The 134,792-nt window shown below is 37.0% G+C and overlaps 4 protein-coding genes and 6 pseudogenes across 4 annotated transcripts; 1 reads left to right on the forward strand and 9 right to left on the reverse strand.

Moving 5' to 3' along the window:
• Positions 1–9,806: 9,806 nt before the first annotated feature.
• Positions 9,807–10,766, reverse strand: LOC129627902 (olfactory receptor 8K1-like). The gene has a single exon (XM_055547352.1). The coding sequence runs from the start codon at positions 10,764–10,766 to the stop codon at positions 9,807–9,809; it is 960 nt and encodes a 319-aa protein (XP_055403327.1).
• A 4,337-nt stretch (positions 10,767–15,103) lies between these two features.
• Positions 15,104–16,053, reverse strand: LOC129627903 (olfactory receptor 8K5-like; annotated as a pseudogene).
• A 14,959-nt stretch (positions 16,054–31,012) lies between these two features.
• LOC129629147 (olfactory receptor 1052-like) lies at positions 31,013–32,079 on the forward strand. Its single transcript, XM_055548919.1, has one exon. It carries the CDS (start codon positions 31,013–31,015, stop codon positions 31,949–31,951), a length of 939 nt encoding a protein of 312 aa, XP_055404894.1. The 3' UTR covers positions 31,952–32,079.
• Positions 32,080–41,424: 9,345 nt separating this feature from the next.
• Positions 41,425–43,052, reverse strand: LOC129627904 (olfactory receptor 8K3-like; annotated as a pseudogene).
• A 5,619-nt stretch (positions 43,053–48,671) lies between these two features.
• LOC129628469 (olfactory receptor 8K3-like) lies at positions 48,672–49,608 on the reverse strand (annotated as a pseudogene).
• A 9,140-nt stretch (positions 49,609–58,748) lies between these two features.
• LOC129628470 (olfactory receptor 8K3-like) lies at positions 58,749–59,690 on the reverse strand. The gene has a single exon (XM_055547908.1). It carries the CDS (start codon positions 59,688–59,690, stop codon positions 58,749–58,751), a length of 942 nt encoding a protein of 313 aa, XP_055403883.1.
• Positions 59,691–73,262: 13,572 nt separating this feature from the next.
• On the reverse strand, positions 73,263–74,204 carry LOC129628471 (olfactory receptor 8K3-like). The gene has a single exon (XM_055547909.1). It carries the CDS (start codon positions 74,202–74,204, stop codon positions 73,263–73,265), a length of 942 nt encoding a protein of 313 aa, XP_055403884.1.
• Positions 74,205–89,434: 15,230 nt separating this feature from the next.
• Positions 89,435–90,377, reverse strand: LOC129627905 (olfactory receptor 8K3-like; annotated as a pseudogene).
• An 8,565-nt stretch (positions 90,378–98,942) lies between these two features.
• On the reverse strand, positions 98,943–99,878 carry LOC129628472 (olfactory receptor 8K3-like; annotated as a pseudogene).
• A 14,187-nt stretch (positions 99,879–114,065) lies between these two features.
• On the reverse strand, positions 114,066–114,954 carry LOC129627906 (olfactory receptor 8K3-like; annotated as a pseudogene).
• Between the last annotated feature and the right edge of the window lie 19,838 nt (positions 114,955–134,792).

The following is a 134,792-nucleotide window of genomic DNA, read 5'->3' on the forward strand; positions in this document are numbered from 1 at the left end:
TGTACTGCAAGGAGATCCATCTTAAAGGAAATCAGTCCTGAATATTCATTGGAAGGACTGGTGCTGAAACTGAGGCTCCAATACTTTGGCCACTGGATGGGAAGAATTGACTCATTGGAAAAGACCTTGATGCTGGGAAAGATTGAAGGCAGGAGGAGAAGGGGACGACAGAGGATGAGATTGTTGGATAGCATCACCGACTCAATGTACATGAGTTTTGGTAAACTCCAGGAGTTGGTGATGGACAGGGAGGCCTGGCGTGCTACAGTCTATGGGGTCAAAAAGAGTCAGACATGACTGAGTGCCTGAACTGAAGGAATAGGAAAGACTTTAGTGATCTTTTAGGCCATTGGCCATTACAGTTTTCAAATATTAAAAGATATGATTAAAATGAAGTGGCCAAAGTGATATTTTGAACATATTAAGTTTTAGGTACTTATGAGACATTTATAAAACATTCAGGCAAGTTAATATTTAAGTCTGGGACACATTTCTTGTGTTTCTTCTTACAGGTACTTAAGAAAATGCCTACCTTCATAGGTATACTATATTTTTTTCATTTATTTCAAAATTATTTGTTAAAGGTTGTAAGAAAAATTACTAATATGTTCCTCAGTCAACCTCCACCCTTATACACTGCAGACAACCCTCTATTTTGAGATTCTAGCTTTTTTTTTTTCCCTCAGACACTGAGCAACAGAATATTGCTTCTGTGTTCCCCCTATCCCCACCATGCCGCTTTTTTTTGTTTGTTTGTTATTTGTCTTCTCGATGTTTACAATGTTTAATGTTTTGTCTACAATTGTCAGTCTCTCCATTATCTCCCTTGGCAAACATCAACTATCAGCCCAAACAAAGCTTCCAAGTTATATCAGCTCCTGTATTTCTGCTGATGTCTAATGCCTTGCTGGTTATATACTTGATCTTAAATTGTAAAATTACATTTCAAAAAACAACTATTTTAGATCACAAGCATTCTATTCATCCTTTAATTTTCTTATTCAAGGTTCCACATTGAAGTATTTGGCAATTTATGTAATACTTTGCCATCCTAAGCACCACCTCTTTTTCTTTCTTAGGTCTAGACTTGCCTGGGTCATCACCACAGTCAGTGACTGTTATCCTTAATGGCGCTGTGTCATGATTCTCAGATTAGCTGGTAGGCAAATGGCAGTATCACAAATTTTTGATTTATTAATTCATGCAATCTAGGCTTTGCTTTTTAGAATAATTGAAGTATCTTTAGCTTCATTTTCAATACATTTTACAATCAGGTTCATATTATTTTTCTTGTCTTACTAGCTTATACCAGGATACATTGAAAATCTGAAAATAAAATCAGTAAAATCAGATAATTTAGGTCACAATAAATATTTGAATTTTTTTTTCTAGTAAATTGTAAAACTGATAGGTTTTAATGAGGGTGAATAATAAGGTCAGCTTTAAATTAAAAAAAATTATTCTTGTTGTTATAAAGATAATTAATTATATGATTGGAAAGGATAGAAATTGTATGATTGGAAAGGATAGAAATTGGAAGGGAGGAGTAAAATTTTAAGAATAAGTTAAGCAAGTGTTACAGCATTTCTGGCAGAAGATAATGTGTCAAAGTAAGGAATTTGGATTTTATTAGGCTCTCTGGCCTTTTGTGTCCATATTCATATTGATTCTTCAAATACATAGATTGGTGAGAGGTACCTTATTATCTGAAAAAAGATTGCTCATCATTTGCAGCAGTTGCCCCATGCTACCAGAAACTGCAAATGAATGTAACCTCAAATGAGGTTACAAAACTTGAACTTGTACTGAAAAATGTCATTCCTGATCATACTCTAGGCATTTTCAATCTTCTTAATGGCACCAATGAGTAACAGGAAGGCTAAAAGAGAGGGGAATTATCTTTAAATTAGCAACAATCCTTATGACTAAGGAGGAGTAATAATATATACATATACATAAATAATTTTCTCCACGTACTTAGAAATTTATTTTATTATAAAATTATAAGGCCATTTGGACTCTGTGGGAGAGGGAGAGGGTGGGATGATTTGGGAGAATGGCATTGAAATATGTATAATATCATATACGAAACGAGTTGCCAGTCCAGGTTTGATGCATGATACTGGATGCTTGGGGCTGGTGCACTGGGATGACCCAGAGGGATGGTATGGGGAGGGAGGAGCGAGGAGGATTCACGATGGGGAACACATGTATATCTGTGGCAGATTCATTTTGATATATGGCAAAACCAATACACTACTGTAAAGTTAAATAAAATAAAATTTAAATAAATAAATAAATAAATAAAATTATAAGGCCAGTATTTTTTTTAAAGTAAATTTATTTCAGATATTTTATTTTGGGTTACTTGAACTAAAAGCATTCCAGTAAATGCGCATTCTCTTTCTTCCTGGGTTTCATTTTCTCCTTGAGAATGTTACAGAAAGCCTTGTCTTATCAAACCAGAAATTTAGGGGTCTGCAGTTCTTAATGTCTTGATCCTGTTTATGCACTGTCTGTTCAAACTGAAGTCTTCTTTCTGAAAACTTCTTGAGTAAAATGTTGTCAGATTAATTTTATTGTACACAGATGATTTATATAAATATATATTATTATAACATTGGTTATATATTATGTTTATATGTGTATATATGTGTGTGTGTATATATATATATATATATATATATATATATATTCACCTCTATTGTATTGAATATATTACCAGAGTTAATGGAAATTTTCTTGAGAAAATTGATGGTATATCACTGTATTCTCAAAAAGAACCATCATTTAAAATTTGGGTGATTCTGTACTCAGTTTTCCTTCACAAGTGTTTTTGTGTTTGTGTGTGAAAGATGAATTTTCATTCTAGTTAGTATTGCAGAAACAAAACTATGATATAAATAATCTCAGTGAGCAAAAATCCATTGTTTCAATAGTGGTATAAGTATATAATATCTAATGATACCAGTTGTAAGTTTGAAATATAAACAGCTAGTTTTTAGTAACTTGTTTTCTCCAAAAATGTTATAAATCTTGGAAATAACCATTACTTAAATATTGTATTATTTGATCACACATAATGTCTGATGCCTTCCAAAATGAAAGGGAAGTGGTGCACTTTGAGGTGTAGATTTCAATCTTTTGAAGGCCATTATACCAAAATAAGATAAATATTTCCTACCCACCTCTAAGGCACACCTGTTTCAGCCTCTTAGTGAGAATTTGTACGTGGCTGTGTCAGTGAGAGTTGGTGGGGCTCTATAAACCTTTGAGAACCTAACTAAAACCCAGGTGATTCTAATATCCACATATTGTCTTTTGCATCCTTTGGGAAGATGCCATTTGGGATTTGCTGTTTGATAAGATGTCCCCCTAGGAGTTCAACCAGACGTCTCTTCAGTCTTCTTCGTCTTCTTTTTTTTTTTTTTTGGTGGCACTATGACCTATATTATTGAAATGAGTTCAACTCCATGACATCTAATTTAAGTGTATCTATCAAAGTAACTTCAAAAATGCAAACCGAAGAACTAGAAACCAATGGACTAACAATGAAAAACAAATTCCATCTACACATTTTGTTTCTATATGACACTATTTCTCTTTGTTTCCTACTTTTACTTCAAAGAATGCAATTTAGCACAGTCATTATTTCAAGAATAGGATAAATTGGATATTAAAGGTGAAGCTATGTCCTCCAAAAATATTCTATATTAAAAATATTATTTTAATCCTTTATAATTGTATTTCAGGTGAAAAAAATGTAGAAGATAAATTCTAGGCAAGGATCAAATATAATATTTGAAACTAAAGCTTTTATTTAATGTCTATAAATTTCCTTTCACACAATTTTTTTAAACACTAAATATTTTAGACATATATTTTCATGCATTTAAAGACTAAGAGAATCATGTAGAAAGAAAGATGCCCTGGAGAAATTAACAGCCTTGGGGCTTAAGTTCTCCTTGAAACAACATTTTTTTGTGTGTGTGTCATATTATTTTCCCCTTTGGGCCTTAAATTTAAAGCTGGAAGTTGGAGTAGATTCACACTAAATACATTTGGATGGTTATCTAGTAAGGTTTTGTTGTTGTTTAGTTACTAAGTCATGTCCAACTCTTTTGTGACCTCAAGGACTGTAACCTGCCAAGCTCCTCTGTCTATGGGGTTTCCCAAGAAAGAATACTGGAGTGGGTTGGGTTGCCATTTCCTTCTCCAGGGGATCTTCCCAAACTAGGGATCAAACTTGTGTCTCCTGTATTACAGGCGGATTCTTTACAATTGAGCCACTGGGAAGCCTACCTCGTGGGGTAAATGAATAAAGATGAAAAATGTATTCATTTGCTTGAGCAGCTATAACAGAAATACCAAAAACAGGTTTGTTTAAATAAAAGAAATATGTGTTCTCAGTTCTGGAGTCTAAAAGCCCGTGATCAAGGGACTTCCTTAATTGTCCACTGGTTAAGGCTTCACACAGAGGGTGTGGGTTTGATCCATGGTCAGGGAGCTGAGATCCCACATGCCTATGGTCCAAAAAAAGCAAAACATGAAACAGAAGCAATGCTGTAACGAATTCAGTGAAGACTTTACAAGCAGTTCATATCAAAAAGGGCTTCCGCGATGGTTCAGCAGGCAAAGAATCTCTTGCCAATATGAGTTCAATCTCTGGGTCAGAAGATTCTTGGAGGAGGAAAATGGCAACCTACTGCAGAATTCTTGCCTAAAATATCCCTCGGACAGAGGAGCCTGGAGGGCTACTATCCGAAGGGTCACAAAAAGGCAGACACAACTGAGCAAATAAGCACTCATATCAAAAAATCTTAAACAAATAAATAAAGTCTATGAGTAAGAGAATAGCAGATTTGATTTCTTCTGGGGCCTTTCTCCTTTGCTTGCATATGATGGACCCTTCTTTCCTTGCATAGATGGTCCCCTTTTTGCTGTATCTTCATGTGATTGTCACTCGGTTTGGGTACATTGAAGTGTCTGGTGTCTCTGTATGTGTTTTAGCCTCTTCTTATAAGACCACTTATGGTATTGGATTATGGCTCACTTTAATAACTTGTTTTAACTAATTACTTCTTTAAAAAGCCTTATCGCTGAATACACTAGATTCTGAGATATTGTGGATTGAGCCTTCAACATACCAATTTTGGTGGGACACAATTCTGCCCACAACAACTTGGAAGAAAAAATAAATAAATAAGAGAAGAGGTTCTGCCTGGCCCAATAATGACAAAGCGTCACAATCTGAAAAACAATTATTCTGAGGGTCTTGCTGTAGAAACCTTGCTTCTTGAAGTCTGTTCTGATGAGGTCAGTTCAAGGTATTAAGTTAATATTGTCATGACAGTATTATCAGTATAGAGAAATACTGCAAGCTATGTATACAGTTTGGAAGTTTATGCAATGAGTTATAGATATATATTTAATAGACTTATATATCCTTTAAATCTTTGTCTATATGGATTATATAAAAATTCTAGAAAAGTGTCTAAAAAAAGCAAAAATAGTATTGAAAAAGTCATATTCCATTTTAAAGGCATTAATAATGTATATTTTAGGCACAATAAAATATAAAAAAATGTGAAGTATGTATGCTGACCTTGAAAAATGATGACATGCTACTACTGCTCCCAATAAGAGAGAATTTCCACCATCCTGAAATGTTCCTCAATGTCACTTTACAGTGAATTGCTCCACACTCTATCACAAAGCATAGTACTTTTTATTAGCATTTTATTTTTTATTTTAAATTATTACACAAATAGGTAAATAATTTACCAACAACACAGTTAGAATGTGGAAGAATCCTTATGCATCTATTTTATAAACAAAAAGCAATAGTGTATCATGTTGTAAGTACAAAGCTATTTATTACAGCACTTATTATAGTGGCAAAGAAATTAAAATCTGCCAACAACTAGGTCCATCAGTCGAAGAATATCCAAATAAAAAGAGATCAATGTGCACTCCACAGTTGTATACTGTGATAAAGTGTCATAATCTGACAAACATAATTATTCTGAGGGTATTGCTGTAGAAATCTTGCTTGTTGAAGTCTGCCCTGCTAAAATCAATTCAAGGCATTAATTTAATATCATCATAATAGTATTGTATCATGTATCATTTTATTGATTGCCATGTATCACTGTATTAATTTTCAATAAAAATTTTAAAAAGGAACTTTTATTAACTAAGAAGAATAATGTGATGCTTTCTCAAATTAGGAAAGTAAATTGTAGGGAATATGACATATCATGGTTTTTTAATGCTTTCCTATGTGGATGAAACTAAAGATGCTTTCAGTATTATTTAACTTCACTTATGGATTGTGAAAAGTAAAGGAAATGATATAATTTGGGGAAAATATGTGACCAAAAATGTCTACAGTACAATATAAAGTGTTGCTCTAAAAAATAAAATTTATTCATGACAATAAATATACTTACAGACAGGATTCAAAGGTACTGTAGCAAGTAAAATTGATGTTCTTGGAGAATGCAATTGTGTGCTTTTTAATTTAATTTGTTATATTTTATTTCATTGATTCATTTTAAAAGTTAAAATTTTATCTTTATAATGTTAAAATTAATAAATAAAATTTGTATATATTTCCAGTGTGCAAATATGATATTCTGATATACATGTATAAAGGTGAAATATTATCATAATCACCTAATTAACATATCCACCATCTCACAGGGATAGTTTTTTTTTTTTTTTTCCTTTTGTGGTAACACCTTCTTAATAAAGTAAATGGCAGTACATTAAAGAAGGGGCAAATAAATAAAATACATGCGTCTATGATAAAGAGCAAAGATATTACTTTGCCAGCAAAGGTCCATCTAGTCAAGGCTATGGTTTTTCCAGTGGTCAGGTATGGATGTAAGAGTTGGACTGTGAAGAAAGCTGACCACCGAAGAATTAGTGCTTTTAAATTGTGGTGTTGGAGAAGACTCTTGAGAGTCCCTTGGACTGTAAGGAGGTCCAACCTGTCCATCCTAAAGGAGATCAGTCCTGGGTCACTGGAAGGACTGATGCTGAAACTTCAATACTTTGGCCACCTCATGTGAAGAGTTGACTCTTTGGAAAAGACCCTGATGGTAGGAGGGATTGGGGGCAGGAGGAGAAGGGGAGGACAGAGGATGAGATGGCTGGATGGCATCACAAACTCGATGGACATGAGTTTGAGTGAATTCCAGGAAGTGGTGATGGACAGGGAGCCTGGCGTGCTGCGATTCATGGGGTCGCAGAGTCGGACATGATTGAGCAACTGAACTGAACTTAACTGAAGATAAAGAGACTCTGGTTCATATTTTGATTTAATTCCACAAAATTTTCACTTTGAATCCTAGACTGAATCAAAATTACTGGGGTAGTGTTTATAACCTTTTTAAAATCTAAAAATTGTCTATTCAAACAACTAATGTATAAGGAATCAGTTCATTTGCTGTGTGTTAGTCACTCAGTCATGTCTGACTCTTTTGCACTATGGACTGTAGCCCGCCAGTCTCCTCTGTCCATGAAACTCTCCAGGCAGGAATACTAGAGTGGGTAGCCATTCCCTTCTCCAGGGGATTTTTCCCCACCCAGAGATCGAACCCAGTTCTCCTACATTGCAGGCAGATTCTCTACCATGAGCTACCAGGGAAGCCCTGAGTAAGTACAAAGCATGAAGCGTTTTGTTAGCACAGAGTTCGTGCAAAATACTGGATCTGTGTATACAAGCTGAGGAAGAAAGCAAAATACACGATCAAAGGTCAGTTAGCCCTAGAGTGTACCAATCGTTTCTAACCTAGGTTATCATTGCCATGGATTTGCAAAATATTTATGTCACTTTAGTAAATGACTGTATACACACAATCCTTCAAGCTAGGCTTCAGCAGTACTTGAATCAAGAACGTTCAGATTACAAGCTGGGTTTAGAAAAGGCAGAGAAACAAAAGATCAAATTGCCAAGGGAAATTCCAGGAAAAAAAAATCTCTTTCTGCTTCATTGATTAACTGAAAGCCTTTGACTGTGTGGATCGCAACAAACTGTGGACAATTTTTAAAGAGATGATAATGCCAGACCACCTGACCAGTCTCTCCTTAGAAACCTGTATAAGATTTAACAAGCAACGGTTAGAACCTTATGTGGAACAACTGACTGGATCAATGTAGGGGAAGAAGTACGACAAGGCTGTATATTGTCATCCTGTTTATTTAACTTCTATGCAGAGCACATCACGTGAAATGCCAAGCTGGATGTTACAAGCTGGAATCAAGATTGCTGGGAGAAATATCAACAACCTCAGATAAGGTAAGCAGATGGCACCACTCTAATGGCAGAAAGAAGAATTAAAGAGCCTCTTGATGAGGGTGAAAGAGGAGAGTGAAAAAGCTGGTTTAAAACTCAATATTCAAAAAACAAAGATCATGGCATCCAGTCCCATCACTTTATGGCAACTAGAAAAAAAGTAGAAATAGTGACAGATTTTCTCTTGTTGGGCTCCAGAATCACTGCAGACAGTAACTTCAGCCATGAAATTAAAAGATGTTTGCTCCTTGGAAGAAAAACTATGATAAACCTAGATAGTGTATTAAAAATCAAAGATGTCACTTTACTGATAAAGGGCTGTATAGTCAAAGCTGTGGTTTTTCTAGTAGGCATGTATGGATGTGAGAGTTGGACCATAAAGAAGGCTGAGCACCAAAGAATTGATGCTTTCATATTGTAGTGCTGGAAAAGACCTTTGAGTGTCCCTTGGTCTGCAAGGAGATCAAACCAGTCAATCCTAAAGGAAATCAACCCTGAATATTCAATGGAAGGACTGATGCTGAGGCTGAAGCTCCAATACTTTGGCCACCTGATGTGAAGAGCAGACTCAATGGAAAAGACCATGATGCTGGGAAAGTTTGAGTGCAAAAAGAGAAGAGGGTGGCAGAGGATGAGATGGTAGGATAGCATTACTGACTCAATGGACATGAACTTGGGCAAACTCTGGGAGACAGTGAGGGATAGGGAGGTATGGTGTGTTGCAGCCCATGGAGTGTCAAAGAGTCAGACACAACTTAGTGAACTGAAAATCAACAAAAACAACAAGAAAGTGACCAGATAACTCATTTTTCTTGAATCTGCTAATCCTAAATAAACTTGCTTATTATGAAGCTAGCATAAATCAAAACTAACTATAGCATGTGACTCTGTCAAGGGAGACTCAGGGTTAGCCAGTAGGCTTCTCATGTTTCTTAATTTAAACATCTTCCAAAATCCCCGCTTTATCCCTGAGATATAAAATATTAACTCAACCTGACTGAAAGCTTAATTCTGAGAGGCATACTTTGTTTTCTATATTGCATATGTTCTTGAAATAACTTGTTCAGTTATAATCATAAGCTTATTCACTTTCTTGCCTCTTGTCTAGTCTACACATTATTCATGGTTTAATATTCTTTACCTTTAGTACAGTGCCTGCTTTAACATATATAGCACTAATTTTTGGTCCATTGTACTCCATTTTGACTAATAAATACTTTTTTAACCTCTGCAAGTCTGAATTTGACCAAAAATTTGGCATGATTTTCCTTCTTTATAAATAACATAGGTTCCAATATGATCTTGAAAATCACTTGAGACTTAATCATCTGACACCAAGTTTATTCAGGTGAAGTGGAGAAGAGTATGGAAGATATGAAAGGCAGCATTTTATCCTGAAAAAGATGAAAAAATGTGGTAAAACATTTTTATTTTTGATGTTTTCATTGGACTGATAGAGCATTATACAAAGATTTTGGACCTACATTTGCAACTTGTTAAGATATTAGTTGGGAATTTTGCATCGATTAATTAAAGTTCTCCTCAGAGCATCTTGTACTTCTTTGTTCCTTAGACCATAGATCAATGGATTGAGCATAGGGGTCACCAGAGTGTAAAAGACAGAGGCCATTTTATCAACAGCAATAGTATGGCTGGACTTGGGTTGCAGGTACATAAACAGTAATGTCGCATAGAACACGACCACCACTGTCAGATGTGAACTACAGGTGGAGAAGGCCTTGTACCTCCCCTTGCTTGAGTTCATTCTGAGAATGGCCACAAGAATGAACATGTAGGATACAAGAACAATCAAGAGGGAACATAGCAAATTGCAGCTTGAAAAGATCAAGATGATCAATTCTAACTCATGTGTGTCAGAACAGAGCAGAGATATCAGAGGGACACAGTCACAGTAAAAATAACTGATGACATTAGAGCCACAGAAGGACAATTTAAATAACTTAAGGGTGAGAAATACTGACACGAAGGTGCTGTAGAGGTAGGGAGTAAGTACCAACCCCCAACGCACTTTCTGTGCCATGATGACCACGTAGAGAAGAGGTTTGCAGATGGCTACATAGCGGTCATAGGCCATTGCTGATAGAATGAAGAGTTCAGTGATAATGAAAGTCTCGAAGAACGCCAGTTGGGTGGCACACCAATTGTAGGAAATCGTATTTTTGTGCACCACAAAGTTGACCATCATTTTTGGGCCAATGACAGTGGAGTAACCAAGATCAGTAATTGACAAATGTCTAAGGAAAAAGTACATGGGAGTATGTAGCTTGGAGTCCAAATGGGTCAGGATAACCATACCCAGATTTCCTGTCACTGTGACCAAGTAGATGACCAGGAAGATTCCAAAGAGAGGCGCCTGCAGCTCAGGACTGTCTGTGATCCCCATAAGAACAAACTCAGTCACCTTGTGCATGGCAGTAAGATTGTGTTTCTCTATGGGGTCCATCCTGGTTACCTGGGTATAAAATCAATACTTTGTATTTGCAATGCTATCATCTAGGAGAATTTAATACATGATATGTGAGTCATTTTCTTTGTCTAAAATTATAAATACAGATTCATCTTCCCATCAGGTCAAGACTACACTTACCTATATTCACATTGCAATGTAAGTGCATAATGATCAGCTTTTTAAATTGTTATGTAAGTTCTGATATTAACCTTTTCATTGCTGAGACAATAGATTTCAAAGATATACATCTCAAATAAACATATTTCTAGCTAAACACTTAGATAAATAGCTGGGTTGTCCTATGAAATTTCCTTTTTAGAAAGCCCTGAATGATATAAGTAACTGCCAGCTTGATTGACCCTAGTTTTCCCTTTCTGAATTTTATAATTCCTGCTCTTATGTTTTAAATTAACCAATAAAAATTTAATGTAGACACCCCATCCTTGATCACAAGAAAGCCAGAACCACGCTGTCATCTCTTACTCTCATTCTTTCTCTCTTTCTCTCCTTAACCTCTCTGTGTGGCCTTGGTGTGCCACGTACCCTCCAGAATGTAACAAGGCTTGTTTTTCAAAGTTACCTGACACTTGTTGCTGGATGCATCTTGCAATCGTAAAAGAATCCCAAGTGCTCTTCCAGCCACAGCACTGGCTGTGGCCAGGGACATGTCTGTGCAGCTCACCACCAATAATAGGGCCCACTTGAGTGCCCACAGGCAGTGCTCACTGATAGAGTCACTATCAACAGGCTGAGACCAGCACAAAGCACATTCATGGAAACTCTGGGAAATTTTGCTTTAAAGGGACAAGACATTTTGAAATGATTGCTTTGATACAGCTTCTATGGCCTACTTGTTTTCACATGGTCTTTTAAATATATACAAAGATCTGTCTATTACATTTGAGCTTTTTAAAAATGTTCAGATAATTTTTAAAACAAACATCTACACTCAGACAATAAACCTTATATTATTGACAATTGTCTTATCTGTTCAAAGTTGCAAGGAATAATAAAAAGATTCTCTGTTGGTAGACTGATGAATGATGTGGTGAGTAGAAAACCTGATAATTAAACATAAATTTCAATGTTTCTCATTTACTATAAGCTCAGCTTGTTTATCCAATACAAAATTCAATGCTATAATGCCTTAATTTTCAAATTTTGCTATTAATATCTTAATCCTCATTTGCCATATTGATTGTTTCTGAGAACTGAATCACCTCTAATGCTCTTCCAATCACACATCCTTCTTCTTAAAAAAATAAAAAAAGGTAGTCATTCTGATTATTTATGAATCTGGTTATTTATGAAGATCCATGTAAATAGATCCACTGGAAAGAAGAATGCAAATGAATACCAAGCAGTGATATGGAACTGATAATTTGCCAGGGACTTTGCATGTATTAGTTCACATGACCCACACAATAACTCTAGAAAATAAATAGCACAGTTGTCCCTGGTACTTGTGGGAAATTGGTTCCAGCATCCACTGAAGATAACAAATTCTACAGATGCTAAAGTCTCATAGTCCATCTTCCTTATCCACTGGGGATACTCTATCTGTAGATTTGGCCAACCATCACTGGTAAACATAGTGGTGTAGTTGCTGAGGAAAAAAAAATCTGCATATAGGTGGACCCATATAGTCCAAAATGTGTTGTTCAAGGGTCAACTATATGAGCATAATCCATTTACATGTCAAGAATAAAATAGCTTAATCAAGATCACCTAGACAATAACTGGCAGAATTAGGATTCAAATAAAATTAACTTTCTTCAAAATATATTCTCACAAACATGGCATTCTTCTGTTCTATCATGGTCATCCTGAGCACACAGGCAATGAAAAATGGAGAAAGGGAGGCACCCGATAAGCAAGGATAGAGAAAGATCCTTGTTAAAATAGATGGGAGAGCTTTAAGTTCATTTGGAAAGCTAAGATAGTCTAAATGCATTGCATCAGAGTCCATACAAAAGGTCTGTCCCACACATTAATTTTGTTGATCAGAAAAGTATACTGAAAGGGAAGAAACAGTTTTGCAGAGCATAATGCCTTCAAGATCTTTGGTGATGATTGGGTTTGAGCTGTATTCCCTGAGAAACTTGCAGACCAGTGTTTTCTACTTACCTTACTGGAGAATTTGCATTGACTTCCTACTGTTTCAATCCTCCTTGTCTATTGCAGAATGGTTTTAAGTGTTTTTCTATCCCTTTGAGACTCATTTTGTTAAAATTTTGATCTGATTCAAAGATTAAAAAAAAAACAAACCCCAAACATTGAACATAATTACCTAGGGAGAGTGCCTTGGATATCTTAGTTATTCTCCAAATGTCTCATTAGGAAAAGTCAAAAGTATTTCATTCCCTGGTGTAATTGAACAAACTATGCAATATCACTAAACATTGGAAAACATAAATATACTTTTGTCAGCATCTCAGTTACACAATTTAATGCACATATTAGATATGTTACACATGCACACAGTGTATGAGTAAATTAAAAATGACTTTGTAGAAAAGGATTATACAATATTTGATAACATAGCATTCGTTAACCAAGAATGTTTTTGAAGGATATAAAATTGTAGGTTGACAACAAAACAATGTCTTATGACATATTGTTTCTGCAAAAAGATCAGTGATAACTCTTTTATTTATCTGTTCATCTTCATCTATATCTTTCATTTCTATGTTATTAATGCTTTTATCTTCAGTTTTCAGAAACTTGACATGACATACTTTGGTGTAATTTCCTTTCTGTTTATCTTGCTTAGAATTATTTTAGCTCTTTATATCTTAGGATTATCTTTTTTAATGTTTGGAAAAAACTCTGGCCAACATTTCTCTCATTGATTTTTCAATCATATGTGATCTCTTCTTTCCACTTTCCTACCCTTAAGTATACAGTATTTGGGTTGCTGTTGTTCTACAGACCACTGAAGCTCTTTTCGCGGTGTTTATTCAGTGTTTGGCTTTGCTCTTTGAGTGCCGTCACTGAGATGTGCTTAAGTGTAGCCATCATCTCTTTTTCAGAACACAATATGCTGTTACGCTCATTCAATAAATATTTTGTTCCTAAGTTTAGTGTTTTTATTAAATGATTTGGTATATGGAACATATTTATAATATGTTTTAAAGTCCTTGCCTGTTAATTATATCTTCACTGACATTTCAGGATCTGTTTTAATTATCTCCTGGGTGGGGGTCACATGTTCCTGCTTTCACATGTCTAGTATTTGTGACTAGATGTTAAACACTGTGAAGAAATACAGAATAATGAGTGCTGCAATTTCCTGTTGTCTTCCTAAAAGAATGTTAAATGTTTTAAACAAGGATCAACTAGCTCCTTTTGAGGCTTGCTTTCAAACTATGTGAGTCTAAAGTAGCTTTTATTGTACGTTGAGGTGTCTACTGGATGCTCAGGTGTGGAACAAGGATTCCGCTCTCTGGCTTTTTGGAACACTGATGTCTTCCTGTTCTGTGTGGTCTCTGGGATTGTTTAGCTCACAATCCCATGATCATTATTTTAACAGACTTGTGGCCTTTCACTGTAGGCATGCCCACGTTAGTTTCAGTCACAAATGCAAGGAAATCTTATAATGTAATTACCTTAAATGAAAATGGATTACATTTCCCAAAGGTTGAGATGAGTAGAATGATTTTTTTTAATCATGATGCAAATGTCTGCTATATGTAAGAGACTCACTCGATTTACACACATTTGTTTATGTTCAGGAAATACAATGCAAAATGATCAAAAGGACACCTTCCTAGAAAACAAACAAAAAGCTTCGCAGAAACAGACACATAGTTTACTAAGTAGAGTTTAATAAGAGCTTCCTTTGGGATAGATTCAGGGTTCTGTGGAATCATTAAAGGAAACATTGAATCAATAGCAAGGAATGTGGGGAAGAGAGTGAGATTTCATTGAGATTTAAAGTATGAAAATTAACTGGACTGAATACAAAGGAAACCATCTATTTCTCTGTGTATTTTAATGAGCTTTTGCTCTGGAGCCAAGAAGAATGATATATATTTTTTAGAAACATCAAGTGACATATGCCTTAATCATTGTTTATTAAAATACTATTTCTTATTTCATTATTGGATATTAGATACAAAGTTTGCTGCTGCTGCTGAGTCACTTCAGTCGTGTCTGACTCTGAGCAGCCCCATAGATGGCAGCCCACCAGGCTCCCCCGTCCCTGGGATTCTCCAGGCAAGAACACTGGAGTGGGTTGCCATTTCCTTCTCCAATGCATGAAAGTGAAAAGTGAAAGTGAAGTCGCTCAGTCATGTCCGGCTCTTAGCGACCTCATGGACTGCAGCCTATCAGACTCTTCCATCCACGGATTTTCCAGGCAAATTTAAGACCATTTGGAAGGCACTTTTTACTTCTTTGTTCCTTAACCTATAGATGAAGGGGTTAAGCATGGGAATCACTAAAGTATAAAACACAGAGGCCATTTTATCTGTATCAAAGGAGTGAGTGGAGTTGGGCTGCATATCACAAATAGTAGAGACGCATAGAACACTGCCACCACCTTCAGGTGAGAACCACATGTGGAGAAAGCTTTTTTCCTGCTCTCTGCAGAACTCATTTGAAATACTACTGTCAGGATCAGTATGTAGGACATTAAGATGACCAGGAGGGAAGAGATCAAATTAAACACTGAAAACAGTATGATCAACAATTCTATTTCTTGTGCATTTGAGCAGAGCATAAGTAACAAGGGAACATCATCACAGTAGAAATGACTGATGACGTTAGAGCCACAAAAAGTCAATGTAAAAATCTTAATAGTAAACATGAGTGCCTGAAAGGTACTGCAGAGGTATCAAATGCTTACCAGCATATGACAAAGTCTTTGGGACATGATAACATTGTACAGCAGAGGGTTGCAGATAGCCAAGTAGCAGTCATAGGCCATGGCTGACAAGATAAAAAATTCACTGATAATGAACATAAGGAAGAAAGCCAACTGTGTGGCACATGCATAATAGGAAATGGTATTTTGATCCACAACAAAATTCACCAGCATCTTGGGACAAATGACAGTAGAATTACCAAGATCAATGAAAGCCAGGTGTTTGATAAAAAAGTACATAGGTGTGTGCAGCCGGGAATCCACTTGAGTTAAGATGGTCGTGCCCACATTTTCCACCACTGTGATTGTGTAGATGATGAGGAAGGCTCCAAAAAGGGGAGCCTGAAGCTCAGGCTGCTTTGTGACCTCCATCAGAATGAATTCAGTCAGTGATGATCGATTCTGTGGGTCCATTTAGTCCAGTTAGATTTTCTGGAAAGAAATAGGTTAGTTTTCCCTTGATGTCATTCAATTAAGTATAATTTTTTTAGAGAGAGTAGATACTTTATTTTATGACAAGGGATAGAAAAGTAATTTCCATATCTTATTTTGAAACTAAAATAAAGGACAGAATCTTCTACTTTCCAAAAAGAGGAAATCCTGGGAAATCACATGCACTGTTATTACAGATTAAATAGAGTCAGTGATATTTGGAAAATATCCGTTGATTTAAATTATAATATAGGTATTAACATAGAAATATAGACTTTATTTCATCTATACAAGGATATCACATTTTTTTTTAGTACACTTCCACTTTCATCTGAGAATTCTTTTGGACTTCTCAAATTGTACAGTATAGTATATATTGTACAATTGTACAATACAAAGCATAGCACCATAATTTTTAAAATGTTTCAGTGTTAAGTGCTGCCTTCTGCATTTCATAAAATTTACATGGGCTTCCCTGGTGGCTCAATTGATAAAGAATCTGCCTGCAATGCAGAAGACCCAGGTTTGATCCCTGGGTGGAGAAGATGCTCTGGAGGAGGAAATGGCAACCCACTCCAATATTCTAGCCTGGAAAATCCCATGGACAGAGGAGCCTGGTAGGCTACAGTCAATGGGGTCACAAAGAGTCAGATACTTAGCGACTAAATCACCAATCAGTAAAAACAATTAGAACTTCTCTTAGCTTAATCCATCTGGATTCCTTTTCAGTCTCTCCTTCAACAAAATCTGGAACTCTGTAAGCATGACTTTCAATTGGCGGAGTAATTTGAGCTCAAAAATCTCAATCAGACAAAATACAGGATAGAATTATTAAAAGTAATAGAATGCTCAACTTTTGCCTAAGAAATCCAAATGGGCCAAGGCGGAAACTTGTATCAGGTGAAACTTGTGGAATCTGTCGATGAAAAAAGTAATCAGTTGATCTAAGAATTAAATAGAAGGCCTTATTTGAACCAAACTAAGGATTATAACCCAGAAACAGCTTCTCAGAAAGTTCTGGAATTGTTCTATCTTTTAAAGGTCAAAGCACAGTCAAGTAATTTTCTGAGACGAAGAGCTGTTCATTGAATAATGTATTTTTGACAGTGTAAACAAACCAGATCTACATGTACAGTTGGTGGTGTGTCAGGGGTCATTATGGTGAGCCCCTTACAAGAAGGAATGTTATTTCCTAAGGATTTATCTTGCTGATGCTAGAAGAATGTGTCTCTTTGTTTTTCAGTAGACATTTCTGCTGATGGGAAGTTTGGTTGAGGCATAATAGAGATACACAATACACAGTAGAGGGAAGAGAGGATGTCAAAGGAAGAGAAACAAAAATTATGTACACATTTCTCTGACTTGCCTTAGAATGTGCATTTTTACTTCATCAGAGCTGTCAGAGAGGAAAGAATTCTCCTCTATCGTCTTCCTAAGTTCTTTTGGCTGGTTGGTGGGTCTGAGAATTAAATTGTCATGAGACAGATTTGCAGGAAGAAATCAAATAAAAGTTGTATAACATGTATACATGGAAGCAACTCAGGAAAACTGAGTAGCTCATCAAAATGGCCAAAGTCTTTACCTTAAATACTGTCTTCAGCTAGAGACAAAGGAGGATGTTGAGGTAGTGGTTTGGGACTTCAAAGGAGCAGGAGGGAATTCACATGGAGATGGAAAAACAAATGCTTGATAAACTGATATCTGCTGGGTCTGATAGAGACAGTGGTACAGAGTAGACTCGGATCTCTAGGCTCTGCCTGTGTTTCCCTGACTACACCTAGCCGACTTTCTCTGCAGATATCAACAAGCCCTTTATCTAATATTTTTTAGACAATTGGGGGAAGATTAAAAATTATTCTGGAGTCTTCTGGATCTTGATTGTTTTCAGTTGGAAATAATCCACTGCCAAAGAGACATTTTGGGGGCCTGGGGGTCAAATATTGCTCCCCTACAAAGCCAACCAGAAGGTTAGCTGGAGTCTGAGGCCACTCAGTGGCACTTTGTAGTTTTTAGTACTGATTCAGCCAGTTTGATTCAGCCAAGACTAGGGATGCCATACCGGAGATTGCTGAGCCATTTCTATCCCTTTCTCCTAGATGATGTCATCTGTGGATTCCCCATTGAATCCCATTTTGCTTTCAGGCCCCTTCTCATTTCACAAATAAGAACTCAGTGTTTCAGAAGCTACTCTCAAGGTTTTCCTGCAGAATGGGAGACACACTGAGTTCAGTTCAGTTCAGTCGCTCAGTCCTGTCCGACTCTGTGATCCAATGGACTGCAGCTCACCAGGCCTCCCTGTCCATCACCAGTTCCAGGAGTTTACTCAAACTTATGTCCATTGAGTCGGGGGAGTCCATCCACCCATCCAACCATCTCATCCTCTGTCAACCCCGTCTTCTCTTGCCCTCAATCTTTCCCAGCATCGGGGTCTTTTCAGATGAGTCAGCTCTTCACATCAGGCAGCTAAAATATTGGAGTTTCAGCTTCAACATCAGTCCTTCCAATGAACACTTAGGACTGGTCTCCTTTAGGATGGACTGGTTGGATCTGCCTTGCAGTCCAAGGGACTCTCAAGAGTCTTTTCCAACACCACAGTTCAGAAGCATCAATTTTTCAGTGCTCAGCTTTATTTATAGTCCAACTCTCACATCCATACATGACTACTGGAAAAACCATAGCCTTGACTAGATGGACCTTTGTTGGCAAAGTAGTATCTCTGATTTTTAATATGCTGTCTAGGTTGGTCATAACTGAGTTAAGACAATCCAAAATTCTAGTACCCTTTGAAGTCGTCAGTGTTTGCCAAGAATTATTTTAGTGTTTACTGAGTTGATCTCCATTTTCAGTGTCAGTGATTACCTCCCTCTGAAGATGTCTTGATTCTTTTACCCTGCTCAATCTAGAATGAGAATTTACCCCATTAAAATACTTTGAAGTGTACAATACAGTATTATTAACTGTGTACACAATAGTGTACAGCATATCTTTATCCTATTTGTCCTGCAAAATTGTAATTTTATACTTGTTGATTAAAAGTTCCCCATATAATCCAACAACCTCACTTCTATTTATAGAAATAGCAGCTGCTAGAATCTTTAAGAGGTATTGATATCCTGTCCATTCTTCTATTTCAGGAAAGAATATCTCCAGTCATTTTGATGCAGCATTTTATGCACTTCCATTTAAGGAATTAAGGCATACAAAATGCAAAAATTATGCAAAAGAATGACTGACTTTTCAATCTTCAAACATAATGATAGTTAGGAGTTATCTGAGGGTCGGGACTTTCTCGGTAACTCTTAAATCATTCTATTTATTTGCCAGTCTATTTTTTTTCAGTTTGTAAAGGCTTTCCTGAAAACAAACAAGCAAACAAAAAACACAAATCAAGTAGTAAGCAACCAGCAGGGGCAAAAAGTAGACAACTAAAAAATGTAAAAGTTCATACATATGGATTATCTTTATATATAAGGACTTGATTAGTCACTTAGTTGTGTCCAACTTTTTGTGAGCCCAAGGACTATAGGCTGCCAGGCTCCTTTGTCTGTGGAATTCTCTAGGAAAGAATACTGGAGTGGGTAGCCATTCCCTTCTCCAGAGGATCTTCCCAAATCTGAGATCAAACCCTCTTGCATTGTAGGCAGATTCTTTACCATATAAGCCACCAGGGAAGTGCCGTAAAGATTTATATTGTTATATTAAAATTGTTTTCACTTAAAATATTGCAATTTTTAAAATATATATTATAATATATAATACATAATTTAATGTATTCTTTTTAAATATTGTATTGTATATATTTATATGAATAACAATGGTCAAATAGTACAGAAGACATCTACTAAAAATTCTTTTATCTAAAATTCAGATGTAATTGGGCATCATATATCTTATCTAAGATGAATCTTAATCTTAATAGATTCTAATAGATGAGATCAGTGATAATTTTTTCAGATATTTCTAACTTTTTTCATCCCATGAAGTATCCAAATGCACTTTCAAATTTAAGAAATCAAGTGAATATATTACTTCTAGTCAATTCATAAGATCTAATACTCTAAAAATTTCATACTACTCCAGATAAAAAGGGAGATAATAATGCTTTTGTCATGTAAAGAATTAGTGCTCAGTGACCATTAAGAGTCATTAGAGTCCATGGTCAGAGGCCAGAAAACTTAGGAAATGACCAACACCCAGGTGATAATCAAAATCGACAACTTCTATCCACTCGCCTTTAATGAAGAATTGGATTTTCTTCTCCAAAATTGTTTGGGTAAGGAGAATATATGCCTTTTCTCTTCCTCTGTGATGATCCCAGAGGTAGTAGTATAATTTATTCAGATGATTACACCTAAATCATCTGAACATTTATTAAAAACTGCCTGTGGTGACTGCTAATTATTCAGAATGTTCTGCATATTCCCCATTGAAAGAAAAAAGAAAGTGTAAGGGATAATTCAAGGAAAGAAACCAAACAACATAAATGAACTGTGCAGTTCACAGAGAGCTCTGTAAAAATACATATCCCCTCACACAGAGTCAATGATTGAAGTAGCCAAGAAAAATTCTTCAGTCAGCTTTATTCCAGTAAAACTGGAACAATTACAGAACCCATGATAAATTTTAAATGGCATTATTATCATCACATACTATTTTTTTATTTAAATGTGTTACTCAAGTAAAAATATGTAGTGAAAACTGGGTTAAAAATATATCATTTAATGTATGTGAGATAGGTATTATTTCCATATTCAGAGGACATCAAATTTCGGAGAACTAGAAAATTTGACCAAAGCCATATAATTGATAACCAGATGATTTGAAATTAAACCCTCATCTTTAAATGGATAATATATTCTTGGCTTATCCTTCCATATGACCAATCATAACAATCATTGAGATGCAGTGTCTTACTGTGATGATTGTGTCAACCATAGTGTTGCCTGAGCTGAGATTCAACCATGCTTGGATAGTGTTCAGAACAACCTCATCAAGAATAAAATCTAATACAAAATATTATATTCCCTCTCATAATATTTTACCCGTGCCATCTTCCTCTATGACTTCTGTACATACAATAATTGAGGGAAATTCATATACAGTTAAAGATGGATCTAAATTGTACAAATGGATAAGTTCTGAAAACTATTTTATTTGTTCCTAATACCTAAATGGTATGGACCTAACAGAAGCAGAATATATTAAAAAGAGGTGGCAAGAATACACAGAAGAACTGTACAAAAAAGATCTTCACAACCCAGATAATCATGATGGTGTGATCATTCTCCTAAAGCCAGATATCCTGGAATGTGAAGTCAAGTGGGCCTTAGAGAGCATCACTACGAACAAAGCTAGTGGAGGTGATGGAATTCCAGTTGAGCTATTCCAAATCCTGGAAAATGATGCTGTGAAAGCACTGCACTCAATATGCCAGCAAATTTGGAAAACTAAACAGTGGCCACAGAACTGGGAAAGGTCAGTTTTTGTTCCAATCCCAAAGAAAGGCAATGCCAAAGAATGTTCAAACTACCGCACAATTGCAGTCATCTGACACGCTAGTAAAGTAATGCTCAAAATTCTCCAAGCCAGGCTTCAGCAATACGTGAACCGTGAACTTCCTGATGTTCAAGCTGGTTTTAGAAAAGGCAGAGGAACGGAGATCAAATTGCCAACATCTGCTGGATCATGGAAAAAGCAAGAGAGTTCCAGAAAAGCATCTATTTCTGCTTTATTGACTATGCCAAAGCCTTTGACTGTGTGAATCACAATAAACTGTGGAAAATTCTGAAAGAGATAAGAATACCAGACCACCTGACCTGCCTCTTGAGAAACCTATATGCAGGTCAGGAAGCAACAGTTAGAACTGGACATGGAACAACAGACTGGTTCCAAACAGGAAAAGGAGTTCGTCAAGGCTGTATATTGTCACCCTGTTTATTTAACTTATATGCAGAGTACATCATGAGAAATGCTGGACTGGAAGAAACACAAGCTGGAATCAAGATTGCTGGGAGAAATATCAATAACCTCAGATATGCAGATGACACCACCCTTATGGCAGAAAATGAAGAGGAGCTAAAAAGCCTCTTGATGAAAGTGAAAGTGGAAAGTGAAAAAGTTGGCTTAAAGCTCAACAGTCAGAAAACGAAGATTATGGAATCCGGTCCCATCACTTCATGGGAAATAGATGGGGAAACAGTGGAAACAGTGTCAGACTTTATTTTCCGGGGCTCCAAAATCACTGCAGATGGTGACTGCAGCCATGAAATTAAAAGACACTTACTCCTTGGAAGGAAATTATGACCAAACTAGATAGCATATTCAAAAGCCGAGAATTTACTTTGCCAACAAAGGTCCATCTAGTCAAGGCTATGGTTTTTTCTGTGGTCATGTATGGATGTGAGAGATGGACTGTGAAGCAGGCTGAGTGCTGAAGAATTGATGCTTTTGAACTGTGGTGTTGGAGAAGACTCTTGAGAGTCCCTTGGACTGCAAGGAGATCCAAATAGTCCATTCTGAAGGAGATCAGCCCTGGGATTTCTTTGGAAGGAATGATGCTAAAGCTGAAACTCCAGTACTTTAGCCACCTCATGAGAAGAGTTGACTCATTGGAAAAGACTCTGATTCTGGGAGGCATTGAGGGCAGGAGGAGAAGGGGATGACAGAGGATGAAATGGCTGGATGGCATCACTAACTTGATGGACGTGAGTCTGAGTGAACTCCAGGAGTTGGTGATGGACAGGGAGGCCTGGCGTCCTGCAATTCATGGGGTTGCAGAGTCAGACACCACTGAGTGACTGAACTGAACTGAACTGAATACCTAAATCAATACATAGAACACTTTCAGTCCCACAAAAATTTTTCTGATGCTTTATATCCATTATCTAGACCATTTCCATTGTAGAAATGTTCCTCTCCCTTTACGCCTCAAACAAAATGCTCCCACCTCCAGCAACCGCTGCTCTGGTTTGTTTCCATAATCTCATTTTCCCTGTTCCTGAGTTTCATGTAAGTAGAGTAATGCAATACATACTGTTAATATGGTATCTTTCACTTCATATAGTGATTTTGAAATTTATCTATGTTGTGATTGTTATAGCTACATTATATTCCAATACATGCATGTGCCACCATTCTTTAGTCATTGACGAATATCAGTGTTTTGGGTTATTGTAAAAAGCTTAGTATAAACATTTCCATTTAAATATATTTGCAGATGGATGAGATAATTTCTCGCGGTTAGATCTAAAGGTGAAATTACTGGATCACAGGATAAATGACTATTGAAGCTTATAAGAAATTTGAAGCCTTCAAAGCTTAGTGTAGCCTTTTACATTATCAACAAATATCCATGAGAGTCCCATTTTCTGAGTATCTGTGCCAGTATTTGATGTAGAAGTTTTAAAATTTTGAAATAGAAATTAGTGAAAATTATTTCATTGTGATTTTTTTTGCTTGAAGACTAATAATAATAAACACTTTTCTGTATAAAATATGTCTTTCATACACTTCCTTTTGAAGCATCTACCCTTTGGTTCATTTTAATTTGGTTGTTTTTCTTTCTGATCAATATATTTTTTTAAACTTTTATATCTGTGCTAGATAAAACTACTTATTCAGATTTCCTCTATACATTTTACTGTTTTATTAGTTATTTGGCCCAGGGTCCTGCAGTGATACAAAGAAGAATTGTGCTGCCACTAGGGAGGGCAGGAAACCCTCTCCCACCTTTGCTCCTGTGTGCTCAGTGGCTTCAGCCCTATCGGACTCTTGTGATCCCATGGACTGTAGTGGCCAGGCTCCTCTGTCCATGGGATTCTCCAGGCAAGAATACTGGAGGGGATTGCCATTCCCTCCTCCAGGGGATCTTCCCAAACCCCTGAATTTCCTGTGTCTTCTGCCTTGCAGGTGAGATTCTTTACCACTGAGCTACCAGGGAAGCCACTCAAATATAAAAGAGATTTGGGAATGAAGTGGGAAGGCGAGACTGAAAAGTTAAAGCCACCACTCAAACTATACAGAACTACCTAAAGACTGAGAAGGGAGAAAAAGAACAAAGAACCAATTTCTGCTGCCCTTTCAAGGCTTGTCCTAATTTTCTTGCACATTTGTGTGTCAAGAAATTTTTTATTGTATCTTGGATATTATAATATCCTGCTATGTCTGAATATTGGTGTCCTTATCTTAAGAGGGTTGATTTTATTTGTTCTGTTTTCTTTTAGCAGAAAACTGACATGCTTTGACTCAAACTCTGTCTCATGGGTTGTAATACAAATATTACTTCATATTTTTAGCTCTGTCTAGCATATGGAGTCTGCACCACACTTTCATGGTTCAGGATCAGTGAACTGGACAATGTTTTTACACAGGGTATTAATCTCCCCTTCCCTGGCTTTCTCCTTCCTAGAATTCATCTCTCTCTCATTTTTTCCCTTTGACTATGTTTGTCCCAATTCTGTCTCTTTTGTTGTTCAGCTCAGAAAGACTGGGGCTATTTACAGGGTATTCATTTGTTGCAAGATCAAGCCCTTCTGAAAATAGAATTTGTAAAATGAGAACATCACTTGTTCCATTAATGAATTTCTAATGCCTTTCATAATTTGCTTAATTTTCTGTCTGCAGTACTTTCAAGGTTGGCTATTTCTTTTTTTCTCAAAGTTTTTAACTGTGATGTGATATCTTAAATTTTACCTGGTGATTGCCAGAAGCAGATAAGGAAAATGTGCATTTCTTTAAATTTCTAGGTCATGTTTTTATCTGATATAAAATTATTGTTTGATATTTTTCCAGTGTTGTTAAATGTTTGTTCATTTTCTTTTAGTGAGCATTATTTTTCACAAAGTCGGTGTTTATTATTCTTTTTTCTATATATAATGTGTTTTTCTTAGGCCTGTCAAGTGTCTAACTTTTTAGTGATTTCTATTTATCTCTTGGTACTTAAATGCAGAGAGTTCTATAGTTTTGTGTCTTTTTCACTAAGTTATTTCTTCAATGTCTAATCTGCTTTTAACACATACAGAGTAAAATGTTCATTCTTGATTACTGAATCCTAGTGACTCAATTTTGTTTTCTATTATAACTCTTAGTTCTAATTTTCATATTTATATTTGCCTTTGAATTCTTAAAATATTTGCTACTGCTTTTATTTTTTTAAATTTTATTTTATTTTTAAACTTTATATAACTCTATTAGTTTTGTCAAATATCAAAATGAATCTGCCACAGGTATACATGTGTTCCCCATCCTGAACCCTCCTCCCTCCCCATTCCATCCTTCTGGGTGGTCCCAGTGCACCAGCCCCAAGCATCCAATATCCTGCATCAAACCTGGACTGGCAACTCGTTTCATACATGATATTTTACATGTTTCAATGCCATTCTCCCAAATCTTCCCACCCTCTCCCTCTCTCACAGAGTCCATAAAACTGTTCTATAAGTCCTCGTTTACCTATTCTGGGGCTTCCCTGGTGGCTCCGATGGTAAAGAATCTCCCTGCAATGCAGGAGACATGTGATCCCTGGGTTGGGAAGGTCTCCTGAGGAAGGAAATGGCAGCCCACTCCAGTATTCCTGCCTGGAAAATTCCATGGACAGAGGAGCCTGGCAGGCTACAGCCTATGGGGTTGCTCAGAGTTGGGCACGACTGAGGGACTAACCCTTTCACCACTTATTCTCTCATCTCTGTTATTCCTGGATCTAGAAATGATGACATATTTCTCATGGTTGTGGATAAACTTCTCTTCAACTTGCAGATATTTCTTTGGATGCTGACATTGAGAACATTTTTCAGTTGAGTCCATCATTTTATTTTTTTTTTTTTGTTTTTTTTTTTAAATTCTGCCTTCAAAGTGTTTGGATTTGTTTTGCCAGTCAGCTTATTTGCTTGCTCACCTGCTTAATCCTTTTGAGAGTTGATGTTGAGTTCTGTTAGATGGATTAAAGTGGATTATTTCCTTTGGGGCAAGTTCTCTCTTCAGCTGTCTTTATTGAAAGCCCTAGATGTTCAATGACATTCTTCAATAAGATTTGACAAATTTGAATGTATCCCAACTCCATGAGAACTGGTAGTTTTCAAGGTACAAATTCCTTGCAGTTCCTTTTTTTCCTAGTAGCTGTTCTAGACTTTCTCTTTAGCCACTAAATCGTGTCCAACTCTTGTGACCCCTATGGACTGTAGCCCACCAGGCTCCTCTGCCCATGGGATTCTCCAGGCAAGAATACTGGAGTGGGTTGCTGTTTCCTTCTTCAGGGGATCTTCTCGACCCAGGAATAGAACTCGGGTCTCCTGCACTGTAGGCCAATTCTTTACCAACTGCGCTATGAGGGAAGCCCATTCTTGGCTTGGCTTTATACAATCTCAATAGCTGCAATTTAGAAACCATCGGAAATGTCACAGGCCAACTTCATGCTGATGTGAAATCATTTTGCTTAGGTGTCTCCACTCCAGTGCTCAGCCCTGCATATTCCAGGCACTGTAGCCCTTCCTGACCTGAGTCAGTGTCTTCCTCTCTACATGACTATCATATTCTTCATGTGCCACACCATCATTCCATGTCAGGGGCCAGTAATCATGATCCTTCTGTTGTGGGCCACCAGTTGTCAAATATCTGAAAACTTTTGTTACATGTCTGTCTCGAATTTTCCAGTTATTTTTACCAACAGAGTTATTAAAATCCAATATTCTTGTTACAGAGATTGATAAAAGCCCTCGGGAAATGCATGCTACCAATTTTCCTCCTTGTCTAATTTGAGCATTCTCTCATTTCTCCCCATGGTGATTACCCATTTTTTGATTTAAATTATTGATTTTAAACTCAACGTTCTATTTTAATTATAGATTTATATATAATCTAACTGTCTTTGGGAGTATATTTATTCTCCAATCTTTCTAAAATTGAAGATTGAACCATTTTTGATAACCCCTTTATCTCTGTTTGTAAATGATGCCTAGAATATGTTGTTCTTCAGTAAATATTAGTTTGATGAATGTAAGCCTTGAATTTTCACCAGAGTTCTAGAAGGATCCTTTTGAACTCAGTTTCCAAGTTAAACTGAAAATAGAGATCGGCAATCTAACCACCAGAAATTCACTTTTTTTTTTAATTTAAATTTATTTATTTTCATTGGAGGCTAATTACTTTACAATATTGTATTGGTTTAGCCATACATCAACATGAATCTGCCATGGGTGGCTGGTGCACTGGGATGACCCAGAGGGATGGTACGGGGAGGGAGGTGCTAGCAGGGGTCAGGATAGGGAACATGTGTACACCCGTGGCAGAAATTCACTTTTTGATTCTCTCTCTGTGTATGATGCTTTTAAAGAATCTTTAAAATTAACTATGTTTTCAGTTTCCTTATCTTGCATATCTGCATAACAAGCCTAGTGACACCTGACCATTTATCAGTTAGGTAAATCTCTGTTCTGTGGAGCAAATTCTTTTCAATTATTTTTCTTTTTAAATTTTACTGACTTCAAGAATCCTCCAAGCTTGATGGGTTTAAAAATTCTTTATAATGTTTTAGTTAATTACACACTTTAGGGACTTTTATGAATCAGGGGAAAATGTAAAGTCCCTTAAGAACTGTGTTTCCCAAGGTTTAATTTGTTAACTTTGTAACATTTAAGCTGTAGTAGAACTCATTAGAAGCTGATGTAAAAAGTGCCTGTATATATATATTTACTTGTACCTTCTATTCAAATTTGTTCTTTTAGAGCAAAAATAAAAAAATGTTAAAAATGTGTTACTTTATTACTCTATTTATTGTGCATTAATGATGACTTGCCTTCAGTTGTTTTACTTGGAGATATCATCTTCATCATATACTTTTAATTATTGTTTTTAATAAAGTTTAAAAAAAGACATGGAAAACAACATGAAGTTTCTAAAGCTGAAATTTTAAAATATTTTCTTTTGGTAAGTTAAATTTATTTTACAATAATTTACTTCTTTCTTTTGTTTTTAAATTTTTTCCATATTTTAATAGATCACTTAAAAAGACTGGTTTAAATCTGATAGAATCATGAGTGTTAAGACTATTAGAGGTCATTTAAACCAACTTCACTCTATCCACTACACCTGTATCATCTAGTTTTATTCACAATATTGTCTTACGTTTTACAGGGATAGGCATGCCTGATGAGTAATATAATTTAATTTCTAAATTCCATTTGGAAATCCTTTTTAATTATGCTTACAATGCAAACTATCTGTAAAGTATCTTTCCTTGAGACAATGCTATTTAATTGATACTTTAGAAAGATGAGTTAGAGAGTTAGATGAGAGCTCTAATCAATACAAGTCTTTTTGCAGTGGTTGAAATGTTCTGTAATTAGCACTCTTCAATATAGTGGCTATATCGTTATATATGACTATTGAGCACTTGAGACTAAATCGGACTGTAGAATTTTACCTATTTTTATTATGTTTAATTTCTATTTAAACATTCACATAAAGTTACTAACTACTGAATTAGATAGCTCAGATGTGATGAACTACTGTTACATTTTGTTTTGAAATGTCTAGATTTAACATTACAGTTTGAAGAACTCATGCATTTTGGCAAATGTTTTGATAGTTTCTGAGTAATGTATTAGCAACTGTAAAAACTTCTAGGCTACAAATTTATGAAAGAAAATATTAAAACGTCCATTTCTATTTCATTGTATTTTTAAACAGAATGAACTAAAGATTTCAAATTTGGGAAATGTTAATAGATTTACTGTTGTACGTTTTTTCATGATTTATACTCATCTGCATGCCCATTAAATTTGTTCACGTTGCAATTCTCAGTCAATATATTGCTTATCTACTTACTTATCTCCTCACCTTCCTATTTATCTATCTTATAATTTGTGCATTTATTATTAACTCAAAGCAAAACCTAGCATTTTTCCCATAGTATCTCTTATTTTCAGTAATCATGTGATGTAGGTGTGATTATACTAGTATGGAAGAAGATAAATGACTTTCCCAAAGTCAATAAATCAATAAATGTTAGCAACATATTTTAATTGTAGGTTGGGCTGATGCCAATTATTTTGCTTTTGTGACAGTTGAAATATTTATTAAAAGAAATTAATAGAATTGACATAGATAAACCAAATTTTATCATTGTGTTTATTTCTTTATATCTAAAAATATATGGAGAGCCCTATCCTCTTCTGGATGTACTGATTCTGTTATAAGCATAGTGGGGCTTCCTAGGTGGTACAGTGGTAAAGAATCTGCCCGTCAATGTAGAAGGCAAAAGAAACACAGGTTCCATCCCTGAATCCATAAAAGTCCTTGGAGGAGGAAATGACAACTCCCTCCAGTATTCTTGTCTGGAAAATTCCATGGATAGAGGAGCCTGGTGGGCTACAGTCCATGGGGTTGAAGTGTCGGAAATGACAGAGCACTCACGTAGCATAGAAGCCTGGTAAAATAGACTAAAAAGCCTAAGTAACCAAACTACCTAAAGAATAGAAACTGGATTTAGAAAACCATAGTGGTCCCTGGTGGCTCAAACTGTGAAGAATCTGCCTGCAATGCAGGGGACCCGGATTCAATCCCTGGTCAAGAAGAAAATGGGGTACCCCCTCCAGTATTCCTGCTTGGAGAATTCCAAGGACAGAGACTGGCAGGATACATTCCCTGGGCTTGCAAAGAGTCAGGCTTGACTGAATGACTTTCATTTCAAAGTGTTGTTTTACTAATATATATATTAGTGTTTTATATATATATATAATTAATCAAATATATATATATATATATATATATATAGAGAGAGAGAGAGAGAGAGAGAGAGAGAGAGATACACGGATTCAATCCCTGGGTTTGGGAGAGACGAGAATGGTTACCCACTCCAGTATCTTGCTTGGAGAATGCCAAAGACAGAGGAGACTGGTGGGCAACAGTCTCTGAGCTTGCAAAGAGTTGGCTACAACTGAAAGACTAAGCACAGCACAGCATACACATATACAAATATAAATATATACATCTGCCTACAATGTGGGAGACCCAGGTTCGATCCCTGAGTTGAGAAGATCCTCTGGAGAAGAAAATGGCAACCCACTTCAGTACTCTTGCCTGGAAAAATCCCATGGATGGAAGAACATGGTAGGCTACAGTCCATGGGGTTGCAAAGAGTCAGACACAACTGAGCCACACTTAAATTTTATATATAGAATTATATAAAGGCTACAAAAAACATTCCAGAACAACAAATGATTGTGTTATTCCACATTTTACATTTTATCTTTTCTATGTATGTGTGTGTGTGTGTATATATATATGTTTATATGTGAATGTTTATAATAAATAGTTAAATATTATGTACAGAAATTTATATAAAAACAGATGTAGCTAAAAAGCCCCATGTAATATATAGCATCTTTTAACTGCTCCATTTAGACAAGACCTCATTTTCTATGTTCTGAGTCTCACCCTTGTGTGAGTTCACTGAGGGTCTCTTTCTGTGATGCTTATAAGGAAGCGTCATAAGAGGCCAGAGATTTATGCACCTTAAAGAGCATCATGGCATCTTTGGAGGTCAGGACTCCATCTCACAGCTTTGCTTTTATCTGGCTATATCATAGTGCTTTTATAGATTAACAAGAATTAAGTTTAATTTTGTGAATTCCTTATATTTTCCATCAGTATCCCTCAAGCCAGTATCACTTTTTCATAGAGGCAGGCACTTGGAGACAGAATTAGGTTTTTGAGAGCCAAAATGAATTTTCATATATTTGCTTATGGAGTAGAATTATAACTAGCACTAAATGAAAAAAATAAATAAAACACATCTAATCAAGCTTGTTTCGGCAAAATAATTTATCTTTCCAAGGACAGAAGCCTATACATATTTATCTGAGTCTTTATTATTAAACACCAGATTCTCCTATGTACATTCTAATTCCCACATCTGTTCTACTTACAGATTTCAAGATTAAGGAATTAAATGGCTGCAAAGAATTTTACGGTTGTTACTGAATTTATTCTTTTGGGACTGACAGACAATGCTGAACTGAAAGGTGTTCTTTTTGTGTTGTTCCTGGTGATTTATGCTGTTACTTTGGTGGGGAATCTGGGCATGATCTTCCTAATCCAAACCACCCCCAAGCTCCACACGCCCATGTACTTTTTCCTCAGCTGCCTTTCATCTGTGGATGCCTGTTATTCATCTGTTATTGCACCAAAATTGCTGATCAGCTTCCTAGTTGTGAGGCAAACCATCTCCTTCTCTGCCTGCATAGTGCAGCATTTGTTTTTTGGGGTGTTCATCACCACAGAAGGCTTCTTGCTGTCCGCGATGGCTTATGACCGTTATGTGGCCATTGTCAACCCTTTGCTTTATGCTGCAGCCATGTCTAAGAGGAAGTCTGTAGGACTGGTCATTGGATCACTCATTGGTGGAATGATTAACTCACTGACCCACACCATAAGCTTTGAGAGATTGTCTTTCTGCAGGTCCAATGTCATCAGTCACTTCTTCTGTGATGTCCCCCCACTGCTGAAGTTGTCATGTTCTGATACCTCCATGAACGAGCTGTTGCTCCTAACCTTCTCTGGAGTCATTGCCATGGCCACCTTCTTGGTTGTGATCATTTCCTACACTTTCATTGCTTTTGCTATCCTGAGGATCCGCTCAGCAGCAGGCAGAGAGAAAGCCTTCTCCACCTGTGCCTCTCACCTGACCGCTGTGACCATATTCTACAGCACCTTGAGTTTTAATTACATTCAGCCAAGTTCCCAGTATTCTGTAGAACCAGAGAAGGTGGTTTCAGTGTTCTATACACTAGTGATTCCCATGTTAAACCCATTGATTTACAGTCTGAGAAACAAAGAGGTAAAGGGTGCTGTGAGAAGGGCCATAGGAATGAAATATTGGTCATGCTAATTTCACGTTATTTAGCCCTATAGCAGTCAATCAGTCAATTCTTCTCTTACCAACATCCACATGAATTCAATGAATTCTAGACCTTCTAAGTACAGGACAAATTGTTTCATTCTATATAGTCCTTTTCCCATGAGAAACTGAGACTAGAAATCATTTATGCATAAGTCAATTTTTAAAAAGCCAAACTAAAAACTCAGGTTATTAATATCTGTACTAATCACTTTTAATAAAATGATTTTAATAAATTTATTTTATCAATTCATAGAATTACATATATCTTCTCTGAAATTCAGAAAACAAAGTTTGTGAATGTGTGTATACTATTGGAGATATAAAGAATTAAATATTTTTATAAAATACTTAAATGTATTGACTCAGAAAATTAAAATAATTTTATATGTGGCATTTTCTTTTCCTCTTAAAGCTTGTATTAAAATTTTAAATATTGGTAAATGCCTATATCAGCAAAAAAGGACACTATGATTCCAAATGAGATTTTCTAACTAGTAGTGATTTTCTTACTTTTCTTCCTGTTCTTGGACATCCATGACATCAACAAAAACATTGGGTTGTTGGAAAATGACACTATTGTAATTTTCAGTTTGCAGTAATGTTCTCTTCCTAAAAAAAGGCCTAGTATAAAGATAGATACATATTTGGAATTTGAGAGTAGATATAATTCAGCACCCTTTCAGCACCCTTCCCATTCAACTCTGATTTTTAGAACCTACGTCATATTCTTTCAAGATTAAAAAAAAAAAAAGAAGAAGAAGAAGAAGAAGAAAAGCAAAAAACTCTAGCAGTCTTTAAATCACATGATGGGTGTTACTGCTGGATGAGAGTTTCCATTCTGCAATGATGGTTTACTTGATTATGTAACTTCAAAACTCCCCATCATTTTAGAAATGATTATGTTACCAAAGTTCCTGTGAATAATATTTCAATAAATTTTGAAAATAAAAATTAGTTATATTATGGACAGTTTTCTGTATTTTTAGAGTCTTTATTAACTACTGATATCAGAAAGATACAGATTGGGATTTTTAAAACAAATGAGAAAGTGTTTAAAATAGTTAAACAAGCTTACATTCACTAGTTCATACTTGGCAATGAAGACATAGTCAATATGCTAGCAAGGATGACAGGATTTAAAGCAGGAAAAGCAATTTTTACCTTTCCTATGAAAAATAATTACAAAATATTGTAAGAGTGGTTGTCTTTGCCCATACATTTTGCAGGGGGCATGCCATCCTTCCAATATCAGGGTCTTTTAAAATGAGTCAGCTCTTCACATCTGGATTGATTTTCTTTAGGATTCACTGGTTTGATCTCCTTGCTATCCAAGGAACTCTCAACAGTCTTCTCCAGCACCACAATTCAAAAGGGTCAGTTATTCAGCACCCAGCCTTCTTTATGGCCCAACTCTCACATCTGTACATGATTACTGGAAAAGCTATAACTTTGACTATATGGACCTTTGTCGGCAAAGTAATGTCTCTGTTTTTTCATATGCTGTCTAGGTTTGTCATAGATTTTCTTTCAAGGGTCAAGTGTCTTTTAATTTTTTGGCTGCAATCCCATGCCTCAGTGATTTTGGAGCCCAAGAAAAACAAATCTGCCACTGTTTCTACTTTTTTCCAAATCTGTTTGCCATGGAGTGATGTGATCAGACCCCAACTTCTTGTTAGTTGCATCTATCAGAAATATACTCTCCCATCAAGGTTTGTCTTGTCTTTATTTCCTCTTCTGACAACAAGTGAAAGTTGCACAATCGCTCAGTCATGTCTGACTCTTTGTGATCTCATGGACTATACAGTCCATGGAATTCTCCAGGCCAGAATACTGGAGTGGGTAGCCTTTCCCTTCTCCAGGGGATCTTCCTGACCCAGGAATGGAACCAGGGTCTCTTGCACTGCAGGAGGATTTTTTACTAACTGAGCTATGAGGGAAGGTCATTTTGACAACAAAAACATGTAAAATTTCAATGTAGGATACAATTTATATATATATTTTTCTTTACAGTTAGTATTTTCTACCCTGAGTCCAATGAGATATATTATCATCTAAAAAGATTATGTTTTCCCTTGCTTTTATATACAAATACACAAATATTCAGCACCATTTATCAAAAAGAGCAGCTATTTTCTGTTTTGTATCAATTCTTCCTAATTTAGGGATTCATATATATGTGGAAAACAATTCTCATTCAGTGTTACTCAGGAATTCTATTGACCTATTCCTGTGCCAATATTACAGTTTATCAAATACTCTAGCCACTGTGTCTTAGTATCTGTGTGAACTGGAACATGTTCCTTGGTCTTCTTTTTCAGAAGGATTTAGCTACTCTCGACTGAATCTTTATACTTTTCATATAAGTTTGATAATCAATACATATTGATGGAATTCTATTTCTAATGCACAGATACAACTGAAATATAATTAACTTTGTCTTTCATAGGTTTAGTCTACGTCTCTAAACCATTCACAGTATCAAAAATGCTTCATGGAAATAACCTGACACAGTTTTGAATTTCTTTTAATTTCATATTTTTCATATTAGTGTTGGTCAACACATTCTTTACAATTTTTCACTTTCCCATCAGAGATTCCCAATCTGGATAAATTGACCCAGTAATATATTTCGGATTAGGCAAATACTCCCCAGGGAGGGGGCACGGGGGAATGACTGGAGTTTCTCACTTATTTTGAAAAAAATCTCCAGTAGAAACTAGAGTTTAAAAATTAGTATTTTTACAGTCACTGAAGCCTTAAATTAGGATTCTAAAAATTATGTAACATTAAAGTTTGTTAGTTGGACCACTGCCCCATAGCAATTTAGCATTTTCTACCTTTCTACCGTAGAGATACTAACTTATCTTTACCTATACAGAAGCAGAAATTTCATTTAAACAGATGTTTATAGTTTCCAGCTTGTTTGAGGAGTTATTCCAGAGGATATGATTGTGCGTTGATGGTGAGCTGGACACAGATAGTGGATGTTCCTCACCACCCCTCATCCTGGGAATATATGTTCTGCCCAGCATTCCTATAACAGGCATTGATTAGGGACACTGCCCTGAGACAGGAAGGTGCTGTTGAGATAATCTGGACTGAATATATGACTGAATCCAGTTAAGGTCTCTCCATAAATTTTAAGATTCTGGCAGGCAGGGATGGCGATTTACAAAAAATCTGGTCTCCCAAGACAAGCTCATTTGTTAATTTCCCTTGTTTATTAAACCTGCCACCTTCTATCTGGAGTGGTCAGACTCTTTCTGCTGCCTCCATTTGCCCTCCATGTATGGGGGCTAGTTTGCAACTCAAGACAATTATCTGCCAACATTTCCTATCTTGTCTTTACATTCCTTTAATATATAGCTCATATTTATATTAATATTCACATATAAAATTTCAATGTATTTTTCTAGTTACTCTAGTATTTTTATTGGCAAACAGATAGGGAAACAGTGGCTGACTTTATTTGGGGGGGGCTTGAAAATCACCACAGATGGTGATTGCAGCCATGAAATTAAAAGATGCTTGCTCTTTGGAAGGAAAGTTATGACCAACCTAGACAACATATTAAAAAGCAGAGACATTATTTTGCCAACAAAGGTCCATCTAGTCAAAGCTATGGTTTTTCCAGTAGTCATGTATGGATATGAGAGTTGGACTATCAAGTAAGCTGAGCACCGAAGAATTGATGCTTTTGAACTATGGTGTTGGAGAAGACCCTTGAGAGTCCCTTGGACTGTAAGGAGATCCGTCCAGTCCATCCTAAAGAAAATCAGTCCTGAATATTCACTGGAAGGACTGATGCTGAAGCTGAAACGCCACTACTTTCACCACTTATGTGAAGAGCTGACTCATTTGAAAAGACCCTGATGATTGAAGGCAGGAGGAGAAGTGGATGACAGAGGATGAGATGGTTGAATGGCATTGCTGACTCAATGGACATGAGTTTGGGTAAACTCCAGGAGTTGGTGATGGACAGGGAGGCCTGGTGTCCTGTGGTCCATGGGGTCACAAACAGTTGGACATGACTGAGTAACTGAACTGAACTGGGACTGAACTGATTGATATATTTTCAAATACTTGGTTATTATTGTGTTCTGATCATGCCTATGGAACTTATAGCTGATATAGTTTGGTATAGATTATGTTAAATTCTTTAGAAAGTATTGCTTTTGCAAGCAATGGGAGTTCTTTGCATATTTCGGATATTGTCATTTATTGGTTTCATGTTTCAATAAAATTCTCCCTGTTATCTATTTTCTTTCTGTATTTTGATGAACAGAAGTTCAAATTTATTACCTTCAATCAAGTCAACTTAATCAATGGTTTTCATCAATCAATTTTTATTGTTCTGATAAAGATTCTACATAACATAAACTACCCAAAAGTTTAGTGTGTTGAAATAACAGCCCCTTTATTTTGCTCTCACTTTGTGTCTCAGAAATTTGAAGATGTTCTTTCTCATTTTGATTTGCAATTGGATGGTGAATATACATTAAACAGGACTTCTCTGTGATGTTCCTGGAAGAGTACCTCTGTTAGGGATCCCTCAGTGGTACCAACTCAGTCTGCTGTATGTTAATTTCTAGCTTGAAGGAGCCTAACTTGTTCAGACAGCAAAATCCAAACTTAACCCATGTGAGGAAAGGCTGTGACAGTTGATTCCACATGAGGATTTTTTCCTAACCAGATATCCAACCATGATAGATAAGGTTATTTATGATTTTTGTGGATAAGCAATTTTATTTAATTAACACTGATAATGAAAATGCCAGTTTTTAAAGGTAATGGATTTATATATAGATTTTAATGGGATCTTATGTTGCTCTTATTCTCAAGGCTTTGCATTTTTTTAATATAAATTTATTTTAACTAGAGGTTAATTACTTTACAATATTGTATTGGTTTTGCCTTACATCAACATGAATCCACCACGGGTATACACGTGTTCCCCATCCTGAACCTCCCTCCCTCCTCCCTCCCCGTTCCATCCCTCTGGGTCATCCCAGTGCATTTTTAAACTTCGTCTCAATTATGAAGTTAAAAAGTTTTGTAAATGCCCATAGGAGAGCCATGATGTCAGCACCTATGTTTACTTCTGATTTGCTTCTTTTTCTTCCTTTTGAGCCTGATCATTTCATTCATTTTTTGTAACCTGCAAATGTTATAGAATATTTTACATCTATGTTTAGCATTTCAATGTGTTATCTTTTAAAATAATTTTGAGGAGCATGGAGTTATAACTTGTCTTCCGTTTGTTAGTAATGGATAGCCAACCATGTTTGCTTACCTGTTTGATTTTGATAATCCCTGTCTACTTATGCCTAACACAATGTCCAGCTTAACTTTTTCATTCAAGAAATATTTGTGAAATAAATGAGACTACTGAAGCTAAAGATCCCTCCAGATAGGAGTAACACATGTTCATTCTACCTGTGATATCAAATGCAGAATTGGGCTCTAAACAGAATTGTATAGATATAGGTGGTAAGATGTCACTTCCTAAGAAGTTTCTAGACACAATAGCCTTGTAAAACCAATTTTACTTATGCAATTTTTCCTTGCAAAGGGTAGGCTCATTCCATATTATATCTTAATGAAATTCTTTCCATGTTATGCAAGTTATTTATAATCAATAATTCTACTATTTTTTAACCTTTGGCTTTGTCCCTTTCCACCCTTTGTAACATTTTTTTTTATATTGCACATCTTAAAAAAAAACAAACAACAACAACAAAAATAAACAGTTCCACTGAGGTACCCTGAGAAGATCCCTTGAGAAACTAGGATGCCATTCAAAGTATAATTGTGTTGTTCTTGTTGCTTTAGTATAATCAGCATTTCCACTACAGGAAGCTGACCTCACTAAAACAAAAACCTCCATATGTATATATGTGTACCTGCCCTTTCTTTCCAATTTGTTATCTTTGAGGAGAGAATTAAAGACATAAAACCATTGTTTCTTTTTTCCAATATGTTTGCTTTGTATTATTTGGGCATTTTTTAACCTGAAAAGATCTTCAGTTATTTATCATTAAAGTATTGATCAATCTGACTCTCAGAAAAAAACATTAACTTATTTCATGTCCAATAAGACAGTAAGAAACCATGAAAATATACATATGAGTATCCTACATAAACTGATATCCTAAACTTTTCTATCTTTGGTAAGTTAAATTAGTGTCTTTCTATTTATTATTTTCAGATTTAGTCTACTTTCTACAGAACAATAGAACTCTTTCATGAAACATGAAAGAGTTCTATTGTTATAGCCAAATACTCCAGGAAACAAACTCACTCAGAAGGACAGCATGGATAGGGGAGTGCAGTTTATTACACCGGCGGGTCCGAGGCAGAGTTTCCTCTTTAGCCGGGGACCCCAACCAACTTTTGTGAAAACCTTATATACCTTAATTGTACCACTCAAGCTCACAACACCAAATTCCTTAAATCTAGCCTGGGAAGTACTAAAGGGAGATGCAATCAGGTTACAGCCAGGATTCATAATCAGAAGGGTTAGCTGGTTTTACATTGAAGCCTACACCAATAGGTGCCATAAAGATTACAAAAGTGATTGACTACATAGGGGATTATAACATTCTTTTTGGCAATGGGAAATATTGGTATGCAATCTGGTATTTATCAGTCCAGGAGGCCAGCTCGGCCATAGGTATGTTATCCGCATAGCTACCGGGCACATAGTCCAAAGCTCACTGAAAGTGGAAGATGGAGATTCTTTCTTTTTCAAGAGAAACCATAGCCTTGACTAGACGGACCTTTGTTGGCAAAGTAATGTCTCTGCTTTTGAATATGCTATCTAGGTTGGTCATAACTTTCCTTCCAAGGAGTAAGCGTCTTTTAATTTCATGGCTGCAATCACCATCTGCAGTGATTTTGGAGCCCCAGAAAATAAAGTCTGACACTGTTTCCACTATTTCCCATGAAGTGATGGGACCAGATGCCATGATCTTTGTTTTCTGAATGTTGAGCTTTAAGCCAACTTTTTCACTCTCCTCTGTCACTTTCATTAAGAGGCTTTTTAGTTCCTCTTCACTTTCTGCCATAAGGGTGGTGTCATCTGCATATCTGAGATTATTGATATTCCTCCCAGCAATCTTGATTCCAGCTTGTGTTTCTTCCAGTCCAGCGTTTCTCATGATGTACTCTGCATAGAAGTTAAATAAGCAGGGTAACAATATACATCCTTGACATACTCCTTTTCCTATTTGGAACCAGTCTGTTGTTCCATGTCCAGTTCTAACTGTTGCTTCCTGACCTGCATATAGGTTTCTCAAGAGGCAGGTCAGGTGGTCTGGTATTCCCATCTCTTGAAGAATATTCCACAGTTTATTGGGATCCACACAGTCAAAGGCTTTGGCATAGACAATAAAGCAGAATTAGATGTTTTTTCTCGAACTCTCTTGCTTTTTCCATGATCCAGCAGATGTTGGCAATTTGATCTCTGGTTCCTCTGCCTTTTCTAAAACCAGCTTGAACATCTGGAAGTTCATGGTTCATGTATTGCTGAAGCCTGGCTTGGAGAATTTTGAGCATTACTTTACTAGCGTGTGAGATGAATGCAATTGTGCAGTAGTTTGAGCATTCTTTGGCATTGCCCATCTTTGGGATTGGAATGAAAACTGACCTTTTCCAGTCCTGTGGCCACTGCTGAGTTTTCCAAATTTGCTGGCATATTGAGTGCAGCACTTTCACAGCATCATCTTTCAGGATTTGAAATACCTCAACTGGAATTCTATCACCTCCACTAGCTTTGCTCACAGTGATGTTTTCTAAGGCCCACTTGACTTCACATTCCAGGATGTCTGGCTCTAGGTGAGTGATCATATCATTGTGATTATCTTGGCCATGAAGATCTTTTTTGTACAATTCTTCTGTGTATTCTTGCCACCTCTTCTTAATATCTTCTGCTTCCATTAGGTCCATACCATTTCTGTCCTTCATCGAGCCCATCTTTGCATGAAATGTTCCCTTGGTATCTCTAATTTTCTTGAAGAGATCTCTAGTATTTCCCATTCTGTTGTTTTCCTCTATTTCTTTGCATTGATCACTGAGGAAGGCTTTCTTATCTCTTCTTGCTATTCTTTGGAAGTCTGCATTCAGATGCTTATATCTTTCCTTTTCTCCTTTGCTTTTGGCTTCTCTTCTTTTCACAGCTATTTGTAAGGCCTCCTCAGGCAGCCATTTTGCTTTTTTGCATTTCTTTTCCATGGGGATGGTCTTGATCCCTGTCTCCTGTACAATGTCAAGAACCTCTGTCCATATTTCATCAAGTACCCTATCTATCAGATCTAGTCCCTTAAATCTATTTCTCACTTCCACTGTATAATCATAAGGGATTTGATTTACATCATACCTGAATGGTCTAGTGGTTTTCCCTACTTTCAAGTATAGAATATTGTTAAAGACAATATAAAAATGTATCTGGTACAGAAAATACTTTGGCCACCTGATGCAAAGAACTGGTCCTTTGGAAAATACCCTCCTGCTGGGAAAGATTGAAGGCAGGAGGAGAAGAGGACAGCAGAGCATGAGGTTGGTGGATGGCATCACTGGAGTGATGGACATGAGTCTGAGCAATCTCCCAGAGTTGGTGATGGACAGGGAGGCCTGATGTTCTATAGCCCATGGGATACCAAAGTGTCAGACATGACTGAGTGTTTGAACTTGAATTTACAGAGAAATGGTGTGACTTAGATAAATAAGATGTTGTGAGTTACTAAATTGTTAATTGTGCTGAGTCTAAAGACTTTCTAGGGCTCATATATAAAAACAACTTCACTGATGAGAACAGAGCAGGATCCTAAAATCTTCCATATGATAAGGGAGCATCTGTACCAATTTTAGAGCACTAATGAATCCAAATCATTGTATTACAATAAGCCTCCTAAAAACCACCATAAGTTTAATTTTAATACACGCCTTTCAAAAGTATAGTGAATAAAACAGCAGAAGTATGCACTTACATAAAACCACATGAACATGTACAAACACATGTAGACACTAGGAAATTTATTCTAATAGTTGGGAATAACAATAATCCTTTGAATACTTTTATATACACTATTCTTCCTCACTTGACTCTCTTTACTTGCCCTTACAGTGTCCTAACTCATTCTAAGGCATGGTGCTATTTACTTAATTATACTTGTAATTCATTGCTTCCCCTCAGGAAAGGCAGATATTTTCCCCCCTTTGGGTGCTAATGTATGTATAGCACATAGAAGTATGACTAGCACTGTGGCTCAGAGGTTAAAGTGTCTGCCCACAATGCGGGAGACATGGGTTCGATCCCTGGGTAGGGAAGATCCCCTGGAGAAGGAAATGGCAACAGACTCCAGTATTCTTGCCTGGAGAATCCCATAGATGGAGGAGCCTGGTGAGCTACAGTCCACAGGGTCGCAAAGAGTCAGACACGACTGAGTGACTTCACTTTCACTTTAGAAGCCATTTTCTAAATATGTGTTGAACATTTCCATACTTTTTATTCCTTTTAGAGACACACAGAGATCAGTTTGAAGCCCATCACCTAAATTATAGGATTCATATTGTACAGAAGCCTTAAGAGAGAAAATTGCATACTCTTTTCTATGTATTTGTAGGCCACGTTTTACATCTTTTTTCCTCAAACTATAGATCAAGGGATTTAACATAGGGATAATGAGAATGTGGTGATTGCAGCCATGAAATTAAAAGATGCTTACTTCTTAAAAGGAAAGTTATGACCTACCTAGATAGCATATTAAAAAGCAGATACACTACTTTTCCAACAAAGGTCTGTCTAGTCAAAGCTATGGTTTTTCCAGTGGTCATGTATGGAAGTCAGAGTTGGACTGTGAAGAAAGCTGAGCACCTAAGAATTGATGCTTTTGAACTGTAGTGTTGGAGAAGACTCTTGAGAGTCGCTTGGACTGCAAGGAGATCCAGCCAGTCTATTCTAAAGATCAGTCCTGTGTGTTCTTTGGAAGGACTGATGCTAAAGCTGAAACTCCAATACTTTGGCCATCTCATGTGAAAAGTTCACTGACTGGAAAAGATTCTGATGCTGGGAGGGATTGGGGCCAGGAGGAGAAGGGGACGACAGAAGATGAGATGACTGGATGGCATCACCAACTCGATGGATGTGAGTTTGAGTGAACTCCGGGAGTTGGTGATGGACAGGGAGGCCTGGCGTGCTGCAATTCATGGGATCACAAAGAGTCGAACACGACTAAGCAACTGAACTGAACTGAATGAGAGTGTAAAATATAGATGCCATTTTATCTGTGTTAAATGAATGATTAGACTCTGGCTGCACATACATGAATATTAAAGCCCCATAGAACACTGTGACCACCTCCAGGTGAGACCCACAGTTAGAAAAAGCCTTGTGCCTGCCTTTAGCAGAGCTCATCCTGAGAGTGGATGCAAAAATAAGAAGGTAAGACACAAGAACTATCAGAAAGGATGAAATCAAATAAAAACCAGCTGTAATTAGAATAATTATTTCTACTTCATGTGTATTTGAGCAGAGCAAAGATAGCAAAGGGAAACTGTCACAGTAGAAATGTCTGATAACATTATAACCACAGAATGGTAAACTAAATGTCTTTACAGTGATGAGAAGATATACAAATGCACTATAGAGGTACGGAATTGTCCAACACCTGACATAGCCTTGGTGAAATGATAGCTTGGTAGAGCGGGGGTTACATGTGGCCACATAGCAGTCATAGGACATTGCTGACAGAATAAAATGTTCACTACTAATGAACACAAGAAAGAAAGCTAGCTGTATAGCACAGAATAATAAGAGATTGTATTTTGATCCAAAACAAAATTTCCTAGCATTTGAGGTCCTAAGGTTGTAGAGCAACCAAGGTCAGTAAAAGCCAAATGTCCAGGGAAAAAAGTACTTGGGGTTTGTAGCCTGAAGTCTGTCTTGGTAAGGATGATCATGCCCAAGTTGCCCACCACTAAGACCATGTAGATGATGAGGAAGAACCCGAACAATGGAGCCTGCAGCTTGGGGCAGTCTGATTCCCATGAGGATGAGTTCACTCAGCACTGTTATATTGTGTTTGTCCATCCATGTTTATCAGAAACTTATTCTGGATAGAGATATGAGCATAGCAAGCATATTTCATGTATTCTCACCTGGAAGATTTTTAAATGCAAAGCTAGTCTAAATAAAATGCATCTTAATGTCTCAAAATAGGATATTTAAAATAAACCCAAATTCTACATATAATAATGCATACAAAGATAGAGACAGAGTCAGAAATATTTGTTAGTTCTCAACTGAAAATTATTTTACTAACTGAAGAACACTTGTCAATGTCTAGGAGTCATGTTGGTTGTCACACCTAGGAGTTGGGCGCTACTTGCCAGCAATGGTTAGAGGTCAATTATGCTTCTCAACATCTTATAATACCCTTTATCAGCCCAATATCTGAACAGTTATAACACTGAAAAACCAGGATGGTTAGATAGATAAATAGGTACATACATAGTTGAATAAATAGAGCTAGAAAATATAGATATATAGATACAGATATATAAAATTTGATATGCAAAGGAAGAAAGCTAAAACAAAAATTTGAATTACATGTATAACTATTTTTGTGCTATTCTTCTAAGGTTTCTATTAGTCATTTACATAACTGCAATCACATAGGGGCATGTATAAATGACGTTTGCTAATATGACTTAGTACATATGCAAATTATGTAACAGGTTGTATTGTGCAATTAAATAATAATAAAACCATAAAACTTAAAAATCTGTTAATATACTATTAATTTGTACTTAAAAATCTTTTAATATCCAATTAATTATTTCCACATCTCAATCTGTGTTGGAAACCCCATTTTGCCTCATCAAGGGATCTGAAAAGAATTGTACATTTATTGGAGCTTCCCTGATAGTTCAGTTGGTAAAGAATTGGCCTGCAATGCAAGAGTCTCCGGTTCAATTCCTGGGTCGGGAAGATCCGCTGGAAAAGTGATAGGCTACCCACTCCACCCACTCCCGTATTCTTGGGCTTCCGTTGTGACTCAACTGGTAAAGAACCCGCCTGCAATGTGGGAGACCTGGTCTCCATCCCTGGGTTGGGAAGATCCCTTGGAGTAGGGAAAGGCTACCCATTCCAGTATTGTGGCCTGGAGAATTCTATGGTCTGGATAGTCCATGAGGTCACAAAGAGATGGACACAACTGAGGAATTTTCACTTTCACTTTGGATCTGAGAGACACCAAAGGAACATTTCATGCAAAGACGGGCACAATGAAGGACAAAAATAGTATGGACCTAACAGAAGCAGAAGATATTAAGAAGAGGTGGCAAAAATACACAGAAAAACTATACAAAAAAGATCTTCTTGGTCCAGATAGCCATGATGGTATGATCACTCACATAGAGCCAGAAATCCTGGAATATGAAGTCAAACGGACCTCAGGAAGCATCACTATGATCAAAGCTAGTGGAGGTGATGAAATTCCAGTTGAGCTATTTCAAATCCTAAAAGATGATGCTGTGCAAGTCCTGAACTCAATATGTCAGCAAATTTAGAAAACTCAGCAGTGGCCATGGGATTGGAAAAGGTCAATTTTCATTACAATCCCAAAGAAAGGTAATGCCAAAGAATGTTCAAATTACCACACAATTGCACTCATTTCACAAGGTAACAAATTAATGCTCAAAATCCTTCAAGCCAGGCTTCAACAGTATGTGAACCGTGAATTTCCAGATGTTCAAGCCAGGTTTAGCAAAGGCAGAGGAACCAGAGATCAAATTGTCAACATCCATTAGATCATAAAAAAGCAAGAGAATTCCCAGAAAAACATCTACTTCTACTTTATTGATTCACCAAACCCTTTGACTGGGTAGATCAGAACAAACTGTGGAAAATTATCAAGATGGGCATACCAGACCACCTGACCTGCCTCGTGAGAAATCTGGATGCAGGTCAATAAGCAACAATTAGAACTGGACATGAAAAAACAGACTGGTTCCAAATTGGGAAAGGAGTATATCACCCTGCTTATTTAACTTATATGCAGAGTATAACATGCAAAATGCCCGGCTGGAAGAAGTACAAGCTGGAATCAAGATTGCCAGGACACATTGATAACCTCAGATATGGAGATGACACCACCCTTATGGCAGAAAGTTTAGAGGAACTAAAGAGACTCATGATGAAAATGAAAGAGAGTGAAAAAGCTTACTTAAAACTCAACATTCAGAAAACTAAGATCATGGCATCCAGTTCCATCACGCATGGCAAATAAATGGAGAAACAATGGAAATACTGAGAGGCTTTATTTTCTTGGGCTCCAAAATCACTGCAGATGATGACTTCAGCCAAGAAATTAAAAGATGCTTGCTTCTTGGAAGAAAAGCTATAACTAACCTAGACAGAATATTAAAAAGCAAAGACATTACTTTGCCAACAATGTACATCTAGTTATAGCTATGGTTTTTCCAGTAGTCATGTATGGATGTGGGAGTTGGACTATAAAGAAACCTGAGAACTGAAGAATTGATACTTTTGAACTGTGGTGTTGGAAAAGACTCTTGAGTGTCCCTTGGACTGCAAGGACATCAAACCAGCCAATTCTAAAGGAAATCAATCTTGAATATTCATTTGAAGGACTGATGCTGAAGCTAAAACTTCAATATTTTGGCCACTTGATGTGAAGAACTGACTCATTGAAAAAGACTGTGATGCTGGGAAAGATTGAAGGCAGGAGGAGAAGGAGATGACAGAAAATGAGATGGTTGGATGGCATCATTGACTCGATGGACATGAGTTTGAGTAAGCTCCAGGAGTTAGTGATGGACAGGGAAGCCTGGCGTGCTGCAGTCCATGGGGTCACAAAGAGTTGGACACGACTGAGTGACTAAACTGAACTGAACTGAACAATCCCTAGGTTCATTCATGTTCCTACAAATGGCTTTATTTGATCTTTTTAATGACTGAGTAATATTCCATTGTCTATATGTGCTATTTCTTTTTTATTCATTCCTCTGTTTTTGGACATTTATGTTGCTTCCATGTTTTGACTAGTGTAAACAGTGCTGCAATGACATTTGGTTGTGTATATATTTTGAATCATATTTTTCTCCAGATATATGCCCAGGAGTGGGATTCCAGGGTCATATGGTAGCTCTGTTTTTATCTTTTATGTAACCTCCATACTGTCCTCCATAGTTTCTGCACCAATTTATATTCCCACCAATATTTTAGGAGGGTTCCTTTCTCTTCACACCCTTCCAAAATTTACTGTTTGTGGATATTTTGAGGATAGCCATTCTAGCTGATGTGAGGAAATATCTCATTGAAATTTTGATTTGCATTTTTCTAATAATCAGAAACACTTAACATATTTTCATGTGTCTCTTGATCATCTGTATGCCTTAGTTTGAGAAACAACTATGTCTTCTGATCATTTTTTGATTGTATTATCTAGATTATGTTTTGATGTCATACAAACTTTTCACTAGCTCTTGGTCTTGGATATAGACTTTCCCTTATTGCTTTATCTGAATGTTTTATGGTTTAGCATTTTAAACTTAATTTTTTTTCAGTTTGAGTGCATTTTTATATGGTTCAGGTCAGCATTATTTGTTAATTTGTTTATTTTTGCCTCTGTACTCCCAATAACATCAGCACATGTTTTTAAAAGCTGTCATCCATTTTCTGGATATACCATCTTTTTTTAATCCACATATGTTAAAGGAGATCTTGGCTATTTTGTGTCATGTTGTTTAAAAATTGTATTCCACTGAAGATTTTTTATTAAAGCTTCATGGGATAAACAAATAATTTTACTGCAAGATACTGAACAAAGCATATACTGTAGACTAATAACCTCAGTAAAGTTGCAGAATTATTAATTACAGTAAAAGGTAGCACATGGGAAAATGTAGAACTCAATTTACAAAGCAAGATAACTGCATCCCTGCCGTGTATCAGGCCTTAGAAATATGGTATAGTGCCAACAATGAGATTGTTCCCTTTGCTTCCCACAAGTAGAATAATGAATTGTGCAGTTAAATACTGAAAGTCAATTAAAACTTACTGCACAAACAGTGTTGATAAAAATTGGAAGCATCAACCCAAGGAAAGAGAGCCAACTCAATTAATTCATCAGTGCTTCTCTACTCAAGAATGCAAAAAGTAGAACATTACTTTTAAACATGGATAAATTTTTTTTTTCAAAAACACAGAATTATTTTAGTATCCCTTCAATCAAACTACCAGTTGTGAAGAAAGAATTACCACTTGAGAGAACAAGAAGTACCGATCTGGAAGCTACTGAGGGATCCCAAAGTTTATCTTGATTTAAACGTCCTCTGATTTCAACAAAATGCGTGAATTGAGACAAAAGGCTTCAGTTGGACTTATGAACTGCTGAATTGCAACATCAGTTCAGTTCAGTCGCTCAGTCGTGTCCGACTCTTTGTGACCCCATGAACCGCAGCACACCAGGCCTCCCTGTCCATCACCAACTCCCGGAATTCACCCAAACCCATGTTCATCGAGTCAGTGATGCCATCCAGCCATCTCATCCTCTGTCGTCCCCTTCTCCTCCTGCCCTCAATCTTTCCCAGCATCAGGGTCTTTTCAAATGAGTCAGCTTTTCGCATCAGGTGACCAAAGTAGTGGAGTTTCAGCTTCAACATCAGTCATTCCAATGAACACTCAGGACTGATCTCCTATAGAATGGACTGGTTGGATCTCCCTGTAGTCCAATGGACTCTCAAGAGTCTTCTCCAACACCACAGTTCAAAAGTGCTCAGCTTTCTTTATAGTCCAACTCTCACATCCATACATGACCACCGGAAACACCATAGCCTTGACTAGACGGACCTTTGTTAGCAAAGTAATGTTTCTGCTTTTGAATATGCTATCTAGTATGGTCATAACTTTCCTTCCAAGGAGTAAGCATCTTTTAATTTAATGGCTTCAATCACCATCTGCAGTGATTTTGGAGCCCAGAAAAATAAAGTCTGCCACTGTTTCCACTGTTTCCCCATCTATTTGCCATGAAGTGATGGAACTGGATGCCATGATCTTAGTTTTCTGAATGTTGAGCTTTAAGCCAACTTTTTCACTCTCCTCTTTCACTTTCAACAAGAGGCTCTTTAGTTCTTCTTCACTTTCTGCCATATTTTCAGTTAATAGGTGAATAGATTCTCAAAAGGAATTATAGGAATTGATGATAAAAAATGTGGGATCTCAGTGTAAAGAATAAGGGCATTTGAGAAAAAAAATGTGACTGTTGACTTCAAATACACAGATGAAATATACTGTGGAAAAGTGTGAAGGCAAAAACAAAAGAAAATAAAGAACTCACTGACACACACAACATGCTGTAATTTTATTCTAAAAGATGAGAAAACATTCAGAAACCTGGACAGTCATTTATTTGTCTATATCCACCTAACACATTCTCCTAACATTTACTTAATTTATGTCCAAAATTGATCTTTTGTGCTTAAGGCAATTATTTTTTTTTTTACTATTTTGTTCATTAATCTATTTGCAAAAATAGGAATTGCCTGGTATATATAATATAATCTTTGATTATATTATATTGAACATATTTATATTATTGAACATATTTATACTCACTACTTAATTTGGAGGCACATAGAACAAAATTCAGAGTCCATAACCAGTTTATAGAAATTGTATTGCATGTTAATAAAAAAGGTTGCGTGATTTTTTCCACACCCTATGTAGTGCACATTTTACATCTTTATTCCTCAAGCTATAGATTAATGGATTCAGCATAGGGATAACGAGAGTATAAAATATGGAAGCCACTTTATCAGTGTCAAAGGAATGGCTGGACCCTGGTTGCACATACATAAATAGTAAAGTACCATAGAACACTATGAGCACAGTCAAGTGGGATCCACAGGTAGAGAAAGCCTTGTGCCTATCTTCAGCAGAGCTCATCCTGAGAATGGATGTGAGAATGAGAAGGTAAGACACAAGAACTATCAGAAGAGAGAAAATCAAATCAAACCCAGCTAAAATCAGAATAATCATTTCTACTTCATGTGTATTTGAGCAGAGCAAAGGTAACAAAGGAAGACTATCACAGTAGAAATGACTGATGACTCTGTAGCCACAGAAAGATAAATAATTTTATGGTGACGAGAAGAGACACAAACATGCTGTAGACATAGGGGATCACTACCAGCACCCAGCACACTCTTTGTGACATGATGACTGGGTAGAGAAGAGGGTTACAGATGGCCACATAGCGGTCATAAGACATTGCTGACAGAATAAAAATTTCACTAACAATAAACACAAGAAAGAAAGCTAGCTGCATAGCACAAGAGTAATAGGAGATTATATTTTGATTCTCAACAAAATTTATTAACATTTTGGATCCCACAGTTGTTGAATAACCAAGATCTGTAAAAGCAAGGTGTCTAAGAAAGAAGTACATGGGTGTCTGTAGCTTGGAGTCCATCTTGGTGAGGATGATCATGCCCAAGTTGCCCACCACTGAGATCACGTAGATGATGAGAAAGAGCCCAAACAATGGAGCCTGCAGCTCAGGGTGGTCGGTAATTCCCATAAGGATGAATTCATTTAGCACTGTTCCATTGTGTGTTTCCATTCAGGGTTATTAAAGAACCTGTTCTGGGTAGAAACATCAACATAGTCAATAGGTTCTATGTATCATCATCTGGAAGAGTTTCACTATGTAAAGCTAGTATAAACAGATTAAACTTTCCAGTTTAGGATATTTGAAAATAAACTCATCTTGTGGCTCAGATAGTAAAGAATCTGCCTGCAGTTCAGGAGATCTGGGTTCAATCCCTGAATCGGGAAAATTCCCTGGAGAAGGGAATAGCAACTCACTCCAGTATTCTGGCCCAGAGAATCCCAAGGACAGAGGAGCCTGGCAGGCTACAGTCCATGGGGTTGCAAAGAGTCAAACATGACTGAGAAACTAACACTTTCATTTTCCTACATATAATAAAATATATAAATAGTGATAGAGACAGAGATAGTTGCTGTTTCTCAACTGGAAATTATTTTACTAACCAAAGGACATTTGTCAAAATTGAGAAGACATGTTAATTGTTACAAATGGAATGTGGAAGCTCTTGGCATATGATAGTTGGAGGTCAGTGATGTCTCTAAACATCCTATAAAGCACCATATCTGTCTAAAATCTCAATAGTACTAAGGTTGAAAACCAGGATGTTATAGATAGATGATAGATAAATAGACAGATACATATATACATACATAAATATAGATACAGACAAGAAATACAATAGATACAGACATAGATATGACAAGAAAAAAGTTAAGACATAAATTTGAGGGCTATATATATAAACTATTATTGTGCGGTTCTTGTAAACTTTCTATATTTTCTATCTAGTTATTTATATAATTTCAATTACAATGTGACATGTATAAATTAAATTTAACAATATGACAATACATATGCAAATTATATAATAAATTATGATGCAATTAAATACTATCCATAATAAAATTTTAAAACCAGAATTCAGAAAATGTATAGAACTTGATACTCCAACAGAGAATTCTATATAGTTCTATGCACAGTTGATACAGGCTGAAACTGTTAACACACTTGACACATATTAGACAGCTGTATAAGTAAGAAAACTGTAACAGATTGCAGTGAGACTTACCTGTATTTCTGTGAAGAAACATATAATAAGTAGATAGATAGATAGATGATAGAATTTCTGTTCTAAATTTCCTTATGGTATATAAAAAGGGCTAGTTTGGGCAAATAATTCAACTTATCTGGAAGTTTATTGTTTTACACAAAGCCAGTATGGTTACAGGATTGTCGAGTGGGAAAATGAGGATTAAATAATTAAATGTCTTTATGTTACCTGGAAATCAAGTACATATTGGTTTAAATATATAAATATATAAATTTATATATTTAAATATACATTTAAATATATAAATGTATATATATAAATATATGTGTATATATACATATATATAATATATATTATATTATATTAATTATATATATATTACATTAATATAATAATATATATATACACACATATAAATAGATAGATAGATAGATCAGCCCTGGGATTTCTTTGGAAGGAATGATGCTGAAGCTGAAACTCCAGTACTTTGGCCACCTCATGCGAAGAGTTGACTCATTGGAAAAGACTCTGATGCTGGGAGGGATTGGGGCCGGAGGAGAAGGGGACGACAGAGGATGAGATGGCTGGATGGAATCACTGACTCGATGAACATGAGTCTGAGTGAATTCCAGGAGTTTGTGATGGACAGGGAGGCCTGGCCTGCTGTGATTCATGGGGTCGCAAAGTCGGACACGACTGAGCGACTGAACTGAACTGACTGATATATAATGAAGTCAATATCTTAGCTCAAAGAGATCTTCTTTATGTAATGTAAGTTCATCTGCACTGTGACATACCTTCTTTGTCAAGGCAATATGATTAACAGGTGAGGATTATATAATGTACAATGGAATACATGCAATTTACTCCAAGCCTTGCCCCCTCTGCAGAAATAATACTGGGCCATCAGAGTGCTTGGATTTTTTTATCTTCTAAATTTCTTAGTTATTTTAGCAAAATGTGAATAAACTTTATTTTGATCCATATTTCCTTAAAATATTAATTTGACCCAAGGGGCGTTTTCACTATAATGGACTTCTACTAACTTGTAAGAATTCAAATGTACTTTATTATGCAAGAACCCAGGGTTATATGAGGAAATTTGAGCAAATTGGAAGAAAGAGAAGTAATTAGCATTGTTTTTATATCTTGAATATCATAATAACTTGCTTTGAATAAAGGGATGCTAAACTTTAAAAGGGAACTTCCCTGGTGACTCAGGATTAAAGAATTTGCCTGCCATGCAGGTGACATGAGTTCAATCCCTGGGTCAGAAAGATTCCATGGAAAAGGAAATGGCAACACATTCCAGTATTCTTGCCATGGAAAAGCCCATGGACAGAGAAGCCTGGCAGGCTAAAGTCCATGGGGTAACAGTCACCTGGAACTTAGCAACTGAGCACAGTGGGCCACAGTATGATAAAAAAAATGTTCAAATTTCCTGTGTTAAGTAATAATGTACTAGAGTGATGGGATGAAATACACTATAGAATAGCTATACATGGATCCTTGCATATCATTTTAAATTTTACATCTTAAGCCAAAGAAATTCCTTCAAACTATAATACAAAACATAGTTATTTTTATATAATCAAATAAAAATATATCTGAAGGTCCCTAATAATACACACATCAAGAATACACCAATGTAAGAAGTGGATGGCAGATTAACATAGATAATTATTAAATTTAAAATATTGTGAGCCTGATTGTTTCTTTAAAGAAATAGAAATGATACAGGTTACAATAAAAATTACAGTGACAGTAATCGCTAAAGGATCTCTATAAGAAAAGGAATAAAAGCACGATTTTATAACATTACATGTGAAAATGATTACATGAAATCTGCATTTAATTCACTAAAAATACTGCTTACAATTTTATGACCTCCTAATCACCAGTCTTGCCTTGATGTATATACTTTTCTTATATCAGAAATATTGAAATGTGCATCACTAGAGAATAAATTTAGAGAAATATCTTCAATATATTTAATAAGAAGTAGTATGAAACTTGTTTTTGTTTCTTTGCTTTGTTTTGCAATTATGAAAGTGAGAACATACAAACTTAGCAAATTTCAATTTTCCTGTAAATATAAGAAAAGATAGTGTTTTTGTTTCTCTCTCATGCTTTAGCATTCTATGAAAACCAAATAGTTTTCTCAGAAGTTAACATCCTTGTTGAATATCAGTTGTTATTTTTTTAAAGCTGTACCTCATGAGATAATTATATATTTTTGGTCAGATCTCACTTGACATCAAAGAACATGTTGATCATTGTACCATTACCATAAAACTGGCTACTTAGAAGTCTCTTAATATGCAAATAATGTTTTCTACATCTCAGTGTGAGGTGGGAATTCCATTTTGCCTCATCAAGGGATCTGGAAAGAATTATACTTTTACATTTATTTAAATAATCATTAAATATTAAATGATGTTCAGGGGAGGTCACAAAAAAGCACGAGGAGTGCTAAATAACTAAGAATTCGGAAGGAGTTAAAAAAGAAAGACAATACCCCCAGCTTCTGAATTTTCCCAATTTCTAAAAATTCACATCTCTTTTGTTATGTGTCATTTGCTCTCTACTTTGCCCTCCATTAGAGATATCATTGTTTATATAAAATAAATATCATGGTGATGTTTCAAAGATGCTTTTCAGCATTTTGTCTGTCATCCTATGAGTAATATTCAGCAAATTAATATGAAGAGACAAGAAGAGAGGTCCTATTCCTGCTCAGGAATTATGGAGTAGTAGAAGACAAACAAAATGGTATCAAAAGTGGTGTCATTTTGCTTGGGCTTTGCCATTGAGCTAAACTGGAACTTTGAATATGTCACTGAAACATTGTTGATGTTGAAAATGAGGCAAAACATGAACTATCCTGTAATTTTACCTGTAATGAAGCATCTCTCATGACTCTCACCTGTATTTCTGACATGGCTAAGTGAGAAGAATTTATGGATTTCTTTCACTTTTTGAGATTTTACCTGAGGAGATGCCAAGCAATTTGTTGATTATCCCTAGAGTATTGAGAGCAAAACAACATGTCTAGAGATTGTCTTTTAATTTCCTGTGGCATTTTTCTTTTCTTTCTTACTTCCTGACTTCCTTCCATCCACATCCCTTCTTTCTTTGCATATATATACATACGTTTATATATATTTTTAACTCTTGGTTAACTTTCCTTTTGTAGCACACAAGACTCTTGATTAAATCTTGCATCGATAGGGCATGCCCACCAAGAGTCAGTATTTCTACAGGTTCTCCTCAAATGTGTGACTGTGGAGAAATTTTCAGCATTATTTTATTACAGTATTTAATATATTTAGGAAATTAAAATAATGTGTTATGCTGATATGAGGTGTCACCCCCTTGCTTTGTTGCCCATGTGATTGTTTTTACTTATCTCTCAGAGGCAGAAATTAGTTACTTACTGTTACTTCTTATTTCTGGAGAAGGAAGTGGCAACCCACTCCAATATTCTTGCCTGGAGAATCCCATGGACAGAGGAACCTGCTTGTCTACAGTCCATGGGGTTGCAAAGGGTTAGACATGACTGAGCGACTAAGCACAACACAGCACTTCTTATTTCATCGTGAGTTTCTATCACATGGCTGTTTACAACTTCTGCTTTTTTTTCTTTTTCTTCACTGCATAAATTACCATTTTAGTTATTCCAGTCTGTTACCCCATTCCAATAAGCACCTGTGTCATCACATACTCCCTGTGCCTGCCTTTTTAACCACACCTCTTTCCTCCTCTGCTACCATTCCCAACCCTTGGTCATCACTAATATTTTCTATTACTACACTTTTTCATATAGAAAATAGTGATTGGAATTTTCTCTCAACATAAATCTCTTGAGATTCTTTGGCACTTTTGTGTGTATAGATCATCTGTTCCCTATGTTGTTGAGTAATATTCCATGATATTGATGATAATTTGTTTAAATATTCACTTATTGAAATACTTGTGGGTTCTTTCCACTTTTCTACTGTGATAAATACAGCTACCATGAACTTTCACTTAAAAGTGATTGCATTTTTGGTGATGAAAGTTTTCCTCTACTCTTCTAGGTTTTTTGAACTCAAATGGATGGACATTTCTGCTGTTTCTGGGCTTTGATCACCACACAAAAATCAATCAATCAATCAATAGCTCAAGTGGAAGAAAAACATCTTCTTTACACAGTGGCTCTTGCCTGGATTAATAATTAGATTGACATAAGATTAACAAGACCAAACCATATATATTTTATTTAGTAATTGTACACATGTAGATGGGAGTCATCACCAGACTAATTAAGATCCAAGAAATGGGTAGGCTTAATTGCTTATATGGGCTCTGCAGTGGCCTAGTGGTAAATAATCTGCCTGCCAATGCAGCAGACAGAAGAGAACGGGGTTTGATTTCTGGGTTGGAAAGATCCCATGGAGTAGCAAATGGCAACTCACTGCAGTATTCTTTCCTGGAGAATTCCATGGATAGAGGAGCCTGGTGGGCTAGTCTATGGGGTCAAAAAGAGTCAGACACAACTGAGCAACTGATCATACAAATGTTTATATGCTAGGCTAAACCAAAAGCAGCAATTGTAGGCAAGTCACTAAATATATCTGGGAAGACTAAAGACAAAGGAACTTACTTCTGAATATTCATTAAAAGGACTGATGTTGAAGTTGAAGCTCCAATATTTTGGCCACCTGATACAAAGAGCTGACTCACTGGAAAAGATCTTAATGCTGGGAAAGATTAAGGACAGGAGGAGAAGAGGGTGACAGAGGATGAGATGGTTGGATGGCATCACTGACTCAATGGACATGAACTTGAACAAACTCCAAGAGATAGTGACGGACAGGGAAGCTTGACGAGCTGCAGTTCATGGGTCACAAAGAGTCAGACATGACTTAGTGACTGAAGAATAACATTTAAAATGGAAAAAATATATATTAGCAAACTTTGTAAATCTCTACATATTTTGTTCTCTTTCTGGTTCATCTTTGGAGGGACTACACAATGTACAGCAAGATTTATTTTAGAAATAGGATATTGGGATTATATAGTCACAGTTTATTTTTTTCAAATCCAGATATTAGATTCTTCTACTTTTTTCTATTATAAAAATCACACATAGCCACTGAAGATAATTTAGAAAAGTACATATCCAAAAATATTAATTTAAACATTTTCATGTTCTCAGAAGCTATCAATATATAATCATCATTTTACTGTATCTTTGTCCAACATACATTTTCCAAAACCCAAAATATTTCTGCATTTATATTTGGAATGTTTATATTCAGTACATATTTTTCTTAGTAATTTAAAAAAATCAACTATATAAATTCCTTACATTTTACCTCACTCAAAAGAGTACCTATAATTATTTTTTATTCTAATAAATATTTTAATTTGAATTTGATTGACTACATAAAGAATTTAATCTGTGATGGTAAAAAAAAAGTGTTTAAACTATGATGCATATAAACTTTCATGAGCATTAAAAATACTAAATATAACCAAAGAAAGTGGAAATTTAGAAGGGTTAGGAGAGTTCACAATACATAATATTTATATAGTGGTATTTATCTTACTACACTTTCACTAGAAACATACTATAGAACAAATCATGGAGTTACCTTCTTTTGCTTCTTATAAGAAGAATTATCAAATTGATCTTAATAAAAATATATCATAAGCTCTTATGAGCCAATATTGAAGAAAGTCACCCCGTGAAAGAGACAGCAAGTCTAATTCAGTATAGAATAGACCACTTATGTAAAGATGCACAAATATTAAACAAGAAATATTCTTGATCTTCACAGAGGTCAGGAAATGTAACAACCTCATGAAACAAAGGTCCATATAGTCAAAGCTATAGATTTTCCAGTGGTCATACAGATGTAGGAGTTGTACCATAGGAAGGATGAGCGCTGAAGAATTGGTGCTTTCATATTGTAGTGCTGGGGAAGACTCTTGAGAGTCCCTTGGACTGCAAGGAGACCAAACCAGTCAATCCTAAAGGAAATCAACCCTGAATATTCATTGGAAGGACTGATGCTGAAGCTGAAGCTCCATTACTTTGGCCCCCTAATGGGAAGAGTAATCTCATTGGAAAAGATCCTGATACTGGGAAAGATTGAGGGCAAGAGGAGAAAGGGGTGGTAGAGAATGAGGTGGTTAGTTAACATCAATGACTCAAAGGATATGAGTCTGCTCAAACTCAGGGGGATGGCAAAGGACAGGGAAGCTTGAAATGCAGCAGTCCATTGGGTCTCAAAGAGTCGGACATGACTTATCAACTGAACAACAACATTAAACAAAAAGAAGCAGTTAGGAATAAAAATCTCCAAAAATTATAAATACACAATTGAAAGTGTCCATGGGAGACCTCAAGAGATTTATTTTTTCTGCATCACTGAGATATAATTGACTTGCAGTATTGTGTAAGTTTGTGGTGTACAAGATGTTATTTGATACTCTTATGCACTGCAGCATGATTACAACTTAGCATGAGGTAATACCTCCATCAGTAGAAGGAGGAGGGAGTGGCAGAGGATAAGATGATTAGATAGCATCACTGACACAATGGACATGAATTTGAACAAACTCTGGGACTCTCTGGTGGCTCAGTGGTAAAGAATCTGCATGCCAATGCAGGAGACGCAGGTTCGATCCCTGGGTCAGGAATATCTCCTGGAGAAGGAAGTGGCAACCCACTTCAGTATTCTTGCCTGAGAAATCCCATGGAGTGGAGCCTGACTGGCTATAGTCCACAGGGTCCCAAATAGTCAGACATGACTTACCAACTAAACAATAAAGATGGGATATAGTGGTGGACAGAGAAGCCTAGAGTGCTGTCATTTATGGGGTTTCAAAGACTTAAACATGACCTAGTGATTGAACACCACCACCAACAATACCTCCATCATATTACCTTTCCTTTTGTGATGAAAGCATTTAAATATTGCTCTCTTAGCCTTCAGATATACAGTAAAGATTGCTAACTACAATCAAGGAAATTGATCTTAATTGGAATGTCCAGTGGTACAGAAAATGAACTGATTGAAATAAAATATTGTGTTGATTTAGTAGGTTACTGAATTGCAAAATGTGCTGAGTTAATAGGCTTTCTAGGGCTCATGTATGAAAGTAACTTCACTGATAACAGAGCAGGACACTAACCTCCTCCATGCAGTATGGAAACATCTGGGAAAGTTCAGATAATTGCTGAGGTCAAATCATTTCGCTTCACTGAGCCTCCTTGAAACCGCAATAAGCTTCATTTTTGTGTTGTGTTCTCAGTCATGTCCAATTCTTTGTGACTCCATGGAGTGTAGCCCACCAGGCTCCTCTGTCCATGGAATTTTCAAGCAAGAATACTGGAGTGGGTTGCCATGTCTTTTTTCCAGGAAAGTTTAATTTTTCATATGCCTTAGAAGTGTATGGAGGCTCAAACAGATAGATGTTCTTACACAAAAACATATGCACATGCCCAAACACACAGATAGCCAAGGGGAAGTTTATTCTAGTAGTTGAGAAAAGCAATAAACATTTAAACTCACTTTTTATATCTACTATTCTTCCTTTCTCATTGGAAAAGACCCTGATGCTGGGAAAGATTGAGGGCAGGAGGAGAAGGGGATGAAAGAGGATGAGATAGTTGGATGACATCACTGACTCAATAGACATGGGTTTGGGTGGACTCCAGAAGTTGGTGATGGACAGAGAGGCCTGGCGTGCTGTGGTTTATGGGGTTGCAGAGTTGGACGACTGAGCGGCTGAACTGATTCTTCCTTTCTCACACGCAGCATACCCACTCTCCTTACCTGCGTGAACACTCTGTAGTTTCCTAACCGGTTCTCCTGTGTAATGGCACTTACTTATTACATTTTGATTGATCGCTCACGCAAGGAAGGCAGATGCTCTCCGGACTTTGTGCGCTAGTGTAGGTGCAGCGCATAAACGTGCTGCTGGCGCAGAAGAGCCAATCCCTAAAAGTGTATTGAACGCATTTGTGTTCACTAGTCCATTTAAAGACACACAGAGAAATGTTTGAAGCCCAGAATCTAAGTGATAGGAATCGTATTGTACGTAGGCTTTAAGAGGAAATGTTACAAAGCTTATTCCACACATTTTGTAGTGCATATTTTACATCTTTGTTCCTCAAACTGTAGATCAAGGGATTTAACATGGGGATAACAAGGGTGTAAAATATAGATGCTGTTTTATCAGTGTCAAAGGCGTGTCTGGACTCTGGTTGAGCATACATAAATATCAAAGCCCCAAAGAACACTGTAACCACCGTCAGGTGGGATCCACAGGTAGAAAAAGCCTTGTGCCTGCCTTCAGCAGAGTTCATCCCGAGAATGGCTACAAGGATGAGCAAATAAGACGTAAGAATTATCGGAAGGGAGAGGATCACATTAACACCTGCGAAGATCAGAATGATCAGCTCAATTTCTTGCGTATTTGAACAGACCAAAGATATCAAGGGGAGACAGTCACAGTAGAAATGTTTGATGACATTGTAGCCACAGAAGGATAAATTAAAAATCTTTACAGTGATTATAAGAGACACGAATGTGCTATAGATGTAGGGGATTGCCACCAGTATCCAACACACCCTTTGTGACATGATGACTGTGTAAAGCAGGGGTTGACAGATGGCCACATAGCGGTCATAGGACATTGCCGCCAGAATAAAAAATTCACTTATAATGAACATGATGAAGAAAGCCAGCTGTGTGGCACACATATAATAGGAGATTGAATTTTGACTCAAAATAAAATTTGCCAACATTTTGGGTCCTACAGCTGTTGAATATCCAAGATCAGTAAGAGCCAGGTGTCTGAGAAGGAAGTACATGGGTGTCTGTAGCCTGGAGTCCATCTTAGTGAGAATGACCATGCCCAAGTTGCCCACCGCTGAGGTCACATAGATGATGAGGAAGAGCCCAAACAATGGAGCCTGCAGCTCAGGGCGGTCTGTGATTCCCATGAGGATGAATTCATTTGGCACAGTTAGATTTTGTGTTTTCATGCAGCTTTATCAGGATATGTACTCTGTGTGGAGACATCAAGCATAGTAAGTGGATTTCATGTATTATCACCTGGAAGATTTTTCATATGTGAAGCTTCTATAAGTAAAATACATCCTAACTTCCCAAAACAGGATATATTTTAAAATCCCATATCCTATGTATAATAATATGCATAAATAAAGATAGAGACAGAGCCTGGGATATTCATTAGTTCTCAAATAGGAGTTATTTTACTAAGCAAATAACAACTCTCAACATCTGAAAGACATATTTGTTATTGCAGCTGGAAGGTGAGTGGTACTTGCATATAGTTGTCCATAGTCAGTTATGTTTCTAAACATCTCATAACACCCCTTATCAGTCCAAAATCTCAGTAGTGCTAAAGCTGAAAAACAAGAGTGGTATAGATGGTATATCTAGACATAAATACAGAGGTAGATGAATATCCTCTGTCCATGGGATTCTCCAGACAAGAATACGGAAGTGGATTGCCATGCCTTCACCAGGGATTCTTCCTGACCCAGGGATTGAATCTGTATCTCTTATGTCTCCTGCCTTGGCAGGCAGATTCTTTACCACTAGGGCCACCTGGGAAGCCCCGTATAAATATATAGATACACATATAGGTGTGGATACCTATAGATACATAGATAAAGATACAGAAATATATGCATAGAAGTACATTAGAAATGAAATAAAAATTAAAAGTGTGTTTCATATATAAATTTATACATATATAAACTTAAATGATACATCTTTAAAGTTTTCTACTAGTCATTTATATAATTGCAATCACATTGTGATATTTATAAATTATATTTGATAATTCACTTAATCATATCACTTAATACATATTAAAATTATATTATTCAATTGTATGAGAATTATGATAAAAATGTAAAGCCATAAATTCCAAAAATGTACAGAACACACTGGAGCCTACTAGGCTCCTCCATTCATGGGATTTTCTAGGCAAGTGTATGGAGTGGGTTGCCATTTCCTTCTCCAGTATATAGATATAACCTCTGCTATATTTTCTTTTATGTTATATACAAATGATTACTTTGGGCAAATAATTTATCTGAAAATCTTTATTTTCTTATGCAAAACCAATATTTCTTTACAGGGTGGTTGGGAGAGAAAAATGATTACAGGATTCAATGTGTTTAGGCTTACCTGGAATTCAGGTAAAAAAAAAAAAATATATATATATATATATTACATGGTGACAATAACTTAGCTCAAAGAGAGTTTTTTTATGTATTTTTGCATCAGTTCTTCTGCACTGTGACATTATCTTATTTGTCAAGGCTATGATATAATGATCAATAGGTTAGGATTAGGTCGAGTAGAATGGAGCATATTTAAGTTAGTCCAAGCCCTTCACTATTCCCCTCTGCAGGACTAAAATTGGACCTCTAAAGTCCATAAAGTGGATTCTTTATGCTCTAGTTTTATTTACTACGTTAGCAAAAATGAAAGTTCATTATGATGCAAATTTTCCTAAAATATAATCTTTCCCTAGGAGCATTTTCACTACAATTGGCATATATTAATTTGTATGTACCGATTCAAATATACATTGTCATGCATGAGCCCAGGAGAATGCGAGGAGATCTAAACAAACTGAAAGAAAGAGTAGTCATTGGCATTTTTTTCCCACATAATGAAGATTCATTAAAAACTCCTTTTGGAAAAGAAGATGCTGTGCTTTAAAAAAAAAAAAAATGTGTAAGGTTACTGTGTCACACAATGCTATGCTGTTGTTTAGTCACTAATTCCTTTCTGACTCTTTGTGACCCCATGAACTGTATTCTGCCAGGATCCTCTGTCCATGGGAATTCCCAGACAAGATTAGTGAAGTGGGTTTGCCATTTCCTGACCCAGGGATAGGTCCTGCATTGACAGGTGGATTCTTTACCACTGAGCCACCAGGGAAGCCCCACACAATACTGTAGACGTGAATAAAAGAATACACATGGAATAGGGCTGTTACTTAACTTTTGTGTATTTTAAGGCCACAAAACTCCACCAAATGATAATGTAATACAAAACACAAGTCAACATTTTATAAAATCAAATAAAAGTGTATCTAAATATAATAATAATATACATAGTACAAATGTACCAGAATAAGAGGTGGGCTTCCCTGGTGGCTCAGATGATAAAGAATCTGTCTGTAGTGCAGGAGACCTGAATTTGATCTCTGGGTTGGGAAGATACCTTGGAAAATAGAATGGCTACCCACTCCAGCCTTCTTTCCTGGAGAATTTCATGGACAGAAGAGCCAGCGGTCTCAAAGAGTCAGGTATATCTAAGCAACTAACTCACAAGAGTAAGAGGTAAATGGCAGATCAAGGTAAAAAGATTATTAGGTGCAAAATATTGTCAGCATAAACACCTCCTTTAAAAAATATCAATAACATTGGCTACAATAAATTTTCAATGACTGCAGTCTCTGAGTGCTCTGTAAGAAAATTAATTTTTTAATTTACATATTATTTCACTATTTTAAAATTTATAACATTAAATATAAAAGTATTTACATGAAATTAGCATTTTGCTCACTTAAAATATTGTTTACAATTTTAAGACCTCCTGATAGTCTACCTGGACTTGATGCAAACAATTTTCTAATATTAGAAACATGAAATGTATATCAATCAACAGTTATTGTGGATAAATATCTTCAGTAAATGTAATAAGAAGTAGTATAAATCTTGTTTTCTCGTCTTTGTTTTGCAATTATGAAAAGCCAAAAAAAAAAAATCAGACTTTGTAAATTCCAAGTTTCCTGTAAAGGTCAGAAATGATAGAAACGTTTTGGTTGTTTTGTCACAGCTTTATCATTCTATGGATAGACCCAAATAGCTATCTCAGAGTTTAACATTTTTTTAAAATTCTGATTGTCAATTTTTTTAAGATGTGCCCTGTGAGATAATTTTATCTAATTTGCGGTCAGATTCCACTTGAAATTGAAGGACAGGCTGAAAATTGCACCATTGCCATAAAACTAGGTACTTAAAAGCCTGCTAATAACCAAATAGCAATTTCCACATCTCATTGTAAGGTGGAAATGCTCTTCTGTCTCATCAAGAGATCCAGAAATAATCATATTTATATACTGATGTACATTATCATTAAATATTAAATTATATTGAAACTGTTACAAAAAAAATACCCAGAGCACTAAATGACTAAGAATTTAGAAGAACATCACAATAAGAGACTGAATACATGAGGCTTCTTAATTTTGCCAGTTTCTAAATATTCATGTGTTTTTGGCAGTGGTGGTGTTTCAGTTGCTAAAGCATGTCTGACTCTTGTAACCCCTGGACTGTAGCCCGCCAGTCTTATCTGTCCAAGGGGTTTCTCTGGCAAAATGCTGCCGTGGGTTGCCATTTCTTTCTCCAGGGGGTCTCCCTGACCCAGGGAAGGAACCAGGGCTATTGTAGGCAGATTCTTTACCAGGTGGGCCATCACGGAAGCCCTCATGCATCTTTAGTTTTGCTTTATTTACTCTTAGTTTTGCCTTCCACTAGAGATATCATTATTTATACAAATGGGTATCACAATGATGTTTCAGAAATGCTTTTCAGGGTTTAGTCTGTAAATATGTGAATATTTTCAAAAAATTAATATGAAAAGACAAGAGGAGTCCTATTCCTGAGAGAACTGAACCAGAAATGGTCTCATTTCGCTCAGGCGCTGCCATTGAATTAATGTGAGACTTTGAACCTGTCACTGAAATGCTGTCAGCATATTGGAAACAAGACATCACATGAAATACTCCATCATTTTACCTGTAATGAAGTCTCTGTCATGACTCCCTCATGTGGCTCTTACATGGCTAAGTGGAACAATTTATGGATCTCTTTCACCTTTGGATACTCTCCCTGAGGAGATGTCAAAGAATGTGCTGATCATCCCTAAAGTCCTAAGACTACAACAAAATATCTGGAGATTGTCTTTCCAATTTTCTAGGGCAATTCTTTCTTTCCTTTTTTTTTTTTTTTTTTTTATTCTTGGCTAACTTTCCTTTTGTAGTATGCAAGTCTTTTAATTAAACCTATCTCTAGGGCAGGCCCATTAAGTCTGCAAGTCCACAGCGGTCTTCTCAAATGAATGATGGTATAGAAGTGTTTAAACATTGTCCTATCTAATTATTGAAAAATAGGGAATTAAAGATGGGCTTCTTAGGTGGCTCAGTGGTAAAGAATCTGCTTACCTGGTAGGAGATGCAGGTTCTATTCCTGGGTCAGAAAGAGCCCCTGGAGAAGGAAATGATAACCCAATCCAGAATTCTTGCCTGGAAAATCTCATGGACACAGGAACCTGGTGGGCTACAATCCATGGGGTCTCAAAAAGTTGGACACAGCCGAGGGACTGAGCACATATGCATGCTATGAAGTCTTCACCAGGCCTAGATCCTAGATATGGATTTTCCCCTATTGTTTTATCTGAATATTTTATTTGTGTCTGTTGTTTAGTTGCTAAGTCATGTCTGACTCTATTGTGAACCCATGGACTGTAACCTGCCTGTCTCCTTTGTCCATGGAATTCTCTGGGCAAGAATACTGAGTGGATTGCCATTTCCTTCTCCAGGGAATCTTCCCAACCTGGAGTCTCCTGCAGTACAGGCAGTTTCTTTACCACTGAGCCACCAGGGAAGCCCTAAATGTTTCATAGTTTAGCATTTTTACAGTTAAGTTGTTATTCATTTTGAGTTAATTATTGTATTAGGTCAACATTATTTATTTGCTTGCTTATTTTTTCCTCTATATCCCTAATTAGCTCAGCACAATGATTTTAAAAGGCTACACCTCTTCTTTTGAATTACTTTTGCAACTTTATGAAAAATTAGTTGAACTACTTATAAAAATCTATTTCTGTGTTGCCAATTCTGTTCCATTAATTTATATGTTTGTGTTTCTACCAATATCAAAATCTTGATTTTATGGTTATATAATTAACCCTAACATGAAGGAGTGTTTTTTCCTAGTTATACTAAATTTTAAAATGTGTTTTCATCTATGTTCTGTCCTTAACCTTTCAATAAAATTCAGTATAAAATCACCTCTGCACTAAATTTTGCTGAGATTTTATTTAGGTTTGCATTAAACCTATGGATCAATTTTGGAAGAATTTTCTTATGTATACTGATCTGAGCTAAATATATCTACTAAATTATTCAAATCTCTTTTGATTTTTAAAATTGGGATTTGTACTTTTCAGCATACAAATCCTGTGCAGGCTTTGTTAGTTTTTATGTACATTTTCATCAGATATGAAGTGACTGTAAATGGTCTTGTTTTATTAATACCTATATATAGAGATAAATACATTTATATAATTTTTGTTAATCACATATCTTGTCTCCTTTGTGAACTCATGTTTTCCAGATTGTTTTATTTTCCTCAGTTTTGTGGAAATTTTTTTTATTAGAAAGCATATCTTTTGCAAATAGGGATGTTTTCATTTCTTTCTTTGAAATGTCTATGAATTTTATTAGTTTTTTGTTTTGTTTTGTTTTCTTTTTTTTTCCTTATACTTGGACACTACTGAAGCAGTTAACAGTTTCACCTTCACTTTTCTGGGAATATAAAAGCAATAATTTCACTGAGCCCAGACGCTTGCAGATTTCCATTCATAGAAAGATGTGAATTCATTAATTTGAGATGTCTTCTTTTCTTTAATTTAACAATAATCTGGTAATCTGATGATTTTCCAACTACTTATGTTTTGGTTTAAGTGTCTAGGATAGGATTTTTTAGAACGTTGACTCTAAATTTGAATGTCATCCAATGAGGTATGTGATTTGTTTTAACCTTCACTGCTTTTCCTCAGCAATCAATTTTGTACTGAAAGCTCATTGCAGGTCAAATGCAATATTAAAGTAATACCTAAATACGAAGTTGGAGTATTCAAACTCATGTTTTAAAAATATATATCCAATTTAGCACGTAAGTGATTACACTCATTGAGTACTTAAGAATCATACTTTGCTTATTCATCCATTTGTTTGTTTAGTCACTAAGTGGTTTCCCACTCTTTGCAACCTCATGGACTGTAGTCTGCCAGGCTCCTCTCGCCATGAGATTTTCCAGGCAAGAATAATGGAGTGGGTTGCCATTTTCTTCTCCAGGGGATCTTCTGGACCCAGAGATCAAACTCAGGTCTCCTGCATTGGCAAGAGGTTTCTTTACCACTGAGGCCCCTTGGAAGGCCCAAGCCTTTTCATTAACTCAAAACTATTAATAATAGGCCTTTGTATGTCATTATCTATAGACTTCCCTGGTGACTCAGTGGTAAAGAACCTACCTGCTAATGAAAAAGATTCAGGTTCAAACCCTGGGTCAGGAAGATTTCCTGGAGAAAGAAATGGCAACCCACTCCAGTATTCTTGCCTGGGAAATCCCATTAACAGAAGGAACCTGGCAGGCCTATAGTCCATGGGGTCAGGAAAGAGTTGGACACACTTAGTGGCTAAACAATGATGACATGACTTGTCTATGGAAGCAAGAGACATTATAAAAGAAGGGCAAAATATGCAGCTTCCTTCCCCATGGTCCAGAGTTCCTTCCAAAGATAGCCTAAGAAAGTAAAGTCCTTTGTGTGCCTCCAGCCACAGAACTACAAAACTGTGACAAGTAGGCAATACTGTGATTGGATTTTTCCAGAACTGGATATTTTTCAGCAATGAAGATAAAAGTGACAAAGTTCCCTTATGGACTGGAACTCGTTCTTAAGACTAACTCCACTGAGAACTGGTATGGTTGGACAAAGGAATGCTGCCTGTCACTTCATGACTCTGGCCCCAGCCAGCTGGCCTGATGCAAGCCTGACAACCAGCATCTTCAGTCAGCAGAAACTGGAGGGAACATCCCCCTGGTTACAAGGTCTCAGGATATAATCAAGATGAAAGGAGAAGTTGAGAGGTCTATCCTTTCTCCTCAAAATGGCTTTTTTCTTTTTTTTTTCTCTTTTGCTTGTGGAACATTTATTGTTCATATACACGAGTCTATTTCTGATCTATCAATATCTTTTCATTGATATATATTACCAATTTTTATATCAGTAGCAGAATTAAAAAATAATAATAATTGTAGCTTTGGAATAAGACTGGATATAATTACTCCATGTCTTAATGTTCATAATACAAGTTTATTCCTCTTTTTAGAGTTCAGCTATTCTAGATTTTTGCTTCATATAGTTTGATTTTAGCTCCTTTATGTATTTTGGGTTTGGCTTCTCAATTCCTAGCAAAAAAAGAATTTCAGCTTAAATTTTACTTGTGTTTGATTTGAGAAATTGTCGTATTTACCTAATATTGAGGGCATCATTCCATATTCTAAGGCCAAATTTGCTTCAGAGGGCAGAAACACTGAAACCATACTCACAGAAAACTTGTCAATCTAATCACACTAGGGCCACAGCCCTGTCTAACTCAATGAAACTAAGCCATGCACGTGGGGCAACCCAAGATGGGCGGGTTATGGTGGAGAGATTTGACAGAATGTGGTCCACTGGAGAAGGGAATTGCAAACCACTTCAGTATTCTTGCCTTGAGAATCCCATGAACAGTATGAAAAGGCGAAATGATAGGATACTGAAAGAGGAACTCCCTAGGTCAGTAGGTGCGCAATATGCTACTGGAGATCAGTGGAGAAATAGCTCCAGAAAGAATGAAGCAATGGAGCCAAAGCAAAAACAATACCCATCTGTGGATGTGACTGGTAATAGAAGAAAGGGATGATGCTGTAAAGAGCAATATTGCACAGGAACCTGGAATGTCAGGTCCATGAATCAAGGCAAACTGGAAGAGGTCAAACAAGAGATGGCAAGAGTGAACGTCGACATTCTAGGAATCAGCGAACTAAAATGGACTGGAATGGGTGAATTTAACTCAGACGGCCATTAAATCTACTACTCCGGGCAGGAATCCCCCAGAAGAAATGGAGTGGCCATCATGGTCAACAAGAGTTCGAAATGCAGTACTTGGATGCAATCTCAAAAATGACAATATGATCTCTGTTCATTTCCAAGGCAAACCATTCAATATCACAGTAATCCAAGTCTATGCCCCAACCAGTAATGCTGAAGAAGCTGAAGTTGAATGGTTCTATGAAGACGTACAAGACCTTTTAGAACTAACACCCAAAAAAGATGTCCTTTTCATTATAGGGGACTGGAATGCAAAAGTAAGAAGTCAAGAAACACCTGGAGTAACAGGCAAATTTGGCCTTGGAATACGGAATGAAGCAGAGCAAAGATGAACAGAGTTTTGCCAAGAAAATGCACTGGTCAATGCAAACACCCTCTTCCAACAACACAAGAGAAGACTCTACACATGGACATCACCAGATGGTCAACACCGAAATCAGATTGATCATATTCTTTGCAGCCAAAGATGGAGAAGCTCTATACAGTCAACAAAAACAAGACCAGGATCTGACTGTGGCACAGATCATGAACTCCTATTGCCAAATTCAGACTTAAATTGAAGAAAGTAGGGAAAACCACTAGACCTTTCAGGTATGACCTAAATCAAATCCCTTATGATTATACAGTGGAAGTAAGAAATAGATTTAAGGGCCTAGAACTGATAGATAGAGTGCCTGATGAACTATAGAATGAGGTTCGTGACATTGTACAGGAGACAGGGATCAAGACCATCCCCATGGAAAAGAAATGCAAAAAAACACAATGGCTGTCTGGGAAGGCCTTACAAATAGCTGTGAAAAGAAGAGAAGAGAAAAGAAAAGAAGAAAAGGAACGATATAAGCATCTGAATGCAGAGTTCCAAAGAATAGCAAGAAGAGATAAGAAAGCCTTCCTCAGCGATCAATGCAAAGAAATAGAGGAAAACAACAGAATGGGAAAGACTAGAGATCTCTTCAAGAAAATTAGAGATACCAAGGGAACATTTCATGCAAAGATGGGCTTGATAAAGGACAGAAATGGTATGGACCTAACAGAAGCAGAAGATATTAAGAAGAGGTGGCAAGAATACACAGAAGAACTGTACAAAAAAGATCTTCATGATCCAGACAATCATGATTGTGTGATCACTGACCTAGAGCCAGATCCTGTAAAGTGAAGTCAAGTGGACCTTAGAAACCATCACTATGAACAAAGCTAGTGGAGGTGATAGAATTCCAGTTGAGCTATTCCAAATCCTGAAAGATGATGCTGTGAAAGTGCTGCGCTCAATATGCCAGCAAATTTGGAAAACTCAGCAGTGGCCACAGGACTGGAAAAGGGCAGTTTTCACTGCAATCCCAAAGAAAGGCAATGCCAAAGAATGCTCAAACTACCACACAATTGCACTCTTCTCACACGCTAGTAAAGTAATGCTCAAAATTCTCCAAGCCAGGCATCAGCAATACGTGAACCATGAACTTCCCAATGTTCAAGCTGGTTTTAGAAAAGGCAGAGGAACCAGAGATCAAATTGCCAACATCTGCTGGATCATAGAAAAAGAAAGAGAGTTCCAGAAAAACATCTCTTTCTGCTTTATTGACTATGCCAAAGACTTTGACTGTGTGGATCACAATAAACTGTGGAAAATTCTGAAAGAGAGGGGAACACCAGACCACCTGACCTGCCTCTTGAGAAATTTTTATGCAGGTCAGGAAGCAACAGTTCGAACTGGCCATGGAACAACAGACTGGTTCCAAATAGGAAAAGGAGTCCATCAAGGCTGCATATTGTCAGCCTTATTTAACTTCTATGCAGAGTACATCATGAGAAAAGCTGGGCTGGAAGAAGCACAAGCTGAAATCAAGATTGACAGGAGAAATATCAATAACCTCAGATATGCAGATGACACCACCCTTATGGCAGAAAGTGAAGAGGAACTCAAAAGCCCCTTGTTGAAAGTGAAAATGGAGAGTGAAAAAGTTGGCTTAAACTCAACATTCAGAAAATGAAGATCATGGCATCTGGTCCCATCACTTCATGGGTAATAGATGGGGAAACAGTGGGAACAGTGTCAGACTTTTGGGGGGCAGCTCCAAAGTCATTGCAGATGGTGACTACAGCCATGAAATTAAAAGACCTTTACTCTTTAATGAAAAGTTATGACCAACCTAGATAGCATATTCAAAATCAGAAACATTACTTTGCCAAACAAAGGTCCGTCTAGTCAAGGCTATGGTTCTTCCAGTGGTCATGTATGGATGTGAGAGTTGGACTGTGAAGAAAGCTGAGTGCCGAAGAATTGATGCTTTTGAACTGTGGTGTGGGAGAAGACTCTTGAGAGTCCCTTGGACTGCAAGGAGATCCAACCAGTCCATTCTGAAGGAGATCAGCCCTGGGATTTCTTTGGAAGGAATGATGCTAAAGCTGAAACTCCAGTACTTTGACCACCTCATGCAAAGAGTTGACTCATTGGAAAAGACTCTGATGCTGGGAGGGATTGGGGCAGGAGGAGAAGGGGACGACAGAGGATGAGATGGCTGGATGGCATCACCAACTCTATGGACGTGAGTCTGAGTGAACTCTATGAGTTGGTGATGGACAAGGAGGCCTGGCGTGCTGCGATTCACGGGGTCGCAAAGAGTCAGACATGACTGAGTGACTGAACTGCACTGACTGACCTAATATTGGATAGATCAGTAAATAAATATGGTAAGATCTCATTTGTTTATGTCTCAATTAATATCTTTCAGGAATATTTTCTAATTTTTACCATACAGGCTTTCATATTTTGTATATATCTTTAAGGATTTCATAATTATGATGAAAATATAACAGGTGTTTAACAATTTAAAAAGGCTATGATCTTTCCAGTAGTCATGTATGGATGTGAGAGTTGGACCATAAAGAAGGCAGAAAGCCTAAGAATCGATGCCTTTGCATTGTGGTGTTAGAGAAGACTCTTGAGAGTCCCTTGGACTGCAAGAAGATCAAATCAGGCAATCCTAAAGAAAATCAACCCTGAATATTCATCGGAAGGACTGATGCTGAATATGAAGCTCCAAAACTCTGGCCAGCAGATGTGAAGAGTCGACTCATTGGAAAAGACCCAGATGCTGAGAAAAATTGAAGGCAGAAGGAGAAGAGGGTGACAGAGAATAAGATGATTGGATGGAATCATCAATACAATGGGCATGAACTTGGCAAACTCCAGGAGCTGATGAGGGATAGAATGGCCTGGCATCCTGCAGTCCATAGGGTCGCAAAGAGTCAGATGTGATTTGTTGACTGAACAATAACAACAACATTTAACAATTTCAATTCTAATATTTCATTGTAGTATATAGAAATAAAAATTATTGTGTGTACTGAAATTCACCTTTTAATGCAATGTGGTTTTTTTTTATAGCTTATATTTCTACCTGTACAATCTCATCATATACTAATAAATACAATTTAAATTCCTTCTTTCCAATCTGGACTGTTTATTTTTTTTCTTTGCCATATTGAATGCCACCTCCATTAAAATGTCAATATCATGGGAAGGAAGAGTCCTACTTGCCTTTTTCTTGAATTAGTAAGAATGTTTTTGAGTTTTTAAGGATGGTGAACAAAGAACAGTGCAGTCTGTCTATGATGTAAATAAAATTTCATAAATGTTAAAAATACAAAATTAAACAAAAAAGTGATAATTTTGAAGAGGATGAAAGTGAAGTCGCTCAGTTGTGTCCAACTCTTTGCGACCCCATGGACTGTAACCCACCACTCTTCAGTCCATGGAATTTTCCAGGCAAGGATACTGGAGTGGGCTGCTATTTTCTTCTCCAGGACATCTTCCCAACTCAGGGATTGAATCCGGGTCTCCCGTGTTGCAGGCAGACGCTTTACTGTCTGAGCCACCAGGGAAGATATTTGTATGCATATCATATATAAACAAATTGTTACATATCTTATTACATTTTTCCTAGAAATATTGACCAAATCATGGAATTTTGCCTTTTGTTTGCTACAATGATATGATCAAACCATGGCAATCAAACAATAGAATAAAAACTATAGAATATAATAAAATATTTTACAATGAAATATGCATTATGGTACACATATATGCATGGATACATAGTAAAAGATTTTTTACACGCTCTTATGAACCAATACTGAAGAAGGTTATCCCATAACAAAGGCACAAAGCTAGTTCAGCATAGAGTAGACCTCTTATGCAAAAGTACAAAATAATTAAAACACAAATTTTAAATAAGAAATATTTTTGTTTTTCAGACAGATAAGGAAATGTAACTATTTTGTTTGATCAAAAAGCAGTTGGAAATCAAGATCCCAATAAAATATAAAAATATAACTCAAAGATTCCATGGGAGAATCTCAAGAAATTTAATTTTTTTTTCCCTCTGGCTTTATTGTGACATAATTTACAGTTAATATGGTTTAAATTTAAAATCGACAACATGTTGATTTGATGCATTTATATAGCTCAATATGGCTACAATTTAGCACTAGCTAACAGGGAGGCCTGGCGTGCTGCAATTCATGGGGTTGCAAAGAGTTGGAAACGACTGAGCGACTGAACTGAACTGAACATTTTCGCGTTGCATGATTATCATTCCTTTTTCTGAGGTGAGAATATTTAAGGCCCACTGTCTTAGCAACTTTCAAGTACAGAATATTATTAAAGACAATTAAGAAAACATACCTGGTTCAGAGAATACTTTGGCCACCTGATGTGAAGAACTGACTCATTGGAAAGGACCCTCCTGCTTAGAAAGATTGAACGCAGGAGAAGGAGACGTCAGAGCATGAGGTTGGTGTATGGCATCACTGGTGTGATGGACATGAGTTTGGGCAATCTCCTGGAGTTGGTGAGGGACAGGGAAGCCTGGTGTGCTGCAGCCTATGGGGTAGCAAAGAGTCGGACATGACTGAGTGACTGAACTTGAATTTATAGAGAAATTTATTTATCTAAATTTACTGATTTAGATAAATAAGATGCTGTGAGTTACTGAATTGCTAAGTGTTCTGAGTCTAAAGACTTTCTAGGGCTCATATATAAAAGCAACTTAACTGATGAGAACAGAGCAGGATCCTAAACTCTTCCACGTGATAAGAGAGCCTCTTAATTAATTCAGATGAATGATGAATTCAAATCATTTTATTACACTGAGCCTCCTAGAAACCACCATAAGTTTAATTTTAATACATGCTTTAGAGAAGTATAGTGAATAAAAGCAGAAGTATGTGCTTACATAAAACCACATGTATATGCACAAACACATGTAGACATTAGGAAATTTATTCTAATAGTTGGGAATAATGATAATCATTTGAATATTTTTATATATGCTATTCTTTCTCACTTGACTCTCTTTACTTGTCCTTAGAGTGTCCTAACTCATTCTAAGGTATGGTGCTATTTACTTAATTATATTTGTAATTCATCTCTTCCCCTCAAGAAAGGCAGATATTTTCCCCCTTTGGGTGCTAAAGTATATATAGCACATAGAAGTATGACCAGCCCTTAGAAGGCAATTTCTAAATATGTGCTGAACATTTCCATACTTTTTATTCTTTTTAGAGACACACAGAGAACAGTTTGAAGCCCATCACCTAAATTATATGATTCATATTGTACACAAGACTTAAGAGAAATAATTGCATATTCTTTTCCATGTACTTTGTAGGCCATGTTTTACACCTTTGTTCCTCAAACTGTAGATCAAGGGGTTTAGCATAGGGATAATGAGAGTGTAAAATATAGATGCCATTTTATCTGTGTCAAATGAATGGTGGGACTCTGGTTGCACATACATGAATATTAAAGCCCCATAGAACACTGTGACCACCGTCAGGTGAGACCCACAGGTAGAAAAAGCCTTTTGCCTGCCTTCAGCAGAGCTCATCCTAAGAATGGATGCAAGAATAAGAAGGTAAGATACAAGAACTATCAGAAGAGAGAAAATCAAATTAAAACCTGCTGAGATAAGAATAATCAGTCCAATTTCACTTGCATTTAAGCAGAGCAAAGATAACAAGGGAAGACTGTCACAGTAGAAATGTCTGATGACATTATAGCCACAGAATGATGAGTCAAATATCTTTACAGTGATAAGAAGAGACTCAAATATGCTATAGAAATATGGCATTGCCACCAGCACTTGACATACCATTTGTGACATGACCACTGGATAGAGCAGAGGGTTACAGATGGCCACATAGCAGGCATAGGACATTGCTGCCAGAATAAAAAGCTCACTAATAATGAACACGAGAAAGAAACTGAGCTGTGTAGCACAAAAGTAATAGGAGATTTTATTTTGATTCACCACAAAATTTACTAACATTTTTGGGCCCATGGTTGTTGAATAACCAAGATCGGTGAAAACCAGGTGCCTGAGACAGAAGTACATGGGTGTCTGCAGCCTGGAGTCCACCTTAGTGAGGATGACCATGCCAAAGTTGCCCACCACAGAGATCATGTAGATGATGAGGAAGAGCCCAAACAGTGGAGCCTGCAGCTCAGGGCGGTCTGTGATTCCCATAAGGATGAATTCACTCAGCACTGTTCCATTGTGTGGTTCCATCCAGGTTTATGAGGAAACCTATTCTGGGTAGACACAGCAGCAGAGTCAATAGATTTTGTGTAAAATATCTTCTTAGATGTGTTAGTATGCAGAACTGGTAAGTAAGATAAATTTAAATTTCCAGTTTAGAATATTTAAATGTAAGTCCATCTGTTGCACATTAAAATATACATAAATAGAGACAGAGATATGAAGGTAGATCAGCTATTCTCAATTAGAGTGATTTTACTCCCCAAAAGAATATTTTTCCACTGTCTGGAGACATTTTGGCTGCCATAACTGACAGTTGAAATGCTATTGGCTTGTAATGTTTATAGGCCAATTAAAGCATTCAATATCTTAACATATCATATACACAACCTGTAACAATATTGAGCCAGTAGTCACAATAATATCCGAGTTTACAAGCACTATAGTATAGGTATAGAAACATAGACAATTAGAGATATGTAAATATAGATAACGAAGCAAAACCGAGAAGCTAAACAATCATAAAACTTTAGGTATTATAATAATTATCATACTATTCCTTAAAGTTCTATCTTTATTCTTTATAAGACATAATCACAGAATGGCATTTAAAAAATGCATCTATCCTAGGATATAGTTCAGTTCAGTTCAGTTGCTCAGTTGTGTCCGACTCTTTGAGACCCCATGGACTGCAGCATATGAGGCTTTCCTGTCTATCACCAAGTCCTGGAGTTTACTCAAATTCATGCCCATTGAGTTGGTGATGCCATCCAGCCATCTCATTCTCTGTTGTCCCCTTCTCCTTCCACCTTCAGTCTTTCCCAGCATCAGGGTCTTTTCAAATGAGGCAGTTCTTTGCATCAGCTGGCCAAAGTATTGGAGATTCAACTTCAAGATCAGTCCTTCCAATGAATATTTGGGACTGATTTCCTTTAGGATTGACTGGTTGGATCTCCTTGCAGTCCAAGGGACTCTCAAGGGTCTTCTCTGACACCACAGCTCAAAAGCATCAATTCTTTGGCACTCAGCTTTCTTTATGGTCCAACTCTCTTATCCATACATGACTACTAGAAAAACCGTAGCCTTGACTAGATGGACCTTTGTTGGCAAAGTAATGTCTCTGCTTTTTAATATGCTGTCTAGCATATAATGCATATGCTAATTATACAATAAATTTCCAAACCAAAAATTCCCAAAATTCATATAACCCACTACTCAAACATAGTCTGTGAAAGATATTTTCCTTCAGGTGGTACTGACTTGAATTTAGCACACCTGACAGTTATGAATAAGTGTATGAATAAGAAATGCATAATGGACCACAGTGGGAATTAAATTTGTTCACATGGTGAGTCATACCAGAACATGCCTGACTATGTATAGGACATGTATGTCCATGTATAGAACATATATGCCTATAAATACAGTTTCTGCAGTGCCTTCATTTATGGTGAGAAGAGGGCAGCAGAGGATGAGATGGCTAGATATCATCACTAACTCAGTGAACATGAATTTGAGCAAACTCCAAGAGATAGTGAAGGAAAGGGAAGCATAGTATGCTGCAGTCCATGGGGTCACAAAGAGTCAGACAGGATTTAGTGACTGAACAAAAACAAAGGATTAATCTGGGTCAATAGTGTAAATTATCTAAAACTCTTTATTACCACATATAATGGAAAAGAGTGTGCACAGTTTTGAGGAAAGATACATGAAGAGTCAATAATTCAATGAGTCTATCTTACCTGGAAATAGTTCTCAAATGTCAAATACATAGTTTTGTTTTGTTTTGTTTTTAATGTTTATTTGTTTCTAATAGTGATAGCAACTTACCTGAAAGAGATTTTCTTCACCATATAAACATATTCTCTGGACTGTTGTTTTATGTCTCTGTCATGGCTATAGTGATGGGTAAGTGAAGAATTGGTCAAGTAGGATGTAATACATATAATTTATTTCAGTCCTCACCCCACCACCTATCCCATAACTAAATGTAGAATCTATGTCATAGAATTAAAGTGGAACTTGGCAAATGTCACTGAAATATTGTGGATATTGGTAGCATATTGTACCACATGCAATATTATTTTTACCTGTAATGAAGTTTCTGTGTTGACTTCTTGTATTTCTTACATGGCTTTGAGAACAATATATGGATTCCCTTACCTTTGAGACTCTCCCTGAGGAGATGTCAAGCACTTTGTTGATTAGCCCTAATGCCTAGGAGAATGCAACAAAATGTCTGGAGGTCTTTCAATAATTGTCAAGGACAATTTATATTCACCAGTGAGCAACTTTAATACTTACTTAACTCTTATTTTTCACTCTTAGTTAACTTCCCACTTTTAGCACGTGGGGCTTTTGATTCAAATGATGTATTAATACATTTAGTAAAGGCTCATTTCTACAATGGTCTGCTCAAAGGGGTGAACTGTCAAATTCAAGGGTAGAGAAATGTCAAAACTCATTTTTAATATATTATTTTTTTAATTAAAAGGATTTAAAATTACACATTAGGTAAATGTGACATGTTATTTCCTTGATTTAGTTGGTTTTGCTGTTTTTCTTCACTTCTGAGGCAGACATTAGTTGCTCATTTTTCTCATTTCATAGTTAGTTGCCATCTTCATTTATTTCATTCTGTCCAACTCCAATTCCTACTTCAATTTTCTTCCCCATCTATGAATATTTTATACTATGAGCTCAATATGTCTTATAATGTGTTCAGATCTTTGATTTATTTAACCAGCATACTTTTCAACATATATATCCTGCACATTTTCTGAGTTTATTATTTCATTACCCTTTGTATTGTAAATGGCACATGTATATGTATATATATACATGTGTGTTTACATAATCAATTGTATCTGACAATTTTTGACTGTATGGATTGTAGCCCACCTCTGTCCATGGGGTTTTCCTGGCGAGAATACTGGAGTGGGTTGCCATTTCCTCCTCCAGGGGATCTTCCCAACCCAGTGATCAAACCCACGTTTCCTGTGTCTCCTGCATTGCAGGCAGATTCTTTACCACTGTGCCACCTGGAAAGTCAAAAATATGCATATTTTGGTTCCTGCATGTTATGTATTATATCAATATATTCATGTATATATATATATATATATATATATATATATATATGCATTGACAAGATATTTGCTTGTTGAGTTTATTTCCTTTTATCTTGCTGAACTCACAATTGTGAGGGGATTCCTGAACTCACGTTTATGACAGGGTTCCTTGAAGTTTTCTGTTAGAAAACAGGTCCTTTGCAGTTATGAGAGAATCTAATTTCTTTCTTTTTCCACATTGTATGCCTTGTATGACATGTTTTATTAATTTCTGACATTTCTTGTTTGATCTGCTTTGTACAACTATAAATGAATCTTCATTTTAGAATGTTTTTGCAACTAAATTTTAGATTATCTTATCTTTTAAGTCTGGCGTCCTTTACTCTGCTTAATAACTTTGAGACTTGTCATATTTTTGTGTGTACCAATAATTTATTACTCTTTACAGAAGCATGGAATTCACTTGTCATGATTTACTTATTCATCCTCGGTGCAGGAACATTTAGATTGTTCCCAAGGTCAGACTAATATAAATAAAGCTTCTATTAACATTTGCATAGAAAAAAATCAGCTGCTCTTTCTCTTGGGTAAGTACAAGGCAGTGAAATGGATAAATATTATGTTAGAGTTTAGATATGTTTAAATTTTTAAGACAATTTTTTTTTGTATTTTTATTGAAGCATAATTTACTTACAATGCTGTGTTAGTTTTGGGTGTATAGCAAAGTGATTCAATCATAGGTAAACATTTTTTTTCATCTTTTTTTCCCTTAAAGGCTATTACAAAACGTTGAATATAGTTTTCTGTACTATACAATAGGTACTTATGGCAATTTATTTTATATATAGTGTGTGTTTATGTCAATCCCAGACTCCTAAACTGCTCCCTTTTTCCCCACTCAGGTAACCATTAGTTTCACTTCTATGTCTGAGGGTCTATCTCTATTCTATATAGAGTTTCAGTTGCAACACTTTCTTTCATGTTCCACATATAAGTGATATCAAACAACATTTGTCTTTCTCAGCCTGGCTGAGTATGAATATGATTGTCTCTAGATCCATCTATGTTGCTGCAAATGCCATTATTTCATCCACTGTTACTCATTTTTATGGCTGAGCATTATTACATTCTATAAACATATCACATTTTTTATCTGTTAGAGGACAAATAGGTTGCCTCCATGTTTTCACTATTGTAGATAGAGCTGCAGTGAACACTGCGGTGTATCTTTTTGAATTATTGTTTTCTCTGGTTACATGACCAGGAGTGGGATAACAGGATCATGTGAAAATTTTCACAGAACTAGAACAAGAAATTTTTAACTTTGTATAATAAAAAAGACTCTGAGGCGGTCCTAAGATGGTGGAGGAATAGGACGGGGAGACTACTTTCTCCCCCACAAATTCATCAAAAGAACATTTGAGTGCTGAGCAAATTCCACAGAACAACTTCTGAATGCTGGCAGAAGACATCAGGCACCCAGAAAAGCAACCCATTGTCTTCAAAAGGAGGTAGGACAAAATATAAAAGATAAAAAGAAAGACAAAAGAGGTAGGGATGGAGATCCATCCCGGGAAGGGAGTCTTAAAAAAGAGAGAAGTCATCCCAATGCACCAGCCCCGAGCATCCTGTATCATGCATCGAACCTAAACTGTTGATTCATTTCACATATGATATTATACATGTTTCAATGGTATGGAGAGGGAGGTGGAAGGGGGGGTTCAGGAGGGGGAATACGTGTACACCCATAGTGGATTCATGTTGATATATGGCAAAAGCGATACAATATTGTAAAGTAATTAGCCTCCAATTAAAATAAATAAATTTATATTTTAAAAAGAGAGAGAGAAGTTTACAAATACCAGAAAACACTCTCTCCAACGGGTCTGTGTTGAGCATTGGGATCTCAGAGGGCAAAATAACTGGGAGGAAAAATAAATAAATAATCAAACCCCACAGATTACATGCCCAACAGCAATTCTCAGTGGTGCAACATCCTTGATGCTTGCATCCCCCACTAGCATGTGGGGGAGGGACAGGGAGGAGCCAGGGGCAGTGCTTAGGATAAGGACCAAGCCTGAATGCCCTGAAGGCAATCTGAGGGAACCAGCTTGAGATAACAAACCAGACTGTGGGATAGCTATCCCACGATCCCACAAAAAGCCCTAACCACCACCAGTCAGGCTCACAGAACAAAGGACTGAGCAGAGCTAGCCAGCTGCAGACTGGTCCATCCCCCACTGGAGACAGACAGGCGAGGGCAGCCAGAGCCAGAAGGGGGCAATCGTGGCTCCAGAAAGGCATCCTATACCAACTGCAAGCAGACCTCGTTGCTAACCAAGGTTTCTTGGGATTTTGGACGGTCAACATCCGCCGGGAGGGTTGTAGCCAGAGATCAGCTTTCCAGAAGAGAGAAGGCACGCCCATTGTACACTCAGAAAACCGAGCAGCTGGGACCAGGGAGGGGGAAGTCACAACCTTCAACTGGGGGAGACTATGTGTGCCAAGGACCTGGTCACCTGAGCTGCTTGGACCTGGCATGGGCGCAAAACGCAGGCCCAACCAAGTCTGCACCTTTGTGGACTAACCGAGAACCTGAACCTGAGTGGCTTACACCTGGGAAGTGCATGCAAACCAGGGCCTGCATCAGACAGTTCCCAGGAGAGCAACCTAAAGTCTCAGCAGTGTAGACTGGGAAAGCACACACGCCATGAGCAGGGGCAAACCCAGTGTGGCTGAATCACTGTGAACACACACCAGTGATATTTGTTTGCAGTGTTCCTCCCTCCACTATGCACGACTGAACAAGCGAGCCTAAAAAAGAGTGACCACCACTGTGCCCCTTGTGTCAGGGCAGAAATCAGCATTGAAGAGACCAGCAAACAGAAGAAACTAACATAAACAGAGGGAACCACTTTGGAAGTGACAGGTGCAGTAGATTAAAACCCTGTAGTTAGCACCAACTACATAGGAAGGGGCCAAAGACTGTGAGAAGTACAAGCCAGACCAAGGAACTATCTGAAAATGAACTGACCCCACACTGTCTGCAACAGCTCCAGAGAAAGTCTTAGATATATTTTTACTATTATCATTTTCTTAATTAAAATTTATTTTATTTGTTATTTTTTGTCCCCATTACTCCTTTAATTTTCATTTTTGTAATCTTCTATTACCTTGCAAAAATAAAAAAGAAAAGAAAGACCCTATTTTTAAAACAAACTATATATATAATTTCTGTCACTTTTTTTTTTGTTTGTTTGTTTTTTGGGGTTTGTTTTGTTTTTGTTTCTGTTTTTAATATTGTATTTTTGAGAATCTAACCTCTACTCAAGATTTTTAATCTTTGCTTTTTGGTATTTGTTTTAAACTTTGTACCTTTAAGGGTATAAATCTTCAGTACTGATTTTTTACTTGGGAGTGAGATCACTGGCCTGATTGCTTTCTCCCCCTTTTGACTCTCCTTTTTCTCCACCAGGTAGCCTCTATCTCCCCCCTCCCCCTTTTCTTCTCTACCCAAGTCTGTGAATCTCTTTGTGTGTTCTGGGCTGTGGAGAACACTTAGGGAACTGATGACTGGCTGGATCTGTCGCTCTCCTTTTGATTCCCCCCTTTATCCTCCTGGCCACCTCTGTCTCCTTCCTCCCTCTTTTCTTCTCTGTGTGACTCCGTGAACAACTCTGAGGGATCCAGACTGTGAGAGCACATAAGGAAGTGATTACTGGCTAGCTTGCTGTCTCCCCTTTTGATTCCCCCTCTTCTCCACCTGGTAACCTCTATTTCCATCCACCCTCTTCTCTTCTCCATGAAACTTTGTGTACCTCTCTGGATGTCCCTCACTGTGGAGAAACTTTTCATCATTAACCTAGATGTTTGATCATTGGTGCTGTATAGATGGAGAAGTCTTGAGGCTACTGTAAGAATAAGACTGTAACCAGAGGCAGGAGGCTTAAGTCCAAATCCTGAGAACATCAGAGAACTCCTGAATCTAGGAAAAGTTAATCAATAGGAGCTCATCAAATGCCTCCATACCTACACTGAAACCAAGCACTACCCAAGGGCCAACAAGCTCCAGAGCAAGACATACCATGCAAATTCTCCAGAAACGTAGGAACATAACCCTGAGCCTCAATATACAGGCTGCCCAAAGTCACACCAAACCCACTGACATCTCAAAACTTATTACTGAACACTTCCTTGCACCCCAGAAAGAAGAAATCCAGCACCACCCACCATAACACCGACACAAGCTTCCCTAACCAGAAAACCTTGACAAGCCACACATCCAACCCCACCCACAGCCAGGAACCTCCATAATAAAAGGAACCACTAGCTGCCAGAATACAGAAAGGCCACCCCAAACACAGCAATATAAACAAGATGAAAAGGCAGAGAAATACCTAGCAGGTAAAGGAACAGGACAAATGCCCACTAAACCAAACAAAAGAGGTAGAGATAGGGAATCTACCTGATAAAGAATTCCGAATAATGATAGTGAAAATGATCCAAAATCTTGAAAACAAAATGGAATCACAGATACATAGCCTGGAGACAAGGATTGAGAAGATGCAAGAAAGGTTTAGCAAGGACCTAGAAGAAACAAAAAAGAGTCAATATATAATGAATAATGCAATAATTTAGATCAAAAGCACTCTGGAGGGAACCAACAGTAGAATAACGGAGGCAGAAGATAGGATAAGTGAGGTAGAAGATAGAATGGTAGAAATAAATGAAACAGAGAGGAAAAAAAGAAAAAAGAATTAAAAGAAACAAGGACAACCTCAGAGATCTCTGGGGACAATGTTAAATGCCTCAACATTCAAATCATAGGAGTCCCAAAAGAAGAAGACAAAAAGAAAGACCATGAGAAAATACTTGAGGAGATAATAGTTGAAAACTTCCCTAAAATGGGGTAGGAAATAGCCACCCAAGTCCAGAGAGTCCCAAACAGGATAAACCCAAGACAAAACACCCTAAGACATGTGTTAATCAAATAAACAAAGATCAAACACAAAGAAAAAATATTAAAAGCAGCAAGGGATAAACAAAAAATAGCACACAAGGGAATTCCAAAATGATAACAGCTGATCTTTCAAAAGAAACTCTTCAGACCAGAAGGAAATGGCAGAACATACTTAAAGTGATGAAAGAAAATAACCTACAGCCCAGATTACTGTACCCAGAAAGGATCTCATTCAAATATGAAGGAGAAATCAAAAGCTTTACAGACAAGCAAAAGATCAGAAAATTCAGCACCACCAAACCAGCTCTCAAACAAATGCTAAAGAATTGTCTCTAGACAGGAAACACAGAAAGGGTGTATAAAATCAAACCCAAAACAATAAAGTAAATGGCAACAAGATCATACTTATCAATAATTACCTTAAACGTAAATGGGTTGAATGCCCCAAAGTGAAAGTGAAGTCGCTCAATCGTGTACAACTCTTTGCTACCCCATGGACTGTAGCCTTCCATGGGATTTTCCAGGCAATAGTACTGGAATGGATTGCCATTTCCTTCTCCAGGGGATCTTCCCAACTCAGGGACTGAACCCGGGTCTCCCACATTGTAGACAGACGCTTGAATACCCCAACCAAAAGACAAAGACTGGCTGAATGGATACAAAAACAAAACCCCTATATATGTTGTCTACAAGAGACCCACCTTGAAACAAGGGACACATACAGACTGAAAGTGAAGGGCTGGAAAGATATTCCATGCAAATAGAGACCAAAAGAAAGCAGGAGTAGCAATACTTATATCAGATAAAATAGCCTTTAAAACAAAGGCTGTGAAAAGAGACAAAGATGGACACTACACAATGATCAAAGGATCAATTCAAGAAGAAGATATAACAATTATAAATATTTATGCACCCAACATAGTGAGTGGGTGAAGTTGCTCAGTCGTGTCCGACATTTGTGACCCCGTGGACTGGAGACTTTAATACCCCACTCACACCTATGGATAGATCAACTAAACAGAAAATTAACAAGGAAACACAAACTTTAAGCGATACAATAGACCAGTTAGACCTAATTGATATCTATAGGACATTTCACCCCAAAACAATGAATTTCACCTTTTTCTCAAGCATACATGGAACCTTCTCCAGGATAGATCACCTCCTGGGCCATAAATCTAGCCTTGGTAAATTAAAAAAATAAAAAAAATTGAAATTATGCATAGAAATGAATGAAAATGAAAACACAACAACCCAAAACCTATGGGACACTGTAAAAGCAGTACTAAGGGGAAGGTTTGTAGCAATACAGGCTTACCTCAAGAAACAAGAAAAATGTCAAATAAATAGCCGAACTCAACACCTAAAGCAACTTGAAAAAGAAGAAATGAAGAACCACAGGGTTAGTAGAAAGAAAGAAATCTTAAAAATTAGGGCAGACATAAATGCAAAAGAAACAAAAGAGACCATAGCAAAAATCAACAAAGCCAAAAGTTGGTTCTATGAGAAGATAAACAAAATTGATAAACCATTAGCCAGACTCATCAAGAAACAAAGGGAGAAAAAACAAATCAACAAAATTAGAAATTAAAATGGAGAGATCACAACGGACAACACAGAAATACAAAGGATCATAAGAGACTACTATCAGCAATTATATGCCAATCAAATGGACAACTTGGAAGAAATGGACAAATTCTTAGAAAAGTACAACTTTCCAAAACTGAACCAGGAAGAAATAGAAAATCTTAACAGATGCATCACAAGCATGGAAATTGAAACTGTAATCAGAAATATTCCAGCAAACAATAGCCCAGGTCCAGACGGCTTCACAGCTGAATTCTACCAAAAAGTTAGAGAAGAGCTAACACCTATCCTACTCAAACTCTTCCAGAAAATTGCAGAGGAAGGTAAACTTCCAAACTCATTCTATGAGGCCATTCTCATTCTCTCATTCTATGAGGCCTAATACCAAAACCTAACAAAGATGCCACAAAAAAAGAAAACTACAAGCCAATATCACTGATGAACATAGATGCAAACATTCTTAACAAAATTCTAGCAATCAGAATCCAACAATGCATTAAAAAGATCATACACCATGACCAAGTGGGCTTTATCCCAGGGATGCAAGGATTCTTCAATATCCACAAATCAATCAATGTAATACATCACATTAAAATATTTAAAAATAAAAGCCATATGATTATCTCAATAGATGCAGAAAAAGCCTTTGACAAAATTCAACATCCATTTATGATAAAAACTCTTCAGAAAGCAGGAATAGAAGGAACATACCTCAACATAATAAAAACTGTATATGACAAACCCACAGCAAACAATATCCTCAATGGTGAAAAATTGAAAGCATTTCCCCTAAAGCCAGGAACAAGACAAGGGTGCCCACTTTCACCACTACTATTCAACATGGTTTTGGAAGTTTTGGCCACAGCAATCAGAGCAGAAAAAGAAATAAAAGGAATCCAGATTGGAAAAGAAGAGGTAAAACTCTCACTGTTTGCAGATGACATGATCCTCTACATAGAAAACCCTAAAGACTCCACCAAAAAATTACTAGAGCTAATCAATGAATATAGTAAAGTTGCAGGATATAAAATCAATACACAGAAACCCCTTGCATTCCTATACACTAACAATGAGAAAACAGAAAGAGAAATTAAGGAAACAATTTCATTCATCATTGCAACAAAAAGAATAAAATATTTAGGAATATATCTACCTAAAGAAACTAAAGACCTATATATAGAAAACTATAAAACACTGGTGAAAGAAATCAAACAGGACACAAATAGATGGGGAAATATACCGTGTTCATGGATGGGAAGAATCAATATAGAGAAAATGAGTATACTACTCAAAGCAATCTATAGATTCAATGCAATCCCTATCAAGCTACCAACGGTATTTTTCACAGAACTAGAACAAATAATTTCACAATTTTTATGAAAATACAAAACCCCTCAAATAGCCAAAGTAATCTTGTGAAAGAAGAGTGGAACTGGAGGAATCAACCTGCCTGACTTCAGGCTTTACTACAAAGCCACAGTCATCAAGACAGTATGGTACTGGCACAAAGATAGAAATATAGATCAATGGAACAAAATAAAAAGCCCAGAGATAAACCCATGCACCTATGGACACCTTATCTTTGACAAAGGAGGCAAGAACATACAATTGAGAAAAGACAATCTTTTTAACAAGTGGTGCTGGGAAAATTGGTCAACCACTTGTAAAAGAATGAAACTAGAACAGTTTCTATCACCATACAAAAAAATAAACTCAAAATGGATGAAAGATCTAAATGTAAGACCAGAAACTATTAAACTCCTAGAGGAAAACATAGGCAAACACTCTCTGACATAAACCACAGCAGGATCCTCTATGACCCACCTCCCAGAGTATTGGAAATAAAAGCAAAACTAAACAAATGGGACCTTATTAAAATTAAAAGCTTCTGCACAATAAAGGAAACTATAAGCAAGGTGAAAAGACAGCCTTCAGAATGGGAGAAAATAATAGCAAACCAAGCAATGGATAAAGAATTCATCTCAAAAATATACAAGCAACTCCTGCAGCTCAATTTCAGAAAAATAAAAGACCAATCAAAAAGTGGGCCAAAGAACTAAACAGACATTTCTCCAAAGAAGACATACAGATGGCTAACAAACACATGAAAAGATGCTCAACATCACTCATTATCAGAGAAATGCAAATTAAAACCACAATGAAGTACCATTTCACACCAGTCAGAATAGCTGCTATCCAAAAGTCTACAAGCAATAAATGCTAGAGAGGGTGTGGAGAAAAGGGAACCCTCTTACACTGTTGGTGGGAATGCAAACTAGTACAGCCACTATGGAGAACAGTGTGGTGATTCCTTTAACAATTGGAAATAGAACTGCCATATGACCCAGCAATCCCACTGCTGGGCATACACACTGAGGAAACCAGAATCAAAAGAGACATGTGTACCCCAATGTTCATCTCAGCACTGTTTATAATAGCCAGGACATGGAAGCAACCTAGATGTCCATCAGCACAGGAATGGATAAGAAACATGTGGTACATATACACAATGGAATATTACTTAGCCATTAAAAAGAATACATTTGAATCAGTTCTAATGAGGTGGATGAAAGTGGAGCCTATTATACAGAGCCAGAAATAAAAACACTAATGCAGTATACTAATGCATATATATGGAATTTAGAAAGAAGGTAATGATAACCCTGTATGTGAGACAGCAAAAGAGACACTTTTTTGGACTCTGTGGAGAGGGCGAGGGTGGGATGATTTGGGGGAATGGCATTGAAACATGTAAAATATCATATGTGAAACGAATCACCAGTCGAGGTTTATTGCATGATACGGGGTGCTCGGGGCTGGTGCACTGGGATGACCCAGAGGGATGGGATGGGGAGGGAGTTTTGAGGGGTGTTCAGGATGGGGAGCACATGTACACTCATGGCAGATTCAAGTCAATGTATGGCAAAGCCAATACAATATTGTAAAGTCAAATAAATTAATTAATTAATTTAAGAAAATAAATAAAGGGGGGGGGTAAGACCCTGGATAAACAAAGTAACCCTGAGAAAGAAAAAAGGGAACTGAAGGAATCATAGTATCAGTCTTCAGAACATACTACAAAAACTACAGTAATAAAACAGTATGGTACAGACACAAAACCAGAAATATAGATCAAAGGAAAAGGATAGAAAACACAGAAGTAAACCTACATAGAATGGGGAGAAAATGGTTTCTTCATTAAATGCTGCTGTGAAAATTCGACAGGTGCATGTAAAAACATTTAAATAAAATTAGAGCATTTTTTAACACAATACACAAAAATAAACTCAAATAGGGTTAAACACCTAAATATAAGGCTGGATACTATACAACCATTAATGGAAAACATAGGCAGAACACTCATTGACAAATAAGTACAGTGATATCTTTTTGGATTCATCTAGATAACAGAAATAAAAATAACGAAAATAAAGTGAACGTTAACAAATGGGACCTAAAACTTTTAAAAACTTTTGCCCAAAAAATGAAACCATAGCCAAACAGAAAGACAACATACAGAATGAGGAGAAAATATTTGCAAACAATGCAACCAACAAAGGATTAATCTCCAAACCACACAAACAGCTTATAAGTTGTGTGTGTGTGTGTGTGTGTGTGAAGTTGCTTTAGCTGTGTCCAACTCTCTGCAACGCTATGAACTATAGTCCACCAGGTTCCTTTGTCCATAAGATCTCCAGATAAGAATCCTGGAGTCAGTTCTGTCACTCAGTCATATCCGACTGTTTGTGACCCATGGACTGCAGCATGCCAGGCTTCCCTGTCCATCACCAACTCCCAGAGCTTGCTCAAACTCATGTTCATCGAGTCGGTGATGCCATCCAACCATCTCATCCTCTGTCGTCCCCTTCTCCTCCCACGTTCAATCTTTCCCAGCATCAGGGTCTTTTCCAAAGAGTCAATTCTTTGCATCAGATGGCCAAAGTATTGGAGGTTCAGTTTCAGCATCAGTCCTTCCAATGAATATTCAGGACTGATTTTCTAGGGCTTCCCAAGGAAACCGGCCTGGGCTTCCCTGTGGCTCACCTGATAAAGAATCTGCCTGCATTTCAAGAGACCTGTGTTTGATCCCTGTGTTGGGAAGATCCCCTGGAGAAGAGAAAGGCTACCCAGTCCAGTATTTTGGCCTAGAGAATTCCATGGACTCTCTCTCTATATATATATCCCAATATAAATGGGCAGAAGATCTGATTAGGCATTTCTCAAAAAAGATATACAGATGGCCAATGGGCAATAAAATCATGCTCAACTTTGCTAATTATTAGAAAAAAAGCAAATCAAAACTAGAATGAGATACCATCTCACACACAGTCATCATTAAAATATCTACAAACAATAAATGCTGAAGAGGGTGTGGAGAAAAGAGAACCCTTCCACATTGTTGATAGAAATGAAATTGGTATGGTCAATACAAATAACAGTATGGCGGTTCCTCACAAAACTGAAAATAAAGCTACTATATGCTGCTTCAGAAAAAAAATGAATCTTAAATGTATTTAAAATATTTATACCATTTTATTTGCTACTAACAATGTATAAGTTTAGGTTCATCCAAATACTCACAAACTACTAGATATTCTAGCTGATATATAGTGTTATCTACTTAAAATCTAAATTGAAAGTATTCGATATGTAATGACACTGAGCTACTTTTTATGGTATGTAGCATTTCCCGATTTTTACATTTTTATGTTCTATGGAAAATAGAATATTTTCTGATATATTATGTATCAACTTAATAATGTGATTAAGTTTTAAATGAATGTAAAATATCCAAATCTGTAACTCAGTATTTTTGTTTTGTTTTGTTTTACAATCTGAGGGATAATCAAATGTATTCTAACATGTATTCTAGGAGTGGGATATTAGGTTATGTTTATTCACAGTTTACCTTCTCAAATTCATGTGCTGTTAGCATTCCTGTGTATTTCTGCTCATTATACATAAACTCATTTTTATGTTTATATATGAATAGATGAGACATATAAATACACATTTATTAATAATTCAAAATGACATATGAAATATAAGTAATAATTATCCTCCCTTAACTATTCTTATAAATTATTTTTATGCAAATTAGATTTGTTCATTGATTATTTTATTTCCTGATGATGTACATAGAAGGCAATCCAGTATCTCTATGATGCAAATAAATCTATTGAATGTTAAAAAGTAATTGAAGTAAGCAAAAAAGAAATTAGGAAAGTTAAAGAGAGTTATGTAAGAAGTATATTCAAAGGACATGACAGACTTATAGATTACAGAATTTTGCACTACACTTTCACCATTCAAATCATAGAATCATCTCATGCTGCTTTTTCCAAGTAAGATCATCAAATGCATATGTCATACAATGTCTCTTAATCAAAACATGATACACATTTTAACCAATTTGTGGAAAGTGAGCCAAATGAAAGAGAGGCAAGACCCTTATTTGTCATAGAGTAGACTTCATATGTAAGGAGACAAAAACAACTAGAATATGTTCATTTATTAATGTGTTCAGAACACTCAGTTTAACTGGTGCACAGAAGTCAATCTCTAAATATATGTTGAAATCATTTATCCTTGCATTTCCCTCTGAGAAAACTTATAACAAATTTCAATGTTCATAGCCTCATTCAAGGAACCACATAGCAAAATGAACTTAAGATATTATATAGTTTTTTCCATAGTCTATGAACAGCATATTTTACATCTTTGTTCCTCAAGCTGTAGATCAAGGGATTTAACATGGGGGTAATTAGTGTGTAAAATATAGATGCTACTTTATCAGCATCAAAGGAATGGCTGGACTCTGGTTGAACATACATAAATATCGAAGTCCCATAGAACACTGTAACCACGGTCAAGTGGGATCCACATGTAGAGAAAGCCCTGTGCCTTCCTTCATCAGAGTTCATCCTGAGAATAGCTGTAAGAATAAGCAGGTAAGACACAAGAACTATTAGCAGAGATGAAATTAAATTAAAACCTGCAAAGATCAGAATAATCAGTTCAATTTCACATGTATTTGAACAAACCAAAGATATCAAAGGGAGACAGTCACAGTAGAAATGTCTGATGACATTGTAGCCACAGAAGAATAAATTAAACATTTTTATAGTGATTAGAAGAGAGACAAATGTGCTATAGACATAGGAGATTGCCACCAGCATTGAGCATGCCCTTTTTGACATGATGACTATGTAGAGAAGAGCGGTCATAGGACATTGCTGCCAGAATAAAAAACTCACTAATAATGAACATAATGTAGAAAGCTCCCTGAATGGCACAAAAATTGTAAATGACTTTATTTTGATCCACAAGAAAATTAACCAACATTTTGGGTCCCACAGTTGTTGAATAACCGAGATCAGTAAGAGCCAGGTGCCTGAAAAAGAAGTACATGGGTGTCTGTAGCCTGGAGTCCACCTTAGTGAGGATGACCATGCCCAAGTTGCCCACCACTGAGGTCACGTAGATGATGAGGAAGAGTCCAAACAATGGAGCCTGCAGCTCAGGGCAGTCTGTGATTCCCATGAGGATGAATTCACTCAGCGCTGTTCAATTGAGCTTTTCCATCAAGGTTTATCAGAAGACCTATTCCAGATAAAGATATCAGCATAGTCAGTAGTTGTCATATAGTACCATCTGGTAGGGTTTAGTACCCAAAGCTAGTACAAATATGACAAATTTGAATTTCTAATTCATGATATTTTAAAATAATCTTAACTGCCACACTAAATACACATAACAATGATAGATAGATTATAGACAATCAGTGATGATAGAGATAGGGGTGGCAATAGAAATAAATCAGTGGTTTTTCAACTGGTGAAAAGCTGTCCTCCAAATAACCTTGATAATCTTTTGAGAGATTTGAATGCCGGAATTGCAGATATTGGAGGGAGGCTACTGCTGGCATGTAATGGTTAGAGTCTAGTGATGCTGCTGGAACAAACCACTCCCCCATCAGCATAAAAAACAAAAATTTACCAAACCCAAAATATCAATAGGGCCAAGATTCACAAAGACTTTTAAAGACAGATATAAATAGATACAAAAATATAGGAGGATGAAGAAAAAATAGTTAACACTTTATATATTAATTTTACAGATGATTATTGAACTTTGGAGAAGGCAATGGCACCCCACTCCAGTACTCTTGCCTGGAAAATCCCATGGACGGAGGAGCCTGGTAGGCTGCAGTCCATGGAGTCGCTAAGAGTCGGACACGACTGAGTGATTTCACTTTCACTTTTCCCTTTCACGCATTGGAGAAGGAAACGGCGGCTCACTCCAGTGTTCTTGCCTAGAGAATCCCAGGGACGGGGGAGCCAGGTGGGCTTCCGTCTATGGGGTCACACAGAGTCGGACATGACTGAAGCAACTTAGCAGCAGCAGCAGCATTAAACTTTTAGTATGTCATTTATATAATGATAACATAACTGGGGCATTCCAGGTGGCTCAGTTGTAAAGAATCTTTCTGCTAATGCAAGAGACATAGTTCGATCCTTGGGTTGAGAAGAACCCCTGGAGAAGAAAATGGCAACCCCCTCTAGTACTTTTGCCTGGTAAATCCTGAGGACAGAGGAGCCTTCTTGGGCTACAGTCCATGGGATTGCAAAAGATTCAGACATGACAGTGACTAAAAATCAATAATAACATAATTACATTATCACATAACAGTCCCTGATGGCGCATATAGTAAAGAATCTGCCTGCAATGTGGAAGACCTGGGTTCAATCCCTGGGTCAGGAGGATTCCATGGAGAAGGGAATGGTTACTCACTCTAGTGTTCTTGCCTGGAGAATTCCATGGACAGAACCTACAGTCTATGCAGCAGCAGAGTCAAACACAAGTGAACGACTAACACTAACTAACTAATATATGTTCAGTTCAGTTCAGTTCAGTCACTCAGTCATGTCCGACTCTTTGCGACCCCATGAATCACAGCACGCCAGGCCTCCCTGTCCATCACCAACTCCTGGAGTTCACTCAGACTCACGTCCATCGAGTCAGTGATGCCATCCAGCCATGTCATCCTTTGTCGTCCCTTCTCCTCCTGCCCCCAATCCCTCCTATCATCAGAGTCTTTTCCAATGAATCAACTCTTCGCATGAGGTGGCCAAAGTACTGGAGTTCAAGCTTTAGCATCATTCCTTCCAAAGAAATCCCAGGGCTGATCTCCTTCAGAATGGACTGGTTGGCTCTCCTTGCAGTCCAAGGGACTCTCAAGAGTCTCCTCCAACACCACAGTTCAAAAGCATCAATTCTTTGGCGCTCAGCCTTCTTCACAGTCCAACTCTCACGTCCATGCATGACCACAGGAAAAACTAGCCTTGACTAAACGGACCTTTGTTGGCAAAGTAATGTCTCTGCTTTTGAATATGCTATCTAGGTTAGTCATAATTTTCCTTCCAAGGAGTAAGTGTCTTTTAATTTCATGGCTGCAGTCACCATCTGAAGTGATTTTGGAGCCCAGAAAAACAAAGTCTGACACTGTTTCCCCATCTATTTCCCATGGAGTGATGGGACCAGATGCCATGATCTTCGTTTTCTGAATGTTGAGCTCTAAGCCAACTTTTTCACTCTCCACTTTCACTTTCATCAAGAGGCTTTTTAGTTCCTCTTCACTTTCTGCCATAAGGGTGGTGTCATGTGCATATCTGAGGTTATTGATACTTCTCCCAGCAATCTTGATTCCAGCTTGTGTTTCTTCCAGTCCAGCATTTCTCATGATGAACTCTACATAATAAAAACTGAACCCAAATTTTAATACTCTATGGAAACATTAAATCAGTTTATAGTAAAAGTAATGTGAGACCCTTTGTGAATGCAGATGGTGCAGGATGAAGCAATTAACACTGTTGATACAGGACATAAGCTTTCAAAAGGAAACTCTAACAGATTGTAGTAGAAACTACTTGTATATATCCTGGGAAATACTCCAGGAAATAGACATGGGTAGATAGAGTCAGCTATACATACAATTGTGGTATATGTAAAGGAATACTTTGAAAAAAATGATGTAACTAATCTTACTCTATTTTTCCATACTGGAAAAATCAACTCTTCCTTTTTTGCAGAGTTTCTGGGAAGATAGACGAGAATTAAATGTTTCAGTGTGTCAGTAGTATTTGGAAATATGCCTCAAATATCATGTATTTATTGTGTTTCTAGTGTGTTTGGGGGTTGATTATCTGATTATTATTTTTAAGACTATCCATTTTGAGAAAAATATATGTATTTGTTTCAGATTCTCCTGGTAACTTAACATGTTATATATCATAATACCACCATAAACCTGAATACTTAAGAGATTCCAAACTACCAAGAATGTTTTTTCATGTCAATGTAAAGTATAAATGCCCATCTTTGCTTATTAAAATATCAGAAAAAAATAAAATTTACAGATTTTTAAAAATTTGTATTAATTCCCTGGTAGCTCAGCTGGTAAATAATCCGCCTGCAATGTAGGAGTCCCTGGTTTGAATCCTGGGTCAGGAAAATCTGCTGGAGAAGGAGTAGGCTACCCACTCCTGTATTCTTGGGCTTCCTTGTGGCTCAGCTGGTAAAGAATCTGACTGAAATACAGGAGACTTGTGTTCAATCCCTGGGTTAGGAAGATCCCCTGGAGAAGGGAAAGGCTACACACTCCAGTACTCTGGTCTGGAGAATTCCATGGACTGTGTAGTCCATGGCGTCCCAAAGAGTCAGACATGACTGAGCGACTTTCACAGTTAATATTTCTGAGAAGAAAATAAGAAGAGCACAGAGACAATGACTGAATAAAATTTAGCTAGAAACTAATCACTTGCTGCTTCATGATTCTGCCATGATTTTCATTTTTATTCTTGACCCTTTAGTTAGGCTTCTTGTGTTATACTTTTCCTTTCTTATTTGTATAATTAGGCATTTATAAAAATATAAATATTACATAACATGGCACTGATGTTTCAAAGATGCTCATTAGTGTTTGTGAAAATACTTGTATAATTAGTCTGAAGAAAAAGTATTGACGTTCTATTCTGCTTATATATTAACAATAGCAAGGTGTACACAGAATTAAATCAGAAATCCTCTTATTTTGCTGTGGTTTATTATAGAATAAAAATATTACCTTGTTAGTATCTTCAGAACTATCTGGATATTGATAAAATATGACACTACATGAGCTATACTGCTTACCTGTCATGAAACCTCTGTCTTGGCTTCCTCGTGTGCTTCATGACATGCATAGTAAGAACAACTTATGCATTCTTTTCCATCCTCTGGGAGTCTCCCTGAGGAGAGGACAAGCAATTTCTTGCTTGCCCCTAAAGCATTTGAAAGCTCAACAGAAACAAGGGAGGGGGTATTTTCATTAGTGGTCCAGGACAATTTATATACACCAATGAGACAGAATATTTACAGGTATTTTTGTGTTCCATTTTACCTTTTACTCTTGAATAATTTTCTTCTTCACATGACATTAAAGTTTATTTTCTGTGTCTGTGTGGCTAGACTATGCTACCTATATGTTTAATAAAAAAAACAGTCAAGGTGTCTCTGCAGAGATACATTTTTAGATGTGATAAACTTTCAAAGCAGTAGACTTTGAGTACAGCTTATTTCCTTCCAAAATATGGTGAGATTTTTTCAATTAAGAGTGAGGAACCCCAAAGAAAAAGGAATTATTTTTCCAGATTGCCACAAAAAGTCTGCCTCGGTTTCCTGCATTTGTACTCAGCATCATCTAGTGCTGTCTGCCAGCCTGGCCCACAAATTGCTGCCTTACCAGCCCCCATTATAACATTGTACACTTTCTTAAATAAATCTATTTCTCTATCTGTCTATCATATATCTATATTATATTCCCTGAATACCCTAATACAACCATATAGGAATCTGGATTAATATATCTCATCCGTAAGACAAGCCTGTCAGTATTCCTCCAGCTCTCCAATAATCTCTCTAATGGATGACAAAATGTTGTGCTAAATTACTGTTCTATGGCATTATTTAAAATGTTTAAATGAAATACAAATAATAAATTGTGTGTGTGTATATATATATATATGAAGAATTTTGTATATATATTATTTCCTTTTTTTAACTCTATGCAGCAATCATGTCCGACTCTTTGCGACCCTATGGACCTTAGCCAGCTTTCCTCTGTCCACGGGATTCTCCAGGCAAGGATACTGGAGTGGATTTGCCTTTAACACATTTCAATATTTCTTGCTTTTCCATCATGTCCAATACCCTCTCCAGTTCTTCTTGTCTACCTTGACATATATTTTCATGTGTCTCATATAATCCATGCATTCTACTACAGTATAATTTGTTATTGAGCTGTAAATGTGCATTGTTGAATATAATTCAGTAGCTATTTGTGGTTTATCTATGCTGTAACTTTTCACTATTCATTAAACTAAAAATTCATGGATTTTTTTCTTTATTGATTCTTTTTTATGCCCAATTAATCTATGACCAAGTAGAAAATAACACTGCAATGAGGAAAAGATGGTTTCTTCAATAAATGCTGGTGGGGAAAATGGACAACTATGTGTAAAACAATGAAATTAAAACATTCTCTATCACTATACACAGTAGATTAAAGGTTGAAATGTAAGAGCAGATACTATAAAATGTTAGAAGAAAATACAGGCAGAGCACTCTTTGATATAAACCACAGCATCCATCTCCTAGAGTTATGGAAATATAGACTGCTCTTTCTTATCCCACATTGTCCTAGGCAGCCTTAAACTTGATTTAAAAAAAAAATTATGTTGAAGTAATTGTAGGGTCACAAGAAGGTTTCAAAAAGAGAACACAGAGAATTCTGTCCATTTTAGTTCTCCTAGCAGTAACAACTTGCATAAAACAGTACAATATCATAACCATGAAATTATCTTTGGTACAATCCACTGAATTTGTTCATATTTCACCAGACTTGCATGCACTAATTTGTGTATCTTCATTTATATAATCACATACCCTCCTCAATGTTATCATATGTGCACAGTTGCATAACCACACCATAGTCAGCACACAGACTTACTTCATCACCAGGAATATCATTCATGTCGTTTCTTCATAGTCACACCCATTTTCTCCTCTAATTCTTATCTTTAACCTAAATACTAAGCAGCTTTTCATCACTATAACTTTAACCATTGAAGAATATTTTATAAAGAAAATACCACGTTTAATCTTTCCCAATAGGTTGTGTTCATTAAGCATAATTCTCTTGAACCTGCATTCAGACTTTTTGTATATTAATGCCTGTGTCTATGGGGTTGCACAGAGTCAGACACGACTGAAGTGACTTAGCAGCAGCAGCAGCAGCCTGTTACTTTATTGCAGCTGAATATTATTACATGATGATACACCTTATTCACTCATTGAAAGACATATGGGTTGTTTCCAGTATTAAACTATGTGAAATGAGTAAATTTACCAACTCATTCGTCTTTGGTTTTGTTACTCAGCACTTTGTACTTTTCAGTATACTGATCTTGTCTATGTATTTATTTATTTTTTTGTTTCACCAAAACATTTCATTTTGCTCGGGTAATTTACATGCCTTCTTAGTTTCTACTCAATTATTTTACTATATTGATATTGGCGAGATTTAAATGGTATGTGTGTAAATTACTTTTTTAATGTGAAATATATTCTTTTCTCATTATGCATTACTATTTCCATATTTTGCTAGATTCAATTTGATACAATTTTATTTAGAATTTTTGAATATATGTTAAGACTGATACTGTTATTTTTTTCTTAAAATAACTTCTCTTGCACTTTTATAACAGGAAAACTTTCCAAGTAGAGTTAGGAAATATACCTTCTCTTTAGTTTTCTGAAAGCATTAGAAGCTATTTGTTTACTTCTTTAGCCCTAAACATTATGTAGAGTTTGCAATCAAGGCACCTGAATCAGATTTTGGAGTGGAGTTATTTTAACACAAATTTATGCTTGAGATCATCTTAATTCTTGATTTTTTAATAGTGTGTCTTAGTGTCCAAACAGATCAGTATATATATTTTTAAATTATATCCTTTCATATGGTTCTGGCCTAAGCACAAATTTCTATTTCAAAGAAATATTGGTGTTGGTAAAGTTTCCTTGTACTTTCCTTTTTATCTAATTTTATTCATTTAAAAATATTATTATATTATGCATTAAATTATATTTACATCAACAATGTCCATTCAAATTATTCAGTTGTGTATAAACTGCTATTTTTCAATGTTTGCATTCTATGAAAAATTAGCCAACTTCCTTAAATAACTGATATGTCTACTGAATATAACAAAGTAGCATAAAATAAATGAAATATATGGGATATTATATATACTTAGTCACAGCTAATTTTAAAATTCAGATATTAGAGACTATATCTTTCTTCATTATGAAAGTTATAGTGTTAGTTGCTCAGTCCTGTCTGATTCTTTGCGACCCCATGAACCATAATGCATCAGGCTCCTCTAAACCATGGGATTCTCCAGGCAAGAAAACTGGAATGGATTGATGTTCCCTTCTTCAGAGGATCTTCCTGACCCAGGGATTTAACCCAGGTCTCCTGTACTGCAGGCAGATTCTTTACCATCTGAGCTACAGGAAAGATCATGAGAGTTATAACTATTCATTTAAGATGTTTGGGGAAGAATATATAAACAAAAATATAAAATTAAGCATTTTAATAATATCAATAGCCATTACTATCTAATGTTATTTTACTGTATTTCTGTCAACATAATTTCCTAGAAACAAATATTTTTATTTTACTTATATGTGTATTGTTCATACTTTTTTCCTAATTAAAAATCAAGTGTAAAAATTTTTAGTAATATTTATTTTATATGTGTGTGTGTGTATATGTTAGTTGCTTAGTCATGTCTGACTCTTTGCAACCCCATAGACTATAGGCTACAAGACCTCTCCATCCATGGGATTCTCCAGGCAAGAACACTGGAATAGGTTGCCATTTCCTTCTCCAAAAGGAACTATAGAAAGAAAGAAAGTGAAGTCGCTCAGTCATATCTGACTCTTTGTGACTCCATGAACTATAGCCTACCAGGCTCCTCTATCCGTGGAATTTTCCAGGCAAGAGTACTGGAGTGGGCTGCCACTTCCTTCTCCATATTTTTATATGATATTATACATATTTCCTTGATTCTGGGTACGATTGAAGGGAAAAAGAAAAGAGGATGAGAAAGTAGTAGATGAGATGATTAGGTAGCATCTCTGACTCAATGGACATGAATTTGAGCAAAATCTGGGAGATAGCAGAGGACATAGGAGCCTGGTATGCTGCAGTGCATGGGGTTGCAAAGAGTTGGACATGATTTAGCAACTGAACAGCAAAAACAACATACACATAATTATTTTATTTCAATGAATGTTATTTATTGAAATTTAATTGACTACATAGAAAATTCTACTTCTTTGTTGGTGGACAAAGAAGTGAGTCCAGTCCCTCCTTGATGTAAAGAAAATGTCTTGAATGTTAAAAATACTAAAAGTAAGCAAAAAATGGGGGACTTTAGTGAGGGTTTGGAGGAAGGTAGTCCAGATATCATATGATATATATCAATTGTTACATTTCACTTTACACATTCGCTATAAATACAGCATAGACAAAATCATGAGACTGCCTCCTTTTTACTTCTTAAAAGAGAAATTGAGTTTGCTTTTAACACACCTTGTGGTAGAACATGAAGATTAAATGGAGTGAATGTGCTAACACAAAACACACACATGTACACAAACACAAATAGATACTTTAAAGTTTATTCCAAAGACTGACTATCCTAAAAGTAATTTCATTTTCCTTCTGTACCTACTGTTTTTCATCATTCCTACATAGCTTACTCTCCTTGACTGCTCTTATGGACTATTGTGTCCTAACTCATTCCATTGTACTCTAAAATTGATTTCATATTTTGATTATAATTCATCTCTTGTCAAAGATAGCAAATATTTTTCCTGTTTTTTCTTACACTAATAAATTTATATCACATAGAAGTGTGAATGGCACATAGAAGTTATTCTCTAAATATCTAAACTGTTGTGTCCATTTTCCCCTCTGAAAACACAAAACATGAGATATGAAGTCCTTAACCTAATTTGTAGAAATCACATTGACACTGATCATTAGGAAAACATGCTACCTAGTTTTCGCCACATCTTCTGTAGTGCATATTTTACATCTTTGTTTCCTAAGCTATAAATAAAAGGATTCAACATGGGAATAACAAGAGCATAAAATATAGATGCCACTTTATCAGTGTCAAAGGAATGACTGGACTTGGGTTTCACATACATAAATGTCAAAGTGCCATAGAACACTGTGACCACTGTGGGATCCACAGGTAGAAAAAGCCTTCCGCCTACCTTCAGCAGATTTCATCCTGAGAATAGCTGCAAGGATGAGCAGATAAGACACAAGAACTATCGCAAGGGTGAAAGTCAAATTAAAAGCTGAGAAAACCATTATTATAAGTTCAATTTCATGTGTGTTTAAGCAAAGCAAAGATAACAAAGGGAAATTGTCACAGTAGAAATGATTGATGACATTATAGCCACAGAAGAATGAATTAAAAAGCTTTATGGTGATCAACAGAGACACAAATGTGCTATAGACATAGGGGATTGCCACCAGCACTTTACACACCCTTTGTGACATGATGACTGTGCAGAGTAGAGGGTTACAAATGGCCACATAACGATCATAAGACATTGTCGCCAGAATAAAAAGTTCATTAATAATGAACATGATGAAAAAACCCATCTGTGTAGCACACAAATAATAAGAGATTTTATTCTGATCCACAACAAAATTTACAACATTTTGGGGCCCACAGCTGTTGAATAACCCAGATCAGTAAGAGCCAGGTGCCCGAGAAAGAAGTACATAGGTGTCTGTAGCCTGGAGTCCACCTTAGTGAGGATGACCATGCCCAAGTTGCCCACCACTGAGATCACGTAGATGATGAGGAAGAGCCCAAACAATGGAGCCTGCAGTTCAGGGCAGTCCATGATTCCCATGAGGATGAATTCACTCAGCACTGTTCTGTTGTGTTCTTCCATTTTATCAGAAAACATATGCTGGATAGAGACCTCAGAGTAGTAAATAGTGTTATGTTTTAAATCCTGGTTATTTTTTAGCTTTCAAACTTAATATAAATATAATAAATTGAATTTTAAAGCTTAGATTCTATTGAAATGACTGCCTCCTGGAAGTAAAGCATACATTTATAGACATAGAAACGATTACAGAGATAGCAATACAGTTGGAGAGAGGGCTAGGTTTTTCATTTTCCAATGAGAAAAAATAGTTCCCCAAAGAGCATTCAATAATATCTTGAGGCAGTTTGATTGTCACCAATGGAGGAAGCGTCCTGCTGGCTTCAAATGCTTATAGTCCAGTGACACTCCTAAATATGATACTGTATTATGGTATCCCCCAACCAGAGAGAATTATTATGCTTCTCTTGTGGCTCAGATGGTAAAGAATCTGCCAGCAATGCAACAGACCTGGGTTCGATCTCCAGGAGTCGGAAAGATCTCCTGGAGAAGGGAATGGCTATCCACTCCAGTATTCTTGCCTGGAGAATTCCATAAATGGAGGCACCTGGTGACTAGAGTCCATGGGGACACAAATATTTTCACTTTTACAGGCTTTCTTGGTAGCTCAGATGATAAACAATCTGCCTGCAATGCAGGAGACCCTGGTGCAATTCCTGGATTGGAAAGATCCCTGGAGAAGGTATAGGTGAACCACCCCACTTTTCTTGGGCTTCCCTGGTGCCTCAAATGGTAAAGAATCCACTTGCAATTCAGGAGACCTGGGTTTGATCCCTGGGTTGGGAAGATTCCTTGGAGAAGGGAACAGCTACCCATTCCAGTATTTTGGCCTGGAGAATTCCATGAACAGAGGAACCTGGCAAGCTACAGTCCATGGGACTGCAGAGTTGGACACAACTGAGCAACTTTCTCTTCACTCAAATGCCAAATGACTATTTTTGGCAAACACTGACACATGTGTAGATATATAGATTGATATAAAAGTAGATAAAGGAAGCAGAAAGGGAAAGTATTGACATAACCCTTATTACTTAACAACTTTTTAATTATATATTCTATGCTATCAATTCTGTAACTACAAATCTTTAATTTGTAAGCTCTCTAAGATGCAAGTGTGTTTTCATGTGTACAATTATGTAAGTTAGTTCAGGTGTCTGGCATACATTATAATGCACCTGCATTCATGTAGCTGCGATTTCTTGTACTTACTGTACAGTAGCTTGTACTGTAATACAGCATCTTTATTTCTATCCCAGGATATCTGGAAGCAAGTGTACAAACAATGGTGATGGGTGCTATAAACCTATTAAAGCTCAATACTATATAGTCAATTGCATTAGTTGGGGACCTAGGGTAACTTTGCTGATGAAAAAAGTAAGTGTTAGCTCCTTAGTCTTGTCTGACTCTTTGTGAGCCCATGGACTGTGGCCCACAGTCTCCTCTGTTCATGGGATTCTCCAGGCAATAATACTGGAATGAATTGCCATTCCCTTCTCCAAGGGATCTTCCAGACCCAGGGATCAAACCCCCATCTCCTGCATTACAGGCAGATTCTTTACCATCTGAGACACAAGGAATCCTATAGACAAATCAAACTTGTGAACATGCTCTCAGAAGGAAACCCGTTATTATGTAGAGGACTTACTGTAATTATAATTATACTTACATAATTACAATCATATAGTATAACATATTCATGTTCTAATTGCATAAATTTTTAAAATCCTATTTGCAATTGTGTGTAGACACATTTAGTAGCGCCTCTATTCAAATATATTTATGTGAAAGACCTTATGTCTACTGATAGTACAAGATGAAATGATTAATATTCTTGACTAATATTGGACAGAGGTGTAAAAGTAAGGAAATTCTATCAGAACATGTTAGACATTTGTCTTCATATAAGGAAATTCTAAGAAATATACATAGGTTGATATAATCTGTTATTCCTATATTTTGGTATATACAAAGGAATAATTTGGCAAGTGTAAATTTTGTGAGTATCTTTATATACATCAGTAAAACCAACTGTTTCTTGCAGGGTTGCTGTGAAAATAATCAAAAATAAAATATTTCAAGATATTCATGGTACCTGAAACACCCTCAAAATCAATTACAAAGGAATTTTTTGTTGTTTGTTTTCAACTTCTAAGTACAGACAGCAGGTTACCTAAACTAGATTATGCTTACACATCCGTGATTACAAGGGGACTGTCACTTCCTTTGAATAATTTATGGACTACCTTACCTCATATATGTAATGTATATTAACATAGAATTTTGCACATTTCTTCCCCCAAGATTATTTTCAGAATAACTGACATATTCCAAGTTGTTTGTAACATGTAATATATATTTTGTCAAGGAGGAACCAAAGATATTGTAAGGAAATTGAGCAAATCGAGAGAAAGTGATGTCACTGGAATTTGTTTTATATAATGAAATTTTATAAACATTACTTTTGGATAAAGACATCGTCCACCTTATATAAAAATAAGTTTTAAATCACTATATTACACAATAGGATACTGGCAAAATAAATTACATGTATGTGTTAGTTGCTCAGCCATGTCTGACTCTATGACTCCATGGACTGTAGCCCACCAGGCTCTTCTGTCCATGGGATTCTCACAGCAAGAAGATTGGAGTGGTTTACCATGCCCTTCTCTAGGGGATCTTCCAGACCCAGGGACAAACCCAGGCCTCCCACTTTGCTGGTAGATTCTTTACCATCTAAGCAACCAGGATCTACCCTTATATATATACTCTTTGCTGCCCCATGAACTGTAGCCCACCAGGCTCCTTTATCATGTAATTTCCTAATTACAAACAAAATAGTAGTGTCAGGAGTTTCTGAAGTTTAATAATTCAAAAAATATTTTATTAAAAATTGAAAATATTTTATAATGTTAAATTATAAATATGTTTGTAGGAAATAAACACACCTCAAATAAATCCTGTGTACAAGGCTGTGAGCTTCTGATATCATGTCTTTGCATACATTAATTTTTTACATCAGAAATACTGAGCTACAATTAATTTTTTTTAATTAATGAAAGGAGGCATATAAGTCTTGTTTAGGTGCAATTTTTGTTGTTGTTGTTGTTGTTTTTTAAACTTTACATAATTGTATGAGTTTTGCCAAACATCAAAATGAATCTGCCACAGGTATACATGTGTTCCCCATCCTGAACCCTCCTCCCCCCTACCTCCCCATACCATCCCTCTGGGTCGTCCCAGTGCACCAGCCCCAAGCATCCAGTATCGTGCATCGAACCTGGACTGGCAACTCATTTCATACATGATATTTTACATGTTTCAATGCCATTCTCCCAAATCTTCCCACCCTCTCCCTCTCCCACAGAGTCCATAAGACTGTTCTATACATCAGTGTCTCTTTTGCTGTCTCGTACACAGGGTTTTGAAAGGCTAAGGAATAAATAATTGCACTGGCAAGTGATGATTTTCCTGTAAGATAATTAAGGACTGAAAAGCTTATTCTTAACAACATCAGAATTGTATGGAAAGCATCAAATTACTTTTTCCTATTTGCTATCTGTGTTGATTATTTGATGATTCGTTTTAAAATCATAGTCCTTGAGAAAACTACATGTGTTTTCTGTCTGATTCCACTGGAAACATGCAGTATATTATATCATCACCATAACATTAGGCAAAGTCCTCTAGGCTCCAAAAATTACTTTTCACATCTCAATGCAAGGGGGAAATCCCCATGTTTCTCATCAAAAGATCAGGAAAAAAATTATGCATTAATTTAAATGTTCATTAAATATACAATTTTTGAGAGGAGACTAAGAAAATCTCAGAATCTATAACTAAGGATTTGGAAAGACAATAACCTGGAAGTTGACTACTTGCCACTTCATAATTCTGCCATAATTTACATATATATATATACACACATATATATATTTTCTTACTCTTTCAGTTCAGTCGCTCAGTCATGTCCAACTCTTTGCGACCCTGTGAACCACAGCACACCAGGCCTCCCTGTCCATCACCAACTCCCAGAGTTTACTCAAACCCATGTCCATCGAGTCAGTGATGCCATCCAGCCATCTCATCCTCTGTCCTCCCCTTCTCCTCCTGCCCCCAATCCCTCCCAGCATCAGGGTCTTTTCCAATGAGTCAACTCTTCACATGAGGTGGCCAAAGTACTGGAGTTCCAGCTTCAGTATCTTTCCCTCCAAAGAAATCCCAGGGCTGATCTCCTTCAGCATGGACTGTTTGGATCTCCTTGTAGTCCAAGGGACTCTCAAGAGTCTTCTCCAACACCACAGTTCAAAAGCATCAATTCTTTGGTGCTCAGCTTTCTTCACAGTCCAACTCTCACTTCCATACATGACCATAGCCTTGACTAGATGGACCTTGGTTGGCAAAGTAATGTCTCTGCTTTTTAATATGCTATCTAGGTTGGTCATAATTTTCCTTCCAAGGAGTAAGTGTCTTTTAATTTCATGGCTGCAATCACCATCTGCAGTGATGATGCATCTTACTCTTTAGGCTGTCTTATCTCTCAGTTTTGTCCTTTCTTATATGAATTGTCATGCTGAAAGACTCTTAAGAGTCCCTTGGACTGCATGGAAATCAAACCAATCAATCCTAAAGGAAACCAACCCTGAATATTCAATGGAAGGACTGATGTTGAATCTGAAACTTCAACACCTTGGACACATGATGAGAAGAGCTGACTCATTGGAAAAGATGCTGATGCTGGGAAAGATTGAAGGCAAAAAAAGAAGAGGGTGGCAGAGGGTGGTGAAGCTTCACCATCTCAATGGACATGAATTTGAGCAAACTCCAGGAGATAGTTAAGGACAGGGAAGCCTGGCAGGCTGTAGTCCATGGGATAGCAAAGAGTTGGATACAACTTAGCAACTGAACAACAAATTCATATATTGAAGTCTTGATATAGAACATAAATAGTACATAAGCATTGTGGCACTGATGTTTCAAAGGTGGTCATCAGCAGTGGTGAAAATATTTGTATATTAATCTAAAGAAAAAAGGGAGCAGTCCTATTCTGATTGTGCATCAGATAACAACCTGTTATCAATAACAGGATGCACGCAGAAGTCAATCAGAAATCTTGATATTTTGATATGCTTGGTTGTAGAATAAGTGCTGTATTGCAAATTACAAAACTACTTGTATATTGGTAAAATATGATACCACATGAAATATACTACCTGCCTACCTGTCACAAAAGGTGTGTCTTGGCTTATCCATGTGTTTCAGAATATTCATAGTGAGAGAAATTTATGAAAACTTTTTCAGTCTCTGTGTCTCTCCCTGAGGAGATGATAAGCAATTTTGTGATTGTCCCTGAGGCATTGGAAACCTTAATGGAACCTAGGGAGTAGGTGTGTTTATTACTAGTCCACAATGATATGTATTCCCCCAAATCAGCTGAGTGCTCAAGAGTGATTGGTATTAAATATATCCTTTTAATTCGGATGCAGTTCAATTTATAAAGTTTACTATGATAGCTACTAATTGTGATATCATGATCTATAAACTCTTCACTAGTTGTACAACAGAGAACAAACCTGCCTCCATATCACGTATTCCTTTAAATCTGAATTATATATTCTGTTGCCTGTGCTTGTTGGACTTGCCCCTTTTTGAAAATGTGCTGGGAGACGGCATATTGCATATTGAGTGCATATTGCATATTGAGTGCAGCACTTTCCACAGCATCATCTTTCAGGATCTGGAATAGCTCAACTGGAATTCTATCACTGCCTGGAGCCAGCGTGAGGAACTCCGCCCATGACAAAGGTCATGAGAAAGGAGGCTCGGCATACGCAAAGGCGGGATCGAGCCTCAGGAGTCCCCCTGGAAATTCTCGAGCATCTACCCCCAAAACCAGAGTCTGCCTACTTTCTGCTTTGTGCTTTCACCTACACCTCTGACTTTACGGGGGGCTGTCCCCCACTACCTCTCTCTGAAAAAAGAGTTAGCTTACAGCTCCAGTTAATAATTCCTGGGTGTGACAGTGTTTAACCTACAAACTCCTTTGGAAATCCTCTAGCCTGCCTGAATAGGTTTTTCCGGCCACATGTGATTGTTCAGAGCCTCCCAACTGTGAGAGGCAGGAGATGTTCTAAACTGTCTAAACACAGATTCCTTTGAGTAGTTAAAAGATTGATTAGAAATTGTATTGGTGAAGGGTTTTTCACTTGTTGGGCCAATGTTTGCTGCTAAGTCTCCATACTCCTTACCTACTGTGTCCTTGGCAGTGTATTGATTGATATAATGGGTGTATAGAAATGTAAAATGCAGCTTTGTCCAATGCTTTTTTGGAGGCTGGTGCCTGACTTTGGAATAATCACCTTTAGAGAAAGATACGTTTCTTAAAATGTTAACAGGCCTCCTGGCCAGAAGATGATGTAATTCACCTGAACTTTTGCATATGATAAGTTTGAAAGCCTGGCTTCGATTAGGACCAGGAACTGCTATCCTTGCATGACTCCACCCCTTCCCCCATTATCCTCTATGCACAACTTTAGGTATAAAAACTACTTTGGAAAATAAAGTGTGGGCCTTGTTCACTGAAACTTGGTCTCCCCATGTCGCTCTCTCTCTCAAATTCTGGCTGAGTCTCCATCTGGAGCGCGGAACCCGCCATGCTTGCTAATTATGCCTGGGCTTCTAAGATCCGACCGGGGAGGCCTCAGTGTCTCCTCTCCTTCGGGATAACGGAAGGACGCCTGCGGCCTATGCAAGTGGTGCAAACTTCTTGTCTTGAAGTTTTATTGGTCTCCCGCGTAAACCAAGCTACTCAGCCTCTTTTCTCCACTGAATTTTCCTACTGAGCTATCCTCATTCTATTACTCTTTATATCTTTAATTAATATCTAATTGAAGCTATTGTAGCCTTACCCTCGCCGACACCGTCCCCGCTTCGAATACCCTGGATCTGCCGGGGCTGGACCCCGGAAAAAATGAATTTGAATATAGTCTGAAATATACCTAAGAGCTCCTTTTTAAAACTCTGGTGTTTAAATGTACAAAGAGTGTAACAACTCTCTTGCTGGAGGTTGCCATGAACATTGTGACTAGATCTGTGTGGACTTCTGCAAGAACACAGGATTCCTGCACTGAAAAGTTTGCAACAACCAGCCACAACCCTTTCCCTTTTATTATTAAAGAAGCCTGAAGTCTACCTCTGTTAAGATGATTCTTTAGAACATTAGTCTATCATCTTCTCCATTTGCTGGCTTTCCTAATAAACTCACTATTCCTTGTACCAGCAACTCCTCTCTCGATGTATTGTCCTATTCTGCAGTACAAGCTTAGGCTGGGTAACAATTCTGGGTCCCAGACAGAGATTTTGCCCTATATTGTTCTCTAAAGATTTTCTGTCTTACGTTTTGCATTTTTCTACATTTCGTTAATTTGATTTACAAAAGGTTTAGGTAAACATTATTTGTAGTTTGTTTGCCTTCAGTTCAGTTCAGTTGCTCAGTCATGTCTGACTCTTTGCAACCCCATGGACTGCAGCACACCAGGCCTCCCTGTCCATCACAAACTCCCGAAGACCACCCAAACCCATGTCCATCGAGTCGGTGATGCCATCCAACCATCTCATCCTCTGTCATCCCCTTCTCCTCCTGCCCTCAATCTTTCCCAGCATCAGGGTCTTTTCAACTGAGTCAGCTCTTCATATCAGGTTGTTTCCCTTTTGAATGTCTAATTCATCGAGCCCCATTTTAAAATAGACTGTCTTTCTTTTATTGAATTACCTTTGCACATTCATAAAGAATTAATCAGATTTCAAGGGCTTCTTGTGAGTTTTTATTCTGTTCTGTTGATTTATATGGCCATCTCTCCACCAGTACTAACAGTTTTTATTACTGTAGCTACATAGTAAGATAGTAAGTCTTAGCACAATGAGGAGTGGTCATTCTCTATTATTCTACATTTTAACATGTGTTGGGCTTCCCTGGCAGCTCAGATGGTAAAGAATCTGCCTGCAATGCAGGAGACCAGGGTTCAATCCCTAGGTCAGGAAGATCCCCTGGAGAAGGGAATGACAACCCACTCCCGTATTCTTGCCTGGAAAATTCAATTGACAGAGGAGCCTGGTGGGCTACAGTGCATGAGGTCGCAAGGTCACTCTTCAGATTTAGTTATTCTAGGTCCTCCTGTCATACATATTGTAGTATAAACTCATCTGTGTCTACAGAATATCTGCTGAAACTTCACAGACTTTGAATTAAATCTATAGATCACTTTAGAGAAAACTAGGGTCTTTACCACATTTAGTCTTTCAGCTGTAAACTGAGTATGTTTAACATCTCATTCCAAACATCTTTGATTTTGTTAATCAGTATTTTGTACTTTTCAGTATACAGATCTTCTTGATTTTTTTCTTCGGCCCACAAAAGTATTTCACTACACTTGGGTGATTTCCATGTTTGCTTAGTTTTTGCCTAAGTATTTCATTTTACTTGAGGTGAATTAAATGGTATGTATGTAAATTTATTTTTTAATATTAAACTTATGATACTTTTCAGGGATTAGCTAATCACAAATTGCAGGAAGCCAGGCCTCCTTGTCCATCACCAACTCCCAGAGTCCATCCAAACTCATGTCCATCGAGTCAGTGATGCCATCTAGCCATCTCATCCTCTGTCGTCCCCTTCTCCTCCTGCCCCCAATCCCTCCCAACATCAGAGTTTTTTCCAATGAGTCAACTCTTTGCATAATGTGGCCAAAGTACTGGAGTTTCAGCTGTAGTATCATTCCTTCCAAAAAAATCCCAGGGCTGATGATGGGGTCGCAAAGAGTCGGACACGACTGGGCGACTGAACTGAACTGAACTGAATGCATTATTATTTATACATATTGCTAGATTAAATCTGTTCAATTTTTATTTAAAATTTTTGAATATCTATTAAGACTTGTATTTTTTCTTAATATCTTTTCTTGTTTTTTTTATACTATTGGAAAGCATTGATTTAAAAGTTGGAAACTGCAATAGAGTTTTTTTCTGTTTGGCTCCAAAATCACTGCAAATGGTGACTGCAGCCATGAAATTAAAAGATGCATACTCCTTGAAAGGAAAGTTATGACCAACCTAGACAGCATATTAAAAAGCAGAGACATTATTTTGTCAACAAAGGTCCATTTAGTCAAGGCTATGGTTTTCCCAGTAGTCATGTATGGATATGAGAGTTGGACTGTGAAGAAAGCTGAGCACCGAAGAATTGATGCTTTTGAACTGTGGTGTTAGAGAAGACTCTTGAGAGTCCCTTGGACTTCAAGGAGATCCAAACAGTCCGTCCTAAAGGAGATCAGTCCTGGGTGTTCATTGAAAGGACTGATGTTGAAGCTGAAACTCCAATACTTTGGCCACCTCATGCGAAGAGTTGACTCATTGGAAAAGACTCTGATGCTGGGAGGGATTGGGGGCAGGAGGAGAAGGGGACGACAGAGGATGAGATGGCTGGATGGCATCACTGACTTGATGGACATGGGTTTGGGTGAACTCTGGGAGTTGGTGATGGCCAGGGATGCCTGGGGTGCTGAGGTTCACGGGGTCACAAACTGAACTGAACTGAAAGAAAAGAAGAAAATCAGTTACTTCTTTTTCCTCAATATCAAGTAGTCGATGCACAAGAACCTGATTTGAGGGAGTTATTTTTAATATACATTTCTATCTGAGATAATCCTTATTCTACAATTTGTTGTAAAGTGTTTCTTAGTGTACATACATGAATTCATACATACATTTATATATATATATATATATATGTTTAAATTACACCTCATATTTCTGACTTAAAACTCAGATTACTGTTTCAAATACAATAGTAGGGTTGTTCAAGTTTCTTTTGTATTTGTTTTCTAATATTCTAGTGATCTTTTAAAATTGTTTCTGTATTATGTAATAAATATAGTTGACATTCAAAATACTCTATCAAATTATTCATTTATGTTGGTAAGTCATTCATTTACCAACTCCTATTTTTTCAAGTATTCATATTCTATTAAAAATTGGAAAACTTCCTTAAATAAAATTTGTGTGTGTGCTAAGTTTCTTTAGTCATGTCAGACTCTGCAACCTATGGACTGCAGCCTGCCAGGCTCCTCTGTCCATGGAGTTTTCCAGGCAAGGATACTAGAGTGGGTTGCTGTGCCCTCCTCCAGGGGATCTACCGGATTCAGGCATTGAACCTGTGTCTCTTAAGTATACCTGCTTTAACCCGTGGGTTCTTTACCACTAATGCTATTTAGGAAGCCCAAATAAAGTATGGATTCACATAATTTTGAAATAGAGAGTAACTTATAGAATGAATGAAATGTATTGGAAACATATGTGAATCTGAATTTTTCCCCTTTCTTACATCATTTTAAGGGGACTTTCATATGAAGTGCACTGACTGATTTTAGAAAAGGTATATTGCATTATGCTTACTCAAGATTTTTTTCAATTCCAGCTATTAGACACTTTTCTTTATCATAAAAGTTGCAATTATTTACTAAAGATGTTTTGGGAAGAACATATAAGCAAATTTATTAAATTAGGCATACTGATAATTTCAATTAACATTTCACAGTATTACTGTCCAATATAATGCTCTAGGAAGATAGTTTATGTTTATAAGTAAATATTTCTTAGCTATATTATTTTTCATAATTAAAAATCAACTATAAGAAACTTATTAGTAACATTTATTTTTACAAGATAATATAATATAATCTTAATCCAAATGAATTTTGTTTATTCAAATATATTTGACTGCAGGAAAAATGTTATTAATTTTTAAATTTTTTATCTTTATTTTTTTCCATTTTTTAATTTTATTTTTTAACTTTACAATATTGTATTGGTTTTGCCATATATCAACACGATCCACCACAGGTATACACGTGTTCCCCATCCTGAACCCTCCTCCCTCCTCCCTCCTTGTACCATTCCTCTAAAAATATTTATTTATTTTTAGCTGTTCTTGGTATTCATTGCTGCATGCAGGCTTTCTGTAGTTGCAGCAGGTGGGAGCTGCTGTTTTTGTGAAGCACAGGCTCTAGGTATTCTGGCTTCAGTGATTTTGGCCCAAGGGCTTATCTTATCCAGAGTATGAGGAATCTTACATGACCAGGGATAAAACCTATGTCCCTGACAACGGCAGGCAAATTCTTAAGCACTGGACCATCAGAGAAGTACTGATCACATGCAAAATTTTAGTCCCTGACAGTGGCTGAAGGAAAGAATCCAGCCCTCTATGAAATAAATAAAAACCATGAATGTTAAAAAATATGAAAAGTAAACAGAAATGTGGAGAGATTTAAGAGTCTCTTGATGAAAGAGAAAGAGAACAGTAAAAAAAAGTCGGCTTAAAACTCAACATTCAGAAAACTAAGATCATGGTATCCGGTCCCATCACTTCATGGCAAATAGATGAGGAAACAGTTTTATTTTTTTCAGGGGTGGGGGGGGGCACCAAAATAACTGCATATGGTGATTGTAGCCATGAAAATAAAATATGCTTGCTCCTTGGAGGAAAAGCTATGACCTCTCTAGACAGCATATTAAAAAGCAGAGGCATTACTTTTCCAACAAACATCCATCTAGTCAAAGCTATGCTTTTCCCAGTAGGCATGCATGGATATGAGAGTTGAACTATGAAGAAAGCTGAGTACCAAAGAATTGATGCTTTTGAACTGTGTTGTTGGAGAAGACTCTTGAGAGTCCCCTGGACTGCAAGAAGATCCAACCAGTCAGGAAATCAGTCCTGAATATTCAGTGGAAGGACTGATGCTGAAAGCTAAAACTCCAATACTTTGGCCACCTGATGCAAAGTGCCAACTCATTTGAAAAGACCCTGATGCTGGGAAAGATTGAAGGCGGGAGAAGAAGGGGATGACAGAGGATGAGATGGTTGGATGGCATCACTGTCTCCATTGACACGAGTTTGAGTAAACTCCTGGAGTTGGTGATGGACAGGGAAGCCTGGCGTGCTACAGTTCATGGGGTCACAAAGAGTTGGACATGACTGAGCAACTGAACTGAACCTGAATGGCAGTCTGGAGTAAGTTAGTACAGACATCATAACTTTTACATCAATTGTTACATGTCACGCTATACTTTCACTTGAAATACAGCATAGACCAAGTTATGGAACTGACACATTATATTTCTTAGAAGAGGAACTATCAAATCAATGCAGTGAGATAATGTATCCTTATCAACATATAATGCACACTCAATCAATCAAATTTGAGGGAAAAAAGAAACATGAAAGAGAGGTAACAAATATAATTTATCATATAGTGGACCTCTTATACAAATATAGTTTGCATATGACCCTCATATGGTCAATTTGCAAAATGACACTTAGACAAGAATTATTTAAAATAATTTTTGTCTCTAAGAAATGGTCTTAATTGATATATTCACAAGTGTAGACAAAAATACTGAATAAGAAAAAACAGATGTTGTGCTGATCTGAGTTGCTGAAATGCCATGATGTTGAGTGAATAGGTTCTGTAGAACTCATATGTGGCAATAATAAAACTGAGGAGAAAAAAACAGGGCCCTAAGTTCCCCATGTGGAAGGAGGGTGTTTGAGCAAATTCATATGACTGTTGAGTTTAAGTCATCCCACTCCAAGGAGCTTGCTTGAAACCACAAATAAGTTTGCTCTTAACATGGACCGTGAAAGAGTATGAACAATAAATCAAAATAAATGTTAATAAACAAAAACCCACACCTGTACACAAGCACACAAAAATAAATGACCCAATCAAAAAATGGGCCAAAGAACTAAACAGACATTTCTCCAAAGAAGACATCCAGATGGCTAACAAACACATGAAAAGATGCTCAACATCACTCATTATCAGAGAAATGCAAATCAAAACCACTATGAGGTACCATTTCACACCAGTCAGAATGGCTGCGATCCAAAAGTCTACAAGTAATAAATGCTGGAGAGGGTGTGGAGAAAAGGGAACCCTCTTACACTGTTGGTGGGAATGCAAACTAGTACAGCCACTATGGAGAACAGTGTGGAGATTCCTTAAAAAACTGGAAATAGACCTGCCTTATGATCCAGCAATCCCACTGCTGGGCATACACACTGAGGAAACCAGAAGGGAAAGAGACACGTGTACCCCAATGTTCATCGCAGCACTGTTTATAATAGCCAGGACAAGGAAGCAACCTAGATGTCCATCAGCAGATGAATGGATAAGAAAGCAGTGGTACATATACACAATGGAGTGTTATTCAGCCATTAAAAAGAATACATTTGAATCAGTTCTAATGAGGTGGATGAAACTGGAGCCTATTATACAGAGTGAAGTAAGCCAGAAAGAAAAACACCAATACAGTATACTAACACATATATATGGAATTTAGAAAGATGATAATAATAACCCTGTGTACGAGACAGCAAAAGAGACACTGATGTATAGAACAGTCTTATGGACTCTGTGGGAGAGGGAGAGGGTGGGAAAATTTGGGACAATGGCATTGAAACATGTAAAATATCATGTATGAAACGAGTTGCCAATCCAGGTTCGATGCACGATACTGGATGCTTGGGGCTGGTGCACTGGGACGACCCAGAGGGATGGAATGGGGAGGGAGGAGGGAGGAGGGTTCGGGATGGAGAACACATGTATACCTGTGGCGGATTCATTTTGATATTTGGCAAAACTAATACAGTTATGTAGAGTTTAGGAATGGAATAAAATTAAAAAAAAAAAAGATAACTTCAATGTTTATTCTAAAAGTTTGAGAATACAATGAATCATTTAAATTCCCCTTTTGTACCTACCATTCTCTCTCTCTCTCTCCCCCATAGCATGCCCAATCTCCTTGACTATTCCGTGGTCTACAGCTCCTAATTCATTCTACTACACTCTAAAAATTGATTTAACTACTTTGCTTATGTTTCATTTCTTTTTCTCAGAAATGGCAAAGTTGTTTTTATTTTTTTTAATGTTTTTCTTACACAAATGGATTTATATCCCTTGGAAGTGTGAGTGACATGCAAAAGCCATTCTCTAAAATACGTGAAGAACTCATTTATATTTGCTTTTTCTTCTGAAAGCACAGACAGCAAAATATAAAGTCCTGAAACTAATTTACAGGAATCACATTGATAGTGATCTTAAAAAAAAAAACAATATTTCATAATTTCATCCAAATCCTTTATAGGACATATTTTACATCTTTGTTCCTCAAACTATAGATCAGGGATTTAACATGGGGATAACAAGGGTATAAAATATAGATGCCACTTTATCAGTGTCAAAGGAGTGTCTGGACTCTGGTTGCACATACATAAATAGTAAAGTTCCATAGAACATGGTGACCACTGTCAGGTGGGACCCACAGGTAGCAAAAGCCTTGTGCCTGTTTTCAGCAGAGTTCATCCTGAGAATGGATGCAAGAATAAGAAGGTAAGACACAAGAACTATCAAAATAGAGACTATCAAATTAAAACTTGCTAAGATAAGAATAATCTATTGAATTTCACGTGTATTTGAACAGAGCAATGATATCAAGGGGAGACAGTAACAATAGAAATGTTTGATGACATGGTAGCTACAGAAGATAAATTAAAAATCTTTACAGTGACTAGAAGAGACACAAATGTGCAATAGAAATAAGGAGTTGCTACCAACACCCAGCACACCCTTTGTGACATGGTGACTGGGTGGAGCAGAGGGTGACAGTCATAGGGCATTGCTTCCAGAATAACAAGTTCATGAATAATCAACAGAAGAAAGAAAGCTAGTTGTACTGTACAAAAATAATAGGAGATTTTATTTTGATCCGCCACAAAATTTGCTAATATTTTGGGTACCGTGGTTGTTGAATAACCAAGATCAGTAAGAGCTGGGTGTCTGAGAAAGAAGTACATGGGTGTCTGTAGACCGGAGTCCCTCTTGGTGAGGATGACCATGCCCAAGTTGCCCATCACTGAGATCATGTAGATGATGAGGAAGAGCCCAAGCAGTGGAGCCTGCAGTTCAGGGTGGTCTGTGATTCCCATGAGGATGAATTCACTCAGCACTGTTCTGTTGTGTTTTCCCATCTGGACTTTTGGAAAATCTATTCTTGACAGAGATATCAGCACAGTCATGTAGTACATTTAGGTAAATTTTTGGTATTTATTTTATATATCTACATTTACATTTTAAGCTTTATTAATACTCTATGCCCTCTGCCTGGAAATAAAGCATAGATGTATAGAAATATTAACAGAAATGAAGATAGAAATACATGTGGAGATAGGGAGAGATGTGTAGCTTCCCAAAGGGGAAAATTTGTCCTCCAAAGAATATTTGATAATGCTTTGAGCAATCTTGGTTTTCATCACTGCAGGATGGATACTACTGGCTTCTAATAGTTAAGATTTAGTGAGGCTTCTGAACATCCTACAAGATTAGGGTAGACCCAATAAATAAGGATTGCTGCTGCTGCTGCTAAGTTGCTTCACTTGTGTCCGACTCTGTGCGACCCCATAGACGGCAGCCCACCAGGCTCCGCCGTCCCTGGGATTCTCCAGGCAAGAACACTGGAGTGGGTTGCCATTTCCTTCTCCAATACATGAAAGTGAAAAGTGAAAGTGAAGTCGCTCAGTCGTGTCCAACTCTTAGTGACCCCATGGACTGCAGCCTATCAGGCTCCTCCATCCATGGGATTTTCCAGACAAGAGTACTGGAGTGGGGTGCCATTGCCTTCTCCAAATAAGGATTATACAGCCCAAAATATCAGAGAACCAAGATTGGCAAACCCTGATCATGTGTGTGCATATAGCTACAGTCCATAGGGTAGCCAAGAGTCAGACACAACTGAAGTGACTTATCACACACACCCGTAGATCCATACAAAGGTAAATAAAAAACAGAAAGAAAAAGAAATGATATACACTTTAACTTCTTTATGGGTGGGAATGTTTAGAAGCCCTCACTTTAAAACATATTTATGTGAAAGAATTTATGTCTACTGAATGCACAGGATGAAATGATGAACACACTTGCCTAATATTGGAAAGAGATCTGAAGTTAAAGAAATTCTGTCAGATTATGTTAAACATAATTGGCTCTTTTATCAGGAAACATTTTGAGAAGTGTGCATAGGCAGTATAATCCATTATATGTACATTTTTGGTACATACAAAGTAGTACTTTGGCAAATACAAGCTATCCTAATCTCTTTATGTATGCATGCCTGCTCAGTCACTTGAGTTTGTGTTTGACTCTTCCCAACCCCATGCTCCTTAGCCCCACCTGCCTTCTCTGTCCACAGGGTTATCCAAGCAAGAATCCTGGAGTGGGTTTCCATGCCTTCCTCCAGGGGACTGAACCCTTGTCTCCTGCAGTCCGGGTGGATTTTTTACCACTGAGCCATAGGGGAAGCCCCTAATATCTTTATAATCATCAGCAAAATCAACCATTTCTTGCAAGTTTGTTGGGAAGATAATTAAGAATGAAATCTTTCAGTATATTCATGGAACCTGGAAATACTTTGTATGTCAGCTAAATAGGATTTTCCTGATAGATATTTTTCATTTCTTAATAGAGACAGCAAGTTACCTAAAACAGATTGCCTTTACACATGTACATACAAATTCTGTTTGTGTGACTAAAATTTTTTTCAGGAGTATGATGATGAATAGATATTGTGTTTCCAGGTAAGAGTCCTCAGTGCCCCCACCATGACCAACTTGATGCCTACAAGGGGCGAAGAATCAGTGCTATATTGCAAATCATAAGACAATCTAGATATTGGTAAAATATGGCACCACACAAAATATACTGTTTACCTGTAATGAAAACTCTGTCTTGGCTTTCTTGTGTGCTTCATAAAATACATATTATGAACAATTTATGGATTCTTTTCTGCCCTTTGAGACTCTCCCTAAAGAGATGCCAAGCAATTTTTTGATCATCCCTGAAGCATTTGAAATCTTAACAGAAACAAGGGAGGAGATGTGGCTATTAGTAGTCTTGAGCAATTTGTGTTTCCCAGTAGCCTAGTCAGACTTATTTGTGTGCGTTTCATTTTCCTTTTCCTCATACTTGCTGCTGCTACTGCTAAGTTGCTTCATTCAAGTCCAACCCTGTGCGACCCCATAGGCAGCAGCCCATACTTAGGTTTGTATTAATTCTGTTCCTATGGTTCACCCTAATACAACCTCATAAGGATTTGGATTAAGATATATTTTATCCATAGTACAAGCCCTTCAGTGTTCCTGTAGCTCCGCAGTGATCTCCTTAAGTGGATAGAATAATGGAGATGTATTGAGTCATTGTCTTATTTAAAATGTTTAAATGCACTAAACGTAATAATATGATGTGTCTAGATAAGATCATGTTTCCCTTTTGTTTTTTTCTTTTTAAAACTCTAGGGAGAGGAATTAGAGTTCTGTGATGCCCTGTGATATTTTGTTAAAAATTTGGCATTTGAGAAAAGCAAGCACTTCTCCCATGATCTGTGGTATGGACTCTCAAATCAGCCTGGCATAAAAACTCAAGAGTCCTGTCTCTATCTCTGTCTACACAGGAACACTCACAGAGGAAATAGGAATGAGAATGTAAAAAATTCTATTTTACATTCTCATTCCATACAGCATCAGCATCATTTAATTACAGAACTCTCTTTCATTTGCTTTGTTTTCATTACATTTCAATGTAATGAAATGTTGAATTCAACATTTTCACTACCACATGCAACACCCATTCTCATTTTTCTGTCTCAATTCACAGATACTACTGTGCTTCATGTAAGCCTTGCATGATCAATATATTTTGCAGTATTGCCATATTTTGTGCACATGTTTTACTATATCTACACATTATTATTGAGCAGCAAATTGCACTGTTGAATATAATTTGATGATTATTTGTCATATACCATGATATGAATTTTTTCTTCTTCTTTATTCATTACAGTAAAAAATACATAAAGAGGGTTCCCTTTTCTCAACACCCTCTCCAGCATTTATTGCTTGTAGACTTTTGGATCACAGCCATTCTGACTGGTGTGAAATGGTACCTCATAGTGGTTTTGATTTGCATTTCTCTGATAATGAGTGATGTTGAGCATCTTTTCATGTGTTTGTTAGCCATCTGTATATCTTCTTTGGAGAAATGTCTATTTAGTTCTTTGGTCCATTTTTTGATTGGGTCATTTATTTTTCTGGAGTTGAGCTGTAGGAGTTGCTTGTATATTTTTGAGATTAGTTGTTTGTCAGTTGCTTCATTTGCTATTATTTTCTCCCATTCTGAAGGCTGCCTTTTCACCTTGCTAATAGTTTCCTTTGTTGTGCAGAAGCTTTTAAGTTTAATTAGGTCCCATTTGTTTATTTTTGCTTTTATTTCCAATATTCTGGGAGGTGGGTCATAGAGGATCCTGCTGTGATGTATGTCGGAGAGTGTTTTGCCTATGTTCTCCTCTAGGGGTTTTATAGCTTCTGGTCTTACATTTAGATCATTAATCCATTTTGAGTTTATTTTTGTGTATGGTGTTAGAAAGTGTTCTAGTTTCATTCTTTTACAAGTGGTTGCCCAGTTTTCCCAGCACCACTTGTTAAAGAGATTGTTTTTAATCCATTGTATATTCTTGCCTCCTTTGTCAAAGATAAGGTGTCCATAGGTGCGTGGATTTATCTCTGGGCTTTCTATTTTGTTCCATTAATCTATATTTGTCTTTGTGCCAGTACCATACTGTCTTGATGACTGTGGCTTTGTAGTAGAGCCTGAAATCAGGTAGGTTGACTCCTCCAGTTCCATTCTTCTTTCTCAAGATAGCTTTGGCTATTCGAAGTTTTTTGTATTTCTATACAAATTGTGAAATTATTTGTTCTAGCTCTGTGAAGAATACCGTTGGTAGCTTGATAGGGATTGCATTGAATCTATAAATTGCTTTGGGTAGTATACTCATTTTCACTATATTGATTCTTCCAATCCATGAACATGGTATATTTCTCCATTTATTAGTGTCCTCTTTGATTTCTTTCACCAGTGTATTATAGTTTTCTATATATAGGTCTACAAGCAATAAATGCTGGGGAGGGTGTGGGGAAAAGGGAACCCTCTTACACTGTTGGTGGGAATGCAAACTAGTACAGCAACTATGGAGAACAGTGTGGAGATTCCTTAAAAAAAACTGGAAATAGAACTGCCTTATGATCCAGCAATCCCACTGCTGGGCATACACACTGAGGAAACCAGAAGGGAAAGAGACACATATACCCCAATGTTCATCGCAGCACTGTTTAAATAGCCAGGACATGGAAGCAACCTAGATGTCCATCAGCGGATGAATGGATAAGAAAGCTGTGGTACATATACACAATGGAGTATTACTCAGCCATTAAAAAGAATACATTTGAATCAGTTCTAATGAGGTGGATGAAACTGGAGCCTATTATACAGAGTGAAGGAAGCCAGAAAGAAAAACACCAATACAGTATACTAATGCATATATATGGAATTTAGAAAGATGGTAACAATAACCCTGTGTATGAGACAGCAAAAGAGACACGGATGTATAGAACAATCTTATGGACTCTGTGGGAGAGGGAGAGGGTGGGAAGATTTGGGAGAATGGCATTGAAACATGTATAAAATCATGTATGAAACAAGTCGCAAGTCCAGGTTCGATGCACGATACTGGATGCTTGGGGCTGGTGCACTGGGACGACCCAGAGGGATGGTATGGGGAGGGAGGAGGGAGGAGGGTTCAGGATGGGGAACACATGTATACCTGTGGCGGATTCATTTTGATATTTGGCAAAACTAATACAATTATGTAAAGTTTAAAAATAAAATTTAAAAAAAAGATAAAAAGAATAATAATAATAAAAAAAGAGAGAGGTAAATATACATCTGGAGAAAGAGAGAGACCTGTAGTTTTTCACTGGTGAAGATTAAACCCCAAAAGAACATGTAACAATATTTTGAGGCATTTTGGTTGTCAGCACTGGAGGTAGTTAGAAACCAGTGAGACTGGTATTTATCCTAATATATTAGGGCTGCCCCCAAAACAACAAGGGGGCTTCTCCAATGGCTTAGTGAGTAAAGAATCTGCTTGCAATGCAGGAGACTCAGAAGACATGCGTTCAATCCCTGGGTTGGAAGATACCCTGGGGGAGTAAATGGCAACCCACTCCAGTATTCTTGCCAAGAAAATTCAGTGGATATAATCTGCGGGTCACAAAGTGTTTGACGTAGCAACAAGGAATTATACAGCCCAAAATGCCAAAGGGCAAAGACTGACCAGAGTTAGTAGATGTGTGGCTATAGATATGGATTGATATAAATATAGATGAGGGAAATATGTCTAAAAAATTTTATAAATTGTAGGTTCTGTTTCATAGGTGAAGGTAAACTTTTCTGTCATCTTTTTGTATAATGACCATCACACCATTATATTTACAAAATTAAAGTCACATAATATTACATACTACACATGCTAAACTTTACCTCATAAAAAATGAAACCCAAATTGCAATTATGTGTGGAAAGATTTAGAAACCTTTATGTTAAAATAAATTTCTCTGAAAGCCCTTATGTCTACAGGGGGTGCAAGATGATAAAATTAATACATTTGACCAATATTGAACAGAGGTTTAAAAATAAGGGAGTTCTAACGTACCATATCATGCCAGTTTTTTTTTTTTTTTTTAATTTTCTTACAGGGAAACATTCCATATAACATACATGGGTTGATGTAATCTCTGTTACAGCTATACTTTTTGTAAATGCAAACAAGTACCCTGGCAAATAGGGTAGGTTATTTCAATCTCTTTCTTGCTGGGTTGTTGGGAAGATATATGAGATTTAAGCATTTAATTGCATTTATGTTATCTGAAAATACCCTTCAAATTTCTAATACATAGAAGTTTTGTGTGCATTTGCTTTTAATTTCTTAGTGGAAAAAGCACGCTACCTGAATTGGATTCTCCTTACATATGCATATATAAATTACTTTTGTGTGACTTCCTTCTTGGGTGTATGATGGTAAATAGACTGAGGGCTGTGTTACCCAGGAAACAGCCTTCAGTGCCCCTACTCCCTCCATAACCCCTCCCCATGACTGCAACTGGGACCATCGGTGAGCTTTTGCTCTAGGTATTTTATTCTTCCATATAACTTAAAATATGTAATATATATTTATTTAAAATGTAACATTTTTCTTCCTCCCCAACTGTATTTTCATTAAAACTGACATATACTGAATTATTTGTAACATGGACAGTATATTTAGCCAAGGAGAAACAGAAGTCACAATGAGGAAACTGAGCAACTCGAGGGACTGTGATGTAACTAAAATTGGTTTTACATAATGAAGTTTCATAAATATTTATGAAATAAATAAATAAATATTTATTCCTTCGGATAAAAGGGTTCTCTATAGAAAAATAAAAGTTTTTAAATTATTATATATTACACAGTCAGTTCAGTTGATCAGTCATGTCCGACTCTTTGCGACCCCATGAATCGCAGCATGCCAGGCCTCCCTGTCCATCACCAACTCCCGGAGTTCACTCAAATTCACGTCCATGTCACATACTGAAAAAAAGTTAAAAAAGATATACAAGCATACATCTATATCTATCTATATATATTTATATGTGTCATATATTTCCAGAATGTTACTTTGTCTGCTTTCACATTAAGACTGAAAATAGCATCCATACAACATTAAATGCAGAGGTATAAGTACAGTGAATTAAAGATATATATGAATATTCCTAAAAAAACATCATTCTTATCATGAATATTACTTAGAAAACAGAATGATACCAGACTAGAATGTAGATTTTTTAATGTAAAAGAATTGACCAAGGTTTTCAACACTGTACAGTATGTGGTAATCAAAACCATCCCCAAGAAAAAGAAATGCAAAAAGGCAAAATGGTTGTCTGAAGAGGCCTTACAAATAGCTGAGAATAGACGAGAAGCTAAAGACAGAGGAGAAAAGGAAAGATATAGCGTCTGAATGCAGAGTTCCAGAGAATAGTAAGGACAGATAAGAGAGCCTTCCTAAGTGATCAATGCAAAGAAATAGAGGAAAACAATAGAATGGGAAAAAGTAGAGATCTCTTCAAGAAAATTACAGATACCAAGGGAATATTTCATGCAAATATGGGCACAATAAAGGACAGAAATATTATGGACCAAACAGAAGCAGAAAATATTAAGAAGAGCTAGCAAGAATACACAGAAGAACCAAAAAAGTTTAAAAAATTAAAAAAAAAAAACCAACACTTAATGACCCAGATAACCAAAATGGTGTGATCACTCAATATGCCAGCAAATTTGCAAAACTCAGCAGTGGCCACAGGACTGGAAAAGGTCAGTTTTGATTCCAGTACCAAAGAAAGGCAGTGCCAAAGAATGTTCAAACGACCACACAATTGCACTCATCTCACATGCAAACAAAGAAATGCTCAAAATTCTCCAAGCTAGGATTCAACATTACATGAACCAAGAACTTCCAGATGTTCAAACTGAATTTAGAAAAGGCAGACGAACCAGAGATCAAATTGCCAACATCCATTGGATCATAGGAAAAGCAAGAGAATTACAGAAGAACATCTACTTCTGCTTCATTGACTGTGCCAAAGCCTTTGACTGTGGATCACAACAAACTGTGGAAAATTATTTTTTTTTAATTTTATTTTATTTTTAAACTTTACATAATTGTATTAGCTTTGCCAAATATCAAAATGAATCCGCCACAGGTATACATGTGTTCCCCATCCTGAACCCTCCTCCCTCCTCCCTCCCCATTCCATCCCTCTGGGTCGTCCCAGTGCACCAGCCCCACGCATCCAGTATTGTGCATCGAACCTGGACTGGCAACTCGTTTCATACATGATATTACACAAGTTTCAATGCCATTCTCCCAAATCTTCCCACCCTCTCCCTCTCCCACAGAGTCCATAAGACTGTTCTATACATCAGTGTCTCTTTTGCTGTCTCGTATACAGGGTTATTGTTACCATCTTTCTAAATTCCATATATATGCGTTAGTATACTGTATTGGTGTTTTTCTTTCTGGCTTCCTTCACTCTGTATAATAGGCTCCAGTTTCATCCACCTCATTAGAACTGATTCAAATGTATTCATTTTAATGGTTGAGTAATACTCCATTGTGTATATGTACCATAGCTTTCTTATCCATTCATCCGCTGATGGACATCTAGGTTGCTTCCATGTCCTGGCTATTATAAACAATTCTGTGATGAACATTGGGGTACACGTGTCTCTTTCCCTTCTGGTTTCCTCAGTGTGTATGCCCAGCAGTGGGATTGCTGGATCATCAGGCAGTTCTATTTCCAGTTTTTTAAGGAATCTCCACACTGTTCTCCATAGTGGCTGTACTAGTTTGCATTCCCACCAACAGTGTAAGAGCGTTCCCTTTTCTCCACACCCTCTCCAGCATTTATTACTTGTAGACTTTTGGATCGCAGCCATTCTGACTGGTGTGAAATGGTACCTCATAGTGGTTTTCATTTGCATTTCTCTGATAATGAGTGATGTTGAGCATCTTTTCATGTGTTTGTTAGCCATCTGTATGTCTTCTTTGGAGAAATGTCTATTTAGTTCTTTGGCCCATTTTTTGATTGGGTCATTTATTTTTCTGGACTTGAGCTGTAGGAGTTGCTTGTATATTCTTGAGATTAGTTATTTGTCAGTTGCTTCATTTGCTATTATCTTCTCCCATTCTGAAGGCTATCTTTTCAACTTGCTAATAGTTTCCTTTGATGTGCAGAAGCTTTTAAGGTTAATTAGGTCCCATTTGTTTATTTTTGCTTTTATTTCCAATATTCTGGGAGGTGGGTCATAGAGGATCCTGCTGTGATGTATGTCAGAGAGTGTTTTGCCTATGTTCTCCTCTAGGAGTTTTATAGTTTCTGGTCTTACGTTTAGATCTTTAATCCATTTTGAGTTTATTTTTGTGTATGGTGTTAGACAGTGTTCTAGTTTCATTCTTTTACAAGTGGTTGACCAGATTTCCCAGCACCACTTGTTAAAGATATTGTCTTTAATCCATTGTATATTCTTGCCTCCTTTGTCAAAGATAAGGTGTCCATATGTACGTGGATTTATCTCTGGGCTTTCTATTTTGTTCCATTGATCTATATTTCTGTCTTTGTGCCAGTACCATACTGTCTTGATAACTGTGGCTTTGTAGTAGAGCCTGAAGTCAGGTAGGTTGATTCCTCCAGTTCCATTCTTCTTTCTCAAGATCGCTGTGGCTATTCGAGGTTTTTTGTATTTCCATACAAATTGTGAAATTATTTGTTCTAGCTCTGTGAAGAATGCTGTTGGTAGCTTGATAGGGATTGCATTGAATCTATAGATTGCTTTGGGTAGTATACTCATTTTCACTATATTGATTCTTCCAATCCATGAACATGGTATATTTCTCCATCTGTTAGTGTCCTCTTTGATTTCTTTCACCAGTGTTTTATAGTTTTCCATATATAGGTCTTTAGTTTCTTTAGGTAGTATGTATTTTATCTTTCCGTTGCAACGGTGAATGGAATTGTTTCCTTAATTTCTCTTTCTGTTTTCTCACTATTAGTGTATAGGAATGCAAGGGATTTCTGTGTGTTGATTTTATATCCTGCAACTTTACTATAGTCATTGATTAGTTCTAGTAATTTTCTGATGGAGTCTTTAGGATATTCTATGTAGAGGATCATGTCATCTGCAAACAGTGAGAGTTTTACTTCTTCTTTTCCAATTTGGGTTCCTTTTATTTCTTTTTCTGCTCTGATTGCTGTGGCCAAAACTTCCAAAACTATGTTGAATAGTAATGGTGAAAGTGGGCACCCTTGTCTTGTTCCTGACTTTAGAGGAAATGCTTTCAATTTTTCACCATTGAGGATAATGTTTGCTGTGGGTTTGTCATATATAGCTTTTATTATGTTGAGGTATGTTCCTTCTATTCCTGCTTTCTGGAGAGTTTTGATCATAAATGGATGTTGAATTTTGTCAAAGGCTTTCTCTGCATCTATTGAGATAATCATATGGTTTTTATTTTTCAATTTGTTAATGTGGTGTATTACATTGATTGATTTGCAGATATTGAAGAATCCTTGCATCCCTGGGATAAAGCCCACTTGGTCATGGTGTATGATCTTTTTAATGTGTTGTTGGATTCTGATTGCTAGAATTTTGTTAAGGATTTTTGTGTCTATGTTCATCAGTGATATTGGCCTGTAGTTTTCTTTTTTTGTGGGATCTTTGTCAGGTTTTGGTATTAGGGTGATGGTGGCCTCATAGAATGAGTTTGGAAGTTTACCATCCTCTGCAATTTTCTGGAAGAGTTTGAGCAGGATAGGTGTTAGCTCTTCTCTAAATTTTTGGTAGAATTCAGCTGTGAAGCCGTCTGGACCTGGGCTTTTGCTTGCTGGAAGTTTTTTGATTACAGTTTCAATTTCCGTGCTTGTGGTGGGTCTGTTAAGATGTTCTATTTTTTCCTGGTCGAGTTTTGGAAAGTTGTACTTTTCTAAGAATTTGTCCATTTCTTCCACGTTGTCCATTTTATTGGCATAAAATTGTTGATAGTACTCTCTTATGATCCTTTGTATTTCTGTGTTGTCTGTTGTGATCTCTCCATTTTCATTTCTAATTTTATTGATTTGATTTTTCTCCCTTTGTTTCTTGATGAGTCTGGCTAATGGTTTGTCAATTTTATTTATCCTTTCAAAAAACCAGCTTTTGGTTTTGTTGATTTTTGCTGTAATCTCTTTTGTTTCTTTTGCATTTATTTCTGCTCTAAGTTTTAAGATTTCTTTCCTTCTACTAACCCTGGGGTTCTTCATTTCTTCCTTTTCTAGTTGCTTTAGGTGTAGAGTTAGGTTATTTATTTGACTTTTTTCTTGTTTCTTGAGGTGTGCCTGTATTGCTGTGAACTTTCCCCTTAGGACTGCTTTTACCGTGTCCCACAGGTTTTGGGTTGTTGTGTTTTCATTTTCATTCGTTTCTATGCAAATTTTGATTTCTTTTTTGATTTCTTCTGTGATTTGTTGGTTATTCAGCAGCGTGTTGTTCAGCCTCCATATGTTGGAATTTTTACTAGTTTTTCTCTTGTAATTGAGATCTAATCTTACTGCATTGTGGTCAGAAAAGATGCTTGGAATGATTTCTATTTTTTTGAATTTACCAAGGCTAGCTTTATGGCCCAGGATGTGATCTATCCTGGAGAAGGTTCCATGTGCGCTTGAGAAAAAGGTGAAATTCATTGTTTTGGGATGAAATGTCCTATAGATATCAATTAGGTCTAACTGGTCTATTGTATCATTTAAAGTTTGTGTTTCCTTGTTAATTTTCTGTTTAGTTGATCTATCCATAGGTGTGAGTAGGGTATTAAAGTCTCCCACTATTATTGTGTTATTGTTAATTTCTCCTTTCATACTTGTTAGCATTTGTCTTACATACTGCGGTGCTCCCATGTTGGGTGCATATATATTTATAATTGTTATATCTTCTTCTTGGATTGATCCTTTGATCATTATGTAGTGACCATCTTTGTCTCTTTTCACAGCCTTTGTTTTAAAGTCTATTTTATCTGATATGAGTATTGCTACTCCTGCTTTCTTTTGGTCCCTATTTGCATGGAAAATCTTTTTCCAGCCCTTCACTTTCCGTCTGTATATGTCCCCTGTTTTGAGGTGGGTCTCTTGTAGACAACATATGTAGGGGTCTTGTTTTTGTATCCATTCAGCCAGTCTTTGTCTTTTGGTTGGGGCATTCAACCCATCTACGTTTAAGGTAATTACTGATAAGTATGATCCCATTGCTATTTACTTTATTGTTTTGGGTTCGAATTTATACACCGTTTTTGTGTTTCCTGTCTAGAGAATATCCTTTAGTATTTGTTGGAGAGCTGGTTTGGTGGTGCAGAATTCTTTCAGCTTTTGCTTGTCTGAAAAGCTTTTGATTTCTCCTTCATACTTGAATGAGATCCTTGCTGGGTACAGTAATCTGGGCTGTAGGTTATTTTCTTTCATCATTTTAAGTATGTCTTGCCATTCCTTCCTGGCTTGAAGAGTTTCTATTGAAAGATCAGCTGTTATCCTTATGGGTATTCCCTTGTGTGTTATTTGTTGTTTTTCCCTTGCTGCTTTTAATATTTGTTCTTTGTGTTTGATCTTTGTTAATTTGATTAATATGTGTCTTGGGGTGTTTCGCCTTGGGTTTATCCTGTTTGGGACTCTCTGGGTTTCTTGGACTTGGGTGATTATTTCCTTCCCCATTTTAGGGAAGTTTTCAACAATTATCTCCTCAAATATTTTCTCATGGTCTTTCTTTTTGTCTTCTTCTTCTGGGACCCCTATGATTCAAATGTTGTAGGGTTTAATATTGTCCTGGAGGTCTCTGAGATTGTCCTCATTTCTTTTAATTCGTTTTTCTTTTGTCCTCTCTGATTCATTTATTTCTACCATTGTATCTTCTATTTCACTAACCCTATCTTCTGCCTCTGTTATTCTACTATTTGTTGCCTCCAGAGTGTTTTTAATTTCACTTATTGCATTATTCATTATATATTGACTCTTTTTTATTTCTTCTAAGTCCTTGTTGAACCTTTCTTGCATCTTCTCAATTCTTGCCTCCAGGCTATTTATCTGTGATTCCATTTTAATTTCAAGATTTTGGATCAATTTCACTATCATTATTCGGAATTCTTTATCAGGTAGATTCCCTATCTCTTCCTCTTTTGTTTGGTTTTGTGGGCATTTATCCTGTTCCTTTACCCTCTGGGTATTCCTCTGTCTCTTCATCTTGTTTCAATTGCTGAGTTTGGGGTGTCCTTTCTGTATTCTGGTAGTTTGTGGAGTTCTCTTTATTGTGGCGTTTCCTCACTGTGTGTGGGTTTGTACAGGTGGCTTGTCAAGGTTTCCTGTTTAGGGAAGCTTGTGTCAATGTTCTGGTGGATGGAGCTGTATTTCTTCTCTCTGGAGTGTAATGAAATGTCCAGTAATGAGTTATGAGATGTCTGTGGTTTTGGGGTGACTTTGGGCAGCCTGTATCTTGAAGCTCAGGGCTGTGTTCCTTTGTTGCTGGAGAATTTGCTTGGTATGTCTTGCCCTGGAACTTGTTGGCCCTTGTGTGGTGCTTGGTTTCAGTGTCGGTATGGAGGCGTTTGATGAGCTCCTGTCAATTAATGTTCCTTGGAGTCAGGAGTTCCCTGGAGTCAGGGTTTGGACTTAAGCCTCCTACTTCCAGTTATCGGTCTTATTTTTACAGTAGTTTCAAAACTTCTCCTTCTATACAGCACCATTGATAAAACATCTAGGTTAAAGATGAAAAGTTTCTCTACTGTGAGGGTCACTCAGAGAGGTTCACAGCGTTACATGGAGAAGAGAAGTGGGAGGAGGGAGTTAGAGGTGACCCAAATGAGATGAGGTGGAATCAATAGTGGAGAGAGTGGGCTAGCCAGTAGTCACTTCCTTATGTGCACTCCACAACTGGACCGCTCAGAGATGTTCACGGAGTGATACAGAGAAGAGAAGAAGGAGGCAGGAGACAGAGGTGGCCAGAAGGAAAAAAGGGGGAAATGAAAAGGAGGGAGACAGATCCAGCCTGTAATCAGCTCCCTAAGTGTTCTCCACCGTCTGGAACACACAGAAATTCTCAGAGTTGGGTAGAGTAGAGAGGGGTTAGGGAGGAGATACAGGCGACCTGGTGGAGAAAACGGAGAGTCCAAAGGGAGAGAGAGCAGTCAAGCCAGTAATCTCGTTCCCTAGTGAAAAATGGGTCCTGAAGATTGGGTTCTTAAAGGTACAAAATTGGTAACAAATACATAAAAGCAAAAATTAAAAATCTAGAGTAGAGTTTGGAATTTCAAAAATGCAATGTTAATGAAAAGAAGAAGGAAAAGAAAGAGAGAAAAAACGAACAAAGAAAAACAAACAAGGTCACGAAAATTATAAAGAAACTACAGGTACAAAATTGATAACTAATACCAAAAAGCAAAAATTAAAAATCTAGAGTAGAGTTTGGAATTTCAAAAATACAATGTTAAAAAAAAAGAAGAAGAAGAAAAATAAAGAGAGAAAACAAACAAACCAAAAAAAAAAAAAACAATGTCGCAAAAATTATAAAGAAAATACAGGTACAAAATTTATATCAAGTACCAAAAAGCATAAATTAAAAATCTTGAGTAGAGTTTGGAATTGCAGATATACGATTTTATACAAAAGAAGAAGAGAAAGAAACAGAGGAAAAAAAAAAAGTCACAGAAATTATGAACAAAACTATATGTACAAAATTGATAACATATACCAAAAGGCTAAAATTAAAAATCTAGAGTAGTTTGGAATTTCAAAAATACAATGTTAAAGAAAAGAAGAAAAGAAAAAAAAAACAAAAAAATCATGGTCAAAAAATTATAAAATATATGTATGAAGTTTGCTGAAGAAGAAAAAAAAAATAGGGTCTTTTTTTTTGCAAAGTAATAGTTATAAAAGTGAAAATTAAAGGACAATAGAGGACTTAAAATTTAAAAAAAAATTAAAAATTAAAAAAAAAGAAAAAAAAAGAAAGAAAGATTGATCGTAAAAATATATCTAGGTCTTTCTCTGGTTTTGTTGTGAGTATTGTGGGTTCAGTTCATTTTTGGCTAGTTCCTTGGTCTGACTTATATTTCTCAAGATCTATAGGCCCCTTCCTATGTGGTCCGTAGTAACCACAGGGTTTTAATCTATGGTCTGTAGCTTCCAAGGCATTTCCCTCTGTTATAGCTTCTGCTGTTTGCTGGTCTCTTCAGTGTCTGGTTCCCGCCCTGACACAAAGGGGACGGTGGAGGACACTATTTTTTTTTTTTTTTTTTTTTTTTAGGCTCACTTGTTCAGCCGCGCTGTGGGGAGGGAGGGAGGGATGCTGCAAACAGATAACACTGGCGTGCGCTCGCAGTGCCTCAGCCACACTGGGTCTGCCCCCGCTCAAGGCGCGTGTAGCCTCCCTGCCCACACTGCTCGGGCTCTAGGTTGTTCCACTGGGAACAATCAGAGGCCGGCCCTGGGCTGAGCTCCCAGGTCCAAGCCGCTCAGGTTCAGGCACTTGGGTAGTCCTCAGAGGCGCAGACTCGGTTGGGCCTGCGTTTTGTGTTCTTCCCAGATCCGAGCAGCTCAGGTGATGAGGTGTTTGGCAGGCGCCAATGCTGCGACTTATCGCCTCCCCGCCACTCGGTTATCTGGGTGTAAAACCGGCGCACCTTCTCAGGCAGATGTTGACCGTCCAGACCCCCAAGAAGTTTTAGTTAGCAAAGAAGCCTGCTTACAGTTTTATAGATAGTGTCTCTCTTGGGCTGCGATTGCCCCCTTCCGGCTCTGGCTGCCTGTCACCAGAGGGGGAAGGTCTGCAGCCGGCTATCTCTGTTCAGTCCTTTGTTCTGTGCGTGGGCCTGGCGGTGTCTTAGGTTAGGGCTGGCTTTTCGCGTGGTAGATATCCCACAGTCTGGTTTGCTAGCCCAAATTATTCTGCTCAGATAGCGCTCAGGACAATCGGGCCCAATTCTTACTCTAAGGGACACAGCCCGCGCCGCGCTTCCCTGCCCAGCCCCCGCTTGCTAATGCCATGTGCAGGCGTCTGTGCTGCTTCTCCGCTGTGGGAGTTACCGTAGGGCTCACAATCTGCTATTTTAATTGTTTATTTTTTTTTTCTCCCTTTTATGTTGCCCTCTGTGCTTCCAAAGCTCGGCACAGATTCGGCAGTGAGACGGTTTCCTGGTGTTTGGAAACTTCTCTCTTTTTAAGACTCCGTTCCCGGGACGGACTCCATCCCTCCCTCTTTTGTCTCTTTTTTTGTCTTTTATATTTTTTCCTACCTCCTTTCGAAGAGTTGGGTTGCTTTTCTGGGTGCCTGATGTCCTCTGCCAGCATTCAGAAGTTGTTTTGTGGAATTTACTCAACATTTAAATGCTCTTTTGATGAATTTGTGGGAGAGAAAGTGTTCTCCCCTTCCTACTCCTCCGCCATCTTGGCTCCTCCCCCTGGAAAATTCTTAAAGAGACAGTAATACTAGACCACCTAACCTGCCTCCTGAGAAACCCGTATGCAAGAAATAACAGTTGGAACCAGACATGGAACAAGGTGCCCTTTGCCAACAAAGGACTGTATAGTCAAAGCTATGGTTTTCCAGTAGTGATGCCTGTATGTGAGCATTGGACCATAAAAAAGGCTGAGCACTGAAGAATTGACGCTTTTGAACTGTGATGTTGGAGAAGACTCTTGAGAGTCCCTTGGACTGCAAGGAGATCCAGCCAGTCTGTCTTATAGGAAATAAATCCTAAATATTCATTGGAAGGACTTATGCTGAAGCTGAAGCTCCAATACTTTGGCCACCTGATGTGAAGAGCTGACTCATTAGGAAAGACCCTGATGCTGGGAAAGATTGAAGGTGGGAGGAGAAGGGGATGACAGAGGATGAGATGGTTGGATGGCATCACCGACTCAATGGACATAAGTTTGAGCAGGCTCCAGTAGATGGTGAAGGACAGGGAGACCTGGCATGCTATAGTCCATGGGGTCACAATGAGTCAGACATGATGGAGTGTCAACAACTAAAAGAAAAGCAATAGCAAGGAAAAAAAAAAAAGGTTTTTTTTTTTTAATGTACTAATGCTTTACTAAAAAAAATGAATAAGAAATAGTATTGATACTATTACAAGAAAAACAAGTATCAGTATTCTCTGTGAACTCTAGAAAAGTAAATAAAAATATAATATTCATAAAATTAGATTATGTATGTGTTGATTGGAAATCTACATTTATCTCATCAAATATGTTGCTTATAAGGTTTTGAACCTCTGATGTCCTAACCTATCCCCATATACATGATTTCTTATATCAGAAATATGGCACTACAAACAGGAAACCATGAAGTGACATAAATCTTTGTTTAGTTTGCTTATGAAAGGCTACAGCAAACAACAACAACAAAAACTACACTGGTAAATGCTGGTTTTCCTGTAAGATAAGGCGGGGGGGGGGGGAGGGGGGTGGAAAGGGGGCATTGAAGAGAATATTTTGTTTGTTTGTTTCACCAGTTTTAGAATTGTATGAAATGTATGAAACTACTTTTCCATAGTTTACTATCTGTGCTGATCTCCTGATTATTATTTTTAGAACTATACTCTAAAAAATTATGTGTCTTTTGTCCAATTCCACTGGAAACTGAACTTGCTGGATTGCAGATTTACCATAACACTGGGCACTCAAAATTCCTAGCCTCCAAAAATTTCTTTTCACATCACAATGCAAGATGGAAAACCCTGCTTTTGTTCATCAAAAGATCAGAAACATTCTCATAAATATATTGATTTAATTATTCATTAAAAACACAATATTTTGAGAAGGCAATAAGATTCCAGAGTCACTAACTAAGGACTTGGAAGAACACCAGACTAGAAATTGACCACCAGAAGCTTTGTAATTCTGACTTAATTTGTTTTTTTTTTTAATTTCTGCATCTTCAGGTTTTCTTGTCCCACAGTTGTGTCCTTTCTTATTCATACAATTAAGCATTTATAGAAGACATTTGTTGCTATTGTTCAGTCCCTAAGTCGTGTCAGTCTCTTTGTGACCCCATGGACTGCAGCATACAAGGCCTCCAAATATTAAATAATATGACACTGACATTTCAAAGATGCTCCTTAGTATTTGTGAAAATATTTGAACAGTTATAGGCAGGAAAAGGAAAGCAGTTCTATTCTGCTCATACATTATAATAGAAAGTTGTACATGGAAAAGAGCCAAATATCCTCATGTTTTGCTGTGATTTGTCATAGAATAAAACTGCTATCTTGCAAATGTCACCAAAGCTATCCATCTATTGTTAAAATAAGGCACCACATGAAATATGCTATTTACCTGTAAGGAAACCTCTGTTTGACTTTCTCATGTGCTTTGCAACACAAATAGTGAGAACAATTTATGCATTTTTCTCTTCCCTTCTGACTCTCCCTGAGGAGTTGCCAAGCAATTTCTTGACTGTCCCTGAAGCATTAAAATATCACAGAATGCAAGTAATGAGGTGTATTTATTAATAATCCAGAGCAGTTTGTATGTACGAGTAAATAAGTTACACATATTGATTTCCTATTTTTTACCCTTTATTAATGTTTCCTTTTTTCCTGCTTTGATGGTTAATTTCTGTACCCATTTGGCTAGGCTGTGGTGCCCATTTGTTTAATTAAATATAAATCTAGTGTCACTGTGAAAACTATTCTTTTTAAAATTTGTATTAACTTTTAAATGAATAGACTTTCAGTACAACCAATTGCTCCCCAAAATATAAGTGGGCTTCATCTAATCATTTGAAGGTCTTCAAAAGCAAATGCTGAGGTCCTTTAAAAGAAAAAATGTCTGTCTCTTTTATGACCAAACTACATAGCATATTCAAAAGCAGAGACATTACTTTGCCAACAAAGGTTCGTCTAGTCAAGGCTATGGTTTTTCCTGTGGTCATGTATGGATGTGAGAGTTGGACTGTGAAGAAGGCCGAGCGCCGAAGAATTGATGCTTTTGAACTGTGGTGTTGGAGAAGACTCTTGAGAGTCCCTTGGACTGCAAGGACATCCAACCAGTCCATTCTGAAGGAGATCAGCCCTGGGATTTCTTTGGAAGGAATGATGCTAAAGCTGAAACTCCAGTACTTTGGCCACCTCATGTGAAGAGTTGACTCATTGGAAAAGACTCTGATTCTGGGAGGGATTGGGGGCAGGAGGAGAAGGGGACGACAGAGGATGAGATGGCTGGATGGCATCACTGACTCGATGGACGTGAGTCTGAGTGAACTCCAGGAGTTGGTGATGGACAGGGAGGCCTGGCATGCTGCGATTCAGGGGGTCGCAAAGAGTTGGACATGACTGAGTGACTGAACTGAACTGAACTGAGACATTATGTAAATAATTAAATAAACTGAAAGTTACAATGCATCAGGTAGATTATATATATATATATATATATATATATATATATATATATGACAGGGAGCTATATTTAATATCCTGTAATAAACCATAATGGATGTGTGTATATGTGTATATATATATATATATATATATACACTGCTGCTTCTGCTGCTACGTCGCTTCAGTCGTGTCCGACTCTGTGCGACCCCATAGACAGCAGCCCACCAGGCTTCCCCGTCCCTGGGATTCTCCAGGCAAGAACAGTGGAGTGGGTTGCCATTGCCTTCTCCAATGCATGAAAGTGAAAAGTGAAAGTGAAGTCTCTCAGTCGTGTCTGACTCCCAGCGACCCCATGGACTGCAGCTCACCAGGCTCCTCCATCCATGGGATTCTCCAGGCAAGAGTACTGGAGTGGGGTGCCATTGCCTTCTAGTCTTTATCTATTTCCAAGTCCCAAATTGATCCCTCCCCCCACTTTCCACGTTGGTAACCATAAGCTTTTTTTCCATGCCTCTAGGAGTTTATTTCTCTTCTGTTGCTGTTAGTTTGCAACATTGCTTTTAGATTCCACATGTAAGTGATATCATGCGGTATTTGTCTTCCTCTTCCTGACTTCATTTAGTATGATATGCTCTAAATTTATCAATATTGATACAAGTGGCATTATTTCACTCTATTTGTATGACTGAACCGTATTTCATCATGTACATACACCACATCTTTATCTGTCCATCCCTCAGTGGACAGGTGTCTTCCATGTCTTGGCTATTGTTAATAGTGCTTCTATGAACCTTGAGGTTCACATATCTTTTTGAACTGCTCTTCTCCATATATGTGCTCAGAAGTGGGATTGCGGGATCATATGGCAACTTTAGTTTGTACGGGGACCTCCATACTGTTTTCCATAGTGGTGATGGCGATTCAGTCACTAAGTCGTGCCTGACTCTTGTGACCCCATAGTGGCAGCACCAAATTATGCTTCTACCA

This window comes from Bubalus kerabau, chromosome 15, assembly GCF_029407905.1.
Source record: "Bubalus kerabau isolate K-KA32 ecotype Philippines breed swamp buffalo chromosome 15, PCC_UOA_SB_1v2, whole genome shotgun sequence".
Taxonomy (NCBI): domain Eukaryota; kingdom Metazoa; phylum Chordata; class Mammalia; order Artiodactyla; family Bovidae; genus Bubalus; species Bubalus kerabau.

What these genes read in the sequence shown, in the direction of transcription:
- LOC129629147 (XM_055548919.1), top strand. Translation starts at nt 31,013, where the DNA reads ATGGCTGCAAAGAATTTTACGGTTGTTACTGAATTTATTCTTTTGGGA.
- LOC129628470 (XM_055547908.1), bottom strand. Translation starts at nt 59,690, where the DNA reads ATGAAAACACAAAATCTAACTGTGCCAAATGAATTCATCCTCATGGGA.
- LOC129628471 (XM_055547909.1), bottom strand. Translation starts at nt 74,204, where the DNA reads ATGGAACCACACAATGGAACAGTGCTGAGTGAATTCATCCTTATGGGA.
- LOC129627902 (XM_055547352.1), bottom strand. Translation starts at nt 10,766, where the DNA reads ATGGACCCCATAGAGAAACACAATCTTACTGCCATGCACAAGGTGACT.